General features: G+C 45.0%; 2 protein-coding genes and 1 long non-coding RNA gene across 3 annotated transcripts; 2 read left to right on the top strand and 1 right to left on the bottom strand.

Annotated features, from left to right (window-relative positions):
* Positions 1 to 26,496: 26,496 nt before the first annotated feature.
* Positions 26,497 to 28,611, top strand: LOC116982241. Its single transcript, XR_004414413.1, has 3 exons — positions 26,497 to 26,599; positions 26,990 to 26,991; positions 28,545 to 28,611. It is a non-coding gene; the product is annotated as an uncharacterized LOC116982241 (long non-coding RNA).
* An 8,687-nt stretch (positions 28,612 to 37,298) lies between these two features.
* On the top strand, positions 37,299 to 57,353 carry LOC116982314 (speckle targeted PIP5K1A-regulated poly(A) polymerase-like). The gene is given in 12 exon segments (XM_033035579.1): positions 37,299 to 37,499; positions 38,854 to 39,063; positions 41,818 to 41,932; positions 43,632 to 43,653; positions 43,655 to 43,756; positions 46,123 to 46,341; positions 47,268 to 47,377; positions 50,909 to 51,031; positions 54,391 to 54,483; positions 56,197 to 56,315; positions 56,317 to 56,996; positions 56,998 to 57,353. Coding segments are annotated over 12 exon segments (2,292 nt in total). The 3' UTR covers positions 57,296 to 57,353.
* A 3,972-nt stretch (positions 57,354 to 61,325) lies between these two features.
* LOC116982313 (beta-1,4 N-acetylgalactosaminyltransferase 2-like) lies at positions 61,326 to 96,870 on the bottom strand. The gene is made up of 11 exons (XM_033035578.1): positions 96,806 to 96,870; positions 89,155 to 89,355; positions 83,707 to 83,841; positions 76,964 to 77,070; positions 76,826 to 76,863; positions 76,517 to 76,778; positions 70,291 to 70,377; positions 69,859 to 70,046; positions 64,957 to 65,097; positions 62,994 to 63,216; positions 61,326 to 61,692 (listed from the first exon to the last, which is right to left on the bottom strand). Exons 2-11 carry the CDS (start codon positions 89,352 to 89,354, stop codon positions 61,478 to 61,480), a joined length of 1,596 nt encoding a protein of 531 aa, XP_032891469.1. The 5' UTR covers position 89,355; positions 96,806 to 96,870; the 3' UTR covers positions 61,326 to 61,477.
* Positions 96,871 to 144,179: the final 47,309 nt, after the last annotated feature.

Below are 144,179 nucleotides of genomic sequence, written 5' to 3'. Positions count from 1 at the left end.
CAGCCCACTCTTCCAACTGCATAAATCTCTCTGTAAACTTTGAAACTCTACTTCATTACCCGCAACCCCACCTATCTTAGTATCATCTGCATACTTACTAATCCAATTTACCACACCATCGTCCAGATCATTGATGTACATGACAAACAACAGTGGACCCAACACAGATCCCTGTGGCACCCCACTTGTCACTGGCCTCCAACCTGACAAACAAACCATCCACCATTACTCTCTGGCATCTCCCATTCAGCCAGACTTAATGTCCTCAAGACAAGACAGAAGTGATTTTAGAGAATAGTCGTCTTCTTTCCTGAGTGGCATATATAACTGGCTATTATCTGTGTAAAGTGAAAGGAGATGCCATGCCTTCTTAAAATTGAGCCCAGAGGAAGTAGGTATAGAGAGAAGAGCAGGGGCCCTAAAATAAAGCACAGCATTACTTTTGCTACATGCCAATTTTAACTCCTGATTCAACTTGCGCCCTATGTTCAGGCTACTGTATGGGGGCCTGTAGATTCATCCATTAGGGTCTTTTTTAGGGTCTTTTTACCATCACATTCCTTAGTTCTATCCATACTGACTCCACATCTCCCGTTTCAATGTCACCCCTTGCAAAGGACTGAATTTCATTCCTCATCAATAGGGCAACCCCACCCCTCTGCCCACCTGTCTGTCTTTTCGATAGGAGATATACCCTTGATGTTCAGTTCCCAGCCCTGGCCCTCTTGCAGCCATGTCTCAGTAATCCCACAACATCATACTTGCCAGTTTCTAACTGAGTTTCAAGCTGGTCCACTTTATTCCTTATATTCGTGCATTCATATACTTTACTTATATGATTTCATCCTGGTGAGGTTCCTCACCATAATCAAAAATTCCCATCAGTGATCTCAATTGGACTAACTTTACAATCAATACCAAAGCTTGATGTATTCAGACGATGGTGACCATCAGACACAAACCCATAGACATTGGAGCCCAGTTATGCTTTTAATGCTAGTCACAGTCCTGAATCAGAGATTGGACAAAGGTCAATGTTCCCATTGATGAAGAGGTGGATTGTCCTGGTTGTTCATTATTCAATCCATTTACCCAACATGGCACAAAGGTCACTGTCAGTACAGGCAGCAAGAATGAGCCATTACTTTAAACCTGGAGAAATAGAAGAAGGATTCTGATCTATTTCACTTCCCACACAGATGTGGAAACTGAAAGATTGGTCATTATGATTTCTGACCTGGAAATAGACACATACTCATCCATCATATTCTTCATGCTGGTTGATTATTCTTTAACTCTGAAAAATAATTTTAAGGTTGTTGCTGTCTTCGTCAACTAGACATGATCAATTGAATAAGCATGAATACTCTGGTGGAAATAGTAATAACTATAACATTACAAAGTGATGTTTCCACAGATATTTTGCACTGGTAACTCAATGAAGATAAATACCTGAAGCTGTGGCCATAACAGATGATGACATATTTATTTTTCACAGGATTAGACGTACCAAAGCCAGAATTCATGGCAAATTGGAGCAGAAGGCGTCAAGCCCAAGTTTATGAATCTAGCGAGTCAGATGACGATTGGACACCTCTGACAAGAAATCCACAACGTAATTTAAATCTGTTTGAAATATTATACAGTTTTCAAATAAAATTGATTCTCATCAATTTGGCCGTTAGCCTATGAAATCTGTTGCAAGGGCCATTGTATGGGCCATTGTATTCTTATCTTGGAGTGGTGGAATACTTGTGTATTCATTAAGGCAAATTTACTTTTCCTATTTTTTACTTTTATGAGATGTTGCTTATTTTAAACTCAATTACATTAGGTATATCCAAACTATTGAGATTCAGTCTGTGCTTCTCCAATGTGTCACTTTTTTCCCCAAGGATTCAGAATCTTTAGGCCTCCTTTTAAGGTTTCTCTGAAATTTTAAAAATATGTGCAGGTTTTGTTCTTGACTAGTTGCAGGAATGATTTATATAATTTTTTTTACAGAATATGTAACAATACAGGTAGATACGTAATTTGGGTCACAAAATGTACTGGAGGACAGAGGATCTAAGGGGGTAGAGGAACTGGAAGAAATTTCATTAGGCGAGAAATAGTATTGGGTCAGCTAATGGACTGAAGGATGATAAATCCCCTGGACTGATGGTCAGCATCCCAGGGTCCTCAGGGAGGTGGCTCTAGAATAGTGGACGCATTGGTGATTATTTTCCAATGTTCAATAGATTCAGGATCAGTCCCTGTGGTTGGAGGATAGCTAATGTTATCCCACTTTTTAAGAAAGGAGCGAGAGAGAAAACAGGGAATTACAGGCCAGTTAGCCTGGCTTTGGTGGTGGAAAGATGCTGGAGTCAATTATTAAAGAGGTAATAATGGGGCATTTGGATAGCAGTAAAAGGGTTAGTCCAAGTCAAATGGATTATGAAAGGGAAATGATGCACGACTAATCTTCTGGAATTTTTTGAGGATGTGACAAGTAAAATGGATGAAGGGGTGCCAGTGGATGTAGTGTATCTAAACTTTCAGAAAGCCTTTGATAGGTCCCACACGGGAGACTGGTGACTAAAATTAGAGCACATGATATTGGGGGTAGGGTCGAAAATTGGGTGGCAGACCGGAAACAAAGAGTAGGAGTAAACGGGTCTTTTCAGAATGGCAGGCAGTGACCAGTGGGGTATCGCAAGGCTCAGTGCTGGGAACCAGCTAATTACAATAATATATTAATGATTTGGACGAGGGAATTGAATACAATATCTCGAAGTTTGCGGATGACATGAACCTGGGGCAGTGTTAGCTGTGAGGAGGATGCTAGGAGGCTGCAAGGTGACTTGGATAGGTTGGGTGAGAGGGCAAATGCATGGCAGATGCAGATAATGTGGAAAATGTGAGGTTATCCACTTTGTGGCAAAAACAGGAAAGTAGACGATTATCGAATGGTGGCCGATTAGGAAAAGATGGGAATACAACGAGTCCTGGGTGTCATGGTCATTGAAAGTGAGGCTGGTTCAACAGGATTGAAGAAAGCATGGGATTAAAAGGAGTGCTGTTGTGATAAGGTTGGCAGGTGCTGTGAAGCATTGAAGAAGTGCTGGATAGGGATGCATTGCAAATAACTAGCATCAAAGAGATTAGAAGGAGAAAGAGGTTGTGGTGGTGTGACGACTCAGATCTGGATGGCAGTGAGGAGGCGAGGGAACACGGTGGACTGGACCCGAATCAAAAGTGGCTGAAAAGTTCAGAACAAGATTTAGGATCCAGACAGAAACGGAAGATATCGAGCTGCCGTTGTGAGAAACGGAGTATGGCGCCTGCCTGCGGCGACTGCGGAGCTCCGGAAATAAAAGGCCTTCCAACAACTACCTGGATCAGAAAACGGCAGATATCGGTGCCGTTCGGAAAACTCCAGCACCTCAAGGCTCTCGCAATCGCGACTCCCGCAGCTGCGGGAACTGGACTTTAAACTTTCCCACACTGGCTGTGGAACTCCCGACCGACTGAGGATCCAGGTACTGTACCTGAAACCCGGGATGACCCCCAGAGCCGACGGGCTGGAATCCCCGAGGAACAATGAAGCTGGAGCTGCAGTTGCCGACTTTGAGGGAACCCCTGTTCGTTACGGAGCTGGAGCTGCAGTCTGTGAGGGAATCCCCGTTCCAGCGCAGGTCCGCAGAAACAGCAGGTACAGCAGTACAGTACTGGAAACAAAGGGGAAGCCTCCATTGTGTCCGGAAACGTGGCCGTCGGCAGGACTCCAGGTCAGAATGAAGCGCAGGGGACTTCGGCCCCCTCTCCCCTACTATCCTACTGGCTAATGTACAGTCCCTTGAAAACAAAGTGGAGGACTTAAGGGCAAGACTGCTTTATCAAAGGGAGCTGAGGGAATGCTCTGTGTTCTGTTTCACAAGAGACATGGCTCACCCCCTAGCTCCCAGACTCAGCGGTCCAGCCGGAAGGGTTCTCCATCCACCGCATGGACCGTACCCTGGCATCTGGGAAAGGGAGAGGAGGGGGGCGTCTGCCTCATGGTCAACTCCTGCGTGGTGTTCCGATGTGGCAGTCCTGTCCAACTCCTGCTCTCCACACCTCGAACATCTGGCGGTGAAGTGCCGTCCCTTCTACCTTCCCGAGGAGAATTCCACCTCCGTTATCCTGACCGCGGTCTACATCCCACCCCAGGCAGACGTCCGTCTGGCACTGGAGGAGCTGCAGGCCGTGGTCAACAAACAACCAGACGTCTTACCCCAGGCATTTACCACCATTGCTGGGGACTTCAATAGGCGAACCTCAAGAATCACTCCCCCAACTTCCACCACATGTCTCCTGCTGCACCCAGAGGACCTAAACACCCCTCGACCACTGACACACCACCATCAAGAATGCCTATCGTTCTATCCCTCGCCCTCACTTCGGTAAGTCCGACCATACCGCGGTGCTGCTTCTTCCTGCCTACAGGCATCAATTAAAGAGCGCACCCCCAGAAGTGAGGACAGCACAGAGCTGGTCGGGGGGGGCAGAAGAACAACTCCAGGACTGTTTGGAGTCTGTAGACTGGGCAATGTTCAAGGACTCGGCAACGGACTTGAACGAATACGCCACAGTCGTTACAGACTTCATAAAGAAATGTGTGGAGGACTGCATCCCTACAAAAACCTTCCGATGTTTCCCAATCAGAAACCTTGGATGAACTTTGAGATCCGCACTCTCCTGAAGTCCAGACACAGGGCATTCACTTCCAACGATACAGTGGCCTACATGAAGACCAGATACGACCTTGGTAAGGCCATCAAAAAGGCCAAAAGGGACTTCTGCTCCAAACTGGAGGACGAGACAGATGTTCGGCAGCTGTGGCAGGGTCTGAATGCAATCACCTCCTACAAGGCAAAACCAGGAGGCAGCTCGAATGCCGGTGTAACATCACTCCCTGACGAGCTCAATGCGTTTTACGCACGCTTTGACAGGGAGAATACTGATGGCCTTCCCGATCCCCCATTCGCTGTGATGGCATTTCAGTCTCAGTCACAGAGGCCGATGTCAGGAAATCCTTCAGAGGGGTGAACCCCCGAAAAGCACCTGGACCTGATGGTATACCCGGCCGTGTTCTAAAAACCTGTGCGGACCAACTGGCGGGAGTTTTTACGGACATTTTCAACCTCTCACTTCTGAGGTCTGAGGTCCCCACCTGCTTAAAAAGGGCATCAATTATACCGGTGCCCAAGAAGAGTAAGGTGACGTGCCTCAATGACTATCGACCAGTAGCACTAACGCCGGTGGTGATGAAGTGCTTTGAGAGGTTGATCATGGAGCAAATCAACTCCTACATCGACAAAAACCTGGACCCACTGCAGTTCGCATACCGCCACAACAGATCAACGGTGGATGCGATCTCGCTGGCCCTCCACTCCGCACTGGACCACTTGGACAACAAAAACTCATATGTCAGGCTGTTATTCATTGATTACAGCTCGGCATTTAACACAATCATCCCCTCCAAACTGGTTACCAAACTCGCAGACTGGGTCTCTGCGCATCCCTCTGCAACTGGATCCTCGACTTCCTCGTCCACAGACCACAGTCTGTTCGTATTGGTGGAAATGTGTCAGCCTCAATAACAATCAGCACGGGAGCACCTCAAGGCTGCGTGCTCAGCCCCCTGCTGTACTCACTCTATACCCATGACTGCGTAGCGAACCACAGTGCGAACTCCATCATCAAGTTCGCTGACGACACCACTATTGTGGGGCGTATCACTGATGGGGATGAGTCAGAGTACAGAAGAGAGATCGAGCAACTGTCCATATGGTGCCAGCGCAATAACCTGGCCCTCAACACCAGCAAAACCAAGGAACTGATTGTGGACTTTGGAAGGAGTAGGAGGGGGACCCACAGCCCCATTTATATCAACGGGTCGATGGTTGAAAGGGTCAAGAACTTCAAATTCCTGGGGGTGCACATCTCTGAAGATCTTTCCTGGTCCGAGAACACTAACGCAATTATCAAAAAAGCTCATCAGCGCCTCTACTTCCTGAGAAGATTACGGAGAGTCGGATTGTCCAGGAAGACTCTCTCTAACTTCTACAGGTGCACAGTCGAGAGCATGCTGACCGGTTGCATCGTGGCTTGGTTCGGAAATTTGAGCGCCCTGGAGAGGAAAAGACTACAAAAAGTCGTAAACACTGCCCAGTCCATCATCGGCTCTGACCTTCCTTCCATCGAGGGGATTTATCGCAGTCGCTGCCTCAAAAAGGCTGGCAGTATCATCAAAGACCCTCACCATCCTGGCCACACACTCATCTCCCTGCTACCTTCAGGTAGAAGGTACAGGAGCCTGAAGACTGCAACAACCAGGTTCAGGAATAGCTACTTCCCCTCAGCCGTCAGGCTATTAAACCTGGCTCGGACAAAACTCTGATTATTAGCAACCACTTTCTGTTATTTGCACTACCAGTTTATTTATTCATGTGTGTATATATTTATAACATGGTATATGGACACATTTATCTGTTTTGTAGTAAATGCCTACTATTTTCTGTGTGCTTAAGCAAAGCAAGAATTTCATTGTCCTATACAGGGACACATGACAATAAACTCACTTGAACTTGAACTTGAGTATTGCGTACAGTTTGGTCTCCTAATCTGAGGAAAGGCATTCTTGCCATAGAGGGAGTACAGAGTAGGTTCACCAGACTGCTTTCTGAGATGGCAGAACTTTCATATGAAGAAAGACTGGATAGACTCGGCTTGTACTCGCTAGAATTTAGAAGATTGAGGGGGATTTATAGAAACTTACAAAATTCTTAAGGGGTTGGACAGGCTAGATGCAGGAAGATTGTTCCCGATGTTGGGGAAGTGCAGAACAAGGGGTCACAGTTAAGGATAGGGGGAAGTCTTTTAGGACTGCGATGAGAAAAAAAAAATTCACACAGACTGGTGAATCTGTGGAATTCCCTACCACAGAAAGTAGTTGAGGCCAGTTCATTGGCTATATTTAAGAGGGAGTTAGATGTGGCCCTTGTGGCTAAAGTTATCAGGGGGTATGCAGAAGGCAGGTACAGGATACTGAGTTGCCATGATCATATTGAATCGGTGCAGGCTCGAAGGGCCGAATGGCCTACTCCTGCACCTATGTTCTATGTTTCTATAGATAAATGTGAGGTTATCCACTTTGGCGGCAAAAACAAGGGGGCAGATTTTTATCTCAATGGGGTTAGGTTAGGTAACGGGGAGGTGCAGCAAGACCTGGGCGTCCTTGTACACCGGTTACTGAAAGTTGGCGTGCAGGTACAGCAGGCAGTGAAGAAAGCTAATGGAATGTTGGCCTTCATAACAAGAGGATTTCAGTATAGGAGTAAAGAGGTTCTTCTGCAGTTGTATAGGGCTCTGGTGAGACCAAACCTGGAGTATTATGTACAGTTTGTCTCCTAATTTGAGGAAGGACATCCTTGTGATTGAGGCAGTGTAGCATAGGTTCACGGGATTGATCCCTGGGATGGCGGGACTGTCATACGAGGAAAGATTGAAAAGACTTGGCTTGTATTCACTGAAGTTTATAAGGATGAGGGGTGATCTTATAGAAACATATAAAATTATAAAATGACTGGACAAACTTGATGCAGGAAGAATGTTCCCAATGTTGGGCGAGTCTAGAACCAGGGGCCACAGTCTTAGAATAAAGGGGAGGTCATTTAAGGTGAGAAAAAACCTTTTCACCCAGAGAGTTGTGAATTTGTGGAATTCCCCGCCACAGAGGGCAGTGGAGGCCAAATCACTGATGGATTTAAGTTAGAGTTAGATAGAGCTCTAGGGGCTAGTGGAGTCAAGGGATATGGGGAGAAGGCAGGCACGGGTTATTGATAGGGGATGATCAGCCATGATCACAATGAATAGCGGTACTGGCTCGAAGGGCCGAATGGCCTCCTCCTGCACCCATTTTCTATGTAAAATTAAACTAAAAAGCACCTCGGCCCACGGTCTACTTGGTTTCAGTGTAAATTATCCCTAGTGTGTGTGGGATAGTGCTAGTGTGCGGGGATCGCTGGTCGGCTGAAGGGCCTGTTTCCGTGCTGTATCTCTAAACTAAACTAAAATGGAGTCCCATCCCGAGTAGGCAGAACCTTCCCATTGAAACACTTACTAGTTACTTGAATCCCAGTAGATTACGACACCACGTATCTGATCTCCTTTGATTCGTTGTTGGCCGGTCACAACATCAAAATCAACGTGTAAAGCAAAGAACCGCAGATGCTGAAAATCTGAAATTAAAATGGAAGAAAATTCAAAAACATTCAGCAGGTTCAACAGCATTTGTGGAGAAAGAAACCGTTCAGTTTCAGATCAGAGACCCTTCACCAGAGTAGGAAACAGCAACAAAAACAAGTTGTTTTTCACTTGTAGAGAGGGGTTGTGGTGGATTGGTGGAACAAAGATGAGAATATCTCTGATGGAGCAAAAACTGATGAGGAAATGTAGTATTTGGAGTCAGCAATTAGAATAAGATGATGGAACAAGGAACTGCAGACCAGACTATACTAACAGAACAATAAAACGGACGTGGATGAGATTAAACTCACCCAGAGGGTGGTTGCAATCTGGGACACGCTGCCTGAGGAGATGGTGGAGGCTTGAACTTTCCCTGCAGCTTCAGGAGATGCTCCACTGCAGGAGATGCTCCACTGCAGCAGGGGCTTCAATGCAGGAGATGCTCCACTGCAGAAGTTGCTGCACTGCAGGAGATGCTTCACTGCAGGAGATGCTTCACTGCAGCAGCTGATCCACTGCAGAAGTTGCATCACTGCAGCAGCTGCTGCATTGCAAGGTACAACTGCATTGCAGGAGATGCATCTTTGCAGGAGATGCTCCACTGCAGATGCTCCATTGCATGAGATGCATCACTGCAGCAGCTGCTCCCCTGCAAGGTACAACTGCATTGCATGAGATGCATCACTGCAGCAGCTGCTCCACTGCAAGGTACAACTGCATTGCATGAGATGCATCACTGCAGCAGCTGCTCCACTGCAAGGTACAACTGCTTTGCAGGAGATGCATCACTGCAGCAGCTGCCTCACAAGTCCCTGGTTATTAATTATTACATGATTGAGAATTAAGGGACAGAAGTTTAGGGGTAACATGAGGGGGAACTTCTTTACTCAGAGAGTGGTGGCTGTGTGGAATGAGCTTCCAGGGAAGGTGGTGGAGGCAGGTTCGTTTTTATCATTTAAAAATAAATTGGATAGTTATATGGACGGGAAAGGAATGGAGGGTTATGGTCTGAGCGCAGGTATATGGGACTAGGTGGAGAATACGTGTTCGGCATGGACTAGAAGGGTCAAGATGGCCTGTTTCCGTGCTGTAATTGTTATATGGTTATATGATTCCCATGGACAGCTCGAGCCCTCGGCGGGAAAAGGCGGCAAAAGCCGCCGAGGGCTCGAGCTGTTCTCGCTGTCCCACCGCCGGGGGGAGGGGCCGAGCGCGGAGAGCGGCGCATGCGCACTGTCCGAGACAGCGCAGGGGAGGGGAGACGCGCACGCGCACTGACGTTGACGTCTCCCCAGGCCCCTCCCCCTCAACGGCGCGGCGGCGGGAAAGCGAGGATGGGGGGAGACGGGAAACTCGCGACGGCTTTTGGCGCCTTTTCCATCCGCGGGCTCGAGCTGTTGACATCACCTGCGCTCTGGTTGGAGCCGCCTATCACGTGAGGGGGGAGGGAGGGAGGGGCTACTATAAATAGCGGCAGCGGCAGCGAGGCGGCGAGTAGTTGAGGTGGAGACTAGCGGCGACTAGTGGAGTTTAGTCGACGTGAGGTGGAGTTTAGTCGACGTGAGGTGGAGTTTAGTCGATGTGAGGTTTAGTTGAAGCGAGGGGTTTAATCGAAGCAAGGTTTAGGTGTGAAATTGATCTGAGGTGAGGTTGAGCTGAGGTGAAGTCTGGTCGAGGTGATTGAGGGTTTAGTTGAGGTAAAGTTTAGTCGTGGTGAGGATTTAGTCGAGATGCGAGGTTTAGTTGAGGACGTTTAGTCGAGGTGCAGTTTAGTGAGTTGAGGTTTAGGTGTGAGGTGAAGTTTAGTGAGGTGTGAGGTTTAGTTGAGGTGAAGCTTAGTTGAGGCGAGGTTTTGTTGTGAGGTGTGAGGTATCGTGGAGGCGAGGGGTTTAGTCCAGGTGTAGGTGTGTAGGTGAGGAGAAGTGAGCGTAGGTGAGGTGAGGAGAAGTGGGTGTCTGAGCTCAGGAAGGGAGAGCGAGGAGCTGCTGAAGGAGACGAGACCATGTCTGGGACGCAGGGCTCAAAGGTCAGACTCCAGGGAGCTTTGACATGGAGAGCGAGCGGGCAGAAGATGCCGGATAAATGTCCTCTCGGGGGCCTGGGAATGGGGAAGATGCTGCTGCTCCTTCTCAGACCATCACAACCCCAGGGATTGGTGTCAGTGAGAAGTCGATGAGTTCCCTGGGCTCTGGAGTGGATCACTGACATTAATATTGATTGAATTTGAATTGATTTTTATTAGGGACAGTGCATATTAATAAACATTTGCATGTAATATGCAAGATTGTAGCCAGTAGCTAATTTCCATCTTTTGTCCCAACACAAGGTAAACACATTCCAAACAAGGTAAAAACAAAAGACAAAAATAAAAACAAAACAAGCAATAAAGTAAAAAAATAGCAATTAAAGAGTACCATAGGTTATTTTTAATGTAGATTATGATTGCAATTTTGATTTTGCAGTAACCATATTTTTAGATGTTTGGTAAATGAGGTAAGGGTTGTCAGATCCCGTATGACGCATGGTATCGCGTTCCAGGTCTGCGACGCTCGATATGAAAATACTGACTGCCCAAAGACACTTTTCCTGGGACTGAGGCCATTCAGACCATCTCCCTCATCCTTCTAGTTGTCTGTCTCCATCTGGCAACTTTCCCCAGCTGTGAGGAAAGAATATTAACCAGAAACATTCACTCCGTTTCTCCCTCCACAGATGCTGCCTGGTTTGCTGAATATCTCTGACAATTTATTCTTGTTTACAACCGTGGTTTTGCAGCAGCCACTGGGTGCTGCTCCTGACTTCAGTGTGGGGGAAGCCCATGATAGTCACTATCTTCATTGCCACAAATGTAGACACTGATGTCTGTTGGCTGGAAGCTGCAATATTGAATCTTGATGGGCAACATGTTGGGTCTGGACCTTTCAGGCAGATCACGCCCACCCTGCACTTTAAATGCAGTTTCCTCTCTTACTGTGATATGGTTTATGACTTATTGGAATCAATAATGTTTTGATCTTGCTGGAATGCAATTATCAGCTGATTTATTTCAACCCGAGAAAAAAAACTCACTATATGCTAAGTGAAGGAATATTTCATTTATTTCCAGAAGAACCGTTGGAGCGAGTGGAGGAGGGTCAGGGCTGTGAGTACCTAAATCGGGCGTGGGGCTTTCTTTCACAGAGGCCCGGGAACCGTTGGAGCGAGTGGAGGAGGGTCAGGGCTGTGAGTACTTAAATCGGGCGCGGGGCTTTCTTTCACAGAGGCCCGGGAACTGTTGGAGCGAGTGGAGGTCAGGGCTGTGAGTACTTAAATCGGGCGCGGGGCTTTCTTTCACAGAGGCCCGGGAACCGTTGGAGCGAGTGGAGGAGGGTCAGGGCTGTGAGTACTTAAATCGGGCGCGGGGCTTTCTTTCACAGAGGCCCGGGGAACCGTTGGAGCGAGTGGAGGAGGGTCAGGGCTTTTACCAAAATCCGTAACGTTCCACACTTCATAGGGAGGGTTCTGGTGGAAGCCGCTGATTGGTGGAAGCAGACTAGAGGAAGCAGCTGATTGGGTGCAACCTCAGGTTAGCATTTCTGCTTTCTGGTTAAAGGTACAGTGCTTTAGTAAAGGTACAGTGAGCCAAGGGTACAGTGGGCTAAAGGTACAGTGCTTTAGTAAAGGTACAGTGCTTTTTGTTTATATAATAAAGGTGCAGTTTAAAGGTCAAGAGGGAGCAGCTGTTGTGAGTCAGATACCTGCTGATTTCTCCCAGCAGTTTCTATTGTATTATACTTGTATCGGATCCAGGGTAAGGTGTGAGAATGACAGCCAGAGCAGTGTACTGTTCTGGATGTCAGATGTGGGAGGTCATGGTGTCGGATGGCCCTCCAGACGTCCACATCTGCACCAGGTGCAGCGAGATGGGGCTCCTAAGGGACTGTATTAGGATCCTGGAGCAGCAGCTCGATGACCTCTGTCTGGTCAGGGAGAGTGAGGAGGTCATAGAGGGGAGTTATAGGGAGGTGGTCTCTCCAAAACCACGGGAGAGAGACATGTGGGTCACGCTAAGGAAGGGCAAGGGGCAGAGGCAGGGACGAGTGAGTACTCCAATGTCGGTACACCTTGCAAATAAGTACTCCTGTTTTAGTACGGATGGGGGTGACAACCTACCCGGGGGTAGCGGCAGCGGACGGGCCTCCAGCACAGAGACCGGCCCTGTTGCTCCGAAAGGTACGGACAAAAAGAAGAGGGCAATAGTAATTGGGGACTCTATTGTTAGGGGGTCGGATAGGCGATCCTGTGGACGCAGTCGGGAGACCAGGATGGTGGTCTGCCTCCCTGGTGCCAAGGTCTCGGACGTGTCTCAACGCATCCAAGATATCCTGAAATCAGAGGGAGAGGAGCCTGAGGTCATGGTACATATAGGTACCAATGTCATAGGTAAAAAAAGGGAAGAGGTCCTGAAGGGAGGATTTAGGGAGTTGGGAGGAGAGTTAAGGAAAAGGACCAAAAAGGTAACAATCTCAGGATTACTGCCTGTGCCACGCGACAGTGAGAGTAGGAATGGAGCGAGGTGGAGGATAAATGCATGGCTGAAAGACTGGTGCAGAGGGCAGGGATTCAAGTTTCTGGATCATTGGGACTTCTTTTGGGGAAGGTGGGACCTGTACAGAAAGGATGGGTTGCACTTGAACCGGAGGGGGACCAATATCCTGGCGGGGAAATTTGCAAAGGCTACTGGGGAGACTTTAAACTAGAATGGTTGGGGCGAGGGACTCAAATAGAGAAAGCTAGTAGACAGAATGGGAGGCAGGAAGCAGAAAAGGGAAGCACTCGGACACAAGAGGAGAAAGAAAAAAAAGGAAATAAACAGAGAATAAGAGGCGGGGGGTTTCTTAAATGTGCATATTTTAATGCTAGGAGCATTGTAAGAAAGGTGGATGAGCTTAGAGTCTGGATAAACACCTGGAAGTATGATGTTGTGGCGATCAGTGAAACATGGTTGCAGGAGGGCTGTGATTGGAAACTAAATATTCCAGGATTTCGTTGCTTCAGGTGTGATAGAATTGGAGGGGCAAGAGGTGGAGGTGTTGCATTGCTAGTCAGGGAAGATATTACAGCAGTGCTTTGGCAGGATAGATTGGAGGGCTCATCTAGGGAGGCTATTTGGGTGGAACTGAGAAGTGGGAAAGGTGTAGCAACACTTATAGGGGTGTATTATAGACTGCCAAATGGGGAACGAGAATTGGAAGAGCAAATATGTAAGGAGATAGCAGATATTAGTAGTAAGCACAAGGTAGTGATTGTGGGAGATTTCAACTTTCCACACATTGACTGGGAAACACATTCTGTAAATGGGCTGGATGGTTTGGAGTTTGTAAAATGTGTGCAGGATAGTTTTTTGCAGCAATACATAGAGGTACCTACTAGAGGAGGGGCAGTGCTGGACCTCCTGTTAGGAAATGAGACTGGACAGGTGGCGGAGGTATATGTTGGGGAACACTTTGGGTCCAGTGATCACAATACCATTAGTTTCAATATAATTATGGAGAGGGTCAGAGCTGGACATAGGGTTGAGATTTTTGATTGGAGAAAGGCTAACTTTGATGAGGTGCGAGATGATTTAAAAGGAGTGAACTGGGACATTTTGTTTTATGGGAAAGATGTAGAAGAGAAATGGAGGACATTTAAAGGGGAAATTTTAAGAGTACAGAATCTTTATGTTCCTTTTCGGTTGAAAGGAAACAGTAAAAATTAGAAAGAGCCATGGTTTTAAGGGAAATTGGACATCTTGTTCGGAAAAAGAGGGAGACCTACAATAATTATAGGCAGCATGAAGTAAATGAGGTGCTTGAGGAGCATAAGGAATGTAAAAAGAATCTTAAGAAAGAAATTAGAAAAGCTAAAAGAAGATATGAGGTTGCTTTGGCAAGTAAGGTGAAAGTAAATCCAAAGGGTTTCTACAGCTATATTAATAGCAAAAGGATAACGAGGGATAAAATTGGTCCATTGGAGAGACAGAGTGGACAACTATCTGCAGAGCCAAAAGAGATGGGGGAGATATTGAACAATTTATTTTCTTCGGTATTCACCAAGGAGAAGGATATTGAATTATGTGAGGTAAGGGAAACTAGTAGAGTAGATATGGATACTATGAGTTTCAAAGTAAAAGAAGTACTGACACTTTTGAAAAATATAAAAGTGGATAAGTCTCCAGGTCCTGACAGGATATTCCCTAGGACATTGAGGGAAGCTAGTGTAGAAATAGCCGGGGCTATGACAGAAATATTTCAAATGTCATTAGAAACAGGAACAGTCCCCGAGGATTGGCGTACTGCGCATGTTGTTCCATTGTTTAAAAACGGTTCTAAGAGTAAACCTAGCAATTATAGACCTGTTAGTTTGACTTCAGTGGTGGGCAAATTAATGGAAAATATACTTAGAGATAATATATATAAGCATCTGGATAAACAGGGTCTGATTAGGAACAGTCAACATGGATTTGTGCCTGGAAGGTCATGTTTGACTAATCTTCTTGAATTTTTTGAAGAGGTTACTCGGGAAATTGATGAGGGTAAAGCAGTGGATGTTGTCTATATGGACTTTAGTAAGGCCTTTGACAAGGTTCCACATGGAAGTTTGGTTAAGAAGGTTCAACTGTTGGGTATAAATGCAGGAATAGCAAGATGGATTCAACAGTGGCTGAATGGGAGAAGTCAGAGGGTAATGGTGGATGGCTGTTTGTCGGGTTGGAGGCAGGTGACTAGTGCCTCAGGGATCTGTGTTGGGTCCTTTGTTGTTTGGCATGTACATCAATGATCTGGATGATGGTGTGGTAAATTGGATTAGTAAGTATGCAGAAGATAGGGGGTGTTGTGGATAATGAAGAGGATTTCCAAAGTCTACAGAGTGATTTAGGCCATTTGGAATAATGGGCTGAAAGATGGCAGATGGAGTTTAATGCTGATAAATGTGAGGTGCTACACCTTGGCAGGACAAATCAAAATAGGACGTACATGGTAAATGGTAGGGAATTGAAGAATACAGTTGAACAGAGGGATCTGGGAATAACCGTGCATAGTTCCTTGAAGGTGGAATCTCATATAGATAGGGTGGTAAAGAAAGCTGTTGGTATGCTAGCCTTTATAAATCAGAGCATTGAGTATTGAAGCTGGGATGTAATGTTAAAATTGTACAAGGCATTGGTGAGACCAAATCTGGAGTATGGTGTACAATTTTGGTCGCCCAATATAGGAAGGATGTCAACAAAATAGAGAGAGTACAGAGGAGATTTACTAGAATGTTGCCTGGGTTTCAACAACTAAGTTACAGAGAAAGGTTGAATAAGTTAGGTCTTTATTCTCTGGAGCGCAGAAGGTTAAGGGGGAACTTGATAGAGGTCTTTAAAATGATGAGAGGGATAGACAGAGTTGATGTGGACAAGCTTTTCCCTTTGAGAATAGGGAAGATTCAAACAAGAGGACATGACTTCAGAATTAAGGGACAGAAGTTTAGGGGTAACATGCGGGGGAACTTCTTTACTCAGAGAGTGGTAGCGGTGTGGAATGAGCTTCCAGTGGAAGTGGTGGAGGCAGGTTCGTTGGTATCATTTAAAAATAAATTGGATAGGCATATGGATGAGAAGGGAATAGAGGGTTATGGTATGAGTGCAGGCAGGTGGGACTGAGGGAAAATAATTGTTCGGCACGGTCTTGTAGGGCCGAGATGGCCTGTTTCCGTGCTGTAATTGTTATATGGTTATATGGAGGTAGAGAGGGTCAGGGGGGAGAGAGAGAGGGCAGAGAGACAGAGGGAGAGAGGATGAGAGAGAGAGAGAGAGAGAGAATGGGGGAGAGAGGGAGGGGGGAGAGAGAGGGGGAGAGAGGGCGAGAGAGGGGGTAGAGGGGGGGCGGGGAGATGGAGGAGAGAGAGATGAGAGAAATAGAGAGAGAGAGTGCGAAAGAGAGGATGAAGAAAGAAAGAGAGACGGGGAGAGAGAGGGGGAGAGAGAGAGTGGGGGAGAGAGGAAGGAGAGAGAGAGAGAGAGAGAGAGAGAGAGAGAGAGAGAGAGAAGGGAAGAGAGAGACAGAGGGAGAGAGAGAGAGGGGGAGGGAGAGGGAGAGGCAGAGGGTGAGGGAGAGAATGGGGAGAGAGGGAGAGGGTGAGAGATGGGGAGGGTGAGAGAGAAAGGGGAACGGAGGGAAAGAGAGAGAAAAAAATGGAGAGAGAGAGAACGGAGAGAGAGGGAGGGAGAGAGGAGAGGGTGAAGAAAGAGAGAGAGTGAGAAAGAGAGGGTGAAGAAAGAAATAGAGACAGGGAGAGAGAGAGGGAGAGGCATTTCTGTAGTACTGCTTACAGCTACAAGAACATGTAGCAATCAATAAAGGGCTATCGTCCTATTGTGAGTTTATGTACAGGGACATATCTATCCATGCACTGTATACTTGTATTTATATTTATGCATTTGAAATATGTATGTCATGTTTTATACTTTGGCAATATAACAATGTTTTTTTATCATGCCAATAAAGTTTTTAAATTGAAATTTAAAATTGAGTGGGGGAGAGAGAGAAGGGAAGAGAGAGAGAGAGCGAGAGCGAGTGCGAGAGCGAGTGCGAGAGCGAGAGCGAGAGAGGGAAAGAGAGGGAAAGAGAGGGAAAGAGAGGGAAAGAGAGAGGGAGGATGAGAGAAAGAAAGAGAGAGAGAGGGGAGAGGGTGAGGGGGAGAGAGGGAGGGGGAGGGTGAGGGGGAGAGAGGGAGAGAGAGAATGGGGAGAGAGGGAGGGGGAGAGAGAGAGGTGTAGGGAGGGAGACAGGGAGAGACAGAGGGTAGAGAGGTAAGAGAAATAGAGAGTGAGAGTGAGGGAGAGGGTGGAGAAAGAAAGAGATTGGGAGAGAGACAGAGGGAGAGAGATAGAGAGAGAGGGAGGGGGAGAGAGGAAGGGGAGAGAGAGGCAGGAGAGAGAGGCAGGAGAGAGGGAGGCGGAAAGAGAGAGAGCAGGGAGAGTGAGGGGAATAGAGGAGAGAGGTGGAGGGAGTGAGAGAGGGTGTGGGAGAGAGAGTGAGAGAGAGAGGTTGAGAGAGAGGGGGAAGAGAGAGAGATAGAGGGAGAGTAGATGAGAGAAAGAGAGAGAGGGGGAGACGGGGAGAAAGGAGGAGAGATGGGGAGAGAGAGAGAGGGAGAGAGATAGAGCGGGAGAGAGAGAGAGAGAGAGAGAGAGAGAGAGAGAGAGGATCTCGAGAAGAGAGGCGGAAGATCGAGAGGAGTGAGGAGAGGGCTAGAAGAGAGACGAGAGAGAGGAGAGGAGGGAGGCGGAGAAATGGGGAGAGAGGCGAGGGGGATAGTGAAGAGAGAGGGACGAGAGCGAGATAGGGGCCCCGAGGGATCGAGAGAGAGCGATGACGAGAGATCCCAAGAGAGAGAGGGGAGAGAGGGGGGGGACGTTGTTAGGAGGAGAGGAGGGGGGGTAGTGGAGAATGGGGGTGAGAGCGGGGAAAGAGAGAGGGGGAGAGCGGGGAAAGAGAGAGGGGGAGAGGGTGAAGGAGAGAGGGGGAGAGGGTGAAGGAGAGAGGGGGAGAGGGTGAAGGAGAGAGGGGAGAGGGGAGAGGGAGAGGGAGAGGGAGAGGGGAGAGGGGGAGGGACGAGGGAGAGGGAGAGGGAGAGGGAGAGGGAGAGGGAGAGGGAGAGGGGAGGGGGAGAGGGGAGGGGGAGAGGGAGAGGGAGAGGGAGAGGGGGAGGGGGAGGGGGAGAGAGAGAGTGAAAGAAGGGCAGGGGAGGGAGGGAGGATTCCCCTGGCCACTCCAGCACGTGTGGGTGGAGAACCGGTCAAAGGGTCCAGTTCAGTTTGTCTCCCCGGAGCGGGAGCTGTTCATGGGTCACCCTCACGGGGGGAGTCCGCTACACACCGACCCTCCCGCCAACTAGCTCCCCCCCTTCACCCCCTCCCCCTCGCTCCATTCCCCACCCTACAAAAGCCCCCCCCCTTCACCCCCTCCCCCCCACCCCAAACAACTTGCCCCCCCTTCACCCCCTCGCTCCACTCACCACCACACACAACTTGCCCCCCATTCACCCCCTCCCACTCGCTCCACTCCCCACCCCACACAACTTGCCCCCCCTTCACCCCCTACCCCCACTCCCCACCCCACAACTTGCCCCCCCTTCACCCCCTCCCCCTCGCTCCACTCCCCACCCCACACCACCACCCCACACAACTTGCCCCCCCTTCACCCCCTCCCCCTCGCTCCACTCCCCACCCCACGCTACCACCCGCGCAACTTGCCCCCGCAACACAGGAGCAGCTGGAGAGTCGCTGCGTCACAGCGCCAGAGACCCGGGTTCCATCCTGACTACGAGTGCTGTCTGTACACAGTTTGTACCTGCGTGGGTTTTCTCCGGGTGCTCTGGTTTCCTCCCACACTCCACGTTTACAGGTTCATTGAATTTGTCCCCAGTATGTGTAGTATAGTGCTAGTGCATACGGGCATCGCTTCGATGGGCCGAAGTGCCTGTTTCCGTGCTGTATCTCTAAAGCTGCGCTACCACAGAACCCGCTAAATAGCCGCCGTACAGAATGTGTTCAGAGCTTGCTGCGGGCCGGATAAAATTTTGTGGCAGGCCGGATGTGGCCCGCGGGCCATAGTTTGGAGAGCCCTGCTTTAGAGAATGAGGGTTCCCCTCTCCCATCATAGATGCCCTCACTCGTGTTTCCTCGGTACCCCACAGCTCTGCCCTTCCTCCCCCTCTCCCTATTCGCAACAGAGACAGAGTCCCGCTAGTCCTTACCTTTCACCCCATCAGCCCTCACATACAACACATAATCCTGCGATATTTACGCCAGCTCCAACAGTATCCCACCACTAGTCACGTCTTCCCATCTCCACCCCTTTCCACCTTCCGCAGAAACCGTTCCCGCCGCAACTCCCTGGTTAACTGGTCCCTTCCCACCCAAACCACCCGCTCCCCAGGTACCTTCCCCTGCAGGAGATGCAACATTTGCCCTATACCTCCTCCCTTGAATCTGTCCAGGCACCCCAGTCCTTTCAGATTAGGCAAAGGTTCACTTGCACCTCCTCCAACCTCATCTACTGTCTCCATTGTTCAAGATGTGGACTTTTTTACATCGGCAAGGCCAAACATACACGGGGCGATCGTTTAGCTGAACACCTTCACTCAGTCCGCCTGAATCTAACTGATCTCCTGGTTGCTAAACACTTTAATTCTCCTTCCCATCCCCACACTGACCTTTCTGTCCTAGGTCTCCTCCATTGTCAGAGTGAGGTTAAACACAAATTGGAGGAACAGCAACTCATATTTCTCTTGGGCAACTTATAGCCCAGTGGTATGAATATTGATTTCTCTAACTTCAAGTAACCCCGGCATTCCCTCTCCCTCTATCCCTCCCCCACCCAAGTCGCACCAGCTTCTCGTTTTCACCCAACAAACAGCAAACAATGGCCTGTTTCCTTACTTTTTTGCACATCTTTCATTCATTGTTCTTTATCTCTCTACATCATCGTCTATATCTCTCGTTTCCCTTTTCCCTAACTAATCTGAAGAAGGGTCTAGACCCAAAACGTCACCCATTCCTTCTCTCCAGAGATACTGCCTGTCCCGCTGAGTTACTCCAGCATTTTGTGTCTATCTTCGGTTTAAACCGGCATCTGCAGTTCCTTCCCACACAATTAAAGTTTGGCTGCAGTTCCCCGATTTGAGCAGAATCCTCACTCACATTTTGCGTCTTGGTTTGACATCCACATTGTGGTCCATGTGATTCCCAGCTCCTTGGCATATTCATGACCGTACCAGACCAGCAACTCGCAGTGAGGAGGAACCGGCTTGCAGGTCCTGTAGTAAATGTTGCCCCGGTGCTGGAAGGCAACAAGGTTCTGTTCCTCCTCATTTCTGGCACAGTTGACAAATCTGGAACACAACAAGCAGAGATAGAGGGGACAACAGTCGCTTACAATTATAAGTGAACACAGAATGTAAAGTATATTAATAAAGTCTGTAGAATGACAGATGTCCCCAACCATGGCTCAAATTCAACCTTACACGTCAGTCCATTGGATTTCGGAGGAGTGATCTATCTTGCTCCTCTATGATCTTTGGTCGCCAGTTTCCCGTCTCCCCCCATCCTCGGTTTCCCGCTGCCGCGCCGCTGAGGGGGAGGTGCTGCGGCCGCCGCGGGCGGGGGGGGGCGGGGCTTGGGGAGACGTCAACGTCAACGTCAGCGCGCGTGCGCGTCTGCCCCCCCCGCGCGCTGTCTCGGACAGTGCGCATGCGCCGCTCTCAGCGCTCGGCCCCTCCCCCCGGCGGTGGGACAGCGAGAACATTATTGAGCCCTCAGTGGGGAAAGGCGCCAAAAGCAGCCGAGGGCTCGAGTTGTCCACGGGACTAATACAATCATTAATAACCAGGGACGTGTAGCAGCTGCTGCAATGATGCATCTCCTACAATGCAATTGTGCCTTGCAGTGGAGCAGCTGCTGCAGTGATGCGTCTCCTGCAGTGAAGCGTCTCCTGCAGTGAAGCAACTCCTGCAGTGAAGCATCTCCTGCAGCTGCAGGGAAAGTTCAAGCCTCCACCATCACCTCAGGCAGCGTGTCCCAGATTGCAACCACCCTCTGGTGAGTTTAATCTCATCCACGTCCGTTTTATTGTTCTTTGCTTTACACGTTGATTTTGATGTTGTGACCGGCCAACAACGAATCAAAGGAGATCAGATACGTGGTGTCGTAATCTACTGGGATTCAGGTAACTAGTAAGTGTTTCAATGGGAAGGTTCTGCCTCCTCGGGATGGGACTCCATTTTAGTTTAGTTTAGAGATGCAGCACGGAAACAGGCCCTTCAGCCCACCGAGTCCACGTCGACCAGCGATCCCCACACACTAACACTATCGTACACACACTAGGGACAATTTACACTGAAACCAAGTAGACTGTGGGCCGAGGTGCTTTTTAGTTTCATTTTACATAGAAAATAGGTGCAGGAGTGGGCCATTCGGCCCTTCGAGCCAGTACCGCCATTCATTGTGATCATGGCTGATCGTCCCCTATCAATAACCCGAGCCTGCTTTCTCCCCATATCCCTTGACTCCACTAGCCCCTAGAGCTCTATCTAACTAACTTAAATCCATCCAGTGATTTGGCCTCCACTGCCCTCTGTGGCGGGGAATTCCACAAATTCACAACTCTCTGGGTGAAAAGGTTTTTTCTCACCTCAGTCTTAAATGACCTCCCCTTTATTCTAAGACTGTGGCCCCTGGTTCTAGACTCGCCCAACATTGGGAACATTCTTCCTGCATCAAGTTTGTCCAGTCATTTTATAATTTTACATGTTTCTATAAGATCACCCCTCATCCTTATAAACTTCAGTGAATACAAGCTTAGTCTTTTCAATCTTTCCTCGTATGACAGTCCCGTCATCCAAGGGATCAATCAAGTGAACCTACGCTGCACTGCCTCAATCACAAGGATATCCTTCCTATAATTAAGAGACCAAAACTGTACATAATACTCCAGGTGTGGTCTCACCAGAGCCCTATACAACTGCAGAAGAACCTCTTTACTCCTGTACTGAAATCCTCTTGTTATGAAGGCCAACATTCCATTAGCTTTCTTCACTGCCTGCTGTACCTGCACGCCAACTTTCAGTAACCGGTGTACAAGGACGCCCAGGTCTTGCTGCACCTCCCCCTTACCTAACCTAACCCCATTGAGATAAAAATCTGCCCCCTTGTTTTTGCCGCCAAAGTGGATAACCTCACATTTATCTATAGAAACATAGAAAATAGGTGCAGGAGTAGGCCATTTGGCCCTTCGAGCCTGCACCGCCATTCAATATGATCATGGAAACTCAGTATCCTGTACCTGCCTTCTCCATACCCCCTGATAACTTTAGCCACAAGGGCCACATCTAACTCCCTCTTAAATATAGCCAATGAACTGGCCTCAACTACTTTCTGTGGTAGGGAATTCCACAGATTCACCAGTCTGTGTGAATTTTTTTTTTCTCATCGCAGTCCTAAAAGACTTCCCCTATCCTTAACTGTGACCCCTTGATCTGCACTTCCCCAACATCGGGAACAATCTTCCTGCATCTAGCCTGTCCAACCCCTTAAGAATTTTCTATAAAATCCCCCCTCAATCTTCTAAATTACAAGCCGAGTCTATCCAGTCTTTCATCATATGAAAGTCCTGCCATCTCAGGAAGCAGTCTGGTGAACCTACTCTGTACTCCCTCTATGGCAAGAATGTCTTTCCTCAGATTAGGAGACCAAAACTGTACACAATGCTCCAGATGTGGTCTCACCAAGGCCCTGTACAACTGCAGTAGAACCTCCCTGCTCCTATACTCAAATCCTTTTGCTATGAATGCTAACACACCATTCGCTTTCTTCAATGCCTGTTGAACCTGCACTCCTACTTTCGAAGGGTTTCAGCCCGAAACGTCGCCTATTTCCTTCGCTCCATAGATGCTGCTGCACCCGCTGAGTTTCCCCAGCAATTTTGTGTACCTCCTACTTTCAATGACTGGTGTACCATGACACCCAGGACTCGTTGCAACTCCCCTTTTCCTAATCGGCCACCATTCAGATAATAGTCTACTTTCCTGTTTTTGCCACCAATGTGGATAACCTCACATTTATCCACATTATACTGCATCTGCCATGCATTTGCCCTCTCACCCAACCTATCCAAGTCACTTTGCAGCCTCCTAGCATCCTCCTCACAGCTAACACTGCCCCCCAGGTTCATGTCATCCGCAAACTTGGAGATATTGCATTCAATTCCTTCGTCCAAATCATTAATATATTATTGTAAATAGCTGGGGTCCCAGCACTGAGCCTTGCGATACCCCACTAGTCACTGCCTGCCATTCTGAAAAGGACCCGTTTACTCCTACTCTTTGCTTCCGGTCTGCCAACCAATTTTCGACCCTACCCCCAATATCATGTGCTCTAATTTTAGTCACCAGTCTCCCGTGTGGGACCTTATCAAAGGCTTTCTGAAAGTTTAGATACACTACATCCACTGGCACCCCTTCATCCATTTTACTTGTCACATCCTCAAAAAATTCCAGAAGATTAGTCGAGCATCATTTCCCTTTCATAAATCCATATTGACTTGGACTAACCCTTTTACTGCTATCCAAATGCCCCATTATTACCTCTTTAATAATTGACTCCAGCATCTTTCCCACCACCAAAGTCAGGCTAACATGGCCTGTAATTCCCCGTTTTCTCTCTCGCTCCTTTCTTGAAAAGTGGGATAACATTAGCTATCCTCCAATCCACAGGGACTGATCCTGAATCTATTGATCATTGGAAATTAATCACCAATGCGTCCACTATTTCTAGAGCCACCTCCCTGAGGACCATGGGATGCAGACCATCAGGTCCAGGGGATTTATCATCCTTCAGTCCCATTAGTCGACCCAATACTATTTCTCGCCTAATGAAAATTTCTTTCAGTTCCTCTACCCCCTTAGATCCTCTGTCCACCAGTACATTTTGTGACCCAAATTACGTATCTACCTGTGTTTATTACATATTCTGTAAAAAAATTATATAAATCATTCCTGCAACTCGTCAAGAACAAAACCTGCACATATTTTTAAAATACCAGAGAAACCTTAAAAGGAGGCCTAAAGATTCTGAATCCTTGGGAAAAAAAGTGACACATCAGCTCTGCTTTGGAGAAGCACAGACTGAATCTCAATAGTTTGGATATATCTAATGTAATTGAGTTTAAAATAAGCAACATATCATAAAAGTAAAAAATAGGAAAATAAATTTGCACTTAATAAATAACACAAGTATTCCACCACTTCAAAGTTAAGAATACAATGGCCCTTGCAACAGATTTCATAGGCTAATGGCCAAATTTACACTATATAATATTTCAAACAGATTTAAATTACGTTGTGGATTTCTTGTCAGAGGTGTCCAATCCTCATCTGACTCGCTAGATTCATAAACTTGGGCTTGACGCCTTCTGCTCCAATTTGCCATGAATTCTGGCTTTGGTACGTCTAATCCTGTGAAAAATAAAACATCCTCATCATCTGTTATGGCCACAACTTCAGGTATTTTTCTGCATTGAGTTACCAGTGCAAAATATCTGTGTATCTTTGTAATGTTATAGTTATTACTATTTCCACCAGAGTATTCGTGCTTATTCAACTGCAGAGCCAAAAGAGATGGGGGAGATATTGAACAATTTCTTTTCTTCGGTATTCACCAAGGAGAAGGATATTGAATTATGTGAGGTAAGGGAAACGAGTAGACAACTATGGATACTATGAGTTTCAAAGTAAAAGAAGTACTGACACTTTTGAAAAATATAAAAGTGGATAAGTCTCCAGGTCCTGACAGGATATTCCCTAGGACATTGAGGGAAGTTACTGTAGAAATAGCCGGGGCTATGACAGAAATATTTCAAATGTCATTAGAAACGGGAATAGTCCCCGAGGATTGGCGTACTGCGCATGTTGTTCCATTGTTTAAAAAGGGTTCTAAGAGTAAACCTAGCAATTATAGACCTGTTAGTTTGACTTCAGTGGTGGGCAAATTAATGGAAAAGATACTTAGAGATAATGTATATAAGCATCTGGATAAACAGGGTCTGATTAGGAACAGTCAACATGGATTTGTGCCTGGAAGGTCATGTTTGACTAATCTTCTTGAATTTTTTAAAGAGGTTACTAGGGAAATTGACGAGGGTAAAGCAGTGGATGTTGTCTATATGGACTTTAGTAAGGCCTTTGACAAGGTTCCTCATGGAAGGTTGGTTAAGAAGGTTAAACTGTTGGGTATAAATGCAGGAATAGCAAGATGGATTCAGCAGTGGCTGAATGGGAGAAGCCAGAGGGTAATGGTGGATGGCTGTTTGTCGGGTTGGAGGCAGGTGACTAGTGGGGTGCCTCAGGGATCTGTGTTGGGTCCTTTGTTGTTTGTCATGTACATCAATGATCTGGATGAAGGGGTAGTAAATTGGATTAGTAAGTATGCAGATGATACCAAGATAGGGGGTGTTGTGGATAATGAAGAGGATTTCCAAAGTCTACAGAGTGATTTTGGCCATTTGGAAAAATGGGCTGAAAGATGGCAGATGGAGTTTAATGCTGATAAATGTGAGGTGTTACACATTGGCAGGACAAATCAAAATAGGACGTACATGATAAATGGTAGGGAATTGAAGAATACAGTTGAACAGAGGGATCTGGGAATAACCGTGCATAGTTCCTTGAAGGTGGAATCTCATATAGATAGAGTTGTAAAGAAAGCTTTTGGTATGCTAGCCTTTATAAATCAGAGCATTGAGTATAGAAGCTGGGATGTAATGTTAAAATTGTACAAGGCATTGGTGAGACCAAATCTGGAGTATGGTGTACAATTTTGGTCGCCCAATTATAGGAAGGATGTCAACAAAATAGAGAGAGTACAGAGGAGATTTACTAGAATGTTGCCTGGGTTTCAACAACTAAGTTACAGAGATAGGTTGAATAAGTTAGGTCTTTATTCTCTGGAGCGCAGAAGGTTAAGGGGGGACTTGATAGAGGTCTTTAAAATGATGAGAGGGATAGACAGAGTTGATGTGATCAAGCTTTTCCCTTTGAGAATAGGGAAGATTCAAACAAGAGGACATGACTTCAGAATTAAGGGACAGAAGTTTAGGGGTAACATGAGGGGGAACTTCTTTACTCAGAGAGTGGTAGCAGTGTGGAATGAGCTTCCAGTGGAAGTGGTGGCGGCAGGTTCGTTGGTATCATTTAAGAATAAATTGGATAGGCATATGGATGAGAAGGGAATGGAGGGTTATGGTATGAGTGCAGGCAGGTGGGACTAAGGGAAAACAATTGTTCGGCGCGGACTTGTAGGGCCGAGATGGCCTGTTTCCGTGCTGTAATTGTTATATGGTTAATTGATCATGTCTACTTGAAGAAGACAGCAAACAACCTTAAAATTATTTTTCAGAGTTAAAGAATAATCAACCAGCATGAAGAATATGATGCATGAGTATGTGTCTATTTCCAGGTCAGAAATCATAATGACCAATCTTTCAGTTTCACACATCTGTGAGGGAAGTGAAATAGATCAGAATCCTTCTTTCTATTCCTCCAGGTTTAAAGTAATAGCTCATTCTTGCTGCCTGTACTGACAGTGACACTTTGTGCCATGGTTGGGTAAATGGATTGAATAATGAACAACCTGGACAATCCACCTCTTCATCAATGGGAACCTTTGTCCAATCTCTGATTACAGGACTGTGACTAGTTGCAACATTAAAAAGCATAACTGGGCCCCAATGTCTATGGGGTTGTGTTATCCATGGTCACCATCGTCTGAACAGGGCTCTCGCTTAACTTTTTTTCCCTGTTGCCAGCTGCGCAACCTTGGCCACTTTTTTGGTTGCCAAATGACAGCTTAGGTGGTCATTTAAGATGGCTTGCATGACGCGTGCGATAATGTGCTCGGACGAAGTGCGTAGTTACCAGTCGGAATTATACTCAATGAAGGATTCACATATTATTTCTGATTCAAATAAAGTCACAAACTAAACATTCACCACTCAAGACATGATATATACCACAATGACATGCAGCAAAATTATAAGACAGTATCTCAACTCTTGTTACACGTTGCAATGAATGCAATTTCTATTAGTTCTTTCCACTTCCAAACAAAAATGTGGTTGGATTATTCAGCGTATAATCAACCTGTGTCATATAGTTGTGAATGTTGCTCATTAAATATTAAGAGCATTGATTTGCTGTTAAAATGAATTATGTAATAACGTGTCAACGGTAGCAGTGACAATCGAACACTGCGGTTTTAATGTTTCACGTGTTCACAATATAATGAATCCATCTTTATGGATTAAAACAAATAATAACATTGGGAAAACACATTTGATTGCATTCCGTTATCAAACATAATCAATGTTCGCTCAGAAGAGATTTCCAGGACAATAGGGTCAGGGAGGGGGGTGTGTGTGAATCAGTGCGGGGTGGATAGATGGCGGGGTGGGGGGGGGATTAGAAGGCAGTCGGTGCAGAATGGATGGATTGAGGAAGGTGAATTAGTACGTGTTGGTTGGAGTAGGTAAAATTGTGAGGGGAGAGCATGGGGGATGTCAGTGGTGTTGAACCGGGGGGTTCAGTACGGGATGGATGGGGGGTAGACAAAAGTGCTGGAGAAACTCAGCGGGGGAGGTAGCATCTATGGAGTGAAGGAAATAGGCAACGTTTCGGGTCGAGACCCTTCTTCAGACTGTTCTCCCCCATTCTTCTTGAATGGAAGAATCAGCACAGGATGGATGGGGGGGGGGGGGGAGGGGAGAGATCAGCGCAGGATGAATGGGGGAGGGGGGGTCAGTACAGTGTGAGGGTCTGTGCAGGATGAATGAGGGATCACTACAGGATGAATGAGGGGAAGGTGCCGGGTCAATGGAGGGTGGGTCAGTACGGGACGAATGCATGGATTAGTACAGGATGGATGGGGGATCAGTACAGGATGGATGGAGGAGAAGTGCAGGTTGGATGGGAAAGGGGTAAGTACAGGGTGAATTGGGGAACCAGTGTAGGATGGATGGGGGGGGGGGGGGGTGTAGCAGGAGAATTAATGCGAGGTGGATAGGGTGATAGCGCAGGATGAATAGATTGGATGGGGGGGAGATGGGGAGGGGAGCACAGGGGATGTCAGTGAGGATTGAATAGAGGCGGGAATGGGGATCAGTGCGGGATGGAGAGGAGGGCTCCCAGGATAAGGGGCGGGGGGGCGTACAAGAGAGAGAGAGAGAGAGAGAGAGAAGGAGGGCGAGGTGGGGAGGAAGGAAGGCCAGCGCTCCTCAGACAACATCGCCCCGCTGCCTTGGCCGTTGAGATTTCCTCGCCACCACCTCCCTCCTCCCGGCCTCGGCGTGCGGGGGGGGGGTTAAAGCGCGTTAGCAGGTTTGCAAGCAGCGGCCCTTATCAGGGCACGTGGGGTGCGGGAGGAGGAGGAGATGAGCCGCTGTCGCTTGCAGTTCAGCGCCCGTCATTCGCTGCGACCCTTCCTCACCTCGCACCTAGTATCTTTCCCACGCAATACAGCCGTCTCCGCCGACACAAAACGTTGCGTTCCTTTTCTCCAGAGATGCTGCCTAACAGAGATGAGTTTTTTTGTCTATCTTCGGTTCGGTACAAACCAGTATCTAGTTGCCAAGCCGGGCAAAATGGCTCAGTGTTTAGGTTGCCCGGCTGTGCTTTGAGTGGTCTGGGGCACCCGGGCAACCGTGAATTTCGAGCTGAATGACATCAAGCTTTGGTATTGATTGTAAATTTAGTCCAATTTGAGATCACTGATGGGAATTTTTGAGTATTGGTGAGGAACCTCACCAGGAGGAAATCATATAAGTACTGTATATGAATGCACGAAGTATAAGGAATAAAGTTCACGAGCTTGAAGCTCAGTTAGAAACTGGCAAGTATGATGTTGTGGGAATTACTGAGACATGGCTGCAAGAGGGCCAGGGCTGGGAACTGAATATTCAATGGTATATGTCCTATTGAAAAGGCAGACAGGTGGGCAGAGGGGGTGGGGTTGCCCTATTGATGAGGAATGAAATTCAGTCCTTTGCAAGGGGTGACATTGAAACAGGAGATGTGGAGTCATTATGGATAGAACTAAGGAATTGTGAGGGTAAAAAGACCCTAATGGGATGAATCTACAGGCCCCCAAACAGTAGCCTGGACATAGGACGCAAGATGAATCAGGAGTTAAAATTGGCATGTAGCAAAAGTAATGCTGTGGTTGTTATGGGCGATTTCAACATGCAGGTAGACTGGGAAAATCAGGTTGGTACTGGACCCCAAGAAAGGGACTTTGTAGAGTGCCTTTGTGATGGATTCTTTGAACAGCTTGTATTGGAGCCTAACAGGGAGAAGGCAATTCTGGATTTAGTGTTATGTAATGAACTGGATTTGATAAAGGACCTCGAGGTTAATGAGCCATTAGGAGGCAGTGACCATAACATGGTCAGGTTTAATCTATAATTGGAGAGGGAGAAGAGTAGATTGGAGGTGTCAGTGTTGCAGTTGAATCAAGGGACCATGAGGGAGGAGCTGGCCAAAGTTGACTGGAAAGATACACTAGCAGGGATGACAGGGGAAAACAAAAATGGCAGGTGTTTCTAGGAATAATACAGAAGGTGCAGGATCAGTTCATTCCTCGGAGGAAGAAAGATTCCAAGGGGAGAAAGGGATAACCATGGCTGACAAGGAACGTCAGGGGCAGTATAAAAATTAAAGCGAAGAAGTACAACGTAGTAAAGATGAACGGGAAGCAAGAGGTGTGGGTAATGTTTAAAGAACAACAGAAGATAACCAAAAAGACAATACGGAGAGAAAAGATGAGGTACGAAGGTAAGCTAGCCAAGAATATAAAGCAGGATAGTAAAAGCTTCGTTAGGTATGTGAAGAGGAAAAAATTAGGTAAGACCAAAGTTGGACCCTTGAAGACCGAAAAAGGTGAATTTATTATGGGGAACAAGAAAATGGCAGATGAGTTGAACAGCTTCTTTGGATCTGTCTTCACTAAGAAGACACAAACAATCTTCCTGATATAGTAGTGGCCAGAGGATCGGGGGTGATGGAGGAACTGAAGGAAATCCACATTAGGCAGAAAATGGTGTTGGATAGACTGATGGGACTGAAGGCTGATAAATCCCCAGGGCCTGATGGTTTTAAGAAAAGGCGGCAGAGAGAAAACGGGGAATTATAGACCAGTCAGCCTGACATCGGTGGTGGGGAAGATGCTGGAGTCAATTATAAAAGATGAGGTAGCCGCACATTTGGATAGCAGTAACAGGATCGGTCCGAGTCAGCATGGATTTACGAAGGGGAAATCATGCTTGACTAATCTTCTGGAATATTTTGAAGATGTAACTAGGAAAATGGACAAGGGAGAGCCAGTGGACGTAGTGTACCTGGACTTTCAGAAAGCATTTGATAAGGAGATTAGTGGGCAAAATTAGGGTACATGGTATTGGGGGTAGAGTGCTGACATGGATAGAGAAGTGGTTGGCAGACAGGAAACAAAGGGTAGGGATTAACAGTTCCCTTTCAGAAAGGCAGGCAGTGACAAGTGGGGTACCGCAAGGCTCGGTGCTGGGACCACAGCTATTTACAATATACATCAATGATTTGGATGAAGGGATTCAAAGTAACATGAGCAAATTTGCAGATGACACAAAGCTGGGTGGCAGTGTGAACTGTGAGGAGGATGCTATGAGAATGCAGGGTGACTTGGACAGGTTGGGGGAGTGGGCAGATGCACGGCAGAAGTTGTCCGAGGAGCGCTGGCCTTCCTTCCTCCCCACCTCGCCCTCCTTCTCTCTCTCTCTCTCTTGTACGCCCCCCCCCCCCCCTTATCCTGGGACCCCTCCTCTCCATCCCGCACTGATCCCCATTCCCGCCTCTATTCAATCCTCACTGACATCCCCTGTGCTCCCCTCCACATCTCCCCCCCCCCCCAATCTATTCATCCTGCGCTATCACCCTATCCACCTCGCATTAATTCTTCTGCTACCCCCCCCCCCATCCATCCTACACTGGTTCCCCAATATTCACCCTGTACTTACCCCTTTCCCATCCATCCTGCACTGATCCCCCAGCCATCCTGTACTGATCCCCCAGCCATCCTGTACTAATCCACGCATTCATCCCGTACTGATCCACCCTCCATTGACCCTGCACCTTCCCCTCATTCATCCTGTAGTGATCTCTCATTCATCCTCCACAGACCCTCCGATCCACACTGTATTGACCCCCCCCCATTCATCCTGCGCTGATCTCCCCCCTGCCCCCCGCCCCCCCCCCCCCCCCCCCCCCCCCCCCATCCATCCTGTACTGATCCTCCCATTCAAGAAGAATGGGGGGAACAGTCTGAAAAAGGGTCTCGACCCGAAACGTTGCCTATTTCCTTCACTCCATAGCCTCACCCGCTGAGTTTCTCCAGCACTTTTGTCTACCCCCATCCATCCCGTACTGAACCCACCGGTTCAACACCACTGACATCCCCCATGCTCTCCCCTCACAATTTTACCTACTCCAACCAACACGTACTAATTCACCTTCCTCAATCCATCCATTTTGCACCGACTGCCTTCTAATCCCCCCTCTGCCATCTACCCACCCCGCACTAATTCACACACACCCCCCTCCCTGACCCTATTGTCCTGGAAATCTCTTCTGACCGAACATTGACTATGTTTGATAACGGAATGCAATCAAATGTGTTTTCCCAATGTTATTATTTGTTTTAATCCATAAAGATGGATTCATTATATTGTGAACACGTGAAACATTAAAACCGCAGTGTTCGATTGTCACTGCTACCGTTGACACGTTATTACAGAATTCATTTTGACAGCAAATCAATGCTCTTAATATGGAGTATCAGTACTGTTATTTAATGAGCAACATTCACAACTATATGACACAGGTTGATCATACGCTGAATAATCCAACCACATTTTTGTTTGGAAGTGGAAAGAACTAATAGAAATTGCATTCATTGCAACGTGTAAAAAGAGTTGAGATACTGCCTTATAATTTTGCTGCATGTCATTGTGGTATATATCATGTCTTGATTGGTGAATGTTTAGTTTGTGACTTTATTTGAAGCAGAAATAATATGTGAATGCTTCATTGAGTATAATTCCGACTGGTAACTACGCACTTCGTCCGAGCACATTATCGCACGCGTCATGCAAGCCATCTTAAATGACCACCTAAACTTTTATTTGGCAACCAAAAAAGCGGCCAAGTTTGCCCAGCTGGCAACAGGGAAAAAAAGTTAAGCGAGAGCCCTGGGAGTTCAGAACCAGGGGCCACAGTTTAAGAATAAGGAGAAAGCCATTTAGAACGGAGATGAGGAAACACTTTTTTCTCACAGAGAGTTGTGAGTCTGTGGATTGATCTGCCTCAGAGGCAGGTTCTCTGGATGCTTTCAAGAGAGAGCCAGATAGGGCTTTTAAAAATAGCCAGGGGATATGGGGAGAAGGCAGGAATGGGGTACTGATTGGGGATGATCAACCATGATCACATTGAATGGCGGTGCAGGTTCGAAGGGCCAAATCGACCTCCATCCTTTCCTCTTCCCCCTCTCTGATCATAAGATTATACGGTTCACCATCCCTTCTCCGACACCTCGCCCCCGCTTCCTCCGAGAAATCACCTTCCGTAATCTAAAATCCATTGTTCCCCACCATCTCTCTGACCTGCTCTCCACCACACTCCCCCTGGACTCAACCCATATCTCACCTGATGATCTCACAAACCATCTCAACTCCACCTTGTCTACCTCCCTCAACACTCTGGCCCCCCTCAAAACAAGAACCATAACTTTCAACACATCTTCACCCTGGTACACACCTGCACTTCGTAAACTGAAACAGACTGGTCGCCGATTTGAACGACTCACAAAGAAATAATCTCTCACAGTCCACCTTGAAGCTTACAAACTCCACCTCACTGACTACAAAGATGCCCTCATTGCTGCAAAATCTGCCTACCTCTCCTCCATATTCACCGATCCCTGCCTAAACCACAGAACCCTCTTCTCCACAGTGGGCAACCTCCTCAAGCCTCGAGCCAACACTCTCCCTACCTCTACTCTGGATCTCTGCAACTCATTCCTCCACTTCAGAGCCTTCAGAGACCCTTCTTCAGAGTCAGGGGAGGGAATTGAGAGATATGAAAAGGTACATAGAAAAAAATGAATAAACGCTATGCAAAAAGACAAATCAAAGCCAGCAATGATGATCAAGGATAGTTGGAGCCCACAATGGTCCATTGTTGGCTGTGGTGAAGATGATAACGAGTGATAGAAACAGTAAAACTCAGCAGGGCGACAATGAAACTAGTATGACAAGTAGGGTGGGGGAAGGATGAAGACGGGATGCAAGGGTTATTTGAGAAATCAATATTTATACCGCTGGGTTGTAAGCTGCCCAAGCGAAATATGAGATGCTTTTCTTCCAATTAGCGTTTCGCCTCACTCTGACAGTGGAAGACGCCCAGGACAGGACAGAAAGATCAGTAAGGGAAAGGGATGGGGAGTTAAAAGTATTTAGCAACCAAGAGATCGCATAGGGCAAGACAGACTGAGAGAAGATATTCAGCGAAACGATCGCCGATATGTAGGAGTCCACACCTAGAACAGTGGATACAGTAGATGAGGCTGGTGGAGGTGGAAGTAAATCCCTGCCTCATTTGAAAGGACTGAGGTTTCATCTCCAGTGGTTATAGGGGAATGTACCTGGGAAGGGGGTGGTGTGGGTGGGAATGAATGAGTTAAGGGCCTGTCCCACGAGCATGCGACCTGCATGCGGTAAACGCGACCAAACCGGAAGCGGGGACCGCGCGGAGGTCGAGTGATCCCCGTACAGGGCCGGTCCCACCAGCATGCGGCGAGCGCGACCAAACTAGAAGCAGGGGCCGCGTGGAGGACGAGTGAGTGACGTGAAGTTCAAGCGAAGTCCACGCGTGACGTACGGCGTCAAGATGCTGCGTACGGCGTCGAGACGCTGTGCACGCCCGACAGGCCGTTGCAGCGCGGAATTTTTGAACACGGCCGGTTTTTCAGAGCCCCGCGTGATGTCGGGACCAGCTCCGCACAACTCCATACGGCTCCGGCGATCGAAGTGGGACCGGCCCCGCGAGGCCGTACGGCTCGAGCGACCACGTTAGGTCGCGCTTGCCGCATGGAATCGCATGCTCGTGGGACAGGCCCTTTAGACCTTGTCCTGCTCCTCCTCTCTTCTAGCTTTCTCTCCTGCCCCACCACAATCTGTCTAAAGAATGGTCCCGGCACGAAACGGGACAATTCTATCCATGTTCTGCAGAGATGCTGCCTGACCCGCTAAGTTACTCTGTCGTGTCGGTGGGGGCGCTGCAAGCCGGCGCCCTGTCAGCAGCGTGTCCGTTTTTTCCCAACATTTTTTGTTTTTTTTAGTATGTTTTAAAGTATGTTTTTTATGTTTCTTTGTGTGTTTTGTGTGGGGGGGGCAAGGGGGAAACCGTTTTGGTCGCCTCCTCCATGGAGAGGCGACTTTCCAGGTCGCCTCCCCCGTGGCCTAACAACGAGGATCGGGCGGCCTTTCCCGGAGACGCGCCTGGGGCTCCAGCGGTGGGCACGGCGTGGAGCAAGCGAGCGCTCCGTTTCGCTGGCCCGCGGCAGCCGGCAGCCCTGAAGCCGCGGTCTGCAGAGTTTCAGCTGGTGCGGTGTCCGCAGCCCTGGATCCCTCGTGGGGGACCCGGGAGAAGAAGGAGCTTCCACCGCCGGCCCGCAGCCAATTTCTACCGCGGACCCGGCGTGGGCTTACCATCACCCCTAGAGGGGAGCTTCGACCGCCGGCCCTGCGGTCTGTGGTGCTTCTGGCTGTGGCGGAGACTTTAAATCTTCGACCGCCGGCCTGCGGCCTACATCAACCTAAAGCCGCGGTCTCCGGTGGGGAAGAGCCGATCCTGGACTGACTCTGGACTCTGGTCCCGACCACGGGGGGAAATGGAGGAGGACTGGCCAAATTTTGCACCTTCCACCACAGTGATGAATGCTGTGGTGGATGTTTGTGTTACATTTTTATTGTGTATTGTGTGTTCTTTCTCATTGTACCGCTGCTGACAAATTCATTTCACTTGCACTTTATGTGCAATGTGACGAATAAAACCGTATTGTATTGTATTGTAATACTTTGTTGCTCTCCAATTTTGTCTTAACCTGCTGAATATTTCCAGCATTTTCTGATTTACTTTATCTTGCCTTCTTTTCTGCAAATAACTCCCTTAGTCATTTAGTACTTTAACCTTGCCAGGAAATTGTAAAAGGAGAATATTTTGATCATTCATCTGCCTTCTCTTTAATTATAATTTATTTTGCTATATACTGTGCCCTCAATAATGTTTGGGACAAAGACCCATCATTTATTTATTTGTCTTTGTACACCACAATTTGAGATTTGTAATAGAAAAAAAATTACATGTGGTTAAAGTGCACGTCAGATTTTATTAAAGACCATTTTTAAACATTTTGGTTTCACCATGTAGAAATTACGGCTGTGTTTATACATAGTCCCCCCCCCATTTCAGGGCACCATAATGTATGGGGCACATGGCTTCACAGGCATTTGTAATTGCTCAGGTGTGTTTAATTGCCTCCTCAATGCAGGTACAAGAGTGCTCTCAGCGCCTAGTCTTTCCTCCAGTCTTTCCATCACCTTTGGAAACTCTTATTGCTGTTTATCAACATGAGGACCAGTGTTGTATCAATGAAAGTCAAATAAGCCGTTACGAGACTGAGAAACAAGAATAAAAGTGTTAGAGATATCAGCCAAACCTTATGCTTACCAAAATCAACTGTTTGGAACATCATTAAGAAGAGAGCACTGGTGAGCTTACTAATCGCAAAGGGACTGGCAGGCCAAGGAAGACCTCCAAAGCCGATGACAGAAAAATTCTCTCTAATAAAGAAAAATCCCCAAACACCTGTCCAACAGATCAGAAACATTCTTCAGGAGTCAGGCAAGAATTTGTCAAAGACCACTGTCCGCAGAAGACTTCATGAACAGAAATACAGAGGCTACACTGCAAGATGCAAACCACTGGTTAGATGCAAAAATAGGATGGCCAGATTACAGTTTGCCAAGACGTACTTAAAAGAGTAACCACAGTTCTGGAAAAAGGTCTCCTGGACAGATGAGACGAAGATTAACTTATATCAGAGTGATGGCAAGAGCAAGGTATAGAGGAGAGAATGAACTGCCCAAGATCCAAAGCATACCACTTCATCTGTGAAACACGGTGGTGGGGGTGTTATGGCCTGGGCATATATGGCTGCTGTGAAGGTACTGGCTCACTTATCTTTGATGATACAACTGCTGATGGTAGTAGCATAATGAATTCTGAAGTGTATAGACACATCCTATCTGCTCAAGTTCAAACAAATGCCTCAAAACGCATTGGCTGGCATCCTACAGCAAGACAATGATCTCAAAACTACTGCTAAAGCAACAACGGAGTTTTTCAAAGCTAATAAATGGTCAATTCTTGAGTGGCCTAGTCAATCACCCCATCTGAACCCAATTAAGAATGCCTTTTATATGCTGAAGAGAAAACTGAAGGGTACTAGCCGCCAAAACAAGCATAAGCAAAAGATGGTTGTAATACAAGCCTGGCAGAGCATCACCAGAGAGGACACCTCGCAAATGGTGATGTCCATGAATTGCAGATGTCAAGCAGTCATTGCATGCAAAGGATATGCAACAAAATACTAAACATGCCTACTTTCATTTTCATGACACTGCTGTGTCCCAAACATTATGGTGCCCTGAAATGGGGGGGACTATGTGTAAACACTGCTGTAATTTCTACATGGTGAAACCAAAATGTCCTTTATTAAAATCTGACAATGTGTACTTTAACCACATGTGATTGTTTCTATTACAAATCTCAAATTGTGGAGTACAGATGCAAATAAATAAATGATGGGTCTTTGTCCCAAACATTAGGGAGGGCACTGTATGTGCACACAAAATATCTTGTGTTTCATTTTTTGGGGCATATTTTCTATTAATGATCTTTCTCAATTTTCTGAACTTTACCAATTCTGTGTGAATACTAATTCTCGGTGACTGGTATGAATCTGAAATTTACCATAATTTTCTGTTTCATTGGAGTTGTGACCTTTTATCAATTAGTGAGCCGTGGCCTTCTGTGGACAAGGTATATGATGCAAAGTTTTAAGATAATTCATCTCTGAAGCAAGCTCGTCACTCAGTTACAGTTCTTCCAAAAGATTTCCATAACTAGCCACTTGGGTTTGGATCAGATTTCATTGTGCTGGAATGACAGGTGCTGACTGAAATACTGGATACCTGATGCAAGTGTTTATTTCAAAAGAAAAGGCACAAGATAAATTTATTCCATATTTATTTAAAAATAACCTGGTAAAGCAGAAGAGATGTGATGGTTACCTTTTGTTCTATAGTTTATGAACTCTTATGTTTTCAGGCCCCACATTAAATGAACATGTTAAAGGAAAGAAACATCAAAAACTTCTGAGTGTGAGGAATACGAGGAAATCGCAGCAAGCGAAGAGCGTGTTTGTGAGTGGTTTCCAAAAAGGCACGTCCAATTTGGAGATCACAGATTACTTTCAGAACTTTGGCCCAGTTGCAAGTGTGATAATGGACAAAGACAAAGTAAGTCAAAAATTGAGATAATTTCAGTATGATCTAAATTATTCTAACAATTGGTGGTATATGGAAAGAGCTGCCAGGTGAGGTAGCTGAGGCAGGGACTATCCCAATGTTTAAGAAACAGTTAGACAAGTACTTGGATAGGACATGTTTGGAGGGATATGGGTCAAACACAGGCAGGTGGGACTCGTATAGCTGGGACATGTTGGCTGGTGTGGGCAAGTTGGGCTGAAGGACCTGTTTCCACACTAATGGAGCAGATTCCACATTTGGAGGGGAAATAAGTGCTATATAAAATGAAAAAAATCTCATGCGTTTTTGCTACCAAAGAAAACTTAATTGTTCAGAGTGTCAGTTGTGGAAATGTGAATTAGAATAAAACTATAATACTGCAGGTATTGAAAAGATTTGGATATTTTGACTATTATTTTCGCCCGTAATCATCATAAATTTAAAGAGTGAAAAAACACCAAAGGGTTTTGAAATATCTGCCATGGACAGGAAAGGTGATGTCCATGAATTGCAGATTTCAAGCAGTCATTACAAAGGATATGCTACAAAATACTAAACATGACTACTTTCATTTACGTGACATTGCTGTGTCCCAAACATTATGGTGCCCTGAAATGGGAGGACTATGTATAAACACTGCTGTAATTTCTACACGGTGAAACCAAAATGTATAAAAATGGCCTTTATTAAAATCTGACAATGTGCACTTTAACCACATGTGATTTTTTTTCTATTACAAATCTCAAATTGTGGGGTACAGAGGCAAATAAATAAATGATGGGTCTATGTCCCAAACATTATGGAGGGCACTGCATAAGTGTGGCAAATATAGGTGGGATATTGGGAGAGGAAAAAAAAGAAGAATCTTAAGAGATATAAATGGTCTGATAAAGCAATCTTCCTTATGTGTAGGAAGGAATTAGATTCTGGTTTAAACTGAAGATAGACACAAGCTGGACAAAATCAGTGGGTTAGGCAGCATCTCTGGAGAAAACGAGCAGGTGACGTTTCAGGTCTAGATGTTGCCTAACCCGCTGAGTTACTCCAGATTTTTGTGTCTATCTTCCTTACCACTGCTACAGATACAACTCCATGCTGTAGTTGAACCCATTTCTTTGACAGCTGCTCTCACCTTGAAAATTTCCTTTCTGAACCACAAGAGGGATTCTTCTTGGCTTCAGCTGTGACCCAACAACCCTTTCCCTATTTTGTTCTGCTAGATGACGGTCTTTTATTTAAGAATTTTGTAATTGAAGTTACACAAAACCACTGATTTGAATGTCATTTATTAACCTATTGGAAAAGTTTGTGATTTATCAACAGTGCAATGTGTTTTCTTAGGCAGGGATTATATGCAATTGTTGAGATGGAAAGTGATAAAGAAGTGGAAAAAGTGTTGTCTATCCCACGGCACTCCATGAACGGTCAGAAACTACGAGTGAAGCGCAGAGAGTATAAGGAATTCAAATATATTCCGAACAAAAAGCAGGATCCTGGGGAAAAGCAGTTCATCGATTTTGAAGAATTGTCTCAGGCTCTCTGCCAAGCAATTGATGTAAGTATTGTTCTGAGTAGATGTGTAAATCTTTGGAATATAATATTTTTGGATTATAATGCATGAATTGGAATGCATGACCCTACCCCCCCCCCCCCCCCCCAATTTTCCCCATTGTTCTTTACCTGGCCAGATTGACGAAGGAAAGGAAATTTGAAAGGCACGATTTGAAATTTATTTCATCTGATTAAGAAAAAGGTGGTTTGAATAGTTTCCTGGTTGGAAAGAAGAAAATGCATTTAAAAGGGTTTTTCAAATTGTCGTTTTTAATATGGTAAAAGAGTAGCAACTACTCTGGGCACACTCCTCATCTGCTGCATAACAGTGCTGTTGGGTTGCTGTGTGGAACATAGCCATATTCCAAATGAAACCAGGCATTTAATCATTTTGTGAAATATGTAGTCGAAAATTTAGATGCTAGATGGGGTCGCGTCTGTCAATATATTCAATTCTTTGCTGTATTCCCCATGCATGGTGGAACTCAAATTTACTGAGATTTATGGTAGAAAAATCTCAATATTTGCCAGTGAAATTTGGTCAGTTCATTATTTCCAATTTGATTTTGTGCTCAATATTGTTCTGTCCACCAATATTACCAGGTATTAAAGAGTTATCTTCTTTGCAAAACAAGTAACAAGCAAAATTAAACAGATATAGGTAATCCGTTCATCTGAGCTTAATCTCACTTTTTATCTTTTGTGTCGACTTCTCAATCCCATTGTTTAAAAGGGGATTTAGGGCTGCAGGAAAGAAAGGTAAATTCATTTTATTTGTATATCTGTTTTATGTTTTTAATGAATACTGTGATTTCACATTTTTAAAAGCTGAAGCAGCTATCATTTTAATTTTTTTCAATTACATTTTAACGGTTAGACCTTTCATCAACCTATATCCAAATTTGTTAGCAGATAATCTTGTATATAGAACATGGAACAGGCCCTTCAGCATACTATGCCTGTGCTGAACATGATGTCAAGCTAAACTAATCTCACCTGCCTGCACATTATCCATATCCCTCCTTTCACTGCATATCCATATGCCTATCTAAATGCCTCTTAAATGACATTATAACTGGCACGTTATGAAGTGAAGTTAAAAGCACAGCTTACCCCTCTGCAGTCTAGACACATCTGCACTGCAGTGGTGAATTTCTCATGAAAAAAGTTAGAGAAGATTCATGAAGATGTTGCTTGGACCCAAGGGTATAGGGAGAGATTGGGCAGGTTAGGACTTTATTCCTAGCATAGAGGTTGAGGGGGTCATCATATATTGATGTATAAAATCTTAATAAGTAGAATGTACAGTGTCTTCTTCACAGGGTAGAGGAATTATGAACGAGAGGGCATAGAGGGGAAGATTTAATAGAAACCTGTGGAGCAACCTTTTAACACAAAGGTTGGTGGGTATATGGAACAAGCTGTCAGAGGAAATAGTTTGTTCAGGTGGAGTAATAACATTTAGAGGACATTTTTACAGGTGCATGTATAGGGAAGATTTAGAGGGCTTTGAGCCAAATGCGGGCAAATGGGACTAGCTTAGAAACATGCCCTTCGACCCACCAGGCCGTGCCGACCAGCGATCTCTGCACATTAACACTATCCCACACACACTAGGAATAATTTACCAAGTTACCTACATACCTGTATGTCTTTGGAGTGTGGGAGGAAACCGAAGATCTCGGAGGAAACCCACGGGGAGATCGTACAAATTCCGTACAGACAGACCCGTAATCGGGATCGATCCCAGGTCTCCGGCACTGCAAGTGCTGTAAGGCAGCAGCTCTTAACGCTGCACCACCGTGCCTGCGGCATCTTTATGGGCATGGACGATTTGGACCGAAGAATCTGTTTCTATGCTGTACATTTGGATAAAACGGAACAATTCTTTTTTTTTTTGATTTCTTTCAAATCTAATAAATAAAATGTTGCTCTTTGCATGGCATTTGGTCAGTTAGTGACGAGCCAGGAACAAAGTTGGTTTTACAAATTTTCAAATCAGGAAATACACTACAAAATATAACAAAAAAACAGTAATCAATAGGGTTTAAATAGCAAAATATGAAAATAAATGAAAGGTAATAATAATAATAATGGATGGGATTTATATAGCGCCTTTCTAATACTCAAGGCGCTTTACATCGCATTATTCATTCACTCCTCAGTCACACTCGGTGGTGGTAAGCTACTTCTGTAGCCACAGCTGCCCTGGGGCAGTCTGACGGAAGCGTGGCTGCCAATCTGCGCCTACGGCCCCTCCGACCACCACCAATCACTCACACACATTCACACACATTCAAAAATAACATTCTTGTTTTCACTTAATTTCCAATGAAGATTCTTTTGCAGAACATCTCAATCTGCTTTGCATGAATTAACAAATCTTCCCATGACTCCGGTAATCAAAGTGGACAGGGATTTTTGTTTTAAATCCACTGACTAAAGAGAAACCTATTCAGCCATCACATTGAGATAAATTATTTACTCATAGTCATATAGCACGGAAACAGGCCCTTTGACCCAACTTGTCTGTGCCGGCCAATATGCCGCATCTAACCTAGTCCTCGCCCATATCCCTCTAAACCTTTCCTATCCATGTACCTGTCCAAATGTCTTTCAGATGCTTTAATACTACCTACCTCAACTATTTCAGGGAGCTTGTTCCATATACCCACACCTACTTTATTTTCTATATAAAATTGAAGTTATTGATTTATATTCTTGTTCAGAATAAAAACAACAATACATTGTGTAACAGGTTGATGAACAATTGAAGAAGTTGTTGGAGATTTTTGAGTTTACAGACAATGAAAGAATGCTTAGGAAACTGATTGTGTCGTTATTACAGGAGGTCTTTTCAGAATTCTTTCCAGGTAAGTGCTCTATTTATCTTTATTTTTGCCTGATCTGTAATAATTATTTTGTACTATGGATGTGGATCAAAGTGGCGAACATTAATGCTCCTTGTTCAATTTGTATGTTAAGAACAACGAGTTAAGACCAACATAAATAATTCCCCAAATGGGGAAAGGAAAGTGGAAAAAGCACGGGAAAGAACGGGGGGGGGGGAGGAAGAGAAAGGATGTGGAGGGAGTCCTGAAAGAAAGGGAAATAAAATGTAAGGGAGAAGGGACTGAGAGGAGAAGTGTGGGTAGAGTAAAATTCATCTGATATTATATCCATTTTCCGATATAATTTTTCTTATCTGATATTTAACCTACAAAAATGGAGACCAGGGTTGGTTCCAAGTTGATTAATTCCTGGATGCAGAGGACTTGACGCACGGAGCCACTCAATCCATCTGGAAGACATCCGTTATTAATGCTAGAAACGCGTACTTTCCTACTTGTTAAAAACCGCCAAAATGTTGAATTTTTGTACTGAAAAAATTTGTGGGAGTCGGGGTAAGTGTGAGAGACATGTACCCAACTTTAGAATTCCAAAAGTGAAGCGAAATGAAGGTATAGAGAAGCGAGAGCTGAAGGGACTACAGCAGCTAAAGTGCTTGGCTGTGCAGATATCGGAATTGAAAATATTGGGAATTATCGCGTTGCTCACTGCATTTCATCAAGTAAGGCATTATTTGTGTTTTTTCTTGATTCCTTTGGTATCTAAAAATTCTCAGAAGTGATAAATCTGGCTGTAATTTTTTCTTCAGATGTGTTTTCATTTTGTATGTAAAAACCCACTTGGGAACCATGGGCGATTTAAAAAAATTACAGCCAGATTTATCATTTCTGAAACTTTTTAGATGCCAAAGGAATCAAGAAAAAACATAAATAATGCCTTAGTTGATGAAATGCAGTGAGCAAACGGCCAATGTTCGCTAAGCACTCTGTCTGTTGTCCCTTCAGCTCTCGCTTCTATCTACCGTCATTTCTCCTCACTTTTGGAATTCTGAAGTAGGCTAAATGTCTCACACGCTTATCCCGATTTCCATAATTATTTACAGCGGGTTTTAACGGGCCCGCTACGCTGGAAACAATGGTAAATGCCTACCTGCAGTTCATCGCGTGTAATCCATTTGGAGTAGCATAGCAACAGTACGGGTCATGGGTCGTGACCCGACTGCCGTGAAACCTCCCTATACTTGATTTGGCTCTTAGATTTGAATATAGCTTGGGTGACTACCTGGTATCAACACCAAGTGTTCAGTGCACTGAGCCCCAATGTGCAAAGTTGTTCTTTGTCTGCCAACAATGCGAATTGGCATTAATCTTAGATGAACATTTGATGCATGTGATTTTCATACACTGCATGCTCAATGTTATACCTGATTAAGGTTGTTTTTTACTACGGCAGCTCATAGACATGCTCATTTTTCAATGAACACTTAAAGTGAGGAGATTCTTATACCAGCAGGGATAAATTGAAAGTTTTCTGGATTGAAAAGATGATTTAACCATTCACACGGTACAATTTATTTGCCAAGGATTACTTCAGTTGGTAGAGTTTATTTCATTCACACGGTGCTTTATTTTTAGTTTTTTCTGAAGGATTTTCTTTCTATAAAATGTATAGCTAGAACATGAGAACCTAACAGCAAGTGACCTATTGCGTTTTTATACTTAGGTTGTAAAATCTTGCCCTTGGGTGAATGCGTTCGATATCCATGGCTGTGACATGGATCTCTTCCTGGATCTTGAAAATACAAAGACTTACCAGGTGAATGCTAATGCCGCAGTTGAAACTGAGGTATATTTTACCTTTCTTCTTTGAGGAATCTGGTAGTATTTGACCAGTTCAAAAACACAGGATTAGAATTTATTGTGTACATTCCATTCCAGTTATTGTGTACATTCCATATTTAATCCTTTTAAACGTGGTTACCCAAAAGAGTATTGCCCCAAAAGCACACCATCGCCTCTACTAAGCACACCATCGCCTCTACTAAGCACACCATCGCCTCTACTAAGCACACCATCGCCTCTACTAAGCACATCAACGCCTCTACTTCCTTAGAAGGCTTAGGAAGTTCGACATGTCCCCTACTAGTTTTTCCTCCTAAGGGTGGCGCCGTTGAGTATGGCTGCCCCGACTGCAGCTGTTCGTCCTTTCATGCTTTCTTTTATTTTTAGTTCGTCAAAAAGTTTTGTTTTGGAGGTCTTATAGTCTTTTTTATGTGGGGGAAACTGTTTTTCTCAGTCACTACCTGGTCGAAGATGCCTGTCCTCCGAGCCGCATCTTTGCCCCCTCCTCGCGGCCTACCATCTGGATTGGCACGGCCTTTCCTGCCGGAGACCGACCAGAGCTTCAGCTTCAGCAGCGGCGCAGCACTGAAGTACCACCACGGAGCGGGACAATGCCATACTTGGGCCGCCGAGTTGGAGCTCCGGAGTGCTGGGACTGCCGACTTAAACACCGTGGAGCTGTGGTCTGCAGAGCTTCCTGCCGCGGGCGGCGCTGACTTTAATATCGCGAAGTCCTGGGATCTTTCGCCGACGATTGCCGTGTTGGAGCTCCGCCCAGCTCGGCCTGTGGACTTTGGAAGCCGCGGTCTCCAGTAGGAAGTGCCCGATCGGAACTCCAACCTGCTGAGAGTGATCTTCCATCATCCGGCGAGAGGGCCTGAGCATCAGGGCGCCTTTGCGGCGACTGTGGAGGCCTCAATAGGCCGTGACCACGGGTGAACATAGAGGAGGATAACTGATCTTTTGTTGCCTTCGCTCACAGTGGGAAACGTTGATTCCGCTGTGTGGGAATGTTCGTGTTAAATTGTATTGTGTATTGTGTTCTTTTTATTTGTATGGCTGTATGGCAACCCAAATCTCGCCGTACCAATTGGTACAGTGACAATAAATGTAAACTTAAACTTGAACTTGAACAACTCTCACCAACTTCCACGGATGCACCACAGAAAACATTTTATCAGGATGCATTACAGCCTGGTTTGGGAACAGCTCCATCCAAGACCGCAAGCGAATTGTGGCCACAGCCCAGACCATCACACAAACCAACCTCCCTTCTATTCACTCCATTTATAACTCGCGCTGCCTCGACAAGGCCAGCAGAATAATCACGGACGAGTCGCAGCCTGGCCACTCCCTCTTTCCCTCTCCCATCAGGCAAAATATATAGAAGTGAGAAAACGCACACCTCCAGATTCAGGGACAGTTTCTACCCAGCTGTTATCAGGCAACTGAATCATCCTACCACAACCAGAGAGCAGTGCTGAACTACTGTATACTTACAGTGTTGAATCAACTTACTTCAATCAACTGGTGACCCTCCGACTATCCTTAATCAGACTTTACTTTGCACTAAACGTTATTTCCTTATCATGCATCTCTACACTGTTAATGGCTCGATTGTAATCATGTATTGTTTTTCTGCTGACTGGATCGCACGCAACAAAAGCATTTCACTACCTGTGACAATAAACTAAACTAAACTAAAGAGTCTTAATGTTTTCAATTTGAACTGACAATAAAGAAACATTGCAGAAATTAGTGATTCTAAGAAAAAGATATGTTTGAATATTTTACATAAATGTAATTCAGATGAAGTATGGCTAGTTGTTCCACTGAGGAAAAGAAATCGAATTTTAATAGTAAGCCCTGCTGTTCCAAATATGAGTCCAATAAAATAAATCGCAATATCAATGTTGCAGAAAAGATACTGTTGCAATACCTTCCTTTTTGTAAAAAATTTCTGAATTATAATATCCTGAGTAAAGCTAGAAATTAAACTGATTTTCACTTGTAGAAAGTGTCACTTAATCGAGAGACAAATGTTACTAGATTTTTTAATGTGGTTACTTCATCATAATTCTGCTGTAACCCTTTGATTCAATTATTCAGAACAGGAGTAACCATAATAAATTTATATGCTGAAGCAATAGATTCTAGACGCATTTGCTCTGGAGTCAAAACTTGGGATTTCTCCAATGCTTTTAACTGTTTCATCGCTTGCTAAATATTAATATATTTCAGCCACAAAAGTTCTAAAACATTGAGAAACCCTGGTAGAAGGCCAAAGAGTATGATTTGAGAATTAATAAGACTTACAGAATCAATCCAAATAACGTGTTTTATCTTGTTGCAGGGGGATACAGATATTAAACGGAAACTCAGTCTGAGAGCGAATCTGAAGAGTCGATCTTGTCTGACATTGACCTGAAAACCTCAACAACGCCTGAAATACTTGAACTTGTAGCTACTGTTTTGCAGAAGTGTGTTCCAGGTGTTCACAAAGTTCAAGCTGTCACCACTGCCAGGCTTCCTGTGGTGAAATGTATTCATAAGGAATCAGGCTTGCAAGGAGACATCTCTATTAATAATAGGTATTCTACATAATAAGCTCCTTATTTATGTTTATAAATTCTGGACAGCATGTTTTTTTCTACCGTAAAGAGTTTATATTCCTCCACTTTAATCTTTAAGTGTGGGGAATAGGTATACGATTCTTATATCTTTTCTGCAGCCAGTTTGGCCTACATTTTAATTTCTTCCCACTTTCCCTTTTTGAGAGCTTGTTCTTGAGCACCACCTTCTGTTCCTAAGAGCGTGTTGCCAATGGCCAATTCACAACCACTGCATTTCTCATCTTCATTCTAATTAATATTCCAAATTCTCAAAATCCACCTTGATTTCCATGCTACCATTCTATCTCGAATCTCTTGAGTCATGCTATGAACTTCTATTATGTCTAACTGATTAAGACGAGTAAAGGAGTTAGGATGTCATTTAACACCTGTACAATCAGCTGGTAAGGCCACATTTGGAGTTTTCTGTACAATTCTGGTTGCCCTGATATTGGGAGGATGTCATTAAGCTAGAAAGGGTGTAAAGAATATTGATGACAATATTACTGGGTCTGGAAGGTTCGCTTTAAAAGAGGAGACTGGACAGGCTGGGTGTTTTTTCCCTGCAGTATAGGAGGCTCAGGTTTATAAACGAATGAAGAACATAGGTAAGCAAATAGCCATAGTCCTTTAGCCATAAATAAAATAAAGCTAAAAAAGACACAATAGTGCTGGAGTAACTCAGTGGGGCAGGCAGCATCTCTGGAAAATGTATCCATTCTTCACACATCCATGTTCTCCAGAGATGCTGCTTGACATGCTGAGTTACATTAGCACTTTGTGTCTTTTTTTTGTAAATTGTCATCTGCAGATTCTTGTGTTTCCAAAATAAAGCGAAAGCGTTACAAAACCAAATGTTTTAATGGCTTGAAACTAAGAATGATTGATAATGTTGTATTTTCTAGGTTGGCTGTACGTAACACAATGTTTCTTCAGTTATGTGCCTCATTTGATCCAAGAGTGAGACCTCTGGTTTATGCGATTCGCCACTGGGCAAAACTGAAGCATTTGGCTGGTAAGATGGTTTCATTTGGCTGCAATTCTGGTGCACGTAGCTTTGAGACCATGGAGCATTCATTTACGCAGGGTTAATAACTGGAGGATGATGATGAATGCATATTTATACCAATTGAAAGAACCTCCAAAGTTATCATGTAACTGCTTGTTTACCTATCCAACAATATTGAAATGTTATTGGGTGATCTATTTTCATCTCCATGTAGAGTAAAAAAGGCCTATTGATATTTAGCAAAATACTAAGTGCTGGAAGAACTCAGCAGATCAGGCACAAAATGGAATTCCGTCCATTTCTCTCCACTGACCCACTGAATTCCTCCGTTAGTTTGTGTTTTGCTCAAGATTTCAGCATCTGCAGCTCCTTTTAGCTCTGTATAATATTTAGTTAGAAACTTGTTTTTTCAAATTGTTTTTACCTTTTAAATCTTATTCAATTTCTCTGAGAGAGAGAGAGAGATGCTAACATTATTTTACATTGGCTCTGAAATTTACCATGTGAAGATTAGTTAAGCAATGTAATTTCAACGGAGAGGAATAATTGCATGACAAATAAATAAATTACATGCAATTTTAAAACTTAATTTAAATGTAATTAATTGATTTTGATAACCACTCAGTGTTCTAATGACGACAGATGGCACAATGGGCTAAGTGTTCGGCTGGCAACCGGAAGGTAGCCGGTTCGAATCCCGCTTGGAGTGCATACTGTCGTTGTGTCCTTGGGCAAGACACTTCACCCACCTTTGCCTGTGTGTGAATGTGTGTGTGATTGGTGGTGGTCGGAGGGGCCGTAGGCGCAGATTGGCAGCCACGCTTCCGTCAGTCTGCCCCAGGGCAGCTGTGGCTACAGAAGTAGCTTACCACCACCGTGTGCGACTGAGGAGTGAATGAATAATGCGATGTAAAGCGCCTTGAGTATTAGAAAGGCGCTATATAAATCCCATCCATTATTATTATTATTATTAATTTGTTTTAAATTGTGCAATTTTTTAATAAATACTTAAAATATTTGTTTGCATCAGAGGTTTAACAGCCAGTAAGCCTGAAGAACTGAATTAGCTGTCTGTCAAAGCAATTCTGTGGACATAGTTTTCCCTATACCTGCAGAGATGTTACCTGACCCTATAAGTTATTCCAGCACTTTGATTTTTTGAGACGGCACAATGGCGCAGCGGGAGAGTTTCTGCCTTAAAGTGCCAGAGACCCGGGCTTGATCATGACTAGGGGCGCTGTCTGTACAGAATTTTCACATTCTCCCTGTGACTGCATGCAAACTGTTTGGGTAATAATTAGTTCTCAGGAATGGAACCCTGTTGTAACCTGGGAGGCCCTTAATCAATCTTAATTCTTGAAGCATGCCGGTAAACAGCAGGATGTCAAAAGTGACCTTGTTTAATACTGGGTCAGGGCAGGATCAAGTTTGTTTTAAAGAAAGAACTGCAGATGCTGGTTAAAATCGAAGGTAGACACAAAGTGCTGGAGTAACTCAGCAGGTAAGGCAGCATCTTTACTGCCTTATGGGTGACGTTTCGGGTCGAGACCCTTCTTCGGACTGATATCAGGGGAGAGGGTGGGACAAAGATAGAATGTAGGCAGAGACAGTAGGAATGGTGGGAGAACTGGGAAGGGGGAGAGGTGGAGGGAGAAAGCAAGGGCTATCGGAGGAGGAGCCATCTTGGTGAACGGCTGCTAGCCAGCAGCCGTCTGTTTTAAATTAGTTTTTTTTATAGTTTTTAGTGAGTCCTGTTTTTTTTGTTTGTAGGGGATATGGTCTTTTTAATGTGGGGGGTAGGTGTAACTATATTTTTCGGTCCCTACCTGGTCGGTGGCAGCCTTTCTCCGGGCTGCCCGTCGACCCGTCCTCGTGGCCTACCAGCGGGCTTGGAGCGCCGTTTCCTGGCGGAGACCGCCCAGCACCTTGGCCTCGGCGGCAGCACAGTGTTGGAGTGCTGGAGCGGAGCGGAGTGGAGCGGGCGATGCCTTGCCTGGGTCGCCGCGCTGGAGCTCTGGCGAGCTGGACCGCCGAGAGCAACATCTCCGGGCTGCGGAGAGGCGGCGTGCGGAGAGGCGGCGAGGCGGCAGTGCGGAGAGGCGGCAGTGCGGAGAGGCGGCGCCGACTTTTTCATCGGGAGCCTGGGAGCTCCAAACCGGCGCAGCCTTGTCGGCTTCGGCAGCCGCGGGCTCCAACCAGGAAGCGGCCGTTCCAGGTGGCCCAGCCGCCAAAAGGACTCTCCCGACGCCGGGGCAAGACCACCCGGTGAGAACGGCCAGGGACATCGGGCCTCCGTAGAGTCAATTGCGGTGGCCTCAATAGGCCTGACTTTGGGGTGAACATGGGGTGGGGACTGGACATTGTGTCTTCCTCCACTGTGGGGGGATGATTTTTTTGCCTAATTGTAGTCCTATAGGTCTGTGTCCAAGATGGCTGCCGTGAAGAGAGAGTGGACGCTGGCGCGCTTTGGCTGCCGCTGCTCTCTCTTCACACTGTGTTTTTGATTTTCAGTTTTTGGATTGAATTCTGTTTTTAATTTGTGTCTCTGTGATGTCTTTATTACTTGTTAAATTCCGATTATATGTTATTCCGATTACTATGTAAGGTGTCCTTGAGATGGCTGAAAGGCGCCCATTAAATAAAATTTATTATTATTATTATTATCTGAAGTTAGAAGTCAATGTTCATACCGTGTAAACTACCTAAGTGAAATATGAGGTGCTGTTCCTCCAATTTGTCCTCCCATTCCCAATCTGACCTTTCTGTCTGGGGGCCTCCTCCATTGTCAGAGTGAGGTCCCCAGACAGCACCTCATATTTTGTTTGGGTAATTTACACCCCAGCGGTATGAACGTTGACTTCTAACTTCAGATAGCCCTTGCTTTCTCCCTCCATCCCCTCCCCCTTCCTAGTTCTCCCACCAGTCGCCCATTCCTTCTCTCCAGGGATGAGTTACTTCAGCATTTTGTGTCTACCTCAGGTGTGGTCTATATGACTTTAGTGAATTAGTTCATCACTGTGTACCTCTTACAGACGATTATAGGTAATGTAACATGGCTGAAATTACCATTTAGTCATTTGTTGCCCTTTTCTTCAAATAAGAATGACTATCCTCCTGAATTCTTGAAACATTTTCCATTCGCTTTTCAATACATTTTTTTAAATGTTAAATTTCTAAATAGTACAAATGTCTTGTCAGGTTTCGCTGACTTAACTCCCGTTAAGGGGATTGAAATCGGACACATCGTTGCAGGGAAGAACTACTTAAAAACCTGAAAGTTAGCTTGGGTCAGTCGAGGACTGACATATTAATGTAAAATTAGAAATGTGTAATAACTATAATTGCTGCATTAATGGTATGATGACATTTTCAGCAAAAATGACTCCAAATGACTAGTGACAAATTTTAGATTCAATTTGTATTCTTAAGTTAGATTTGTTTTAAATATTAACATTCTGGCTGCTTTTACCTGTTTCACTTGTGCTTGGACAAAAATGTTTGTGCTTATCTGACCACCTGATTTATGTTTTGCTTCAGGAAATCCTTTTGGAGGGGGATCATTGATGAATAATTATGCAGTTACTCTCTTAGTGGTGTTCTTCCTTCAGAATAGAACACCTCCAATTCTTCCCACTGTGAACCATTTAAAAGAGCATGCAGGTTTGATATACAAAGACACGGGATCAAAACTACTATACTAAAGGAAGATATGAACAGAATTTGACTGGTAGTGTGATATTTACAGTAACTGATGGGGTTGACAGAACCTTTTTCCCAGGGTGGAAATATCAAATACCAGTGGGCATAGCTTTAATAGAAATACTAGGGGACCGAGGAACTGAAGGGAATCCACATTAGTCAGGAAATGGTATTGGGTAAACTGCTGGGACTGAAGAAAGATAAATCCCCAGGGCCTGGTGGTCTGCATCCCAGAGTACTCAAGGAGGTGGCCCTGGAAATTGTGGATGGATTGGTGATAATTTTCCAATGTTCTATTGACTGGATCAGTTTCTGTGGACTGGACGGTAGCTAATGTAACCCCATATTTTAAGAAAGGAGGGAGAGTGAAAATGGGGAATTATAGACCAGTTAGCCTTACACCAGTAGTGGGGAAGATGCTTGAATCGATTATTAAAGATTTAATAACAGCAAATTTGGACGGCAGTGACAAAGTCAGCATGGATTTATGAAGGGGAATTCATGCTGAACTAATCTTCTGGACTTTTTTGAGGATGTCACAAGTACAGTGGATAAGAGAGAGCCAGTGGATGTGATGTAATTGGACTTTCAAAAAGCCTTTGACATGGTCCCACATAAGCGGTTAGTGTGCAACATTAGAGCACATGGGGATGCTTTTAAGAGAGAGCTAGATAGGGCTCTTAAAAATAGCGGAGTCGGGATATGGGGAGAAGGCAGGAACGGGGTACTGATTGGGGATGATCAGCCATGATCACATTGAATGGCGGTGCTGGCTCGAAGGGCCGAATGGCCTACTCCTGCACCTATTGTCATGGCATTGGGGTAAGTATTGACATGGATAGATAAATGGTTGGCAGACAGGAAGCAAAGAGTAGGAATTAACTGGTACTTTTCAGAATGGCAGGTAGTGACTAGTGGGGTGCCGCAAGGCTCAGTGCTGCAACCCTAGTTATTTACAATATATATTAACGATTTAGACAAGGGAATTAAATGTAACATCTCCAAGTTTGAGGATGACTCAAAGCTGGGTGGCAGTGTGAGCTGCGAGGTGGATGCTGGGAGGCTGCAGGGTGACTATTATGGGTTGTGTGAGTGAGCAGATGCAGTATAATGTGGATAAATGTGAGGTTATACACTTTGGTGGCAAGAATAAGAAGGCAGATAATTATCTGGATGGTGTCGGATTAGGAAAAGGGGAGGTGCAACGAGACCTAGGTGTCCATCAGTCACTGAAATTAAGCATGCAGGTACAGCAGGCAGTGAAGAAAGCAAATGGTATGGTGGTCCTCATAGCGAAAGGATTTGAGTATAGAAACATAGAAAATAGGTGCAGGAGTAGGCCATTCGGCCCTTCGAGCCTGCACCGCCATTCAATATGATCATGGCTGATCATCCAACTCAGTATCCTGTACCTGCCTTCTCTCCATACCCCCTGATCCCTTTAGCCACAAGGGCCACATCTAACTCCCTCTTAAATATAGCCAATGAACTGGCCTCAACTACCTTCTGCGGGAGAGAATTCCAGAGATTCACCACTCTCTGTGTGAAAAAAGTTTTCCTCATCTCGGTCCTAAAAGATTTCCCCTTATCCTTAAACTGTGACCCCTTGTTCTGGACTTCCCCAACATCGGGAACAATCTTCCTGCATCTAGCCTGTCCAACCTCTTAAGAATTTTGTAAGTTTCTATAAGATCCCCCCTCAATCTTCTAAATTCTAGCGAGTACAAACCGAGTCTATCCAGTCTTTCTTCATATGAAAGTCCTGACATCCCAGGAATCAGTCTGGTGAACCTTCTCTGTACTCCCTCTATGGCAAGAATGTATTTCCTCAGATTAGGAGACCAAAACTGTACGCAATACTCCAGGTGTGGTCTCACCAAGACCCTGTACAACCGCAGTAGAACCTCCCTGCTCCTATACTCAAATCCTTTTGCTATGAATGCTAACATACCATTCGCCTTCTTCACTGCCTGCTGCACCTGCATGCCTACTTTTAATGACTGGTGTACCATGACACCCAGGTCTCGTTGCATCTCCCCCTTTCCTAATCGGCCACCATTCAGATAATAATCTACTTTCCTGTTTTTGCCACCAAAGTGGATAACCTCACATTTATCCACCATATACTGCATCTGCCATGCATTTGCCCACTCACCCAGCCTATCAAAGTCACCTTGCAGCCTCCTAGCATCCTCCTCACAGCTAACACTGCCCCCCAGCTTCGTGTCATCCGCAAACTTGGAGATGTTGCATTCAATTCCCTCGTCCAAATCATTAGGAGCAAGGAGGTCCTGCTGCAGTTGTACGGGGCCCTGGTGAGGCGACACCTGGAGTATTGTGTGCAGTTTTGGTCACCTAATTTGAGGAAGGACATTCTTGCTATTAAGGGAGTGCAGAGTAGGTTAACTCAGTTAATTCCCGGCTGGCGGGATTGATATATGCCGAAAGAATGGGTCGACTGGGCTTGTATTCGCTGGATGAGAGGGGATCTTATAGAAACATATACAATTCTTAAGGGATTGGACAGGCCAGATGCAGGATAAATGTTCCCGATGTTGGGGGAGTCCAGAATCAGCGGTCATAGTTTAAGAGTAAGGGGTAGGCCATTTAGGACTGAGATGAGGAAATACTTTTTCACCCAGAAAGTCGTGAATCTGTGGAATTCTCTGCCACAGAAGGCAGTGGAGGCCAATTCATCTTGAATGGCAGTGCTGGCTCGAAGGGCCAAATGGCCTATTCCTGCACCTACTAGTGGAGACATATGCAAAAGTGGTGTTTAAGAAGCTTTTAGATAGGCACATGGATATGCAGGGAATGGTGGGGTGTTGATCATGTATGTCAACGAGATTAGTTTATCTTTGCATTATGACGGCACAGACATTGTGAGTTGAAGGGTTTGTCCTATAACTGCACCTTTCTATAAATCCACAATAGCAGACTACCTTTCGTAGATTGTCCTGGCTTTACGAACAGCTTCACCTTTACATTGTTGGAAAGAATGTTCTTGGATGGATTAAATGTGATAATTGCAGAGGACACGTTTACAAAAATAGTTGAGTTTTATTGTGTTGAATAAAGGAGTGCTGTTTAAATGGCAGTGATTGAAGTAAAGAAAACTGGAACATTTATTATTGGAGCAAGCATTGTGATAGTTAACTCATTGTTCTCTGAAAGGATTTGTAGACTGAGTAGATAAATGATTATGAGGTAGGTTGAATCTTGCAAATTGCCATATGTGGTCGATAATTTTTAATTGTAATTAGTTATGTTATGTACAACCTTTTAGTGAAATGGATCTTAACAGAAAACCTCTTATTAAGGTGAGGAAGACCAATGTATAATTGATGGCTGGGACTGCTCTTTTCCAAGCAATCGCTCTAAAATTGAAGTCAATACAAATACTGAAACTTTATGTAAGTATATTATCTGGCTAAATTTTAGTTTTAAAATTAATGTTTCTATTTAGTTTAGGGCATTCATTATTAAATCTTTTGTATGTACAACAGAAAAAGTTGTAAAGGAGGAAACATTTCACATTTCAGGCTTAAAACACAAACTTTTTGTTTCCACTGATATTATCTGTCCCTAAGTATTCCAACATTTATATTTTGTATTTAAATTAAGGGAGCAGCTAGTGTAATAACCTCGCACTTTAATTTAGTCAGAATTAAATTAAATTCTGACTACTGGGAATGCACAGGGTGACACTGCGGCACAGAGGTAGAGTTGCTTCCTTACAGCGGCAGAAACCCGGTTCGATGCTGACCACGGGTACTGTCTGTATGAAATATGTACGCTTTTTCCTGTGACCTTGTGGGTTTTCTCTGGGTGCACCAGTTTCCTCACACACTCCAAACACCTACGGGTTTGTTGGATAGTCGACTGGGCTTGTCCCGAGTGTTTAGGATAATGTTAGTGTACGGGATGATTGCCGGTCAGCATGGACTCGGTGGGCTGAAGGGCCAGTTTCTGCGATCTGTCTGTCTGTCTATCCATCCTTCCTTAAGTAATTGTCTTGCAATTCTTGAAATAATCTTCATCCAGCTCCAATATAATTTTGAACCAATTTCCAATTGTCAGGCAGACGCTGTCAAGAAAGCAATAGAGTTATCGTTTCGTGTTGACGGCCTATCATCGGTCATTTCCAGCATCCTTTCTCTTTACCTTCAATTTCCATTGTCTGTACTATTCTGTTCAATGATGATATGAAAGGTACAGCAGGCAGTAGAAAAAAGCTAAAGGCATGTTGGCCTTCATAGCAGGAGTATAGGACCAAGGAGGTCCTACTGTATTTGTACAGGGCCCTGGTGAGACCACACCTGGGGTATTGTGTGCAGTTTTGGTCTCTAAATTTGAGGAAGGACATTCTTGCTATTGAGGGAGTGCAGCGTAAGTTCACCAGGTTAATTCCCGGGATGGCGGGACTGTCATATGATGAAAGAATGGCGTGGCTGGGCTTGTATTTACTGGAATTTAGAAGGATGAGAGATGATCTTATAGAAACATATAAAATTATTAAGGGATTGGGCAGGCTAGATGCAGGAAACATGATCCCGATGTTGGGGGAGTCCAGAACCAGGGGTCACAGTTTAAGAATAAGGGGTAGGCCATTTAGAACTGAGATGAGGAAAAATGTTTTCACCCAGAAGGTTGTGAATTTGTGGAATTCTATGCCTCAGAAGGCAGTGGAGGCCAATTCACTGGATGCATTCAATATTGTTAGATAGAGCTCTTAGGGCTAGCGGAATCAAGGGATATGGGGCGAAGGCAGGAACAGGGTACTAATTGTGGATGATCACCCATGATCATATTGAATATTGTTGCTGGCTCAAAGGGCCGAGCGGCCTACTTCTGCACCTATTGTCCATGTGTCTATGAATTTGAATCAAATTCATGGCAGTTTCAATCCGTACCTGATTACTGCTACTTCACATACCTTTAATGTTTGTTGCTGATTGTGTGTGATTGAAGTCAAAACGTTTCATTCCTTCTCCACTCACCAAACTCTGTCACTTCTGTCCCAGCACTTAGAACCTTTTGGAGAATCTTAAAAATGTAGTGAATTTAAATCTTGCACATCATTAATAATTATCCCTGGAAATCTGAAATATTATTTTTCTTAACAGGTGTACTTCTTGCAGAGTTTTATAAGTTTTATGCAGAGTTTGACTATGCTGGGACTGTCATTTCACTGAAGGATGGTAAAGTTCATGTTGTAACTGACTTCATTGGACCTGATTCAGATAAAAAAAATTAGACTTGGTCCAATTAATATTCAGGATCCATTTGAACTGAGTCACAATGTCTCTGGAAACATCAATGAAAGGACAGCACAAAGGTTTAAGCGACAATTGGATGAAGCCTGCAAGTACTGTCGCAGCCTGCAGTACCAGCGAAAATCTAACAAAGGGAAGGTCTGGGGTATAGTCAGATTGTTTCAACCTTTAAGTAGCACTGACTGTTCCCCTGCACCTTCCCCAGGTGCAGATCATAGCGCAGGCAAAGAAATGAGCCAAGGTGAGAATTTGATAAATATCCCCTTCAAGCTGTCGTGTCTTTCTGAACAAACGAGGAAAAGTCTGCACGGATCTCCAGATTTTAGGGAAATTTGGTTTGATAAAGTATGCCATGCTGTTCACTACGTAATGGAGTCCATCCTTAAATGTAGCTGTGCAAATACTGAGTAAAATAACATACAGATCAATGATGCAAAAATCACCAGCTCAAATGGAGCTAAGAATATAGAAGAAGAGATTAACTTTGGAGTAAAGAGACCCTCTCTTGCGGAAGAGAAAGCAGAAGCATCAAGTGCCAAAAGAGCAAAGACTGATACAATTGAGGCTCCATTGTACCAGGGAGAAGTGACTTGGCATTGTGCTGTGTGGAACAGAGTATGGATTGGACGGAGAAAGGTGAGGCGTCAGCTCCTACAGAACAAATGAATCTGATTCAGGTGATTGCACAGTTATCAGTTCCTTAGAAACAGAAGGTAAAGTTACTGAAGCTATATTGCAGCAGCAGGAGGAGAATGGGGTTAAATCCTCACCATTAATAACCTTTAAATTCAATGCCTTTTTGGTTGGAGGTAATGAAGACACGAGGACTTTGATCAGAGTTACACCAATTCAAGAATGCACGTTATTTATCGAATTCTTTCATTTTCTGGAATCATTTGTTCCCAAGATGGTTGAAAAGTGTATTGAGAAATCTGACGAGATGATATGATGTGGCATTTGATGTATTTTCATAACTTTTTTTACAAATAAATGCCTATTGAACAGTTTATAAGTTTCTCAGAAAAACTATGCTAATCTAAACAGAAGATTGTGTTATTAGTTGTTTAGTTAGGGAGTAATCATCTGTGTTGGAAAGGTAAAATTGGGGTGAGCAAAATTAGGGTGACCCTAACATAGAGGTTCTTTACATTAAAGTTCTGTAATGAGTATGTTGTGCACAATGCAACATACAAGTTCTGTCAACGTATGTTGACAAGTGGCTGGTTTGAGTTGGGGTTTTCTGGAGAGAAATTTGGTTAGGTGTGTTCTAAATGAGCGTAACATCAGATAATATAACATATTTGTATTAACTTTGCTGGCAGCAAATGTGAGTTTAATTGGGTTCCCAAATTTGTCAAATTAAACTTATGTATAGGATTAGAATATCTGTTCTCTTTAGTTCTACAATCTGAGGTACTATTTTCTATTCGTTGAGCAGCCTTGCTATGCAATGTATTTAAATGTAATGGCCCTGTCCCACGGTACGAGTTCGTTCCAAGAGCTCTCCCGAGTTTAAAAAAAATCTAACTCATGGTAAGCACGGAGAATGAACGTAGCGGGTACGTCGGAGCTCGGGGACGTCTCTTAGCGCTCGTAACGCTAACGGCAGGTACTTGGGAAGACTCGCTAACGACAGGTAAGCTCGGGAAGACTCGTGAAGATTAGTCAACATGTTGAAAAATGTCCACGAGAGCCCCAAGTACCGACGAGCGACCACTATCATAAATCTCCGAGTTCGAATCAGGGCAAACTCGGGAGAGCTCTTGGAATGAACTCGCACAGTGGGACAGGGCCATTTCTCAACAACAATTTTTATTTATACCTTTAACATTGTAAATTTCCTGCAGTGCTTCACAGCAATGTTATCAAACAAAAATGTTACTGAAGGACCGATGACCAAATGCTGAAAGCAATTGGTTTTATAGAGTGCCTTAAAAGAATGAAAAGTTAATGTTGGAAAGGATCGTGGAGGAAATTCTAAAATATTTTAACAACTAAAAGCATTGCCGTTAATTATAGAACAATGACATTTGGGAAGGAGTAAGGGCCAGAATTAAAGGATCATGTATATGCTAGGATATTATTAGAACTCGTGGAGATCAGCAAAATAGTTCAAGGAGGGACAGTGGATGGATTTTCTTTTACTTTCTAGCGTTTATCAAAATTGCAACTGCAAACATTTACATCAACAGTGATTTTTTTTGTGTAATGTTCTTTAATCTGCTTTCTCCCTGACTAGCAGTCCTGTTCTGTACATCATATTCTGATTTGTATTATCTTGATCCGATCTAACCAAAGAGTTTTGATTTCTAATTGTTAAACTTGGCAACAATAAAGATATACAGAATGTTATGTTTCAAATATCTGGGAAAATTGTTTGGTTTTTTTTTACGTATAGGCAGATATTTGAGTAATTTTCTTGATTTAAACATTTTATATCGCTACATCAGTACAACAATGCCAAAGAGAGATAATACAGGCCAAACTTGGATCAATTGTAACACTTTTATTAATTGTTCAATGTGAACATCCAACAACAAAACTGCAAACTAGGGAAACATCACCTCATGTTCTGCCTGGGTGCTCTGCAACCCAATAACATGAATGTTGAATTCTCAATTTTCAATTAACCCGCACCACATTTGTCCCTTTCTCTCATCTCCTATCTACCCTAGAACTCTCACACACTCCATTCTTTCCACAATATCCCTTCTTTCCACAATATCTCCCGGCCCTATTTTTTGTAAAACATAATTCACATCCCTATCCCAGTGTCTTTTAGGGAAAGCTAACTTTAAATAACGGTTTAAGCAGATATTGTAAGGCACCTTGATTAATTCTGTGCCATGGCTTGCATTTACAAAGTTTTTATAGGATGCAAAAATTACATTTTAGCATTCTTATTCAATGATTGAATATGATCAAATTATGCAACCATACAATTGAACAGATTATAAAGATAATTACATGCATAAAATAACAATGCAGCTCAAAATGTTTGGAGTAATATCCAAAACCCCCCAAAAAAGACTGGTTATTCCATCATTGATTATCAACATAGAACATTGGTGCAGGAGTAGGCCATTTGGCCCTTTGAGCCAGGCCTCCATTCATAGAAACATAGAAAATAGGTGGAGGAGGAGACTATTTGGCCCTTCGAGCCAGCACCGCCATTCATTGTGATCATGGCTGATCATCCAAAATCAGTAACCCGTGCCTGCCTTCTCCCCATATCCCTTGATTCTGCCAGTCCTAGAGATCTCTCTCTTTTAAGTTTGTCAAGTGAATTGGCCTCCACTGCCTTCTGTGACCGAGAATTCCACAAATTCATAACTCTCTGGGTGAAAACGTTTTTCCTCATCTCAAACCTAAATGGCCAATCGCTTGTTCTTAAACTTTGACCCCTGGTTCTGGACATGTTTCGTCCATAAAGAATGAAAGATGTGGTCAGGTCATTGTGTGAAGATTCTTCACATTTGTGAGTGTATATTGGATGCAGGTGTGTAAACTTGTTATGGCCCTGTCCCACGGTGCGAGTTCATTCCAAGAGCTCTCCCAAGTTTAAAAAAAATCAAACTCGTGGTAAACACGGAGAATGAACGTAGCGGGTACGTCGGAGCTCGGGACATCTCTTAGCGCTAACGGCAGGTACTCGGGAAGAATCGCTAACGGCAGGTAAGCACGGGAAGACTCGTGAAGATTTTTCAACATGATGAAAAATGTCCACGAGAGCCCCGTGTACCGACGAGTGGCCATTACGGTAAATCTCCAAGTTCGAACCAGGGCAAACTCGGGAGAACTCTTGGAATGAACTCGTACCGTGGGACAGGGGTTTTACTTTTCAGAATCACTGCAAGATTATTGCACAGGAGAAGACCATTTGGCCCTTTAAATCTTTGATGTCTCTGCGCATTCTCTTATATCTTCCCCAAGGCAGGTAATTTTCTTTTGTACTGATCCAATTTCCATTTGATTCACAATCAGATTTACCAGGACCATGTACAGCTCCCAAACCCTGCAGTCTGTTCCAGGTCCTAACTACTCATAGTATCATAAAGCTTTTTCTTGGATCGCTAGTTTCAGAATTTGGATCAGTGAATGGGTTGCAAATTGGAATTGCTGATCTCCCATTAGATTTCCTGTAAGTTAGCCCTTGCGTTGGCATCAAATTCTCTGAGGGTTTATCTTGGTTGACATTTACGTAATTCATGTTAATAGTTGTGAGAGCAGGCTGTGCTCAGTAAAGTCGCCATACAAGAAAACATTCACGAGTTACATTCATCTTCAGCCATCTTTGGAATAACTGGCAAATAGAAGCAGATTTGGGATTGATTAGGTAAGGAACTTGGAATCAGCTGTGTTGCTCTTTGCTGGATCCTAACTTAAAAATGGACAACCTATGACAGAAAGATTCAAAGCTTAGCTGATTTTGTCGTGTTAAAGTTTGTGAAACTCAAAAAATATTATTTAAATGATGTACAGTACTTATACAGAATATATTATCGAGTATGCATTGACAACCAACTGGTGAAGTATATACAAAAGACTTGGAGAGAGAGGGCGGCCAAAAATCATGTGTATTTAAATTGCAATTGCTTGCAATGTAGGAAGAATTTGGAAAACAGTAGGTCAATATAAACTACTTTCCTTTGGTCAATGAATCAGAGTGAGATTGCCTGATGAAATTCCAAAGATTCATCTTTCTGACATTCATGTGGGGTAAGCTACCTTCACTTTTGGAGTGAACCATGGGTTTCACTTTCTGATTAATACTCCACAAGCTTAAATAAAAACTCCTTGCAATGGTAACATGCTTGTTGTGTAATGGCATATGTGATGGTGAGGGAAGACCTCAGCAGGCCACGTATGCAACTAGTGAACAGAACTAATAAAAGTTTGATGGTACTTAAATTCTAACCTTAAAATGAAATCTAATCTGTAGCTGGAGAAAAAATATATTCAGCTATAAGAATCACAACCAATTTTAAAACATTTATTTTGAGACATATAAACTAATTGTAATTGTGTCCATTATTTTATCAAGAGTTCATTCTTATTTAGAAATAAATTTCATTAGTTCAAGCAACATTAACAGGTGCAGCACTTTACATGTCAAATACAATTGAGTCCCTCAGACTCTGTTCCGGGTGTAACATTTAAGGCGATTTTTGAAATAGGTCATATCCAAACGGGATCGGAATTCGTTTCTGTCTAAACGCCTAAAAGCAGCATATTTATTTTCAACTTCATTCAGCGCTTTATCTCCTGCTCCTTTCTTCTGATGGCCAACTTTGACATTTGTGCAATATCCTACAAGCAAACTTCCAATGCCATCAATGAAAAATTCTAGGAATGACATGAAAAATATTTTTGTTGATCAATATTGCAATAGAAAAAACTGACTTTGAAGACAATTCCTTTTCATATTCTACTTTATTCCAAACTATAATCCTAGAATATCTAATATGCTTAATATGGTTGTTGATCTTACACAAGGATGTACAGTAATACAGAATGCCACAATGTCCTATGGCATTTCTTTTCATTTCATCTACATGAACAACCTCCATTTTGGAGAGACTAATCAGTATTTGTGTTTGCCATGTTTTGGTGTGCGTGCTTTCTCCCGATTGATTCAAATAGTATTTACAATCCGATTCTGCATAAAAGCTATGTGTGATTCTTACTGTACTCTTAATGATAGCAAATAAATGTGATGTGTTCATTCAAATTAGACCATATAACCAACACTAAATATTTCTGACTGCTGGATGCAACGTCACCGATTAAAACCAAGACTTTAACATTGTGGAGGTCTGTGCCAATACTGTGTCATGGCACTTCTAAAAGTTAGAATGTCATTATCTTGCTTTCTGATCGTGAGACCCGTGTGTCTATTACAGGTGCATACCGCCACTTTGTATCCCAAAAAAGGCGCTGCATAAAACTCATGAGTTACTCAAGCATTTTCTGTCTATCCAATGATTATAGCAGTTGATTTCTAAGGTGGAGGCGGTTGCCAATGACAAGAGCTTAAGCACATCAGAGTAACTCTTTAGGATTTATAAAAATAAGACAGTTCCCTTTTAAACACCTGGTAGCTCTCATAATAACCATATAACAATTACAGCAACTCTCAATAACTATTGCGCTGTAACATATTACTAACTAGATGTTTTTTTAACCTGTGTAGTACACTGAGTAAGATAAGTGAGTACCATCAACTGCCCAATGGAAGGCCTTGTCAGAAATCAGTAAAAAAATAATGGTTAGAAGTTAGAAACAAAGAAGTTGTCTTCTTTTGTTAATTTGTAAAATATATTAATTAATTATTTTTAGCAAAAAACTACTGAAAACAAAATTAATAATTAAAATCCCAAATTATTGTTTTTAAAGGTCAGGATTGACCCCGGGGCTCTGGCAGTGTGAGGCAGCAGCTCTACCAGCTGTAACCACTGCTGTCCTTGTCTGGTGTAAAGTCAATAGTTCTGTGGGGATCGGGTAATATTAAATGAAACATGTCTTCTACTTCATTCACCATTCTTCTTGAAAATTTGAATAATTTTCAATAACTATCCATGTAGATAATTAAAACATGGCTAGTCCTGTCAGAATTACAAGTGTGAACATCCAGAGATAGAAATTACCTGTATGAGCTACTCTTGCAAATCGAGGATCAAACCCAACACGCTGTACTTTTTCTGTCTTGGCCAGGAAAAAGTTCACCACAATGCTGGTAACCACACAGCCTGGAAATCCATCCAGGGGGTGAAAAGAACCGTACTGGGAAAACACACAGTCCCCTTCATCATCTCCTTCTTCGTACCAAAGCTTGAACGTGAACACCTGCTGATTCACAGGGGCACCAACCTGTGGGAAATAAGATTTATTTTGGCTGATATGTTGGATTTAAATGTATTAAAAAATATATCTTGGATATAACACTGTGTAATTTGATAATTAGTGAAGTTGCTTATCCATTTTAAATAAATCAACATTTCCCTTAAAATATCACATATAATAGTTTACCATAAATTATTTTAGCAAAACACATTGAAATAGTAAAATAAAATATTGCACTAATATAGTTATGTATGGGGTTGTGATGAGACAGAACCTGAAATGTTGCCAACAGGTCTGTTCTTTATATGTAAAGGCATGTGTACAATACAAGCAGTTCAAAAGTGGTTCATCCTCTTGAATTCTGGGGTGGAGCAGTTGCCATTGAGAGATTAGGCACATTAGAGCCAAATTCTTTATGATTTATGAGAATAAGGCAATTCCCAGTAAACAGCAGTCTTGACCTACTAGCTCCCCCATTGGAGATGCTCAGACTATCTTCAATCACTAAACTGGATCTTGCATTAAATGTTATCCCTTTATCCTGTACCTGTGCACTGTGGATGGCTTGATTGTAATCACGTATAGACTTTCCACTGACCTGATAGCACGCAACAAAAAAGCTTTTCACTATCTCAGTACACGTGAAGATAAACTAAACTTATCTAACTAAATAACTAGTGGTACACAGTCACCATTGCACTGAAGCATTAGACTAGAGGTTTTTGAACCAATGATATAATGAGTCTGAGCAGAGATTACCATTGAATGAGTGATGGTCTTGCCACAGATCAGCAATAATAATGGTCATAAATTAGAAATAAATCAAATTGATTTATTTTGTTCATTTTGAAAAATCATCAATTAATCAACATCAATTATTGCTTGTGTATTATGACAAGATAGTAATTTATTATTAGGAATTCCTTATAACAATGTCATAATTTAAATGAGCAATCACAAGTACAGACGATATTGCCAAAAATCGTTTTAATTGTCCCTCTGCAAAGACCAACCCATCCTCTACAACTTGTATGATTTCTTTTTGTGTGTGTTGAAATAAAGCAATAGCAGATTTTGGCAAACATTGCAGAGTTCAATAGAATGCATTATTCTATTAGTGACTTAATGTCACAACTTATTAAGGTATGCTGTACACACTCGTTGTTAATTTTTATTTGGTCTTCACAGCGGCAACACACTGATTTAAGTGGTTTCTGACATGCTGGCATTGCTCCTCAATGTAGAAAGTTTAGAGATACAGCACGGAAACAGGCCCTCCAGCCCACCGAGTCAACGCTGACCAGCGATCCCCAATACGCTTGCACTATCCTACCCACTCGGGATCATTTACAAATTTTACCGAAGTAAATTAACCGGTACATCTTTGGAGTGTGGGAGGAAACCCACAAGCGGATTTGGGTCAGGTGGTGAATGTACAAACTCCGTACAGACAGAAACCGTAGTCAGGATCGAACCCAGGTCTCTGGCACCATGCCACCCTGAGGTAGTTTAGAGAACTAGAGAGGGAAGAGGTTCGTTGGTATCATTTAAAAATAAATTGGATAGGCATATGGATGAGAAGGGAATGGAGGGTTATGGTATGAGTGCAGGCAGGTGGGACTAAGGGGAAAAAGTTGTTCGGCACGGACTTGTAGGGCCGAGATGGCCTGTTTCCGTGCTGTAATTGTTATATGGTTAACATGGTAACAAAAAATAGTTTCTCACTTCTTCCCCTTTCCCACACTGTTGGAAAAAGTGGGCCCTTACCAAATCCAAGTTTGTCTTCTCCAATACTTCTACCAGTTTTTCCAGTTTTGTTTCTTGTGTAAATTCAAAGTCCTCATCCACCCAAAGAAGGTATTTAGTTGTAACCTGAGATACTGCTAAATTTCTTCCAGCAAACCATCCCTGTGTATGGGAATGGAGGAAAAAACAGATACCGGTAACTAAACGTTCATAATTATATTTCTCTGACCAAAGTTATTATTAAGCAAATGGGAGTATTCTATTTGAAATCATATTAATGATTTTATTGAACAGTAATTATAGTGTTTAATTGTTTTTTTTATTATCTTTGAGTGTTTTCTGCTAATTGATTTATCCTCTGTTTTTGTTAAAATTAGCAAAGGATGTTTTGATATTTCTGAAAGACTTATCCCTCAATTGTTCTTATACAGTATGTAACAAAAATGGAAACTGTAATCTGAAAAGGACAATTTTAATGGTGATTGGGAAGGGAAGTCATTTTATTATCACCAATCATATTATAACCAAGAATATGTTAAAAAAAAACAACCATCCCTCGATTAGAATGTGAATACTATTGTTGGCCAATGTAAACTAGAAATAATTATATGGGTCAGAATATAGAAACATAGAAACATAGAAATTAGGTGCAGGAGTAGGACATTCGGCCCTTCGAGCCTGCACCGCCATTCAATATGATCATGGCTGATCATCCAACTCAGTATCCCGTACCTGCCTTCTCTCCATACCCTCTGATCCCCTTAGCCACAAGGGCCACATCTAACTCCCTCTTAAATATAGCCAATGAACTGGCCTTGACTACCCTCTGTGGCAGAGAGTTCCAGAGGTTCACCACTCTGTGTGAAAAAAAGTTATTCTCATCTCGGTTTTAAAGGATTTCCCCCTTATCCTTAAGCTGTGACCCCTTGTCCTGGACTTCCCCAACATCGGGAGCAATCTTCCTGCATCTAGCCTGTCCAACCCCTTAAGAATTTTGTACGTTTCTATAAGATCCCCTCTCAATCTCCTAAATTCTAGAGAGTATAAACCAAGTCTATCCAGTCTTTCTTCATAAGACAGTCCTGACATCCCAGAAATCAGTCTGGTGAACCTTCTCTGCACTCCCTCTATGGCAATAATGTCCTTCCTCAGATTTGGAGACCAAAACTGTACGCAATACTCCAGGTGTGGTCTCACCAAGACCCTGTACAACTGCAGTAGAACCTCCCTGCTCCTATACTCAAATCCTTTTGCTATGAAAGCTAACATACCGTTCGCTTTCTTCACTGCCTGCTGCACCTGCATGCCCACGTCTGAAGAAGGGTTTCGGCCCGAAACGTCGCCTATTTCCTTCGCTCCATAGATGCTGCTGCACCCGCTGAGTTTCCCCAGCAATTTTGTGTACCTGCCCACTTTCAATGACTGGTGTACCATGACACCCAGGTCTCGCTGCATCTCCCCTTTTCCTAGTCGGCCACCATTTAGATAATAGTCTGCTTTCCTGTTTTTGCCACCAAAATGGATAACCTCACATTTATCCACATTATACTGCATCTGCCAAACATTTGCCCACTTACCCAGCCTATCCAAGTCACCTTGCAGTCTCCTAGCATCCTCCTCACAGCTAACACTGCCCCCCAGCTTAGTGTCATCCGCAAACTTGGAGATATTGCCTTCAATTCCCTCATCCAGATCATTAATATATATTGTAAATAGCTGGGGTTTCAGCACTGAGCCTTGCGGTACCCCACTAGTCACTGCCCGCCATTGTGAAAAGGACCCGTTTACTCCTACTCTTTGCTTCCTGTTTGCCAGCCAATTCTCTATCCACATCAATACTGAACCCCCAATGCCATGTGCTTTAAGTTTGTAATATGTAGAAAAATAGGTGCAGGAGGCGGCCATTGGGCCATTCGTACCATCACCTCCCCATTTCCTAATCTGACACCATTCTGATAATAATCTGCCTTCCTGTTATTGCCATCAAAATGGATAACCTCACATTTATCCACATTATACTGCATCTGCCATGCATTGGCTCACTAACCCAACCTTTCCAAGTCACCCTGCAGCCTCATAGCATAGCACCCTGCATCCTCATCACAGCTCACACTGCCACTCAGTTTTGTTTCATCTGCAGACTTGGAGACGTCATAATTAATTCCCTCATCTAAACCGTTAATATATATTGTAAATGACTGGGGTCCCACCGCTGAGCCATGCGGCACCTCACTAGTCACTGCCAGCCATTCTGAAAAGAACCTGTTAGCTCCTACTCTTTGCTTCCTGTCTGCCACCCTGTTCTCTATCCATGTCAATACCCTACCACCAATGCCATATGCTCTAATGTTGCACACTAATCTCTTGTGTGGGGCCTTGTCTTAGGCTTTTTGAAAGTCCCATTACACCATATCCACTGGCACTCTCTTATCCATTCTTATTACATCCACAAAAAATTCCAGAAGATTAGTCAAGCATGATTTCCCCTTCATAAATCCGCTGACTTTGACTGATCCTGTCACTGCTTTCCAAATGCGCTGCTATAACATCTTTAACAATCAACTCAAGCAACTTCCCCACTACCGATGTAACAGGGCTGCCAACTCTCGCGCTTTGAACGTGAGAATCACGCCCTCAAGCAAACTCTCACGCCCTCACGCTGATCAGAAATTTCTCATGCTCTGTGGTGAGAAATTCTGTGATCAACGAAAATTTAAAAACTCGGATAAACTGCATGGGCCGCGGGTGTTGGAGAGCCGGGGCTGAGGGAGGGATGGGAGCAGAACCAGCGACGGGAACAGATGCGGGGAGCCGGGACTGGAGAGTGTTTGCTGGGGCTGACGAGTCGCTCGCTGCAGCTCTGGCCACGGAGCACTCCGGACAGTGCAAGTCCCGGGCCGTCGAAGGCGGCGGAAGCATTGTGCCGCTGCCGCGAGAGTCTCTGTGCCGAAGGGACAGATTCTCAAAGGGAGGTGGAGATAGAGAGAGAGAGGGGAAGGAGACGGGGAGAGAGAGAGGGGGTGAGAGGAGAGAGAGGGGAGACAGAGGGGGCGTGAATGGAGAGAGAGAGGGGGGAGAGTGAGGGGGGGAAGAGAGAGAGGGGTGAGGGAAGAAAGGGAAGAGAGAGGGGGTGGAGAGGGTAGGAGAGAGGGGTGGTAAAAGAGAGGAAGAGGGAGAGGGGGAAAGAGAGATGGGGGGGGCAAAGAGAAAGAGGAGATAAAGACAGAGGAGAGAGAGAGAGAGGGGGAAGAGAGAGAGGTGAGAGTGCGTGGAGATGGAGAGGGAGATAGAGAAGGAGAGAGAGGGGGGAGAGGGGAGAGAGAGAAGGGGGGAGAGGGAGAAGAAAGAGGGGGAGAGAGAGTTAGAGGGGAGAGAGAGGGGAAAGAGAGGAGAGGGGACGAGAGAGGGGGAGAGAGGTGGGAGGGAGAGGAGAGGGGGGAGAGAGAGGAACAGAGGGAAGGGGAGAGATTGGGAGGGGGAGAGGGAAGGGGAGAGAGAGAGGGGGAGAGGAGAGAGAGAGGGGAAAGAGAGGGGGAGGGGAGAGATAGAGGGGGAAAGAGAGGGGGTTGAGAGGAGAGAGAGCGGAAGAGAGGGGGGAGAGAGAGAGAGTTTCTGCCGAATTCGCCCAGGTGACCGGCATGGATCAGGCTGCGGCTCGGTGCATCCTGGAGGACAACCAGTGGCTGCTGGAAGTAAGTACCAAGCACTGGGTAGAAACGGTGGAAGATAGTGGACTTCAAATGGGGATGGTTGGAGAAAGCATCCTGCTTGCCTGCTAGATTTTCACTTAATGTAACTGCAGGAAAAATGTTCCCGATGTTGGGGGCGTTCAGAACCATGGGTCACAGTTTAAGAATAAAGATTGAGATGAGAACAAACTTTCTTCACGCAGAGAGTTGTGAATCTGTGGAATTCTCTGCCACAGAATGCAGTGCAGGCCAATTCACTGGATGTTTTCAAGAGAGTTTTCATTTAGTTCTTGGGGCTAACGGCATCAATGGATATGGGGGAAAAAACAGGAAAGAGGTACTGATTTTAGATGAATAGCCATGATCATATTGAATGGCAGTGCTGGCTCGAAGGGCCGATGGCCTATTCCTGCACCTAATTTCTATGCTTGAGTATATGGCAATAAAACTCAATCACTTGATTTTGAAGCATTCATGCATGGTGGAGGTATAATGTAGTCATAGAGTGATACAGTGTGAAAACAGGCCCTTCGGCGCAACTTGCCCACACCCGCCAACATGTCCCAGCTACGCTACCTGCTTTTGGTCCATACCTCCAAACCTGACCTATCCATGTATCAGTCTAACTTTTTCTAAAATGTTTGGATGGTCCCTGCCTCAACAACTTCCTCTGGCAGCTTGTTCCATACACCCATCACCCTTTGTGTGGATAATGTTACCCCTTAAAAAGTTACCTCTTAAAAATACTTCATACAAAAAACATTGAATTCATACTTCTACAGTGCACTAAAACATGATTTAAATACATCAAATTTCAAAAAGTTCCTACCCTGGGAGGGGGGACACCCTTCTTCCACACCCTCTCTCCACTCAGTTGTTCCACTCCCTCACCGGGTACCCCCAAGGCCAGTGATCAGTGCTCGCATAGCTCCCCCCTTTCAAAAACGTTCCAATCCAATTTAAAGCATATATATTGCATTCAAGTATAAGTTAAAAGACTCGCTACAGTATGTACCATATTGCACAATTTCAAGCTGAAAAATGCAAACGTTCCATACCAATGGGAGGGGGACAATACTTGGTACACTAGTATTTCTGGTACATTATTCGTGTCTTAGCGAAGGCAGAACCAAAGTACTTGTTTAACTGTTCTCCCATTTCCTTGGGACCTACATTCGCCTTTTAAGTTAAATTTTCAGTATTTTAAATAGAAAAGAAAAAATTGTTACTATACTTTTGCAAATGGCATTATGTATTGCTGGATGTATGGTCCTTCAATTTTTTCCGTAACTTTACTATCATCTGCAATGATTATCATAATTTTTGGGTAAAATTTTCGAATACTGCTTATTAAAATCCGAAGCTTATGATATCTGAAGAATGTCTTTGTCACTATTGTCACCAAGGAGTCGATGCTATTATCTGGAATAAGGATTAAAAAATGAAATTAATTGCAGCAATAAATTCCATTCTATAAATTGATTAATTTCTGCCTCAAAAATAAATTGAATTTAGAAATTCAACCATATAATTACAATTATTCAAATTTATTGCATCTGTTTTATCTACTGTTAACACAAATTATGGATTGCCTTAACAATAAGATATTCTCTACTGATTAATGTAATCTAAATTCTACATTAAAAAAATCTTCATAAAATGGTACCTGGTCCAGGGTCAAATAATCGAATCATTGGGGGCACTCTGATGAGGATTGTAAATTCAGCAGTATATTCTTCAAACTGAAAAGAAACTTTTACAAAACGATAATGTTTAGTAATTATAGGCAGTGAGTTAAATGTACTTGCACAACAAATTTACTAAAGATAAAAATTGTTGATTGCTTAAAAAAAACAAAGCAAAGAGCATTAATTTAATGGGATAATGACAGTAATGAAAAAACATTTATTTTAAATAAATATTTAAATAAACCTTAATGAATCAGAGTAAATTTATTTAAAAATGATTCACCTAAGATTCAAAGAAGTAGTTACAAAAGAATACATTTTTCTGCACCCTGTTGAAATTATTTTTTTTTTTTAATGGATAAGGTTATTGAAGAGTAGTGCTTTTTTTGCTATGGTATGTCCAATGTAGTGTGGTGGCATCTCTGGAAAGTTAAAAACTAGATTTTTTTTAAAGTGATGTATAATTGTTAACGTGTTGATTTTACAGTCTTTAGTTATTACTTTATTAAATTAGAAGTTGATTGGTCACAAAATCAAAACAGAAGCGGGAGCACTATTGATTGAAAGGATTGTTGTCAGTCTGAAGAAGGGTCTCGACCCAAAATGTCAGCCATTCCTTCACTCCAGAGATGCTGCCTGTCTTGCTGAGTTACTCCACCATTTTGTGTCTACCTTCATTGATAAATGTTGCTTAGTTTTTCAGAATCAGAATCACTTATTGTAATTTGAAAAAAAAAACAAAACACACAATTACACACAAACATCCATCACAGTGAATCCCCAAACACCTCCTCACTGTGATGGAAGTCAAAGTCTTATCTCTTCCCCGTTCTCTGTGCCCATTCCTCTCCCGCAGACAAGCAACCAAACTGCTGCATCGAGCCGATAAGCCGCGCCGAGCGATGTAAGGCCCTGCTCCGGGTCGATTTAACCCCCTCGAATCGGGCGGGCAAAGTTTTTTAGAGCCCCCTCGGCGGGTGATGGTAAGTTCCGCCGCCGTTCCGTTGCGGGAGCTCCGAAAAGTGGTCTCCCAGCAGGGACCCGCGAGCTCCCGATGTTACCATCCACAGGGCCTGCAGCCGAAGCCTCCAAGCTCCGAAGTCGGGTCGCAGCCGCCTGCCTCCACAGCGCTCCGCACTCCGAAGTCGGCCAACTCCGCGAAGGTGAGTCCGCAGGCTCCGCGACTGGAGCCTCAGGTCTGGTTGGAGGCCGCCGGCTCCACGAAGTTAGGCCCAACGACAACGGAGACTTGACAAGGAAAAAGTCGGGGCCCCATGCAGGGAAGAGATTAAAAAGTTCCCCGCCCCCCACATATACACAGCTAAAAATAATATAAAAACTAAAACCAAGACATCCACTTAACAGGACAAAAGGAAAAAAAACAGACGGACTGCAGAGGCCGCTGCCGACAGGCGCCGCCATCTTGCCTGATTAATTTATTCTGTATAGAGGCATCTTTTTGTCAACAAGAAAAAAATAATGTTGTAGAGGAATATGATATCACTCTAAAAAGAGAAATTGGGCATCTCAATGCCCATTCTTTAATCTTAGTGATTATAGAACAACGTGTGATTATCCAATTTACTGCAAAATCAGGTACAGAAAGGAAGGAAATATAAGATTTAGGAATAAAACAGAAGGCTTGATACATACATTCTACATTAATGTTAGAGATGCAAATGCTGCAATCTCTAGCAAAGTGCGGGGGAGCAACTCAGCAGATCAGGCAGCATCTATGGAGGGAATGAACAGACAACGTTTCAGGTTGGGGCCCTACTTCAGATTGATGACAAGCAACATTTAGGCGTGTGTCCCTTCTTCTGTCTGAAGAAGGGTCCAGACTCGAAGTATCTCCTCTCCATTCCCTTCCCAGATGCTGCCTTCCCCGCTGAGTTCCTCCAGCACTTTGTGTTTTACTGTATGTTTACCTCACCATCTGTCTTTGCAATAGCAGAAAGATACAGTAAAATACTAGACTAAGTGGGACCCGTTGGGTCCCATGTTCACACCATGGTCCACCAACGCAATATTCCAATATTGGTGGCCAGTAGGGGGGGGGGGGGGTTTCTGGAGCGCTAGTATGGGTGTTGTGGGATGAAGATCCTAGTTTCCAGAGGGCTAGTATGGACATTGTGGGCCAAATAGATTCTTGGGGTGGCAGCTCAGTCACTCAAGCCTGATACGCTGGCAGATCACTCGCGGATGGTGGGCTGGCAGTTGACTCATGGCAATTCCTTGAGAATCCATTTCAAGCAGGGTGCAAGGCCATCAAATTCAAATGCAGTTTCCTACCATTTCAAGCAGGGTGCAAGGCCACTGAATTCAAGTGCAGTTACCTACCACTTCAAGCAGGGTGCAAGGCCACCAAATTCAGGTGCAGTTTCATACCACTTCAAGCAGGGTGCAAGGCCACCGAATTCAAGTGCAGTTACCTACCACTTCAAGCAGGGTGCAAGGCCACCAAATTCAAGTGCAGTTTCTTACCACTTCAAGCAGGGTGCAAGGCCACTGAATTCAAGTGCAGTTTCCTACCACTTCAAGCAGGGTGCAAGGTCACCAAATTCAAGTGCAGTTTTAAACCACTTCAAGCAGGGTACAAGGCCACCAAATTCAAGTGCAGTTTCATACCATTTCAAGCAGGGTGCAAGGCCACGAAATTCAGTTTCATACCATTTCAAGCAGGGTGCAAGGCCAGCAAATTCAAGAGCAGTTTCATGCCATTTCATGCAGGGTGCAAGGTCACCACATTCAAATGCAGTTTCCTACCATTTCAAGCAGGGTGAAACCACCATAAAACCACACAAAACACCACACTCACAATTCAGTAGACATTCAGTGTGTTCAGTTGATTCACAGCTCTGTCTGAGTCGTGATCTCTCCCTCCCCCATCTTTCAGAGACTGAGCCACACCCACACTTCTGGGTTGTATAATACCTCCTACCAAAAGGGGCATGGCCTTCATGGTGCGATTGACAGGAGAGAGATTCTCAACATTTTTTAAACACTAATAACACTTTTAATTTTCATTGATGGGAAGAATCCTCTGCATCTGATGGGTGGAGGGGGACTGAATGAGATGGCCAAAAATCACAGCCGTAAGTGGTAGCGTTTTATCTAAAATCAATATACAGTGCAAACAGGAAGTTGTCAAGTTACCACCACGAACAACAGCCATTTGCAGTGCTTCACTTCAAACCAACCACCACCAACAACAGCCATTTGCAGTGCTTCACTTCAAACACATTAAGGGCATTCAATGTCAGTAAAACCACACTTGTTTAGTAGACATGTGTTCAGTGTTATCCACAGCTCAGACTGAGAGACATGACCCTCTCGCTTTCCCCATCTTGCAGTGACAGACTGAGGCACTCAACGCTTCTGGGTTTTATAGTACCTCCGGAAGGGGCGTGACCTTCAGGAGAGAGAATTTTTCTCTCCATTTTTTAAACACTAATAACTCTTTTATTTTTCATCGATGGGAGAAATCCTCTTGTCCTGCACAGTGGAGGGAGACTCTGAGTAAGATGGCAGCGTTTTTCTTAAATGAATATACAGAACAACAGGAAGTGGCCAAGATCAGAATTTTAGTAATATAGATGACGTTGAGATGATACAATAAACTCTCTCCAAACATCTTAGTTAGAATGGCATAGTGAACCTAAGTTAATCTTCCATTACGTTTTCAGTAGTCTTTTGCTATAGAAAGCACAGTGGTGTCGCTGGAAGAGCCAGAGCCCGGGTTCGAGTATGGACGCTGTCAGTGTGGAGTTTGCACTTTCTCTTTGTGTCTGCTTGTATTTCCTCCAGGTGCTCTTTTTCCCTTCCACACCCCAAAGATGTGCGGATTTGTAGTTTGATTGACTGCTGTAAATTGTGTAGGGAGTGGATGCAAAAGTGGGACAACATAAATGTAATATGAACGGATGATCGATGGTTGATGTGGGTTCAGTGGACCGAAGGGCCTGCTTCCATGCTGTCCCCAAAATCAATCGATCAATGGTGCTATCATTGTAAATGGGGGGTTGTGACCTCGTGTGAAGAGCCTAATATCAATATTTAGTTTAAATTATGTAACATTTTAAATAAGCACGTGTTGCTGACATTCTAGACAGGCATAATGGAGCTGATTGTGTTGGTTTTAACTCAATCAATCCTTTTACAAAGAGGTTTCTCTTCATTTTTTCTGAGGAAATTACCCAGGTTTTATTAGAAGTTTGAAGAAGAAAGAGATTAGTTAAAACAAATGTAGGTCCCTTGCAGTCAGAAACAAGTGAGTTGATCATGGGGAACAAGGATATGGCGGACCAATTGAATAACTACTTTGGTTCCGTCTTCACTAAGGAAGACATAAATAATCTGCCGGAAATAGCAGGGGACCGCGGGTCAAAGGAGTTGGAGGAATTGAGTGAAATCCAGGTTAGCCGGAAAGTGGTGTTGGGTAAATTGAATGGATTAAAGGCCGATAAATCCCCAGGGCCAGATAGGCTGCATCCCAGAGTACTTAAGGAAGTAGCTCCAGAAATAGTGGATGCATTAGTAATAATCTTTCAAAACTCTTTAGATTCTGGAGTAGTTCCTGAGGATTGGCGGGTAGCAAACGTAACCCCACTTTTTAAGAAGGGAGGGAGAGAGAAAACGGGGAATTACAGACCCGTTAGTCTAACATCGGTAGTGGGGAAACTGCTAGAGTCAGTTATTAAAGATGTGATAGCAGCACATTTGGAAAGTGGTGAAATCATTGGGCAAAGTCAGCATGGATTTACAAAAGATAAATCATGTCTGACGAATCTTATAGAATTTTTCGAGGATGTAACTAGTAGCGTGGATATGGGAGAACCAGTGGATGTGGTGTATCTGGACTTCCAGAAGGCTTTCGACAAGGTCCCACATAAGAGATTAGTATACAAACTTAAAGCACCCGGTATTGGGGGTTCAGTATTGATGTGGATAGAGAACTGGCTGGCAAACAGGAAGCAAAGAGTAGGAGTAAACGGGTCCTTTTCACAATGGCAGGCAGTGACTAGTGGGGTACCGCAAGGCTCAGTGCTGGGACCCCAGCTATTTACAATATATATTAATGATCTGGATGAGGGAATTGAAGGCAATATCTCCAAGTTTGCGGATGAAACTAAGCTGGGGGGCAGTGTTAGCTGTGAGGAGGATGCTAGGAGACTGCAAGGTGACTTGGATAGGCTGGGTGAGTGGGCAAATGTTTGGCAGATGCAGTATAATGTGGATAAATGTGAGGTTATCCATTTTGGTGGCAAAAACAGGAAAGCAGACTATTATCTAAATGGTGGCCGACAAGGAAAAGGGGAGATGCAGCGAGACCTGGGTGTCATGGTACACCTGTCATTGAAAGTAGGCATGCAGGTGCAGCAGGCAGTGAAGAAAGCGAATGGTATGTTAGCTTTCATAGCAAAAGGATTTGAGTATAGGAGCAGGGAGGTTCTACTGCAGTTGTACAGGGTCTTGGTGAGACCACACCTGGAGTATTGCGTACAGTTTTGGTCTCCAAATCTGAGGAAGGACATTATTGCCATAGAGGGAGTGCAGAGAAGGTTCACCAGACTGTTTCCTGGGATGTCAGGACTGTCTTATCAAGAAAGACTGGATAGACTTGGTTTATACTCTCTAGAATTTAGGAGATTGAGAGGGGATCTTATAGAAACTTATAAAATTCTTAAGGGGTTGGACAGGCTAGATGCAGGAAGATTGCTCCCGATGTTGGGGAAGTCCAGGACAAGGGGGTCACAGCTTAAGGATAAGGGGGAAATCCTTTAAAACCGAAATGAGAAGAACTTTTTTCACACAGAGAGTGGTGAATCTCTGGAACTCTCTGCCACAGAGGGTAGTCGAGGCCAGTTAATTGGCTATATTTAAGAGGGAGTTAGATGTGGCCCTTGTGGCTAAGGGGATGAGAGGGTATGGAGAGAAGGCAGGTACGGGATACTGAGTTGGATGATCAGCCATGATCATATTGAATGGCGGTGCAGGCTCGAAGGGCCGAATAGCCTACTCCTGCACCTAATTTCTATGTTTCTATGTTTCTAAGTTGCTGTGATTTCTTCATTCATTTATGAAATCGGTTATTTTTTTAACTGAGCAAATTATTTGTTTTTTTGTAATCGGTCTTGCATCCTACTCCATCTCACCTCAACCCTGACCTGGAATGGAATTGTCAATGTTAAGTATTGTGCTTACCTAAATCAGTAGAGGCAATTTGGTACTTTTTGCTTGTATAAGTTACATGTTTGAGGATATTATTGATGATTGCCAAACTTGGACTTCTTATTGTCAATTCTTTTTCACCCGATCCATGTACGACACCATCAGGAGTTTCAACAATTGTATTGAATACCCCTTGAGTCGCTGTCAGTTTGACCTTGGTACAAAAAGCAAATAATTCATTACCATTCAAATGTCGTCCATTATACAAAGTCTTTTGGACAATTTCCCATAAACAAATAATGATTTATTTGTATCGGTAATTGGACGCATTGTTATACGTACTGTATTGCTTTCTCCATCCATGCCATGCACAGCTAGGCCTAAGTGTTAAAAATGTAAAAGATTTAAGTTTTCATGTCAAGTGGAAAAATTAACGTAATAATTAATCTGTTTATTGAAAAACAAAACCAATGTACAAACCTGGGATGAGAATAGAGTAGAGTGGCTTTACTTCAACTCCATGGGTAGGGTAGCTCAGAGGAGAATGGGGTTGTGCAATAATAACCTTCTTTGCAGGCAATTCATTTCTGTATAGAAATCGGCATTATACTAAGAACAATGCAACTTTGAAAATACTCCTTTGTTTTTGTCAAAATCATTGGCATGGATCAAAAGTCAGCTGCAAATATAGATGCAGTCACATTGAGATTATAAATAAGTTCATAGGTGACCGGGTCAAAATTAGGCCATCAAGTCTTCTCCACCATTCAATCATGCCTGAAATATCTTTCCCTCTTAGCCCCATTCTCTGGCCTCCCCATAACCCCAGACACCCAAACTAATCAAGAATCTATTAATCTCTGCCTTAAAAATATCCGTTGACCTGACTTCCACAGACTTCTGTGGCAAAGTATATTCCTTGTATGTGTACATACTTGGCCAATAAACTTATTCATTCATTCATAAATTCCAAAGATTCACCACCCTCTGACTAAAGAAATTCCCCCTCATCTTCTTCCTGTAAAGGCTGAAATGGTACAAAAAAAAGTGGTGTGGAATAAATATTTCATCCTAATCTCACAAAAATAAATGTTCTAACCATCAACCTCTTAATTTAAAGATACAGCGTGGAAACAGGCCCTTCAGCCCACCGAGTCCACGCCGACCACCGATCACCCGAACACTAGTTCTTTCCCACACATTAGCGGAGTAAATCATGAGTCAAGAGTGTTTTATTCTCTCAAGTCCCAGTTAGAACAATGAAATCCTTACTTGCAGCAGCACAACAGAATATGTAAACATAGTACTCTGTAAACAATGTTATAAACGAGAAAACAAAACAGTGTATATTTATATATGAATATATAACTATATAAATATATATGTGTGTGTGTGTTTGTGTGTAATATATATACCCACACACACACATAATTTCCCTCCTGGGATTAATAAAGTTCTATCGTATAGTATTTTGTGAGTAGGAAGGAAATGCAGATGCTGGTTTAAACTGAAGATAGACACAGAAAGCTGGAGTAACTCAACAGGTCAGACAGAATCTCTGGACAAAAGGAAAATATTACGTTTTGGGTTGGGTCTGAAATAGGTTCCTGCACACCTTTGGAATGTGGAAGGAAACAAGAGCACACGGAGAAAACTCATGTGATCAAAGGGAAAAGGAGCAAACTCCATACAGACAGCACCCATATGTAGGATCAATTCCGGGTCTCTGACACTTTTAGGCAGCAACTTTATGGCCAATGTACAGCCCCATAGTCTTGAACTTAATTAAAACGACAAGTGTGGCAAGGGGGGTGACATGAAAAAGAAAGGAAGAGGCGGAGACAGTTGGCTGTGGGAGAGCTGGGAATGGGAGGGGAAGGAGGGAGAAAACAAGGGCTACCTGAAATTAGAGAAGCCAATGTGCATACCGCTGGGGTGTAAACTACCCAAGCAAATATGAGGTGCAGAGAATTGAGGACACAGCCCAGACAGAACGTCACACAAACCGACCTCCCTTCCATTGACTCCATTTACACTTCTCGCTGCCTCAGTTCTCCATGGACACTGCCTGACCCGCTGAGTTACACCGGTACTTCACCTCTTTCTTTTGCAAAGCAGCATCTGTAGTTTCTTGTTTGTACAGATTCCAGCAGAGTCCTTTATTTCCTTTTATGATGTGTCTTGACAAATCCCTGAAATATTAGATGCTATGTCACGCATGATTCATGTGTTCATCGCATTACGTAAACTTGGGTGGTGCCCAATTAATCTTGGAACCAGGCCCAGATTTTCTCCGATCGTTGCAAATACAAAGTAGTCATGAAGCGCATAACTCCAGACAAAGGGTGGCTCAAACAAAATTTTGGACGTAGCCCAGAACATCACGCAAACCAACCTCCCTTCCTTTCACTCCATTTACACTTCAAGCTGCCTCGGCAAGGTCACCAGCAATATTAAGGATGAGTCACACTCCATTCACTCCCTCTTCCTCCATCTCCGATAAGGAAAGATGTACAGAAGTGTGAAAACACTCACCTCCAGATTCAGGGACAGTTTCATTCCAGCTGTCATCAGGCAACTGAACCATCCTATCAACGGTTCTGAGCTACTATGTCCCTCATTGGAGATCTTCAGACTATCTTGCACTAAACATTATTCCCTTTATCATGTATCTGTACACTGTGGATGGCGTGATTGTAATCATGTATAGTCTTTCTGCTGACTGGTTAGCATGCCACAAAAGCTTTTCACTGAACCTTGGTACATGTGACAATAAGCTAAACTAACTAACTAAATTTAGACACAAGGAACTTGAACAAAACATAAAGTATTGAAGGTACTCCAACACCTTCGGGACAGGCAGCATTTGTTTAGGGAATGTAGTGATGACGTTTCAGGTGGGATGAAAGACGTCGACCCAAAATATCATCTGTCCATTCCCTCCACAGATGCAGCCTGGCTTGCCAAGTTCCTCCAGCATTTTGCTATAGTTTAATTGATGTAGTTTCCACCCCCCCCCACCACGTCCTCCCCCCCCCCCCTCTCCCCCCCCCCCCCCCCCCCCCCCCCCCCGCCACATCTCCTAACACTCTGCGGAAATTTTTATCTGAGCATGGTGAATTCATCAACTTGTATTTCTGCTTCTTTTCTTAATATTTTCTTTCTTTCTATTCTGCTCACATTTTATTTTTTATACTCTTCTTCCTTAACAACAAAATCTCTTATGCATCCTTTATCATTAAGACATGTGCAAATTGTTTCTTGAGAACCGTGTCTATGTTAAATACTGGCTGACACAAGTTACCTTTCTGGTCTTCAAGGGATTTAATATTTATCATATGTGTATAATAAATTATATGCACATATGATAAATATTATATGTGTATTCCACCAGTCAGCTTAGAATAGACAGAGAGTGGTGAATCTCTGGAACTCTCTGCCACAGAAGGTAGTTGAGGCCAGAGGCTATATTTAAGAGGGAGTTAGATGTGGCCCTTGTGGCTAAAGGCAGGTACGGGATACTGAGTTGGATGATCAGCCATGATCATATTGAATGGCGGTGCAGGCTCGAAGGGCCGAATGGCCTACTCCTGCACCTATTTTCTATGTTTCTATGTCTATGTTATGAATCACTCAAGGACTCAGCAATGAGTTTAGGGAACGAGCGGGAGGTCAGATGTGTGAGCATCCGGACTACAATGCATGTTTCTGTGCCTGAGTATGTGGGTATGGTTAGAACACGGCTTTCTCTACAGAATCTCTGCTGACCAACTGTGCAATTCAGCCTATTGCTTTTATACCTCTGAAATCTGCCTACATATGTGATCTTCAGTTTCCGGTTGATTGTTCCGGGCTGATGGATATCTAAGAACACAACGGATGGCAATTCTAGTAAATTCTGCATCCCTAATAAATCACAATTATTGGGCAATTAAAAACAAAAATTAGATTTAAAGAATTGTTAATGATTACAATGGTAGAAGTAAGCTCTCGTTCAGCAACTTACTTTCCAAATGGTTAAAAGAATAAGAACGATACCAAAACACTTCACAGTCAATGATCTACTGATGAAGTATAGTTAATACTGACTCAGGCTGACTTAGCAGCTAATGTATACAGAGAAAGATGCTGGTAGCAACACGGAGATAAATGATTGAATAAGTTGTTCGGGTGATGGCTGAGGATTCACAAGCATGAAACAGGCCCTATGGCTCACTGAGATCACACTGAGGTTTAAACACCCATTCATCCTCATCACATTTATTTTCCCTACATTCTCATTGCTTCCCACAAATGCGACCCCACTTGCACACCAGGGGCAACTTATAGTGGCCATTTAAGCAACCAAGATGCATACCTTTGGGACGCGAGAGAAAAGAGGAAAGTCACGTGATCATAGTGAAAATGAGCAAACTCAACACACAATCACTAGGTTACCATCCCTTCAGCCCCTAACACCAAAGGCCAGTTTGTTTATCCACTTCTCCACTCACCACAATGCCAACACATCTGCTCTCTGTTCCACTGATAAGAGACTGAACAGCTAGGCAAAGTATCATGTATCTTGCACTTTTACGGATGTGGCTTTGGAGAGAAAATAAGCCAACATCGGGTGTCTCAGATTAGTTTGTCAGAGTTTAGAGATATAGCATGGAACAGGCTCTTTGGTACACCGAGTGCACGCCGACCAGCATTCTAACGTTATTCAACTTTCTCATCCACTCCCTACATTCTAGGGGCACTCTTTGTTTTATAGAGGCCAATTAACTCACAAATCCACGTCTTTGGGATGTGGGAGGAGACCAGAGCATGCAGGGGAAACCGATGTGGTAACAGGGAGAACGTCCAAACTCCACATAGACCACACAGCACTCAAAGATAGGAGCAAACCCGGGTTTCTGACAGGTTTGCGGAATTGGTTCTACCCGTTGTGCCACTGTGACTCCCATTTGTTCTTCCACAAGAAAGTATCCTTGGCAATATTTATCCCCCATGCAACAGTTCCTAAAAAAAGATGAGCTGATCATTATTTCATTGCTGTTATTGGGATCTTGCTGCGTCCAGATTGATTCCTACATTATAGCTCACAGTAGACCAATGATTCTACTGGAGGTAATTATCTATATTACTAAAACTCTTTGTTTGTGCTGACAATGTGCCTCTCTGCTCTGCTTTTTCCTATCTTCTTTCAAACGCTAGGGCACAGCTTTCCCATTTTCACATATTCTGTATTGTAGTAAATGCCTACTATTTTCTGTGTGCTTAAGCAAAGCAAGAATTTCATTGTCCTATACAGGGACACATGACAATAAACTCACTTGAACTTGAACTTGACCTTCTACTCACATTTTTCCAGTCGAAACAATAAATATCTTCCCGTCGCATTCCGACCTATATTTCCAATGTTATTCATGACTTAAAATTTCAAAAAAAGCCAAAACCACTTTCTCAGGGAGCATCCAATGATGATGTCACAATGCCTCTCACAGTGCACTAATCACAATGGGCTCTCAAGCTGCCCAGGCCCTGGCGCTGCTCTACGACCTGGGGCAGGGAATAGGAGTGAGGGGAGGAGGAGGAGGAATATGGGGTAGGGTATCTACCCCTTCCCTCTCTGCCCCTCCCTCTCTCTACCCCCCTCTCCCTCCCTCTACCCTCCCCCCTCTCCCTCTCTAACCCCCTCTCCATCTCTACCCCCTCCCCCTACCTCTCTACCACCTCTCTCTCGCCCGCCCTGCCCTCCCTCTCTATCCCCCTCCCTCGCTACCCCCTCCCTCTCTACCCCCTCCCTCTCTACCCCCCTCCCTCTCTACCCCCCTCCCTCTCTACCCCCTCCCTCTCTACCCCCTCCCTCTCTATCCCCTCCCTCTCTACCCCCCTCCCTCTCTACCCCCCTCTCTACCCCCCTCCCCCTCCCTCTCTACCCCCTCCCTCTCTACCCCCCTCCCTCTCTACCCCCCTCCCTCTCTACCCCCTCCCTCTCTACCCCCTCCCTCTCTATCCCCTCCCTCTCTACCCCCCTCCCTCTCTACCCCCTCCCTCTCTGCCCCCTCTCTACCCCCCTCCCCTCCCTCTACCCCCTCCCTCTCTACCCCCTCCCTCTCTACCCCCTCCCTCTCTACCCCCTCCCTCTCTACCCCCTCCCTCTCTACCCCCCTCCCTCTCTACCCCCCTCCCTCTCTACCCCCTCCCTCTCTACCCCCTCCCTCTCGCCCACCCCGCCCTCCCTCTCTACCCCCTCCCTCTCTACCCCCCTACCTCTCTATCCCCCTCCCTCTCTACCCCCTCCCTCTCTACCCCCTCCCTCTCTCCCCTCTCTACCCCCCTCCCTCTCTACCCCCTCCCTCTCTACCCCCTCCTCTCTACCCCCCTCTCTACCCCCCCCCCCTCCCTCTCTCTACCCCCTCCCTCTCTACCCCCTCCTCTCCCCCCCCCCCTCCCTCTCTACCCCCCCTCCCTCTCTACCCCCTCCTCTCTACCCCCTCCCTCTCTACCCCCTCCCTCTCCTCCCCCCCCTCCTCTCTAACCCCCTCCCTCTCTACCCCCCTCCCTCTCTACCCCCTCCCTCTCTACCCCCTCCTCTGCCCCCTCCCTCTCTACCCCCCCTCCCTCTCTCTACCCCCCCTCCCTCGCTAACCCCCTACCCTCGCTACCCCCTCCCTCTCTACCCCCTCCCTCTCCACCCCCTTACCTCGACTACCCCCTCCCTATCTACCCCCTCCCTCTCTACCCCCTCCCTCTACCCCCTCCCTCTCTACCACCTCCTTCTCTACCCCTTACCTCTCTACCCCCCTCCCTCTCTACCCCCCTCCCTCGCTACCCCCTACCTCTCTACCCCCCTCCCTCTCTACCCCCTCCCTCTCTACCCCCTCCCTCTCTACCCCCCTCCCTCTCTACCCTCTCCCTCTCTACCCCCTCCCTCTCTACCCCCTCCCTCTCTACCCCCTCCCTCTCTAGGGAGTGGTGAGTATTGGGACCTATGGGTGAGTGGTGGCCTATTGCATTGTCCCCTGTGACGTTGCGCCCCCCCCCCCCCCACGCCCAACCCGCGTTGGGGGACAGGACACAATGGGTCCTACTTGTTTGTCTATAAATGTGCTTTGGAAAATCCTGAGACCAAAAAATTATCTGATATAAATTCATGACATTTTTTAAAAGTATGTAAAACCCTTCAATGCAAAGATAATCCACACTGTTTAAAGTGCCACCTACCATTTACTTACCTTTTTTTATATTGTTCATATTGTAATCCTCTTCGTTTTTTGATTGCCAAATTATCGTTCCCAGCGTTAAATTTATCATATGTAAACATGTCTGAATTCAAACTTCTACAGCTGCAGGCATTTCTGCCAAATGTCCTACAGAAACAAAAAAAGTTGAAAATTGATCTACAAGTTGATTGTACAAACACTGAAAGTGAAAGAAAGTAATGACAATATAGCCACAACCTGAATACAGATCCTGAAATGGAATTGTGTGAGAAATCCAATCATTGCTACACATTTATAGACACAAAATGCTGGAGTAACTCAGCGGTTCAGGCAGCATCTCTGACGAGAAGGAATGGGAAACTTCACCCATTCCTTCCCTTCAGAGATGCTGTCTGCCCCGCTGAGTTACCCCAGCATTTTGTGTCTATCCTAGATTTAAACCAGCATCTGCAGTTCCTTCCTACACACTCTTCACATACATGGCAGACCAAAAGCCAACAAGCATTTTACTTCTAAGTTTACTAAAGGAAATAAGCCATAGGTAAAATGTTCCTATACCAGAATTCATGGTATGTAGACTGAAAACTCTTTTTATGTGCTTGGAAAAATATCCAAGCACAAAGGGGAGAAAAGGAGATTGAATGTGGAATAGTACCACAGTACAACACAAGCCTTTTGCAATACAAAGCCTGACCTAGGTACCAACCTTGATACCAATTTAATCCCATCAACCTGCACATGGTCTATATCCCTCCATCCTATGCCTGAATAAATGGTTCTTAAATGCTCCAAAGACAAGTCAAATTGCACGTTAAAGTCGCAAAGTGCTGGAATGACTCAACGAGTCAGGCAGCATCTCTGAAGAATATGGATAGGTGACTTTTCAGGTCAGGACACTCTGACCCGTGTTCTGAACTGCTGCTGACCTGCTGAGTTACTCTTGCACTTTATGTCAATCAGCACCTGCAGTTCCTAGTTTCAACATTGCATCTCGTCTCCTCTCCTCTCCTCCAGCCCTGCCTAGGGATTTCCTGGGATTCATTATGGGGGGAGGCAAACATGGGAATCTATTCAGGGAACGTAATGGAGGTTTGTAGACTCTTGCCAACAACCAAGAGAGTTAAATTCAGTGCTGCCGGAAGATATTTTCCCTTCCTGAACTGCAACCTCAGAGGTGAGCATATAGCAACGTGAAGTATGGCTACAAAACTAACCTTTCTCTGAAACTGCAATGGATGCACATGGTCTTCCAGCCTTCCAACAGTGGGAACTGTGATGAAGGCTGATTCCTTCCACTGAATTGTTCTCACCGGCTAGGTTTTTCAATGGTTGAAAGATACAGCATGGAAACAAGCCCTTTGGCCCACTGAGTCCATGCTGACCATCCATCATGCCTTTGCACTACTTCTAGGTTATTCCGCATTTTCAACCCCACTACCAACGATTTACAGAGGCCAATTAACCTATAAACCTGTACGCTTGGGATGTAGGAGAAACCAGAGCACCCAGACAAAACCCACGCGGTTATAGGGAGAACATGCAAACTCCACACAGACAGCACCAGATGTCAGGATCGAACCCGAGTCTCCAGCATCTGTGCGGCTGTGCCACCCCATGGTTGCTCCTACCAATTTCTTGGTGCCACTGATCTACACAAAGCAGGCAGGGAGAAGGAACTCAAGCGCATTATTATAGAGGAGACTAAAGTCAGTCTGTCAGTCAGTCAGTCTGTCTGTCTGCCTGTCTGTCTGTCTGTCTGTCTGTCTGTCTGTCTGTCTGTCTGTCTGTCTGTCTGTCTGTCTGTCTGTCTGTCTGTCTTCTTGTTTATGTGTGTGTGTGTGTGAGAGAGTGTCTGTTATTGTCTTCTCTCAACTTCTCCCCGTCGTCGATCTAATAAGTTTCCTTCATATTTTATGTTTTATATGTTTTATATTTTATTAGGCCAGTTCATTGGCTATATTTAAGAGGGAGTTAGATGTGGCCCTTGTGGCTAAAGGGATCAGGGGGTAAGGAGAGAAGGCAGGTACAGGATACTGAGTTGGATGATCAGCCATGATCATATTGAATGGTGTGCAGGCTCGAAGGGCCGAATGGCCTACTCCTGCACCTATTTTCTATGTTTCTATGTTTCTATGTTATATTTCAAAAGTTATTGGTATTTTAAGGTTTAAAAAAGCCAACGTTGACAAGATTTTTACTGTTAAAATACTCCCTGCCAGCTTCCATTAAACTTCGATACAAAGTTGCAATACACGAACACTTTGTGCTTCGACCAACTTTTCACCTGAATGGGTATCACAGCCGGTCATCCAACATTTGCAACAATGTTGCCATCACAGCTCCTGGCAGGACAGGAGGGGGAGGGTCAATTGGTATTGCAATTGGGGAAGTGCAATTGGAATTTTATTTTTAAAGTCTAGTGCTGGGGAGGTAGGGGAATGCTGGAATCTTACATTCGGCATTGGGTTGAGTTGGGCGACCATGCCTCCCGTGGGGGCTACAGATTAGTGGTGCAATATTGCGTTGGGGAATGGGTTGCATTGGGGGACCAGGCCTCCCATGTGACACGGACCCAACGGGTCCCAGTTGGTCTAGTATACTATTAAAAGTCTCATCTTGTTTGTCTGCCTGTCTGTCTGTCTGTCTGTCTGTCTGTCTGTCTGTCTGTCTGTCTGTCTGTCTGTCTGTCTGTCTGTCTGTCTGTCTGTCTGTCTGTCTGTCTGTCTGTCTGTTCAAGGAACTATGCCAAAACGGTACACAATAGTGCGAATGTTTTTGCTGAATCTTACACAGCTTTTTCCCTTGGTCGTTAGTATCAAGTTTCTTCACATTTGATGTTATATTTCACAAGTTATTGATATTTAAAGTTAAAAAAAAAGCCAACTTTGCAAATAATAACTGCCTGTGAGTGGGAGACTTTTCTTGTAGCTTCCGGTGATGATGCCACAATGGCATCTCACAGTCGTCCAATCACAATCGGATCTGATTTACACAAGCTGCTGTGAAGTTCCCGAAAACCGAAAAAGACACCACGATGGGATCTTTAAGAAAGAACTGCAGATGCTGGAAAAATTGAAGGTAGACAAAAATGCTGGGGAAACTCAGCGGGTGAGGCAGCATCTATGGAGCGAAGAAATAGGTGACGTTTCGGGTCGAGATCCTTCTTCAGACTGATGTGGGGGGAAAAAGAAAGGAAGAGGTGGAGACATTAAGCTGCGGGAGAACTGGGAAGGGAGGGGAAGGAGGGTGAACGCAAGAACTACCTGAAATTGGAGAAGTCAATGTTCATTCCGCTGGGGTGTAAACTACCCAGGCGGTAAACTACCCAGGTGCTGCTCCTCCGATTTAGAAACATAGAAAATAGGTGCAGGAGTAGGCCATTCGGCCCTTCGAGCCTGCACCGCCATTCAATATGCTCATGGCTGATCATCCAACTCAGTATCCTGTACCTGCCTTCTCTCCATACCCCCTGATACCTTTAGCCACAAGGGCCACATCTAACTCCCTCTTAAATATAGCCAATGAACTGGCCTCAACTACCTTCTGTGGCAGAGAATTCCACAGATTCACCACCTGTGAAAAATGTTTTTCTCATCTCGGTCCTAAAAGATTTCCCCCTTATCCTTAAACTGTGACCCCTTGTTCTGGACTTCCCCAACATCGGGAACAATCTTCCTGCATCTAGCCTGTCCAACCCCTTAAGAATTTTGTAAGTTTCTATAAGATCCCCTCTCAATCTTCTAAATTCGAGCAAGTACAAGCCGAGTCTATCCAGTCTTTCTTCATATGAAAGTCCTGCCATCCCAGGAATCAGTCTGGTGAACCTTCTCTGTACTCTCTCTATGGCAAGAATGTCTTTCCTCAGATTAGGAGACCAAAACTGTACGCAATACTCCAGGTGTGGTCTCACCAAGACCCTGTACAACTGCAGTAGAACCTCCCTGCTCCTATACTCAAATCCTTTTGCTATGAATACTAACATACCATTGGCTTTCTTCACTGCCTGCTGCACCTGCATGCCTACTTTCAATGACTGATGTGCCATGACACCCAGGTCTCATTGCATCTCCCCTTTTCCTAATCGGCCACCATTCAGATAATAGTCTACTTTCCTGTTTTTGTCACCAAAGTGGATAACCTCACATTTATCCACATTATACTGCATCTGCCATGCTTTTCCCCACTCACCCAGCCTATCCAAGTCACCTTGCAGCCTCCTAGCATCCTCCTCACAGTTAACACTGCCCCCCAGCTTCGTGTCATCCGCAAACTTGGAGAAGTTGCATTCAATTCCCTCGTCCAAATCATTAATATATATTGTAAATAGCTGGGGTCCCAGCACTGAGCCTTGCGGTACCCCACTATTCACTGCCTGCCATTGTGAAAAGGACCCGTGACTCTGCGCTTGGTCTCACCGATGTAGAGCAGTTGACACCTGGAACAGCAGATGCAATTGATGAGGTTGGAGGAGGTGCAGGTGAACCCCTGCCTCACCTGGAAAGACTGCTTGGGTCCTTGGATGGAGTCGAGGGGGGAGGTAAAGCGACAAGTGTAGCATTTCTTGCAGTTGCAAGGGATATTACCAGGGGAGGAGGTGGTTTGGGTGGGAAGGGACAAATTGACCAGGGAGTTACAGAGGGAGCCGAAAGGGGAGGAGATGGGAAGATGTTGCCAGTGGTGGTATCCCGTTGAAGGTGGTGAAAATGTAGGAGGATATAGTCTCCGACTATAGATGATGCTCTCACCAGGGTCTCCTCTTATATCCCGTAGCTCCGCACTTACTCCCCACACGGAACGAGGACAGTCACCCTTGTCCTCACCTTCCACCCTACCAGCCATCATATAATCCTCCCGTCCCCCCCACATCAGTCTGAAGAAGGGTCTCGCCCCGAAAGATCACCTATTCCTTCGCTCCATAGATGCTGCCCCCCCCCCAACCCAAGTGGGAAAGATTAATTGCGTTGGGGAAATGGGTGAGTGGTGGAATATTGCGTTGGGGAAATGGGACCCAACGGGTCAGGAGGTAGGGAGGGGAGAAGGATTATGGAGGGTGGGAGGGGGTGACTGAGGGTAGGGAGTGACTGAGGGTAGGGGAAAGGAGAGGGAGGGAGAGGTGAAGGAGGGAGTGGAGGAGGAGAGGAGGTGTGGGGAGAGAAGTGGGAGGGTGAAGAGGTGTGAGAGGGATGAGGGGAAATGGGGGATGAAGGGAAATGAGCCGTGCCTGCGCAGTTGGCGACTATGGGTGAGTGGTAGAACATTGCGTTGGGCGAATGGGTTACGTTGGGGGAACGTGCGATGGGGTGATTGGCTCCGGGTTGCGCCTGTCTCCGGGGTGAGCGCTGACGCCGCGTTCGGGGATCAGCCCTCCCATGTGACGCCGCACCCCCCTCCCCTCCCCCGCATTGGGGGATGGGGCCCAACGGGTCCCACTTGGTCTAGTTATATGTTAAAAGGACTTACCAGTCACTTCCATATGGAGAGAGAAATTTTAATTTATTCAATGGTTTCAGTTTTAAGTGCAAATCAACAGGGGTAGTGGGTTTTTTTTCATCCGTAAACAAAATCCTTGACTCGATAATGCCAGGTCTCAAGATCAAACTTATGAAAAATGCTTCCAACGCAATTATCATGAAAACCAGGCAATAGGTCTTGAACTGCATGCTGAAAAAGGAACGTGATATAAAATTAAAACATGTTGAGAATCAAATTCAAATAAACATATTTGCAAAAACAAATAAAACAATATTTAAACTCATCCATAAAACTGCAGTAGTGATTGATCAGAATTTGAATTTGATGGCAGCTGAGGAAGTTAAATTAAAATAATTTGGTGGTATGGGTATCAGGGGTTATGGGGAGAAGGCAGGAGAATGGGGTTAGAAGGGAGAGATAGATTAGCCATAATTGAATGGCGCAGTAGACTTGATGGGCCGAATGGCCTAATTCTGTTGCTATCACTAATGAACTTATGGTACAGTGCCAAAGCTGGCAGATCTGTTGCCTCATAGCACTAGAGACGAGGGTTCAATCCTCACATCAGGTTACTGTCTCTGCAGAGTTTGTATGTTCTCCCTGTAACCATGCAGGTTCCGTCAAGGTGCTCCAGTTTCCTCCCACAAGAAATGCGTGTTTGTAGGTTAATTGGTCTTTTGAATGCCACTAACGTATCTGGATTCAATCACTGTCCACAGCAGCGCATTTCAGGCATTTCAGGCATTCATCACCCTCCATGTAATAAACACCCCACATATCTCTTTTAAACGTTGCCCCACTCACTTTAAAGCTATGCTCTCTAGTATTCGATATTTTGATCCTGGGCAAAAGGTTCGACAGTTAAATAACTTGCACCACAGACTGGCTTGGCAACTCAAACACCCAGGAACGAAGGGGTTTACGAAAAGTGGTGAATACTGCCTGGTCCATCACATGTACTGACCTCCCCACTATTGAAGGGATCTATAGGAATTAGTGTCTCCAAGTGACAGGGAGCATCATCACCCTGGCCACGCTCTCATTTCACTCCTACCTTCGGAAAGAAGGTATAGGAGTCTGAAAACTGCAATGTCCAGGTTTAGGAGCAGTTCTTTTCCCCCAAACAAAATCAGGCGATTGAACACTACAAACTCCAAGTAAACTATGATCTGCCTTAATTGCAGTTGGAACTTCGGGCTTTGTTTTGTTTTGAACGGTATTGAGTTTTTAAAATGTATTGATCTTTGGGCAGGGGAGGGTTGGCAGCAGGGTTGGTGGGGAGGTTGTGTGGGCAGAGGGGGTTGTGGGGAGGATGGGTGTGTGGGGGAAAGGGTGTGTGTGTAGGCGGGGGAGTTGTGGAGGAAATGGGTAGGTTTGGAGGCTCGATGGGAGGGACCTTACCAGGTTCTCCTGATGAGCCCAACTGCTGTTAAGGTAGAAGGAAGGAATGCATGGGTCCATCTTCACCAATGCAAGAGTATTAGTGGAAGAGTTTGAGCTGCTAACTTGTTTTCGTCAAGGAATTTCTTCGGTATGGGAACATCATACCCATCGAACGTCAAGAATACATTAAGCTGACGTGATGGACGAAGATGATTCGTGCCCATGCAAACTTGGGAGATGGAGACACGTCTGTCAGAAATCGTGAAACTATGCCCATGAAAACTTGGAAAGTTACTTAGAGTTCTGATAGATTACATGGCCATCATTGTTAAATTGTATTACAGGAACTGTTGTCATCTTACTTGTTTGTTATCATATATGATAAAAGAGGGGATTGATAATGTCAGGCACATTGGGTGCTTAACAAAATGGAGGATTTCTGTTTCTGAAAAACCTACTTGGCATCTTTTGCTAAAGCTGTGGATCATGACTCCAGAGAGTCTTTGGCCTGGGAAGAGGTTGAATAGAAGTTGATGTCCAGATGGCCTTTAATTGTTAATATATATGAGATTTTGCAGAAGGAGCTAGGTCTTGTTGCAAATGCATGCTTGGGATTGGTTGGTGAAATGATGGGTAACAATAATGTTGCAGACTATGTTGCATGGTCTTCCCGCCACGAATTATGATTGGCCCAGGAAAGGGGCCTTACCCAAGATATTTACTTTACCTGGGAGAATGCTTCTTTACCTAACATAAGTGTTTCCCCTAAGTCCTTTGTGTTGAAACTATGTTCTGTGATATTTTATGATTGGGTTAGGGAAATGTCAATGTATTTTGTAACCCTTATCGATAATTGGCTTGTAGGGGTTGCCCCCCCCCCCATCATGTATTTTTGCGCCAAGCTTCTGCAAAGGTATAAAAGAGGGGAGAGCACATTGGGGTGTGCTGATCTTCAGGGGGAGCACATTGAGGGGTGCTGATCTTCTGGGGTTTGTTCTATTTGCGTGAGGCTGTTGGGCTCGAACAAGTAGGGACAAGGATCGGACCCGCAGTATTGGATTAGGTAATGGATTTCCAGTGCTCGTATTTGGTGTTTGACTGAACCAATCTAAGGGGGGTAAGTTTAGGACTGGAATTACATTGGGGGCTTGCCCAGGATCTCAATGGATTGCCAAACATAAATTTTCGGTCAGGTAATTGAGTCGTGTCGGAATGCGGGAGGATAAATCGGCGCCATGGTGCGGCTTTCACCTAGTTTTCCCCGCTCCACTGATCTGATGACAAATCGGTCATTTGTGTGCTTGTGTTTGGATTCCCAACAAGATCGATAGAGATTAGTAGTCTGGCCAGCACTGAGGGGGAGGGTTTGATGCCATAGAGGGTTTGGGTCCCCGCCTAGGGGGTTTGAGGGCCACGGAAGGTGGAAGTTGGGCTCACAAGGCTCTTCTCTAGCTGGTTGAAGGCCCCACACCATTGGCAGTTAACAGCTGTTGCAATCGGGATCCCACTGAAACTAGCCCGAGGTTTGAGTGTTGATAGAACCTGGGGTTTGAAGCCCCACTCATCGTGGGATATAGATTTTGAGATATCTTCAAAGACAGGATTGAGAAGGGCAGTGCAAAGAGGGAAAGTACTGCATCAGTGCTGAGAGTGTGATTGGAAAGACGCCACTTTAAAGATCAGCATTGATTACCAGCATGAAACAGGTGTGTGCTGAAGACCAGTATTCAGCGGATTGACGGGTTTGAGGCCTACGGGGTTTGGGGCCACGCCTGTTTGTGGTTTAAGTCCCAAACAGTACTGGGAACTCAGTGTTGGAGTAAAATTAGCCGAGAATACTTTAAAATCAACCCTGATAGGGGGGAGACGCATCTAGTATCTGGACAGTGATCTAAATTTTTCGATTTAAATTTTACTAAATTCAAGGCATTCATATTGAAGGCTACTGGTTATTGTATAGAGATCCGTTTTGATCTTGTAAAATTGTTTTAAAAAAGGGCAGTAATTGTATATAACTCTGTATAACTCTGTAATTGTAATATAGCGATTGTGTGATTAATGCTGCTGTTGTAATCGTGGTTTGAATTGTGACTGTATATTAATATAACGTGATCTAGTGTAATTTAAAATAGTGTGATTTACTTTAGTTGTACTGTAGTCGAATGCTTATATTTTATTGCAGTGTGTTTATGCAAAACTCCAATTCAGACACTGTACAACTATTAATCCGGCATCTTTCCTCATTTCACCTCCAGAAGAACTGTCAGAATCAGGACATGACTGTTTGTTCGTAATACAAGGAGAATCATCTGTAAGGGAAGATCTAAAGGACGCTCCTATAGTAGACCCTGTTATGACACTATACGTAGACGGAAGTGCATCCATTGGGCCCCAGGGAAAGAGACTTTCTGGGTACATAGATACATAGATACATAGAAAATAGGTGCAGGAGTAGGCCATTCGGCCCTTCGAGCCTGCACCGCCATTCAATATGATCATGGCTGATCATCCAACTCAGTATCCCGTACCTGCCTTCTCTCCATACCCCCTGATCCCTTTAGCCACAAGGGCCACATCTAACTCCCTCTTAAATATAGCCAATGAACTGGCCTCAACTACCCTCTGTGGCAGAGAGTTCCAGAGATTCACCACTCTCTGTGTGAAAAAGTTTCTTCTCATCTCGGTCCTAAAGGATTTCCCCCTTATCCTTAAGCTGTGACCCCTTGTCCTGGACTTCCCCAACATCGGGAACAATCTTCCTGCATCTAGCCTGTCCAACCCCATAATAATTTTGTACGTTTCTATAAGATCCCCTCTCAATCTCCTAAATTCTAGCGAGTATAAGCCAAGTCTATCCAGTCTTTCTTCATATGAATGTCCTGACATCCCAGGAATCAGTCTGGTGAACCTTCTCTGCACTCCCTCTATGGCTATAATGTCCTTCCTCAGATTTGGAGACCAAAACTGTACGCAATACTCCAGGTGTGGTCTCACCAAGACCCTGTACAACTGCAGTAGAACCTCCCTGCTCCTATACTCAAATCCTTTTGCTATGAAAGATAACATACCATTCGCTTTCTTCACTGCCTGCTGCACCTGCATGCCTACTTTCAATGACTGGTGCACCATGACACCCAGGTCTCGCTGCATCTCCCCTTTTCCTAATCGGCCACCATTTAGATAATAGTCTGCTTTCCTGTTTTTGCCACCAAAGTGGATAACCTCACATTTATCCACATTATACTGCATCTGCCAAACATTTGCCCACTCACCCAGCCTATCCAAGTCACCTTGCAGTCTCCTAATATCCTCCTCACAGCTAACACTGCCCCCCAGCTTAGTGTCATCCGCAAACTTGGAGATGTTGCCTTCAATTCCCTCATCCAGATCATTAATATAAATTGTAATTAGCTGGGGTCCCAGCACTGAGCCTTGCGGTACCCCACTAGTCACTGCCTGCCATTGTGAAAAGGACCCGTTTACTCCTACTCTTTGCTTCCTGTTTGCCAGTCAGTTCTCTATCCACATCAATACTGAACCCCCAATATCGTGTGCTTTAAGTTTGTATACTAATCTCTTATGTGGGACCTTGTCGAAAGCCTTCCGAAAGTCTATTTTGGATCAGGATGGGAACAATGTAGAGGCAGCTGCTTTTGAGTCACCCTTTTCAGCTGTTTGATTTAATCAGAGCATGTAATGCAATGTTAAAATTATACAAGGCATTGGTGAGACCAAATCTGGAGTATGGTGTACAATTTTGGTCGCCCAATTATAGGAAGGATGTCAACAAAATAGAGAGAGTACAGAGGAGATTTACTAGAATGTTGCCTGGGTTTCAACAACTAAGTTACAGAGATAGGTTGAATAAGTTAGGTCTTTATTCTCTGGAGCGCAGAACGTTAAGGGGGGACTTGATAGAGGTCTTTAAAATGATGAGAGGGATAGACAGAGTTGATGTGATCAAGCTTTTCCCTTTGAGAATAGGGAAGATTCAAACAAGAGGACATGACTTCAGAATTAAGGGACAGAAGTTTAGGGGTAACATGAGGGGGAACTTCTTTACTCAGAGAGTGGTAGCGGTGTGGAATGAGCTTCCAGTGGAAGTGGTGGCGGCAGGTTCGTTGGTATCATTTAAAAATAAATTGGATAGGCATATGGATGAGAAGGGAATGGAGGGTTATGGTATGAGTGTAGGCAGGTGGGACTAAGGGAAAAAAGTTGTTCGGCACGGACTTGTAGGGCCGAGATGGCCTGTTTCCGTGCTGTAATTGTTATATGGTTATATGGTTATATGTATTCTTGGAAGAGACCTGAAAGTAAACATATATACAGATTCTAGATATGCATTCGGAGTAGTACATGGCTTTGGACAGCTGTAGAGGAATAGAGGATTCCTAACCTCGGCAGGAACTCAAATATCTCATAAGCAATTGGTGACTGATTTATTACATGCTCAGTTGCTACCTAGGCAAATTTCCGTAATGGAGTGTACCGCTCACACAAAGGGCCAGACCCCGATAGACATTGTGCTGACCAAGCAGCAAAGGAGGTATCCCGGGAAGGCAAGGTGGTGGTGCAAAAATGATGAGGCAGATAAAAAGTTAATGTAACAAGTCTCCCCCGGAAAAGCCAATGCAACCATCCAGGAAATAATTCAGTTGCAGGTAGAATGCTCCTGAAGAGGACATATCATGATTATGGGTCACTCCGGCAGGGCAGACTTGTATGCCAGATCCTCTTGCAGTTTGGGTTGTGGAGTGTATGCATTTTGCGACTCACTATGGTGCGAGAGCAATTATTCAGTGTTTGACTGAACCAAACTAAAGGGGGGGGGGGGTGGGGGGAGTTTAGGACCGGAATTACAGTAGGAATAAAGGCCGAGACTATTTTCTAAATAGGCAGAGAATCCAGAAATAGGTGCAAAGGGACTTGGAAGTGCTGGTGCACGATTCCCAAAAAGTTAATCTGCAAGTCAAATCGGTAGTAAGGAGGGCAAATGCAATGCTAGCATTTATTTCAAGAGGGCTAAAATACAAAAACAGGGATGTGATACTGAGGCTCTATAGGGCACTGATCAGTCCACACTTGGAATATTGTGAGCAATTTTGGGCACCATATCTGAGGAAGGGTTTGCTGGCTCTGGAGAGGGTCCAGAGGAGGTTTACAAAGGAAAGACCGGAAGTACTAGTGTAACTCAGTGGGTCAGTCAGAATCAGTGGAGAACTGGATAGCTAATGTTACAACACTGCTATTTTTCATGTTACAATGATGTACTTGTGTATCATTGTTGTATACCTGTTGTACTTGTGTATGCCTTGATTGTACTTGTGGTAGAGTGGTTTACTTTAGTTTAGCTTAGTTTATGAGTGTCACGTGTACCGAGGTGTAGCAAAAAGCTTTTATGTTGCGTGCTGTCCAGTCAGCAAAAATATCATACATGACTATGATCAAGCCGTTCAACGTGTACAGATACAAGATAAAGGGAATAACATTTGGTGCAAGATAAAGTCCAGTAAAGTCTCATGAAAGATAGTCTGAAGGTCTTCAATGAGGTAGATGGTAGGTCATGATTGCTCTCTGGTTGATGATAGGATGGTTCAGTTACCTGATAACAGCTGGGACGAATCTGATGCTGAATCTGGAGTTATGTGTTTTCACAATTGTGTACCCCTTGCTTGATGAGAGAGGGGAGAAGAGGGAGTGACCGGGTTAAGACTGGTCCTTCATTATGTTAGTGGCCTTGCTGAGGCAACGTGCAGTGTAGATGGAATCAATGAAAGGGAGGCTGTTTTGCGTGATGGTCTGAGCTACATCCACAACTTTGTTTGAGCCTGCCTTTATCTTGGAGTGCGCTTCATGACTAATTTGTTTTGCAAATGTTTGCAAAACTAAACATTTGCCTATTAGTTAGCCAAGATAAACTAATTTCACCTGCCTGCATGTGATGCATGTTTCTCCATTCCCTGCATATTCATGTACCTATATCAAAACGTTTCAAACACCACTATTGTATCTGCCTCCACCACTAGCATGTTTCAGGAACACACCACTTCTCTGTTGTAGAGAAAAACGCAACTTTATTTCCACATTTCTTCAAAACTTTATCTAGTCCATTGAAAATGTAAATATTTCTAGCAGGTTTGCTGCTTTAATTTGGGCTTTCATTAGATCAAAATATTTTATAAGGCAGTCTATATATTTTTTAAATTCCCCATTACATTCAATTTTATGGCGATAAAAAAATAAGCAATCCTACCTTGAGTTTCCCTTGAATACGATACTGTAGCTGCAGAAAATATACCTTTTAAGCAGAACAATTCAAGCAAAACGGACTGCAGAAAATAAGAACTTAAAGTTATTATAATTCGTTCTTGGTCAAAAAAGAACATAATAGAAGTGTCATTAACGTGTAGATTGTTTTAGTTGCTGTACTACCTGGAGTTCCGCACCACTTGACTGCAGTGTTACCAATTTTGCATGATTTCACAACCAGTGAGCACCACCCAGATTTACATCATGCTGACAACATAGCAATCGTGGCTGTCATACAATCTGATATTTAACCAATTATCGAGACATCTAAGTATAAAGATCAAATTACTCTGCTGGAATCCGCACAAACAAGTCAAGTCAAGTCAAGTTTATTTGTCACATACACATACGAGATGTGCAGTGAAATGAAAGTGGCAATGCTCGCGGACTTTTGTGCAAAAGACAAACAACCAAACAACCAAACAAACTATAAACACAATCATAACCCACATATTCTTTTACATAATAAATAATGGAAGGAAAAACGTTCAGCAGAGTTAGTGAGATAGGCGTTTACAGTCCGAATGGCCTCTGGGAAGAAACTCCTTCTCAACCTCTCCGTTCTCACTGCATGGCAACGGAGGCGTTTGCCTGATCGTAGCAGTAGTAGACCGTAGCAAGGAACTACAGAAGTCTGAAGAAGGGTTTCGGCCCGAAACGTCGCCTATTTCCTTCGCTCCACAGATGCTGCTGCACCCGCTGAGTTTCTCCAGCATTTTTGTGTACCTTCAATCTTCCAGCATCTGCAGTTCCTTCTTGAACACAAGTAAAGGTACAGTGAGCTAAGGGTACGGTGGGCTAAAGGTACAGTGCTTTAGTAAAGGTACAGTGCTTTTTGTTTATATAATAAAGGTGCAGTTTAAAGGGCAAGAGGGAGCAGCTGTTTGTGAGTCAGATACCTGCTGATTTCTCCCAGCAGTTTCTATTGTATTATACTGGTATCGGATCCAGGGTAAGGCGAGAGAATGACAGTCAGAGCAGTGTACTGTTCTGGATGTCAGATGTGGGAGGTCATGGTGTCGGATGGCCCTCCAGACGTCCACATCTGCACCAGGTGCAGAGAGATGGGGCTCCTAAGGGACCGTATTAGGTTCCTGGAGCAGCAGCTCGATGACCTCTGTCTGGTCAGGGAGAGTGACGAGGTCATAGAGGGGAGTTATAGGGAGGTGGTCACTCCAAAACCACGGGAGAGAGACATGTGGGTCATGCTAAGGAAGGGCAAGGGGCAGAGGCAGGAACGAGGGAGTACTCCAATGTCGGTACACCTTGCAAATAAATACTCCTGTTTGAGTATGGATGGGGGTGACAGCCTACCCGGGAGTAGCAACAGCGGACGGGCCTCCAGCACAGAGACCGGCCCTGTTGCTCCGAAAGGTAGGGAAAAAAAGAAGAGGGCAATTGTAATTGGGGACTCTATTGTTAGAGGGTCGGATAGGCGTTTCTGTGGACGCAGTCGGGAGACCAGGATGGTGGTCTGCCTCCCTGGTGCCAAGGTCTCGGACGTGTCTCAACGCATCCAAGATATCCTGAAATCAGAGGGAGAGGAGCCTGAGGTCGTGGTACATATTGGTACAAATGACATAGGTAAAAAAAGTGAAGAGGTCTTGAAGGGAGGATTTAGGGTGTTGGGAGGAGAGTTAAGGAAAAGGACCAAAAAGGTAACAATCTCAGGATTACTGCCTGTGCCACGCGACAGTGAGAGTAGGAATGGAGCGAGGTGGAGGATAAATGCGTGGCTGAAAGACTGGTGCAGAGGGCAGGGATTCAAGTTTCTGGATCATTGGGACTTCTTTTGGGGAAGGTGGGACCTGTACAGAAAGGATGGTTTGCACTTGAACCCGAGGGGGACCAATATCCTGGCGGGGAAATTTGCAAAGGTCACTGGGGAGACTTTAAACTAGAATGGTTGGGGCGAGGGACTCAAATAGAGAAAGCTAGTAGACAGAATGGGAGGCAGGAAGCAGAAAAGGGAAGCACTCGGACACAAGAGGAGAAAGAAAAAAAAGGAAATAAACAGAGAAGAAGAGGGGGGGTTTCTTAAATGTGCATATTTTAATGCTAGGAGCATTGTAAGAAAGGTGGATGAGCTTAGAGTCTGGATAGACACCTGGAAGTATGATGTTGTGGCGATCAGTGAAACATGGTTGCAGGAGGGCTGTGATTGGAAACTAAATATTCCAGGATTTCGTTGCTTCAGGTGTGATAGAATTGGAGGGGCAAGAGGTGCAGGTGTTGCATTGCTAGTCAGGGAAGATATTACAGCAGTGCTTTGGCAGGATAGATTGGAGGGCTCATCTAGGGAGGCTATTTGGGTGGAACTGAGAAGTGGGAAAGGTGTAGCAACACTTATAGGGGTGTATTATAGACCGCCAAATGGGGAACGAGAATTGGAAGAGCAAATATGTAAGGAGATAGCAGATATTAGTAGTAAGCACAAGGTAGTGATTGTGGGAGATTTCAACTTTCCACACATAGACTGGGAAACACATTCTGTAAATGGGCTGGATGGTTTGGAGTTTGTAAAATGTGTGCAAGATAGTTTTTTGCAGCAATACATAGAGGTACCTACTAGAGGAGGGGCAGTGCTGGACCTCCTGTTAGGAAATGAGACGGGACAGGTGGCGGAGGTATGCGTTGGGGAGCACTTCGGGTCCAGTGATCACAATACCATTAGTTTCAATATAATTATGGAGAAGGTCAGAACTGGACCTAGGGTTGAGATTTTTGATTGGAGAAAGGCTAACTTTGATGAGATGCGAGATGATTTAAAAGGAGTGGACTGGGACATTTTGTTTTATGGGAAAGATGTAGAAGAGAAATGGTGGACATTTAAAGGGGAAATTTTAAGAGTACAGAATCTTTATGTTCCTGTTCGGTTGAAAGGAAACAGTAAAAATTGGAAAGAGCCCTGGTTTTCAAGGGAAATTGGACATCTTGTTCGGAAAAAGAGGGAGACCTACAATATTTATAGGCAGCATGAAGTAAATGAGGTGCTTGTGGAGTATAAGGAATGTAAAAAGAATCTTAAGAAAGAAATTAGAAAAGCTAAAAGAAGATATGCGGTTGCTTTGGCAAGTAAGGTGAAAGTAAATCCAAAGGGTTTCTACAGCTATATTAATAGCAAAAGGATAACGAGGGATAAAATTGGTCCATTGGAGAAACAGAGTGGGCAGCTATCTGCAGAGCCAAAAGAGATGGGGGAGATATTGGGCAATTTCTTTTCTTCGGTATTCACCAAGGAGAAGGATATTGAATTATGTGAGGCAAGGGAAACGAGTAGAGTAGTTATGGATACTATGAGTTTCAAAGTAAAAGAAGTACTGACACTTTTGAAAAATATAAAAGTGGATAAGTCTCCAGGTCCTGACAGGATATTCCCTAGGACATTGAGGGAAGTTAGTGTAGAAATAGCCGGGGCTATGACAGAAATATTTCAAATGTCATTAGAAACGGGAATAGTCCCCGAGGATTGGCGTACTGCGCATGTTGTTCCAAAGTTTAAAAAGGGTTCTAAGAGTAAACCTAGCAATTATAGACCTGTTAGTTTGACTTCAGTGGTGGGCAAATTAATGGAAAATATACTTAGAGATAATATATATAAGCATCTGGATAAACAGGGTCTGATTAGGAACAGTCAACAAGGATTTGTGCCTGGAAGGTCATGTTTGACTAATCTTCTTGAATTTTTTGAAGAGGTTACTAGGGAAATTGACGAGGGTAAAGCAGTGGATGTTGTCTATATGGACTTTAGTAAGGCCTTTGACAAGGTTCCTCATGGAAGGTTGGTTAAGAAGGTTAAACTGTTGGGTATAAATGCAGGAATAGCAAGATGGATTCAGCAGTGGCTGAATGGGAGAAGCCAGAGGGTAATGGTGGATGGCTGTTTGTCGGGTTGGAGGCAGGTGACTAGTGGGGTGCCTCAGGGATCTATGTTGGGTCCTTTGTTGTTTGTCATGTACTTCAATGATCTGGATGAAGGGGTGGTAAATTGGATTAGTAAGTATGCAGATGATACCAAGATAGGGGGTGTTGTGGACAATGAAGAGGATTTCCAAAGTCTACAGAGTGATTTAGGCCATTTGGAAAAATGGGCTGAAAGATGGCAGATGGAGTTTAATGCTGATAAATGTGAGGTGTTACACCTTGGCAGGACAAATCAAAACCCTACCATATTTAGGACGTACATGATAAATGGTAGGGAATTGAAGAATACAGTTGAACAGAGGGATCTGGGAATAACCGTGCATAGTTCCTTGAAGGTGGAATCTCATATAGATAGGGTGGTAAAGAAAGCTTTTGGTATGCTAGCCTTTATAAATCAGAGCATTGAGTATAGAAGCTGGGATGTAATGTTAAAATTGTACAAGGCATTGGTGAGACCAAATCTGGAGTATGGTGTACAATTTTGGTCGCCCAATTATAGGAAGGATGTTAACAAAATAGAGAGAGTACAGAGGAGATTTACTAGAATGTTGCCTGGGTTTCAACAACTAAGTTACAGAGATAGGTTGAATAAGTTAGGTCTTTATTCTCTGGAGCGCAGAAGGTTAAGGGGGGACTTGATAGAGGTCTTTAAAATGATGAGAGGGATAGACAGAGTTGATGTGGTCAAGCTTTTTCCTTTGAGAATAGGGAAGATTCAAACAAGAGGACATGACTTCAGAATTAAGGGACAGAAGTTTAGGGGTAACATGAGGGGGAACTTCTTTACTCAGAGAGTGGTAGTGGTGTGGAATGAGCTTCCAGTGGAAGTGGTGGCGGCAGGTTCGTTGGTATCATTTAAAAATAAATTGGATAGGCATATGGATGAGAAGGGAATGGAGGGTTATGGTATGAGTGCAGGCAGGTGGGACTAAGGGAAAAAAGTTGTTCGGCACGGACTTGTAGGGCCGAGATGGCCTGTTTCTGTGCTGTAATTGTTATATAGTTATATGGTTATATGGTTAACTACAGATGCTGCTTTACATATGAAAGACAGAAAGTGGAGGTGTAACTCAGCAGATCAGGCAGACCACCTGGAGAACATGACTGAGTGACGTTTCGGGTTGAGTCTGAAGAAGGGTTCTGATCCTTTGTATATTATGTTATCGATTAAGTGCAGTGTTTATAAAACTGTTGTGCTCGACCCGAAACGTCACCCAGAGATGCTGCCTGTCTCGCTGAGTTACTCCAGTTTTTTGTGTCTGCCTTCGGTTTAAACCAGCATCTGCGGTTCCTTCTTATACAGTAAGAATTTCCTTGTTCCATTTCGGTGCATATGAGAATTAAACACCCTTGCCTCTCGATCTTGATTAGCCCGTTAGTACCCAACAGCAATAAAGAGTTGCCCCCCTCACCTTAAAAGTAAGCTCTGTAATTTTTGATGTTTCGATCGTCTGAAAAAGATTCAACTGTTAAATAACTTGCACCACGAGCTGGTCCTGCAACTCCTACCATCGGAAAGAAGGTAAAGGAGTCTGAAAACTGTAACGTCCAGATTCGGGAGCAGTTTTCTCCCAACAACCATCAGGCTATTGAACACTACAAACTCCAACTAAACTATGATCTGCCTTGGTTACAGAAATAACTTTTTTTTGCACTGTGGGAAGCTTTTTAATAAGTTTAACTTTGAGATAGAGCAGGTAAAAAGGCCCTTTGGCCCACAGAGTCTGCGGCAGTTATAGTAACCAATAATAGAACAGATTATTTTAAGAAACGGGGTCATGGAAAGAGCGTTCCTGTCGCGGCCCTGTTTCCACCAACCTTTCCACCACCATGCACAAGAAGCACAAGAAGCGCAAGATTCAATTGTATGCAGATGACGACAAGTGTGTGCAGCTCTGGCTGAACAATTTCTAATGTGATGTGGACTCAATAAGAAGATTTAAAAAAGAAATGGTGTCAGGTTCTGGTAAGGGGGGATGAAAAATATGAAGTTGGTATATCCCTTTTTGCGCAGTATTTATAATAGAGCTTGTGTTTCTTTTTATTTTTTTATTTTCTATGGCCTATTTCTTTCTTCTCTAATTCTTTGTTTAATGGGTTTTTTTTGTGATCACTTTCACACTAACACGACTATATCTCTCTTTCTTTACTTTCTTTATTTCTATCTTTCCTTAAAGCTTAAAAAATGAAGGGGTACAATAAATGTAATAAGATATATGTGGCTTGTACTACTGTAACTTACTGTACTTCTAATAAAGAAAAAAAAAAGAAAAAAAAAAAAAGATTTGAATAAACAAATATAATTTAGTATGTCGGAAATCTCCCATGTTTGTAACCCGCATTGCAGTTGCCTGAAGATAGACACAACATTCTGGAGTAACTGAGAAGGTCAGGATGCTCCTCTGTTTCGGGTCGAGACCCTTCTTCACAGTCAGAGTCAGGGGAGAGGGAAACTAAAGGTATGAAAAGGTAGACAACAAATCGGAACTGGCACCAATGACCAAGGAAAAGTGGTTCCTACAATGGTCCATTGTTAGCTGTGAATGAGGTAATAACAAAGGGATTCGAACAGTGAAACTAACGGGAGAACAAGGGTGGGGGAGGGATGGAGAGAGAGGGAATGCAATTTAGAGATGCAGCGCAGAAACAGGCCCTTCGGCCCACAGAATCTGCATCAACCAGTGATCCCCGCACACTAACGCTATCCTACATACACTAGGGATACTTTACAATGATATCAAGCCAATTAACTTACCAACATGTACATCTTTGGAGTGAGGGAGGAGACTGGATATCCTGGAGATATTCACGCAGGTCAGGGGGAGAATGTACAAACTCTGTAACAGGCAAGCACCCATGGTCAGAATTGAAACCGGAGCTTGGGCGCTGCATGGCAGCAACTCAACCGTTGCGTCACCATGCTGCCCATTGAACTTTTTTTTAACAGATTTTTTTAATGTCTTTTAAATTTGGCTATGTATTGAGTACTGTATGTACAAACCTATTGTGTTGCTGCAAGTAAGAATTTAATTGTTCCATTTTGGCACACAATTTGTTTTGGATTCAATCAAGCATCCGTTCTAGTTTGCCATAATAAACTAACTTCATCTGCTTGCATGTGAGGCATATCTGTCTCCAGCATGTTCCAGGAACCCACGTTTTGCAATTGAAAATAAGCAAACCCACCTTGAATTTCCATTGAGTATGAAACTTTAGTTGCAGGAAAGATGTATTTTAGGCATAGCAATTCAAGAAAAACAGACATAGGAGAAAATAATATCTTTAAAATGTTATAGTCTCTACTCAGTCTTGGTCCTTGGACGAAGCAAACATAATTTAAGTGCCATTTGGGTGTAGATTGTTGGAGCCGCCTTCATCCTGAAGCATCGCACAACTGCATGTTTAGCAGCAATCAACTAAAAACTGCACATGAGCACGACGTAGGTTTATACCAACACGATGAACACATTGATCATGCCTGACATATCATCTAACATTTAAAACAATTATTCAGCTGCTTCATAACTGAAAACAAAAGACTCTGCTGGAAGCTGTGGAAACAAGGAACTGCAGAAGCTGGGTGATATTTTGTGTTGACATTGAAGGGTCCTGACCTGAAACGTCTGCTGTCCATGTTCTCCAGGGATGCTGCCTGAACCACTGAGTTACTTCAGCACTCTGTGTCTTTTTTCTGCTGGAATCTGTATTGTCTTTCTGCAGGTGCATTATTTCAGTTTGCTGGATCAATACGTCACCCATTGGCAAGGTTAAGATTGATATTTGGATGGATGTTTTGGTTGCATTTTGGGCTTTTGTTTTGTTTTGCTCTATGATGAGATGTTTTAATTAAATGAACTTATTTTTGTCTTTGTTTATTATGTTATTTATTGAGTACTGTGTTTACAAACTTGTTGCGCATCTGCAAGTGAGAGTTTCATTGTTCTGTTTCAGTGCATATGACAATAAACACTTTTGACTTGACCGCCCGTGCCTGCTATTCGAGCAGGCATTCCTCGAACAAATGCCGGACAATGTCCGCCTCATGCTCGCGGGTGCAGATTTTGCCGATTCCCTACAACTCGACGAACGGGCCAACGAACTCTGGCTGACGAAACATCAGGATGGCGACGCCATTAACCGTGTGTCTGCACCAGCGTGCCCTTCGCCTCAACAGTACCACACCTAGGCCCCGCCCACGAATGCCAGCGCGGAGACACAGCAGCGATTCGGGACTCGCGGTATGCACCATTGGTGCTGCCATCACCTCTGCTACGGCGCGGAGGCTCGAAGCTGCCGCCCATCCTGTACGTTTCAAGGAAATGCCTCGGCCGATCGTCTGTAGAGGCGATCACGATTGGCCCAAACAACCGCCCCAACGTCCGCGACCACCACTCCAGCCGCCGCTTCCTAGTGGACTCCTGTGCGATCGTCAGCATCTTCCCTCCGACTGGGCGCGACACTCGTGCTGGTAAGAGGGGCCCCGTGCTCACTGCCAATAACGAGAGCACCAACTGAACTTACAGTATGCGGACCCGTGCACATATCTTCAACTCCCGCCGGTACGAGTGAACGTTTATTGTGGCGGACGTCGCTCAACCGCTTTTGGGAGACGACTTTCTCCACGCTTTCTCCCTCGTGGTGGATTTACGGGGCGGTTGCATGACTCTGCGGTCGGACATCGGTTCATCCGCGCCGTGGACCCCGCCCCCACCCGACCAGCAGCTCAACGCTGTCGCCGAAGTCAAGGGTCCTTACGCCATTCTGCTCGCGGATTTCCCTGAACACCTTACACCCCGTTTCGGCAGGGTCGTGCATCACATCCCCACCGAGGGCCCTCTGGTGCATGCCGAGCGCGCCGCCTCCCGCCGGACAAACTGCGCATCGCCTGGGATGAATTTCGACTGATGGAGGACATGGGGATCGTCCGGCGGTCCGACAGCCCGTGGGCCCCAAAGCACATGGTCCCCAAAGCATCTGGGGGGGTGGAGACCATGTGGGGATTACCGGTGCCTGAACGCAATGACCACAGTGGACTGCTATCCTGTGCCTCATATTCAGGACTTCTCCGCGCACCTAGAGGGCGCCGCTTTCTTTTCCAAGGTTGACCTCGTCCGGGGTTACAACCAAATCCCCGTACTCCCCGACAATGTCCCAAAAACTGCCACAATCACTCCGTTCGACCTGTTCGAATGACTTTCGGATTACAGAACGCCGCGCAAGCATCCCAGCGGCTGATGGACCAGGTCGGACGGGGTCTGCCTTTCATCTTCATTTATTTGGACGACATTCTGGTCGCCAGCGCCTTGCAAGCGGAGCACGTCACCCATCTCCGGTCTTTGTTTCAGCGCCTCCGCGAACACGGCCTGGTTATTAACCCCGCGGAATGCCAGTTTGGCCTCCACACCATTTCCTTCCTAGGACACAGTGTGACCCTGCATGGCGCTACCCCGCTCTCCGCGAAGGTCGAGGCCATCCGGCAGTTCCCCAGGCCGCTCACCGTGAAGGGACTACAGGAATTTGTCAGCATGGTGAATTTTTATCACCGTTTCGTGCCGGCAGCTGTTGCCATCATGCGTCCCCTGTTCCAGTGCCTGGCGGGTAAGCCGCAGGACCTCATGTGGTCCGAGGAGGCAGACGCCGATTTTGAGGGTGCCAAGGCAGCCTTGGACAACGCCACCATGTTAATGCACCCGCTCACTTCCGCCCCCTCCGCGCTCACCGTAGATGCCTTGGATGCTGCTGCAGGTGGTGTTCTGAAGCAGCTCGTTGAGTCGTCAGCTGCGGCCTTAAGAATGTAACTACAGCGCTTTCAACCGCGGGCTTCTGGCGCTGTACCTGGCTGTCAGGCATTTCAGGTATCACCTCGATGGCCGGGCGTTCACTGCGTTCATGGACCACAAGCCCCTTACTTTCGCCCTGGGTAAGGTCGACGACCTGTGGTCCGCCCTCCAGCAGCGGCACCTGGCCTATATTTCGGAATTTACGACCGATGTTCGCCACAAAGCAAAACGTCGTTGCCGATGCCTTGTCCTGCCCCGCGATCCCATCCGTTTCGGCCCTCGACCATGGTGTTGACCAAAGATTATAGAGGAACAAGATAGACCACTCCTCGAAAAACACGTAGTATGACGTGTGTGATTGTCGACGCCATTTTATTGGGCATTTTATTGGGCTGTCATGGCGTCCTCATCTAAATCTTCATCTCACTGCTCTGCTATCAATTGTTCTAATCGTAAATCTAAACGACCCGACCTGTCATTCTTTAGGTTCCCCAATAAAAAAGAAAGGTGAGAAAATATTATTATTATTTTCAGTCGATATTCTGTCGTGGAAATGTTATTTTCTGTTCTCCCATCAACGGCCATTGGGAAACTAGGTTTGTCGGTACATTAGAAAGTTATTAGACTTACTTTTAATAGATCTTTACTTACCATAATAATAAAGACAATTTTAACACTTCTGTACGTTTTTGGTTTTGTTCTTGTAGGGGATTGGTCTCCAAAATATGGCCCGCGGGACACATTAGGCCCAGTGACCACGGGATTTTTTTAGCTCAGATTCAAGTCCGAGAACTCGGCGGCTGTTTATTCCAGTTATATCCCCTAGTATATTTGTCGAGACATCACAAGCTAAAGATCACAAGCCCACCGTGAAGCAAGGGTTGCACTCATAATATTATACAACTCTGCTTCTATTCATCTTTCGGGTTGCAATGATGGGCCGGGGGGTCGTGCGGCCGCCGCAATCAAAGAATACGGAGGAGCTTGCTCTATGATCCTTGGTCGGAATGGACGCTGCGCGTAAATTGATAGAGTCAAACGCTAGCCCTGCCGGGACAAAACCACCCAATTCCGTAAAGGAAGTCTCCCCCTATCACCCTCATCCCCCCATTCCCTCTCCCCCCTCGTCTCTTCTCTCGATCTCTCTCTCCCCTCTCTTTCGATCTCTCTCTCCCCTCTCGATCTCTCGCTCCCCTCTCTTCTCTCGATCTCTCTCTCCCCTCTCTTCTCGATCTCTCTCTTCTCTCGATCTCTCTCTCTCTCCCTCTCTTCTCTCGATCTCCCTCCCTTCCCTCTCTCCCTCCCTTCCCTCTCTCCCTCCCTTACCTCTTCGTGAGAGTTGGCAGCTCTGCTATGCCTTGGGTCCAAAAGAGGATAGAAAGAAAATACTTAATGGTCTTTGTAAGAAGATTTTAATAAGCTCTTCTACATTTAAGGTAAATTGACTTATTAGAGGCAAAAAGCATCTTCAACATACAGGCCTCTCCACACAACTGAAAACAATTGAATTTAAGTGATATATCATCCATTGTTCAGGCATGTAGTTATGATCATCTTTTTTCTTATTAGTTAATCCTAAATGATCTCTCCTGTAATTTCAGATGTCAACAGTGGGTCCAGAATACTCGTCGACAAGATCTCCTGCACCAAACTGCAGAGTATTTGTCAAATAACTGCCGTCTTATGTACATTGTGTGAAATTGTGATTTGTTAACTGCACAAAACTAATGCAAATGGCGATATATTTATTATTGTATCTACGTTGGACATTTTGCTCTTTGGTGTCAGAACGCGTTCTGACACCAAAGAGCAAAATGTCCAACGTAGATACAGGGTGGGAGATTGCAACCTTCACGTGGTCCGCCCTGTTTCGACAAATGCAATCAACCCGGTGTGCACAGTCAAATAAGATCAAATAGAACAAGTTGTCCTACAACTTTAGGCTGTGCACGCCATACGCAAGAAGAAGAAGAAGTAGTGTCAGAACGCAGTCTGAAGAAGGCTTCCGACCTGCAACGTCACCTATTCCTTTTCTCCAGAGATGCTGCCTGACTCACTGAGTTACTCCAGCATTTTGTGTCTATCTCTGTTTAGATTGGACTCGTGGGTGGAAATTGCGGCTGGTCTGGTGATCTAGAACGAGGGCCAAAGTCTCAGAATATGAGTCATAATATTTAGTAATGAGACAAGGAGCAGTTTTTTCACTCAAGGGCTGGGAATCTTGGAATTATTTATCGCGTGAGATGGTGGAAGTCGAGTCCTTGAAAGGAGAGATATTTTTTTTCAAATACGAAAAGGATGAAGGATAATGGAGAGAATGTGGGAATAAGGTGTTGAGTTGCAGGATCAACAATAATCTTACTGATGGTGGTGTGAACTTAGATGGCTTATCCTTGCTTCTATTTCTTACAGAGATACAGCGCGGAAACAGGCCCTTTGGCCCACCGCGTCCGCATTGACCAGCGATCCCCGCACACTAACACCATCCTACACACACTAGGGACAATTTACACTTATACCAAGCCTACAAACCTGTATGTCTTTGGAGTGTGGGAGGAAACCGAACATCTCGGAGAACACCCATTCAGTCACGGGGAGAATGTACGAACTCTGTACAGACAGCACCCACTGTAAGGCAGCAACTTTACCGCTGCACCACCATGCCGCCCTTAATCCACTAGGGCACTAGGTTACAATAAACTTCCTACATATTCCAGGAATGCATCTCATAAAAATGGGAGAGGTTTAAATGCATTGTAAAATCTGCTCTCAGTTTCCTAGATCGGTATTGCTGCTCTAATGGCCTCTTTGTATCATTTTCTTTGATTTAAACCATCCATTGTTCTGCATTTAGATTTTATTTTTTCCCCTGTGCATCACAAGGCACTGTTTATTTCAGGGGTGACTCTAATCTCCAGCATAATTTGACAAGACAGCCAAGAGGGCAAACACAGGCAGTTCAGAGCTGCTGCCTGTATCGCATGAAAGAACAAGAATGAGACCAACTTGTTTTTTGCAGATCATCAACCCTTGACTGATGTTATCAATGCCGATGGTGACTCAAGGAGACTCAACCAGGTGGTGGTTTACAAAGGTCCATGCCCATTGTTCCTCATGGCATACCACCAGCCTCAACAGATCACCTAGTCATAGAGTCTCACAGCGTAGAAGCAGGCCCTTCAGCTCAAATTGCCCACGCTGGCCAACATGTCCCATCTAAACTAGTCCCACATGCCTGCATTTGGCCCATACCCCTCTAAACCTGTCCTAACCATCAAATAACCTAACAGAACTGTCATATGAGGAAAGATTGAAAAGACTAGGCTTGTATTCACTGGAGTTTAGAAGGATGAGGGGGTATCTTATCATATTGTTTACAGTGTACTATGTTTACAGATTCTGTTGTGCTGCTGAAAGTAAGAATTTAATTGTTCTATCTGGGACAAGCTAGATGTAGGAAATTGTTCTACATGACAATAAAACACTCTTGTTAGATGCAAGGGGATCTTATAGAAACATATAAATGAATAAAAGGACTGAACAAGCTAGGTACAGGAAAATGTTCCCAATGTTGGGCGAGTCCAGAAACAGGGGCCACTGTCTTAGAACAGAGGTGAGGCCATTTAAGACTGAGGTGAGAAAAAACTTTTTCACCCAGAGAGTTGTGAATTTGTGGAATTCCCTGCCACAGAGGCCAGTGGAGGCCAAATCACTGGGTGGATTTAAGAGAGAGTTAGATAGATCTCTAGGGGCTAGTGGAATCAAGGGATATGGGGAGAAGGCAGGCACGGGTTATCGATTGGGGCTGATCAGCCATGATCACAATGAATGGCGGTGCTGGCTCGAAGGGCCAAATGGCCTCCTCCTGCACCTATTTTCTATGTTTCTGGAACACTCATCCAGCAATCCTCGAGCCCACCAGCTCATCCCGTAGTCAATTCATCAGCTTTTCCATAAGAACTTCCATCAGTTCTTCCAAAAGAACGACAATCAGCCAATCTCGATTACCCTCAGCCCATCAAGCAGCCCATTCACCCAGAAGTCAAGTCAAGTCAAGTTTATTTGTCACATACACATACGAGATGTGCAATGAAATGAAAGTGGCAATGCTCGCGGACTTTTGTGCAAAAGACAAACAACCAAACAACTATAAACACAATCATAACACACATATTCTTTTACATAATAAATAATGGAAGGAAAAACGTTCAGTAGAGTTAGTCCCTGGTGAGATAGGCGTTTACAGTCCGAATGGCCTCTGGGAAGAAACTCCTTCTCAACCTCTCCGTTCTCACCGTATGGCAACGGAGGCGTTTGCCTTACCATAGCAGCTGGAACAGTCCGTTGCAGGGGTGGAAGGGGTCTCTCATGATATTGTTGGCTCTGGAGTTACACCTCCTGATGTATAGTTCCTGCAGGGGGGCAAGTGAAGTTCCCATAGTGCGTTCGGCCGAACGCACTACTCTCTAACTACTCTCTAACACAAGTCTGAACTATTGAATGCTCACTGCATCTCTTTCCATGTCGGCAAGTTAATATCCAGCTGCATGAACCATGTGAAAAGGGAATAAATAGATGCATGTGGTGCAGTGATTTGTGCAGCACTATAGGCCTGGAGACCAAGAGGAGTTCACCATCTAACAGAGTTTGAACGGGGGGCTTGAGGCCCCCGACCGAGGAAGAACAAAAGGAAGGGACTTGAACTTTATTTCGCCTTCCATCACAGTGAGGAATGTGTAGGAGTCACTGTGGTGAATGTCCGTATTAAAATGTGTTTTTGAGTGCTGTTGCTTTTAATTGTATGACTGACCTGGCCAATGAAATTCCTCGTATGTTGCAAAACATACTTGGCAAATAAAATCTGATTATGATTCTGAAAAGCCTTTCCCATACTCTTTCCTCTCTTTGATCTTTTTGCAGTTGACTGCCTTTCTGTACTTGTAGCAAGAGATTGTCGCGGCATCCTGCATCCTCGGAGAATGTAGAATTAAAGGCAGAGGCAATGCCAGTTTTAAAGATGGTTATTTGCCTCAAGATTGGATTATTGTATCTCCAGAACCTCCCCAGAGGCTCTGGGAGACACAAGGTTCAAGAGGGAACACAAAAAGCCTAATTAGGAAGAATATTAAGAGTAAGATTTTCAATTAAAATACTGTAATTGATGGAACCTTGCCTTTAAATTGGTTCTTGGATGAAACCCTGATGGTTCTCACATTGTCTCTTTAAATTTACTCTCCTTTTCACACTTGCATTAAAACACACAGCCACTGCCATTCACAGTGATACTGCCCGGCAGTCTCATAATTACAGTCAACACAGCCACCTTGACAGCCACACAAAATGATGTAAATAAAAATTATTTTACTTGTTTAAGAAGTTCAATTTAGAATTATTTGAAATTGTGGGGGTTGGTACAAAATACTGCTGACCCACAAATGTGTTGCTATGAGACATTCACATTTAAAAAATCCATGTCTCAAAAAAAGCAAGAAGGTGCCCATGTTATTTGACCAACTTATCAGATGAATTTAAATATGTAGGTATGTATGCATTAGTTTTGCTCCTAATTCCCTTTTTCAAATCATTAATATATATGGTAAACAGTTGCGGCCCCAACACCAAGCTTTGCGACAAAAAAATCCAGAAGATTAGTCAAACATGATTTCCCTTTCATAAATCCATGTTGACTTGGACTAATCATTTTACTGCTATCCAAATGTCCCATTATTACATATTTAATAATTGACTCCAGCATCTTTCACACCACCAAAGTCGGGCTAACTGGTCTGTAATTCCCCGTTTTCTCTCACGCTCCTTTCTTGAAAAGTGGGATAGCATTAACTATCCTCCAATCCACAGGAACTGATCGTAAATCTATTGATCGTTGGAAAATGATCATATGTATAAATATATATGTATGTGTATATATGCATGTATGTGTATGCATGTATATGTATATGTGTGTATATATGTATGTATATATATGTTTATATATGTGTGTATGTATGCATATAAATGTATCCATATGTATGTGTGCATTTGTATGTGTGCATATGTATGTGTATACGTGTATATGTATGTATGTGTATATATGTATGTGTGTATATATGTATGTGTATATATATGTATGTGTATAAATATATATATATGCATATATTTATTATTACTATATAATTATATATATAATTGCCTTTATGGTTTATGTATATCATCTTACAAGACAAATTAATTAATAGTGATTATTTAAATCAAAGTTGCTTCTGATCCATGAGAATAAACTTTATTATCTCTAACTTGCCTCTCACACACAGACACACATTCATATAAATATATAAAATATAGATACGTTAAATTTAATTTTGTGCAGTGTGTGTTAAAGCAATACAAGGGAAACTGCACAATACAATGCAAGGGAAACTACGCAAAGGAGGGGGCTGTTCCCGCTACAAGATACTCGAGGATCTTTGCTTTGGATCAAAGATTATAACCATATAATAACCATATAACCATATAACAATTACAGCACAGAAACAGGCCATCTCGACCCTTCTAGTCCGTGCCGAACACATAATCTCCCCTAGTCCCATATACCTGCGCTCAGACCATAACCCTCCATTCCTTTCCCATCCATATAACTATCCAATTTATTTTTAAATGATAAAAACGAACCTGCCTCCACCACCTTCACTGGAAGCTCATTCCACACAGCTACCACTCTCTGAGTAAAGAAGTTCCCCCTCATGTTACCCCTAAACTTCAGTCCCTTAATTCTCAAGTCATGTCCCCTTGTTTGAATCTTCCCTGCTCTCAGTGGGAAAAGCTTTTCCACGTCAACTCTGTCTATCCCTCTCATCATTTTAAAAACCTCTATCATGTCCCCCCTTAACCTTCTGCGCTCCAAAGAATAAAGCCCTAACTTGTTCAACCTTTCTTTGTAACTTAGTTGCTGAAACCCAGGCAACATTCTAGTAAATCTCCTCTGTACTCTCTCTATTTTGTTGACATCCTTCCTATAATTAGGCGACTAAAATTGGCGACCAAAGAGGAGCTCTATAATCTTTGCTTTGGATCACAGCGGGTGGCATACCGGAAGTCGCGTGTCGCATAAAGAAATGGCGGCCGTGACGTTCCGTCACGTACTACACGTCAGTCCATTGAATTTCGGAGGAGTGGTCTATCTTGCTCTGCTATAGGATCTTTGGTGTTGACTACAGTGAGCTGGCAGCAGCGCAGCGGGCCGACGCAGGTATGGAAGCCTACCGCTGGCCGAATTGCCTTGCGCGGCGGCAGGCACCATCGTCCTGTGTGACGTCTCCACCGGTCGCGCCCGCCCTATCGCCCCCATCAGTTGGAGATGGCGGGTTTTCAATGCCGTTCATGGCCTGGCTCACCCGTCCATTCGGGCGACGTCTGCTCTGGTGGCGGCCAAGTTCGCCTGGCATGGGCCACGTAAGCAGGTGGCTGCCTTGGCTCGCGCCTGTGTCCCTTGTCAGACCTCCAAGGTCCAGCGACACGTGCGGCCCCCTGTGCAGGAGTCCGCGCTCCCCGAGGGTAGGTTCCTGCACGTGCATGTCGAACTTGTAGGTCCTTTGCCACAATCCTGCGGTGACACGTGGACCGTTCCACGTGGTGGCCAGAGGGGATCCCGCTTTCTGATACCTCTGCCGCGACTTGCGCTCGGGCTATGGCGATGCACTGGATAGCCAGGTTTGGCGTGCCCTCCGACATTTCCACCGACCGGGGGGCCCAGTTCAGCTCTTCCTTGTGGTCTGCCCTGGCCCAGCTCTACGGTGCCCGGTTGCACCATACGACCGCCTACCATCCGCAGGCCAATGAGCTGGTGGAAAGGTTCCATCGGCACCTTAAGTCGGCGCGGAAAGCTCGGCTTATGGGCCCGGACTGGGCGGACTGGCTGCCCTGGGTCCTCCTTGGGATTTGCACTGCACCTAAGGAGGATTTGGCTGCTTAGTGTATGGCTCGGCCCTGCGGGTGCCCGGGGATTTTCTGCCCGCCGCCCGCGGTCAGGTCGCATCAGCTCCGGCGCTGCTGGCAGGCCTTCGAGAGCGGGTGTGCACGTTGGCCCCTGTTCCCACGTCCAGGCACGTTTCGTTCACGGTGTATGTGCCCGTGGTGTTACAACAGTGTGCCTATGTTTTTATCCGCAGGGACGCTCACCACTCGCCCTTACAGTGGGTCTATGAAGGGCTATTCCGGGTGCTGCGCGCCGGAGTCGCCACTTTTACGGTGGACGTGGGAGGCCGGGAAGAGGTCGTCTCCGTCGACCGTCTCAAACCCACCCACGTGGATGTGGACAGCCCGGTGGTCGTTGCTGCTCCGCGACGTAGAGGTCGTCAACCGGCCGTCCCGCCCGTACTGTGTACGCCTGTTTCCTCCAATCCCGTTCTTTCTGCTCTTTCGCCTGCCTCCGGTTTTGTTTTGCCAGCCCCCAATGTTATACCCACCCCGTCTTTGCGGTCCTCGCGTCCTCCCGGCCCTGGTTTGCCGGCCCCTTATGTTACGCCCGCCCCGCCTTCACGGACCAAGTCTCGACTTGCTAAAATGGTCTGGTATGGTTTGTGCTGAGCTGCTCTCAGCCTCATGCTTTCATTCATGTTTAAAGTAACGATGTTACAAAACTTACCTTCAGCGACGCTCCAGATATGCCACTGGCAGTGCATGCAACTCCGGAGCCTTTGAGGGGGTGATGGAAAAATTTATGTAACTATTTCCTTATGTAGTCTATCTGTGTCTGCACAAGATTGTTTACCGAAACTGCCTAGGGCACAAGTAATTGACAGGTCTCGGTCACGAGATTAAGAGTCTATCACAGAACTTGCAGAACGGCTAATCTTGTTCCGGTGTAACTTCCCACAGCTAAATGTTATTTCCTTTGAATTCTGAGTGCCCTTGTTCATTACCATTTGTCTGGATGCTTTTTGTCTAAATCAATGTATAAAAGAGATGGTTTTCAGCATTAGCTCAGAGAGGACTCCCACAGACACTTGGGCTCTGTGTGAATCTCTCTCTCTCACAATAAAGTTCGTTCAGTTTCTACCTCCGTTTTTGTAATAGTCTTTGTTGGAAAATTTCTAACATAATTGCCGCCCAACGTGGGGCCCCAATACCTCTGTTGCCGGTTTTCAGGGGAACCAAGAGCGCTCATTTTAAGGTTCCTTACGGACACCGGGGCAGAGTGACGGGGCTCAACCGACACGCCGGAGGTAGGACTGAACGTTCCGTAGATAGTGGGGCCCCAGCTAAGTAATTTTGACTTTGCCGAGTTGTATTTTGTTACCTTCCTCAGAGACCCGGGACGGCATACAGAATTGTCGGGGACAATTGAAGAGAGTAGTTCGACCACTCCGGCGACTGGGTCGCCAAAGAAGTCTGGGACTTCAGAAGTCAAGTTGGACTTGACAGGAGAAGAGTAGTTGGACTACTCGGGTGACGGGGTTACCTAAGAATTGTCGGGGACAATTGAGAAGAGTGGTTGGACTACTCGGGTGACGGGGTTACCTAAGAATTGTTGGGGACAATTGAGAAGAATGGTTGGACTACTCGTGTGACAAACGGGGTCGTCCAAGGTAAGAAGTTTGGGACTTCAGTCAAGTTGGACTTGACAGGGAAAAAGTATAGTCGTAATTCTCGAGGAGGGAATCAGAATGGGCTCGACAAACTCAAAAGGTTATGAAGGTGATGAGAAATGTATGTTTATACCAAGTAAGCGTAATTGTAAGTACTTAAACAAGTGGAAAGAAAGGTATGATTTTAGTGGTAAGTTACTTGTTGATGATTGTTGTAAATTAATGTCTGCTATTGCCAAAGATGCAACAAAAAGAAGGAAGGATAAAGACAAGTTGGGCTACCATGAAGCACGTCTGTGGCTTCAGGAAGCCAGATCGCGCAGAGACGGAAAGGAAAAAGAGAAGGAACAACTTACCAAAAGCGAACCATCGACAAACGCTTTCCTCCAGAAGGGGGACAACGAAGTCTCCCACCGATCACCGGGTATGGCGAGTGCCCCCCCCCCCCCCCCTCCATACACACCAGAGAAAAAGGGGGTGGCCTTGCCACCGGTGGAAGAAACCATCGGATCGGACTCAACAAAGGGCTCCAACCCCCGTACTGGAACAAAAACCAACCATTAAGGAAAGCGGCCAGCTGCACCCAGGTTTGCAAAGTCCAAAACACACTCGCTCAGGTACCGTTTATAATCTTCATGCAGGTCCTATATTTGAGCCTAAATCTCCACGGTCAATAAGACCAAGCAGGGCTGAAATGTATCCTATGATTGCAATGCCTAATCCAGATGCCGGCGCGGTGGGGGCAATGTACGTGTACAGGCCATGGAATATGGAGGATATTAAAAAGGCACTGGAGGGCATTCCACATTCTAGAGATAATTTCGCAAAGTGGCAGAGGGACTTTGGAAACCTGATTATATGTTATCGTTTAAATATGGTAGAATATGAACAAGCGTTGCAAAGTCTTATCGGGTGTGATTGGTGTTTAATTGAAGGAGACTGGAATGTTATTGTAAATGGGGCACCCCTTCAGTGGGCACCAGGTCAGAATGATTATCATAACAGACGAATAGCTATTGAAAATCGAATAAGAGCACACTTCCAGAGAGGAGTCGATTACAATAAAATTAGGGAATGTACACAAAATAAAGACGAGCCTGTGCTACACTATTTCTCCAGACTTAGGGGGCAAATAGTGGACAAGAAGTACCGATCCCGTGGGTGGATGATGGACCGTTTGCCCAACAGTTTAAAATCGAACTGTTAAACGGATTAAAACCCGAGATTAGTTTATATATATAAAAAAAAGCACGGTGGGATGGAAAACAAAGGCACTCAATGATGTAAAAGATTGGGCAGTACATGCGGAGGAAAACACCAAACAGAAACAGATCGTAAAGAACGCTTATCTGGCCGATGTTGAGGAAATAAGCAAAAATACCGTCCCTGTATTCTACCGGGTAAAACAAGGAGATCAGGGGCGGGGATGCCAGAGAGGCAGAGGAAGAGGTAGAGGCAGAGGTAGAAGGAGTAGGTCCCCAAGGGGGTAGGGATGTTTTGTCTGCGGAAAACTCGACCATTGGGTTCGAGATTGTCCCCAGGCTAAGCATATTACACTAAATGAAGGCGAGGAGGGTTCAAGGTCCCGAAGCGATCCTGACTGACCGAGGCTGAAGGGAGGGACAAATCAACCAGAGATACTCCCACTCCCCCAGCCGACAAAGAGCCTCTGCAAATATTGGATCTAGAAGAAATCTTCTACGCCTTACCTAAAGCCTACGATAAGTTTAATAGTGAATGGGGAAAGGATGACATTCTTATGCGATAGCGCAACATGTAAAACTGTCATAATAAAAGACGAAGAGCCCCCGGGAACACTATACTCCAAAAATTCAATAACTGTAAAGTGCCACCGGGCATACTAACGTGGAGTTCTTGACTAAACCACTTAAGTTCAAAGACAAATATCTAATGTGTGTTGCGAGGAACAGGTACTGGTCTCAGCGACTTGTCCAGTAAATTTGCTAGGACGAGGTATTATGATGGGATTGTGGATTGGTATAATACCCACCACACATAGATGACCCAGATGTCAAAGCACAAGTGGATATTTTAACTGCTGCACTGCAAGCTTTGGATCTTGACTTTGAGGAAGAAAAAATCTGTAGAGTCACTGTTTAATCAAACACAGTTGCAAACGGAATCTGCTGCAGTTGATCCAAGAAGGGTTGAGCAAGGCAATGTGTCTTTAACTGCTGACATTTCAGCCATCGTTGAGGAAGACTGTGTTAGTGATACAATGCATATCGACCAATCACACATTGCACCACCCTTTTCTACTATGGTAACAGATAACAGCAGGAATTGGGGCTTCAGAGCTGATCTTTCTGAACAACTTATTTTGCTGCTGGAACTGTACAACCCCAAAGATGTGTATAACTATCTGCGCCCCTTATCTCTCAGCCTCTGTGCGGATAAGGCATCTTCAGTCTGATGGATTGCCTACAGACTGGTGAGTGAGATGATCAGAAAATGTTATGCAGCTTCAACTCCTGCTTTAGCGGTGGACTTGATCAGTGAACTTGTTGATAAGTTTTTCCACAGTGTGAAGTGGTCAGGTCGTCAAGCCTTTGTCTTTGTCTTTGTCTGCCAGGCAGTGATAGAAGATGATTATATCCCAATAGAACAATTTGCTGAGCATTTGATGCCACATTTGCTACAGCTAGCATCTGATCCTGTGCCAAACGTCAGAGTACTGTTAGCAAGAACTTTGAGGCAAACCCTAATGGAAAATGGATGAAGTGGAGAAACAGGAGGATGGACTGTGGAGAATTGCCTGTGTTATGAGCCATGGGGTAACCCATGTCTCAACAGGAGGAATGGTGCAACTAGTCGAGAAGGTGTTCAAAACCTATGGGTTCACGAGTTATGCAAAGAAGTACTGCGAAACGTGCGAGATATGTGCCAGGTACAATCCACAAGGAAACATGAAGAAACAACAAGGGAAGTACCCACAACCAAGGTACCCATTTCAAAATTTAAATATGGACTTTATTGAATTAACCCCCTCGCAAGGGAAGAAATATTGTTTAGTGATTATTGATGTATTTTCCCGATGGGTTGAAGTTTTCCCCTCTGCCAATGCGGATGCATTGACAGTGGCAAAAGCTCTCCTCAGGGACATCATACCAAGGTTCGGGATACCAGAGAAAATATTTAGTGACAATGGGAGCCATTTTGTCAATGAGGTAATAGAGAAGCTCACGGTGACCCTAAATATACAATTAAAACATCACTGCTCTTACCACCCACAGTCTGCAGGGTTAGTAGAAAGGACTAATGGAACTATTAAAAGCAAATTAAGGAAGGCAATGGCGGAATCGGGATTTTCCTGGATAGATTGTCTCCGATTAGTCTTATTAAATATGAGAATGCTGCCAAGTACGAGGGGAATGTCCCCGTACAAAATATTGTATGGGAAACCATTCCAATACCCTGTTCTACAAAGGTTTTCTGAAACAGTAAGTGAAGATAGTACCCTAGCACAGTACATGAAGAAAATGTTAATGAACAAATCTCGTGTGTTGAAAGGTTTAACAGGTCTTGACCAAGCGGAAGGGGATCTCGTGGAGGAATTAAAGCCAGGAGACTGGGTGTTTGTAAAAATTATCAAAAGGAAAAGGTGGTCAAGCCCTCGGTGGGAAGGTCCGTATCAAGTACTACTTACTACTCCAACTGCAGTAAGAATTGCCGAAAGGCCAACGTGGGTACATATCACACACTGCAAAAGAGTAAAAATCCCAACTTCAGAGTAGAAGAAAGGGGGACCGACGACGGCTGACGGCCTGTATAGGTCCAGTAACGATCGGAAACCTACACCTCCAAAACCATGAAGTGGGGGCAGATTATTCTGAGTGGAATTGCATTAATCACCACAGCATATGCGAAGTATACAATATACGTGACCCGAGGAAGTACTAGAACTTTTGAAATCGACCCATGTCAGTATAAAACTGACAGTTGCGAGTACAAAGCATACGGAACAGATGGGGTGTATGTCTGTCTAGCACCCGGTTCGAATTGGCATTATGTTTTCCAACACTATGAGGCCTCAGGCTAGAAAGAGCAATACCAGCGATGGTCGTTAAAAAGAAAGTCCTACACCCATACGAACCCTGGCTGGAGTAACCGGGGAAGATGGGGAAATACACAGCCTACTTGGAAAACGTATAAAACCGTGAGAAACATCCAGAAGAAAGATGAAGGGTGGTATTATGTGTGTGTCGAAGTTAGTTGGAAGGATCCCTGTAGCCAGTTGGAAGTGAGAGTAGTCGAACCAGCAGACACTGAAGTTACAGTAAGGCCCCAGGTAGATAAGGAAACTCGGCCACCACCAAAGACAGGAGAACAAGCAATTAAGGGCATCCCAGTAGCAGACCTCCGGAAGAGTCTGGAAATTGAGACTGGATATACAGATGATAATGCATGGCCGGAATGGATGCGTTACACAGCTAAGTCCTTAGACAGGACGGATTGTTATGCTTGTGCATCCGCAAAACCACAACTTATTCCAACACCCTTCCCGTTAAATTTTACCAACACACCAGGCGGAGTCAAGTGCATGTTATCATTGTACCTTAGTAAACGCAAGCCACAGAATAAGAATTGTACAGATTTGCATTTTCTATTCCCCCCCATAGTTAAGGACATGATCCCACCTCCATTCACTGTACCAACCGGCGGAAAATTTAATTGTTTCACTAGATGGGATCTTGGAGGTAAGGAGCTGGGAACACTGGAGTTATGCGAGATTATAGTAAACGTCTCCGTTCCTGCCCCTGTACTATCATCTGGTCCCTTGCCAGGGTTGGACACAACTGCTCTGGTTGAACATGAGGTCGGGAGGGCAGATGTTTGGTGGTACTGTGGAGGGAGAATATTGAGGGCAAAGCTACCTAAGAACTGGAAAGGTGCCTGTGCATTGATACACCTGATGATGCCGTTTACTCTCGTAACACTGAAAGATGTGAAGGAAAAATCCGAGACAGGGAATAGTGAAAAGGGAACTTGCTAAAGGTTCACACATAGATGAAATTGGAGTGCCCAGAGGGGTTCCAGATGAATTTATGGCACGCAATCAGATAGCTGCAGGATTTGAGTCTGTCATCTTCTGGTGGTCAACCATTAATAAAAATGTAGATTGGATAAATTACTTGTATTATAATCAGCAGCAATTTATCAATTACACAAGAGATGCTGTGAAAGGGTTAGCCGAACAACTAGATCGGACCAGTCTAATGGCCTGGCAGAATAGAATGGCCTTGGACATGCTACTAGCAGACAAGGGAGGAGTATGTGTAATGTTCAGATCATCTTGTTGTACCTTTATTCCCAATAATACCGCACCTGATGGGTCGGTCTCCAGGGCCCTGGCAGAGGAATTGGCTGAGAATTCAGGAGTCGTCACCTCCTGGACAGGGTTTCTGGACTCATAGTTCGGGAAATGGAAAAATGTTGTTATTTCTGCACTAACCGCTTTCATAGTCATTGCAGGGGCACTGGTCTGCCTGGGCTGCTGCATCATCCCCTGTGTGGGAGGACTCGCCCAGCGACTGATTGAAACGGCCCTCACTAAGAAAATGACTATGTAATATGAACTAATACCAACCAAAGCAGAAGAGAGACAATGCTATGAAATTGACTTGAGAGAAACATTCCTGACTGATTGAACCCTCACGAATGATCGAACTACAGAAAGTCGAGAGAACATGTGGTTCTGTGAAGAAACTTGGGGACTTCAACTCGAAGGACATAAATTTGTTTTAGATTATAATTCAGTAAATTTGTATAAAGAGGAGGAAAATGATGGAAACATTTGTGTAACTATTTCCTTGTGTATTCTATCTGTGTCTGCACAAGATTGTTTACCGAAACTGCCTAGGGCACAAGTAATTGACAGGTCTTGGTCACGAGATTAAGAGTCTATCACAGAACTTGCAGAACGGTCAATCTTGCTCCAGTGTAACTTTCCACAGCTAAATGTTAATTCCTTTGAATTCTGGGTGTCCTTGTTCATTACCGTTTGTCTGGATGCTTTTTGTCTAAATCAATGTATAAAAGAGATGATTTTCAGCATTAGCTCAGAGAGGACTCCCACAGACACTTGGGCTCTGTGTGACTCTCTCTCTCACAATAAAGTTCGTTCAGTTTCTACCTCCGTTTTTGTAATAGTCTTTGTTGGAAAATTTCTAACAATATACTTTTCCATATTAGTGGCAAGCTCATAGAACATTATGATGACTTTGTTGTCCTGCTGAATAGCGGAACATCCTGTGGGGGGTTGAGAAGCGCCATCCTCCATGACTTCACCCAGGCTGAAGCAAAAGTAGAACTTCAGATATTAGGCTTACTTGGCAAATATCCGACTGGGCCTTGGATGAAGCGCTTCTGCACTTCAAGCCAGAATCAGATCAACCATGGTGATGGCATTAAAGTGGTTAAAGGGGTGATTGCTGCTCTAAAGGAAGCCACAGAAAATCCAGAAAACTTGATATCAGCAAGAGAAGATTTCTTCGGTGGGGAGGTGCATCTTGATGCCACGTTGACAAAACTTCGGGAGTTACCAGTACATCCACAGTTCAGTTCAAAGATGAGGAGCCGTCTTCAAGCTGTCATCACTGTGTTGGAGAGGCAGTATAGTAAATACTTTGAACTTGATGTAACTGAGAAACTGAAGGAGGAGACTGCATCAGCAAGTTCACACATCATTGATGCGGAGGAGATAATGGGGATGTTTAACTAATCGAAACAGAAATCTCCTAACGCCATTTTGGTCATTGTTGATATGTTCTCTAGATGGGTGAAAGCACACGCCACAAGGAGGGATGATGCAAGGACGGTTGTCAATATTTGAATGAAATAAATAATACCTAGATTCGGGATACCCATGGGAATAAACAGTGACAGAGGAACTCATTTCACCAGTAAATCCATTCAGAACTTGTCAAAGGCACTTGGGTTTCAGAGGAAATTACACATACACATTACACAGTTCCATTGTTTAAAAAGGGTTCTAAGAGTAAACCTAGCAATTATAGACCTGTTAGTTTGTCTTCAGTGGTGGGCAAATTAATGGAAAAGATACTTGGAGATAATATATATAAGCATCTGGCTAAACAGTGTCTGATTAGGAACAGTCAACATGGATTTGTGCCTGGAAGGTCATGTTTGACTAATCTTCTTGAATTTTTTGAAGAGGTTACTAGGGAAATTGACGAGGGTAAAGCAGTGGATGTTGTCTATATGGACTTTAGTAAGTCCTTTGACAAGGTTCCTCATGGAAGGTTGGTTAAGAAGGTTCAACTGTTGGGTATAAATGCAGAAGTAGCAAGATGGATTCAACAGTGGCTGAATGGGAGGCCAGAGGGTAATGGTGGATGGCTGTTTGTTGGGTTGGAGGCAGGTGACTAGTGGGGTGCCTCAGGGATCTGTGTTGGGTCCTTTGTTGTTTGTCATGTACATCAATGATCTGGATGAAGGTGTGGTAAATTGGATTAGTAAGTATGCAGATTATACCAAGATAGGGGGTGTTGTGGATAATGAAGAGGATTTCCAAAGTCTACAGAGTGATTTAGGTCATTTGGAAGAATGGGCTGAAAGATGGCAGATGGAGTTTAATGCTGATAAATGTGAGGTGCTACACCTTGGCAGGCCAAATCAAAATAGGACGTACATGGTAAATGGTAGGGAATTGAAGAATACAGTTGAACAGAGGGATCTGGGAATAACCGTGCATAGTTCCTTGAAGGTGGAATCTCATATAGATAGGGTGGTAAAGAAAGCTTTTGGTATGCTAGCCTTTATAAATCAGAGCATTGAGTATAGAAGCTGGGATGTAATGTTAAAATTGTACAAGACATTGGTGAGACCAAATCTGGAGTATGGTGTACAATTTCGGTCGCCCAGAAGGATGTCAACAAAATAGAGAGAGTACAGAGGAGATTTACTAGAATGTTGCCTGGGTTTCAACAACTAAGTTACAGAGAAAGGTTGAATACGTTAGGTTTTTATTCTCTGGAGTGCAGAAGGTTAAGGGGGGACTTGATAGAGGTCTTTAAAATGATGAGAGGGATAGACAGAGTTGGTGTGGACAAGCTTTTCCCTTTGTGAATAGGGAAGATTCAAACAAGAGGACATGACTTCAGAATTAAGGGACAGAAGTTTAGTGGTAACATGAGGGGGAACTTCTTTACTCAGAGAGTCGTAGCAGTGTGGAATGAGCTTCCAGTGGAAGTGGTGGAGGCAGGTTCGTTGGTATCATTTAAAAATAAATTGGATAGGCATATGGATGAGAAGGGAATGGAGGGTTATGGTATGAGTGCAGGCAGGTGGAACTAAGGGAAAAAAGTTGTTCGGCACGGACTTGTAGGGCCGAGATGGCCTGTTTACGTGCTGTAATTGTTATATGGTTATATGGTTATATCATATCAACCACAGTCCTCAGGGATGATAGAGAGAGTAAATGGAGAGATAAATGCGACTTTGGGCAAAGTATGGCAGCAGAATAGGTTTTTATGGCCAGACACGTGCCCATTGTGATGCATGCCCTGAGAAATCAGAAAAATAGAAACACAGGCCTTACACCTCACAAGATGTTGATGGGGCGACCTATGACAACAGGAACCCGACCCCCGATGACTCCTGAGAAGGTAGCCCTAATTTGAAATGATGAAAAATCCCTAAGATATGCTCAAGCCAGGTGTGAAACAGTTGGTAAAGCAGTAAAGTAAATTTATTTATATAGCACGTTTAAATCAACTCGCGTTGAGACCAAAGTGCTTTACATAGAAAAAAATAATTAAGCTTCCGTACATCCATAGAAAAATTAAAATTAAGAAAAATGACACAACATATTGTATAATTCAACACAAAGGTCCCCCCACAACAGAATAAAAAATTTCCACTGTGGGGAAAGGCATCAGAAAGTTCAGTCCTCTCCCTCTGTGATCACCCGAGGTCGGGGCTTATTTGTGGCCTCCGCAGCCAGTCCGATGTTTTCAGGTCCTCTTGCCAGAAAGCTGGAATGCCGGCATCGGGTGAACACTCCTCGGCGGCCTGGAAATGTCTGGAGCGGCCGCTTCCTCCCCGGAGACCGCGGAACCCGAAGTCTTCAGACCGCGCTGGTTGGAGCTCCGACTCCGGTGATCTCGAATCCCAGGCTCAGCGCCGCCTGCGACTGGACGTTCCACAGCCACAGCTCCTCGGATGTTGGTCAGCGGTCACAGTACTCCGGAGCTTACCGCGCGTTGACCCGGTAAGGCATCACCCACTCCGTGTTGGTGTCCCAGCGCTGCACCGCCGCCGAAGCTGTAGTCCCGGCCGATCCCGACAGGAAACGCTGCAACAGTCTGATGGTAGGCGAAGAAGCAGCTCGGAGGGAAACCGCCTCTCCGACCAGGTAGGGACTAGGAAAAGTTCCCCCCTTCCCCTCCCCCCACCCACCACATAAAAGAAGACCTCCAACAAACATTTTGTAGTAACAGGACTAAAAATAAAAATAAAAAAGGGTGAAAGGACGGACTGCAGGCTGAGCAGCCATATACAACAGCGCCCCACTCCTGCAGCAGGTAAAATGAATTAGAAAGTTAAGCAGGCACAGGTCCCTCCGACAGAAGGAAATATGCACCCATTTATGTACGAGCAATGATAAAGGTTATTTCTCTCCTTGATGGAAAGGACCATATTTGGTGTCACTAACATCACGAACAACAGTAAAAGTTAAAGAAAAACCCGATTGGGTACATGCTACCAGGTGTAAAATGCATTACTTGGACGGAACCTTCGAAGAGAAGGAAACACAAGAGCCCAATATTTTGTAATGATAAATAAAAGAGTAATAACATTTTGTCATTTTCCTCGTTAACAATTTTTGTAGTATTAAAAACTTACGAATATACAAACATTGTGTGGGATCAGAGAGGATGAGGATGAAGTTGTATGAAATTAACGAACATCTTTCACACAGAATAGAGTGAATTTGCTGCTGTAAGTTAAACAAGCTTCCTTATCTGATGAGAATGTTGGGTTTGTGCCCATAATCCTCTGCATACACAAGGAGAAATTGCTTTGCCTGCTCAAGGACGGATTACAACCAAAATTCTAATTGGATATATATGGCTCTATTTTTGCAACTGATTAATGAGAGAAAATATTATTATCCTTTCTGACTATGTGTTGATCATAAAGATCAACAGGAGGGAACTGTGGAAGAAAAAATAATATCCTTCTTTATTTAATTTTGATTGGAATTGAACAAGGTAACGAAAGCGTGTATTGGAGGTGACAATCGGAAATCTTTGTCCTGACCTGGTGTAGAAGAGAATTGGTGGAAACGGCCAAGGACATTAGATGTTATTACCTCCTGTCTGGGAAATATGTTGGAAGGGTGGATGATAATGTAAACATGAAATAGCTTAGCTGATAACAAAGTTTGTTTAACTTCCTCTGAGAAGTTACAGTAGATCACCCACAGCCCCGACCGTTGGTAGCGTAGATACGTTGCATTAAATGGGAAGCTTATGATTGGCTTGGAATAATGTCAAGATGCCTTTGTATTGTGTTGGAATTGTATTAATCATTTGTTGTTGAATAAGATTAACATAAGTGAACAATATGTTATGACATGAAATAATTGGTACCCATGTAGTTGAAGGAATATTTTTGTAGAATAGTAACTAACATACACAATCTGCCTACCTCGCCTTTTTACTGGACAACTTCTCTATCTCTCAGCACGTCACCTTTCCCACCCATGACAAAGGTCACATCCTTGATCTGGTCTGCTCCATAAATCAACCGGTACTCGACCTCCATCCTTGCCTCTTCCCCCTCTCTGATCATAAGCTTATACGGTTCACCATCCCTTCTCCGACACCTCGCCCCCGCTTCCTCCGAGAAATCACCTTCCGGAATCTAAAATCCATTGATCCCCTCCATCTCTCTGACCTGCTCTCCACCACTCTCCCACTGGACTCAACCCCCATCTCACCTGATGATCTCACAAACATCTCAACTCCACCTTGTCTACCTCCCTCAACACTCTGGCCCCCCTCAAAACAAGAACCGTAACTTTCAACACATCCTCACCCTGGTACACACCTGCACTTCGTAAACTGAAACAGACTGGTCGCCAACTCGAACGACTAATAAAAAAATCATCTCTCACAGTCCACCTTGAAGCTTACAAACTCCACCTCACTGACTACAAAGATGCCCTCATTGCTGCAAAATCTGCCTACCTCTCCTCCATATTCACCGATCCCTGCCTAAACCACAGAACCCTCTTCTCCACAGTGGGCAACCTCCTCAAGCCTCGAGCCAACACTCTCCCTACCTCTACTCTGGATCTCTGCAACTCATTCCTCCACTTTTTCGCTGATAAAATCAGCACCATCTATCAATCTTTATCCCCTGTACCCGACTCCTCAGCATCTACTCCACCACCTACCACGGCCCCTCCTTTCAACATCTCCACTGACCTCCTTACCCCTCCTCCACACTGCTTCCTCTCCCAGTTTGACCTGGTCACCCCTATTGAAATCTCCAAACTCATCAGCTCTTCCAAACCCACCACCTGCTCCCTCGACCCTCTCCCCACTCCCCTGTTGAAGTCCTGCCTCCCCGTACTCTGCCCCTACCTCACTAATCTCTTCAACTCCTCATTGTCCCAAGGAATTGTCCCCTCCGCTTTCAAAACTGCTGCCGTTACACCAATCTTAAAGAAACCTGGTCTTGATCCCTCCTCTCTCATTAACTACCGCCCAATCTCAAACCTCCCCTTCCTTTCAAAAACCCTGGAGCGTATCGTTGCGTCACAACTTCATTCCCACCTCCTTGCGTATAACCTACTTGAACCCCTCCAATCTGGCTTTCGCCCCCTCCATAGCACAGAAACTGCTCTCCTCAAAGTCCTCAACGACCTCCTCACCTCTGCTGACACTGGTTCCCTCAACATCCTCATCCTCCTCGACCTGAGCGCAGCCTTCGATACAGTGAACCATAACATCCTGCTCACCAGACTCAAGGACCTCGGCATTGAAGGCTCTGCACTCAGCTGGCTCCGGTCCTACCTTTCCAACAGATCCCACTTCATCTCTCTCCACAACCACACCTCTGCTACAGCCGCAGTCACTCAAGGCGTTCCCCAAGGCTCCGTACTCGGCCCCCTCCTCTTCATCATCTACATCCTCCCCCTTGGTCAGATACTCCGCCACTTCAATCTGGACTTCCACTGTTACGCTGATGACACCCAGATTTACCTTGGCACCAAATCCCCCCACAACCCCCCCCCTCTCCCATATCAACTCCTGTTTGTCAGCAATAAAAACCTGGATGCAACATAATTTCCTCAAACTCAACAGCGATAAGACAGAATTTCTCCTCATAGGCTCCAAAGCCACACTTAGCAAAATCAATAACCCCACTCTCACCATCGACGGCACCACTGTCTCCCCATCTCCCCAGGCCCGCAACCTTGGCGTGATCTTTGATTCCACCCTCTCCCTTGAGCCTCACATCCGCCATGTCATTAAAACCTCCTTCTTTCATCTCCGCAACATCGCCAAACTCAGACCCTCTCTCACACCGCCTGCTGCTGAAGACTCATCCATGCCTTCATCTCCTCCCGACTGGACTATTGCAACTCACTTCTCCTTGGCATCAGCTCCACCTACATCAACCGACTCCAACTGGTCCAGAACGCAGCCGCCCGACTCATCACCCACACCAAATCCTGGCATCACATCACTCCAGTCCTCAAAAAACTTCACTGGCTTCCCGTCTCCCACCGGATCACCTACAAAATCCTGGTCCTCACCTACAAAGCCCTCCACCATCTGGCCCCCACATATCTCATTGACCTCCTCTCCCCCTACCAACCCTCACGGTCCCTCAGATCCACATCAGCCGGTCTCCTCTCCATCCACAAGTCCAACCTCCGCAGTTTTGGGGACAGAGCCTTCTCCAGGGCAGCCCCCAGGCTCTGGAACTCCCTCCCCCAACTGATCCGCAATTCCGTGTCCCTCCCCATCTTCCAGTCCCGCCTCAAGACCCATCTCTTCACCTCTGCCTATCCTTAGCCCCACGTCCCCGTCCCTTTTCATCTGTGCATTAATTGCCTCATGCTGTGTTTTGTATTGAATTCTGTCTTTACTTTGTGTACTAGTCATGTCTCTACTATTTATTTAATTCCCCTTACATGTTTTTCCTATACATGCTCAATTTTTGTAAGGTGTCCTTGAGACTCTTGAAAGGCGCCCATAAATAAAATGTATTATTATTATTATAACAAAAGTATGCTACAGATTTCTATACAATTATCCTAGATCCTGACAAGGAACCTACTAGAATACTAAGACTAACTCCCCCTTTTTCCGGGATCTTGACTAGTCCTTTTTCCTTGTATACCGGTTAGTTATGTCAATAGAACTAAGACCGTATTCATTATAGAAAACGCAAAAGATAAACTAATACCTTATTTCCGGTCTGGGTCGTCGGTCGTTCGCCGTTGATACGTGTCGACGTCTCGGGAATTTAAAAGCTATTAAGTGTTAAATGTTGCTCCTCGCATTTACTTATATCCTATATATTATTGCTACACTATAAGTAGTAAGATGACGATAGGGCGTTGACTGAATTTAATCAAACAATGGTTTTTATTCAATTTGTCAAAGGTATAATAAATCAAGCAGTTGGTACAATTCATACGCACATCCTTACTCTACATACAGTACGTGTATATATCAAAAATCTTACCGTTCAGATGTCCGTATGAAGCCTAACAAACAGTGTTTAAAAGCACTGTGAATTTAACACACTTTTTTAGTTAAAAAGATCCCCGACTTTTACCGAGCCTCAGCCCCTCTAGGAGACTATATCAGAGAGCAGGGTAGCCGTACGGGGTAAATACAAATATAACACTAGGTTGCCTGTATCAGGACTTGCCTTCACTACCTCTCTAGGAGTGTAGCATGGAAGAACTACTCTAGGCAGTTATGTTCCTTAAGACCCCTGTCGAAAGCTGCTGCCGCCGTCCTGAAGGCTTGAAAAGCACTAGTATTTATACTGCTCAATTAGGATGGCTCCTCGTGACTAGTCCTTTGTTTCATTAACGTAGCTCAAAATAGCTTCAAAGGTCATGTTTACTTTGTAAAGCAGCTGACTTATTTTCACTAATTAACTGCACGTCTGCTTTGTCAGCTAAATACGTTTTTCTGCGGTTTGCGAGAGGCAATCTGTCAGGATGTCTAACTTTGAGAGAATGAATCACCTCCAAAGCTACAATTCCTTGATTTCCGTCACAAGTAAACAAAAGTTGTTTACTACACAGTTTAACTGTCAGCTAATTTTGGTGTGAAGTCAGAGAACTGGTGGGAAGTTTACTACCACCATCTCTCCATGATATCATGTAATAAGTGTCTTAAAAGCAAACCTGTGAAGTCTGTTACTTAGAGTTTGTGTTTAATTTCCCTCTAAATTGATTTCTTCCACATTACCAGAATGTAGAATCAGACGGATGAACTCTTGCACAACCGGCAAGACACGGTGGGCCGAATAACTAGCTTCCTCTGTCCTCAACTAATTGAAACCGCAAATGACCAATGGTCCCTGGGGGTTGGGGCTACTACTGGTATACAGTGATGAAGCTCGTTTAAAATGGCGGCGGCTCAGGCACATTGCGACGCCCCGTGTCTCCCGAGAATTTGCGAACTAGCGACAATTTACTTACTTGTTTCAAGTCTGTTCACACGGAGCAGTCTTGCTTTTTTACCGTACAGCCGACAGGAACTTCTGAACCTCGGTTCCTGCAACTACAACAACTTTTGGGGCGAACTCCGTCTCGCTCGTGAACTAGCCAGAACAGCGGAGCAGCGGAACATCAGAGCGCACCAAGTCAGCTCGGCCGACCGGTAGCACCCATAGACAGCGACGCGAACGCAAGCACTGCCGTGGATGCCCAGGTGGGTTAAAGGCTAGGTTAGAGTTAGCCCCACACAGGCTAGCGATTCCTAGCCTTTTCCTCGCCAACGTACACTCACTGCAAACAAAATGGACAAACTCTGGCTACAGATTACCTCCCACAATTGGATTAAGGATTGCAGCATCCTGATCTTCACAGAAACATCGCTTAACATCGACGTTCCTGACAGCGCCATCAAGCTAACGGGGCGTCATGTACTCCGAGCGAACAGGACAACAGACCAGAGGTGGGGGTGTGTGCATTTATGTAATTAAAGCATGGTGCACGGACACTACCATCATCGAGAATCACTGCTCAGCTAACCTAGCGTTTCTCATGGTTAAATGCAGACCGTTCTATCTGCGTAGAGAGTTTACTTCCACTGCTGTGACTGCAGCCTATATTCCTCTTGATGCTAATGCCAAGCTTGCAATGAAAGAGCTGCATACTGCCATTAGCAAACAACAGACTCACAACCCCGAGGCAACCTTCATTGTTGCGGGTGACTTCAATCACTCCAACCTGAAGACTGTACTCCCCAAATTCCACCAACATGTCTCCTTCGCCACTAGAGTAGACAAGACACTGGACAAAGTCTACACTAACATGGCTGAAGCCTACAAAGCAGTCCCCCTCCCCCACCTTGGCCAGTCTGATCACCTCTCATTGTTCCTGCTCCCTAAGTACTCCCCACTCATCAGACGTGTTAAACCCACTGTGAGGATAGTTATAGTTTGGTCAGAGGAAGCGGACTTCACACTTCAGCAGTGTTTTGGAAACACTGACAGGAAGGCGTTTGCAGCCCAGGCCACCCTTGACTCCCACACGGACATTGATTCCTACACATCCTCTGTTCTGGACTTTATAAACTCAACCATCAATAGTGTCACCTCCCTCAAACGGGTGACCATATTCCTGAATCAGAAGCCATGAATGAACAGTGAGGTCAGGCTACTGCTGAAAGCACGGGACACCGCTTTCAGGTCAGGCGATGCTCGAGCCTACAGTTCATCCAGGGCTAACCTGAAGAGGGGCATCAAGAAGGCCAAGCACTGCCATAAGCTCAGGATTGAGGAGCACTTCAACAATAACTCCGACCCCCGACGCATGTGGCAAGGCATCCAGGCGATCACGGACTATAGACCCACCAACACCACCCCCACATCCAGCGACGCCTCCTTCCTTGAGGAGCTTAACCACTTCTATGGCCGCTTCGACAGGGACAATCTAGAGACAGCCATCAAGGCTGTGCTCCCTGCTGATCACCAACCCCTCACACTCTCCCTATGACGTGTACGTAGCACTGAGTAGGACTAATGCACGTAAGACTGCTGGCCCTGACGGCATCCCCGGGCGCGTCCTCAGGGCCTGTGCTGCACAGCTGACAGACGTCTGGACTGACATCTTCAACCTGTCACTTGCCCAAGCAGTTGTGCCCACATGCCTTAAAACCACCTCCATCGTGCCGGTGCCAAAACACTCCACTGCGGCAAGCCTCAACGTCTTCCGCCTAGTTGCACTTACTCCCATCATCACCAAGTGCTTCGAGAGGCTGGTCCTGGCACATCTCAAAGGCTGCCTACCCCCCACACTGGATCCCTATCAGTTTACCTACCACAAGAATAGGAGTACGGAGGATGTCATCTCAACGGCACTTCACTCCGCCCTCTCCCACCTCGACAACAGAGACACTTACGTAAGAATGCTGTTCATCGATTACAGCTCAGCATTCAACACCATCATACCCTCTGGACTGTTCACCAAACTCGGTGACCTGGGCATCGACCCCTCCCTCTGCAACTGCATACTGGACTTTCTAACTAGCCTGTTAGGTTAGACAAGCACACCTCTTCAACCCTCACCCTCAACACCGGCGTTCCACAGGGCTGCGTGCTGAGCCCCCTCCTCTACTCCATCTTCACGTACGACTGCACACCTGTACATGGCACTAACACCATCATCAAGTATGCAGATGATACAACAGTGATTGGCCTAATCAGCAACGACGATGAGTCAGCCAACAGGAAGGAGGTCCAGCTCCTAGCAGCATGGTGCGCTGACAACAACCTGGCCCTTAACTCCAAGAAGACCAAGGAGCTCATTGTAGACTTCAGAAGGTCTCGGGGCGGCACGCACACCCCCATCCATATTAACGGGACGGAGGTGGAACGTCAGGTTCCTGGGGGTCAACATCTCTGATGACCTCTCTTGGACCCACAATACCTCAACACTGGTCAAGAAGGCTCACCAGCGTCTCTTCTTCCTGAGGAGACTAAAGAAGGTCCATCTGTCTCCTCAGATTCTGGTGAACTTCTACCGCTGCACCATCGAGAGCATCCTTACCAACTGTATCACAGTATGGTATGGCAACTGCTCTGTCTCCGACCGGAAAGCACTGCAGAGGGCGGTGAAAACTGCCCAACGCATCACCGGTTCCTCACTCCCCTCCATTGAGTCTGTCCAAAGCAAGCGATGTCTGCGGAGGGCGCGCAGCATCATCAAGGACTGTTCTCACCCCAACCACAGACTGTTTACCCTCATCCCATCCGGGAGGCGCTACAGGTCTCTCCATTGCCGGACCAGCAGGTCCAGGAACAGCTTCTTCCCTGCGGCTGTTACATTACTTAATTCTGCACCTCGATGATTGCCAGTCACCCCCTCCCCCGGACACTCCTTCCCCCAGAAAAATTGCACTACTATGACTGTATGTACGTATATATATTTATTGCTCATTATTCTATGTTCGCTCTTCTGGGGAGATGCTAACTGCATTTCGTTGTCTCTGTACTGTACACTGCACAATGACAATAACGTTTGAATCTGAATCTGAAGGCAGGAACACCAGGCACATTTACACTGGGTAGAGCTGGACAGTCATTGTTCCACCGTTCCTCAGAGTCAGAACCAAGCCTCCTCATAAACACACCGACCACCACCCCAGTCACAGATTCTGGCCCCTGGATCTGGATTCTTCACTCAGGGGAAAAAACAGTAGACACGAGTGATAAATTCTCACGTACTGACAATGGAACAAGTAAATATTTACCAGCAGCATAAAGTAACATAACATGCAGCAATTATCCAATCTGTGGACATTTCATTCAGCTCACCCCTCATTCCACAAACGCACGAAAGACCAGTCACTACACACGACAAACCTGCAACCAGTCTAATGAAATGTTATGTTATGTTAATTCCTCATTTAGGTCAGGAGACCAAATGTTACCTTTACTCCAGGTGTGTCTGTACCAAGGTACCATGATAATTGTATAAAAACATTCACACAATACAGCATTGCTGCTGAATTGTCAGCTGGAGAGGATGGCCTCAAATATCACCACATCTGCCACCATGTTGTCACCCACCCACACTGTCCCCACCTTCCTGCACACTCTCCGCAACCTCTCCTGTGCCCTCTCTACACCCTCCACGTCCCAGCCCTGCACACCTGAACCCTCTAAGCCCCAGCCTTGCCCACGGGCACCCTCTCTGCACTCTCTCCACTCTCCTGTGCCCTCTCTGCACCCTCCACGCCCCAGCCCTGCCCACGTGCATCCTCTCTGCACTCTCTCCACTCTCCTGTGCCCTCTCTGCACCCTCCACGCCCCAGCCCTGCCCACATAAACCCTCTCTGCACTCTCTCCACTCTCCTGAACCCTCTCTGCACCCCCCACATCCCAACCCTGCACACCTGCACCCTCCACGCCACAGCCCTGCCCACATAAACCCTCTCTGCACTCTCTCCACTCTCCTGAACCCTCTCTACATCCCCTCCACTCTCCTGAACCCTCTATACATCCCCTCCATTCTCACGAACCCTCCCTGCACCCTCCACACCCCGTCAAATAGTGAAAGGCCTAGATAGAGTGGATGTGGAGAGGATGTTTCCACCAGTGGGAGAGTCTAGGACCAGAGGTCACAGTTTCAGAATAAGATGTACCTTTAGAATGGGATGATGAGCAATTTCTTGAGCCACAGGGCGGTGAATCTGTGGGATTCATTGCCACAGACGGCTGTGAAGCCCAAGTCAGTGGATATTTTTAAGACGGAGCTTGCCAGATTCTTGATTTGTGTGCGTGTCTAGGTTGTGGAGAGAAGGTAGGAGAATGGGGTTGAGAGAACGGCAGAACTAGAGGGCTCTGTTCCAAAATAAGGTCACCAAACAAGTGTAGCTCACTCCTGTTTATTTATCTTCAATTGTGTTTCAGGCAGAGGTTCATGTTTTTTTTTGTTTCACTTACTAATTGTGTGTTTTTACCAACTCTATTCTTCAAAGGCTGATGGTGAATTTGAGTATGCTGAAGGCACAATTGCATATAATGTTTATAAGAAATGAGGCAAAGAGCCATGTGAGCCGTTAGGAGAGAGGTTCAAATCAGATCAGCCATGTTGTTATTTAATGGTGGGATATTCTTGTTAGGCTGAGGTGCAACTTCTCTGCTGATTAATATGGTTGAATAAAAGCCTTAGACGAGTAAATTAAATTAATAGAGTAACCCGGCAAAGCAGACTAGAAATCTGAAGAAGGGTCTCAAACCGAAACGTCACCCATTCCTGCTCTCCAGAATTGTTGCCTGAGTTACTGATCTTTCTGTCCTTGGCCTCCTTCACTGTTAGAGTGAGGCATAAAGCAAATTGGAGGAACAGCACCTCATATTTGGCTTGGGCAGCTTACACTCCAGCGGTATGAATATTGCCTTCTCTAACTTTAAGTAACCTATGCTTTCTCTCTATCTCCACCCACCCCCCTTTCTATTTCACCGACCAGTCTGACTGTCCCCGTGATTAAATTATATCACTGAAAGTTTCTTTGTCACCTTTTCCCAATTAACACTGATCTTTTCTACATTTTCCTTGATCCCTACCCCCTTTGATGTCTCGTTTAAACACCTTACACTTCCTTATCTCTGTGTCTCCCTCCCCCCTGACTCTGAAGAAGGGTCTCAATCAGGAAGGTCACCCATTCCTTCTCTCCAGAGATGCTGCCTGTCCTGCTGAGTTACTCCAGCACTTTACATTACAAATTACATTAATATTTGCTTCCATCTGAGCTTTTATTGCCACCTTCCAAGGTCGAGCAGGTGATGAATGTCAGTTTCCATTAATTAAATATTAACCATGTATGGGATGCATTGGATGTGATGTGTTGCTGTGGTCGGGGCTGGGGATTGAACCTGCCGCACTGGGTGGTGATGCGCTGATTGGCCCCGCCCCCATGCGCTGTCAATCACCGGGCAGGTTCGTCATCGCTCTCCTGAGGCGCGCCCTTTGCGCGTGCGCGTCACGCTGGCGCTGAGACGGTTGGACGGTCGCCCCTCTGTTCCCCTCCCCCCCTCCTCCTTTTTCTCTCCATCCCATCCTCAATGCACCAAACAACAACAAAAAACCACCCGGAACCAACATGCGACGTTTCGCCCTCCAGCCGGAAGCATGAGACCCGCCGTCCCGCTGTGCCAGCGCCGGTGCGCCGCCCTAAAGCGTCCCCTCTCCCTCCGGAAGCGCCCTTGTGGACAAGCGGTTCGCCAGCCAACCGGAAGTGGTGCGGGAATGCTGTGAAGAGCAGGTAAGGGCAAAGTATATAGAGGAGCTTCTCTAGTATCTTTGGGTAAGGGTGACAGCGCTGCCATGCAGCGGGGGAGGCAGCAATGCAGCCAGTGATGCATGCATTCCCTTGAATGCAGCAGGGGGAGCATGCACAGGCGCTGGCAGGCGGTTCCCCACACTTTATAACTAACCATGAATTCACACTTAATGTGGCCCTGCAGGCCGGTTTCTGTCTCATTTCCAAACCATTTGCCCCAATAACTCCCCCAAAGTCACCAAGCCGACCTTGCGGGGCAACGGCGTGGATGTGGGGAGCCCAGAGCGTCCGGAAAACGCCCTTCGGCCCATTTCACTCCTGCTAGCCCACACTTGGCATTGACTGAATTGGACCTTTCTGAATTTGTAGTCAGCAGGGCAGTACTCTGCATATCGCCAACTTACTGAGTCCACTCCGCCTTGCAACCATGGCTGACCTATTTCCCCCCTCTCTCTCCCCCTCTCTCTGTGCCTCTCTCTCCCCCTCTCTCTCCCCCTCTCTCTCCCCTTCTCTCGTCCCCTGCCCCCCTCACCCCCTCTCTCTCTCCCCCACTTCTCTCCCTCCCTCTCTCTCCCTCCCTCTGCCTCTCTCTCTCCCTTTCTCTCTCCCTTTCTCTCCCTCTCTCTCCCCCTCTCTGCCACTCTCTTTCTCCCTCTCTCTGCCTCTCTCTCTCCCTGCCTTTCGCTGCTTCTCCATCTCCTCCTCTCTGCCTCTCTCTCCCTCCCTCTTTGCCTCTCTCTCCCTCTCCCCTCCTCCCCCCCCTCTCTCTCCCCCTCTCTCTCTCCCCCTCTCTCTCCCCCTCTCTCTCCCTCTCTTTCTCCCTCTCTGCCTCTCTCTCTCGCTCTCTCCCTCCATCCCTAGTGAGATCACACTTGGAATATTGTGTGCAGTTTTGTCTGTTGGCCTTCATAACAAGAGGAGTTGAGGAGTAAAGAGGTCCTTCTGCAGTTGTACAGGGCCCTGGTGAGACCACACCTGGAGTATTGTGTGCAGTTTTGGTCTCCTAATTTGAGGAAGGACATTCTTGCTATTGAGGGAGCCCAGCGTAGGTTCACCAGGTTAATTCCCGGGATGGCGGGACTGTTATATGCTGAAAGAATGGAGCAGCTGGGCTTGTGCACTCTGGAATTTAGAAGGATGAGAGGGTATCTTATTGAAACATATAAGATTATTAAGGGTTTGGACATGCTAGAGGCAGGAATCATGTTCCCGATGTTGGGTGGAATCCAGAACCAGGGGCCACAGTTTAAGAATAAGTGGTTGGCCATTTAGGACTGATATGAGGAGAACCTTTTCCACCCAGAGAGTTATGAATTTGTGGCCATTTGGGACTGAGATGAGGAGAAACTTTTCCACCCAGAGAGTTGTGAATCTGTGGGATGTGGAGGCCGGTTCTCTGGATGCTTTCAAGAGATCCGGTTCTCTGGATGCTTTCAAGAGGACTCTTAAAGATAGCGGTCAGGGGATATGGGGAGAAGGCAGGAACGGGGTACTGATTGGGGAAGATCAGCCATGATCACATTGAATGACGGTGCTGACTCGAAGGGCTGAATGGCCTACTCCTGCACCTGTTGTCATCTGTGGGCGAGGATGGGATGAAGGCCAGCTGTTCCGCAGGGAGCGACAAAACACATTAAATGCATGTTGTTTCATACAACACTCGCGGTTTGCGAGTAGGACATTCTGCTACTGATAGATCAAGACGTTTGGTGGTGGACACACTGCTGGACCAATGTGACATTCTGTGCCTGCAAGAAACCTGGATGGCGAAACAAGATCTGGAAAAGTTGAACACTCTACACATGAACTTCCATGGGGCTGGAGAGTCCACTATCGACCTCAGTACGAGGCTGGTTCGGGGTAGGATAGCTGGTGGTGTAGCTATACTGTGGAACATCAAATATGACTCACTGGTGAAGGTGGTGCGTCTAAATGTTGACTGGGCCATAGGGCTGGAGTGTAATTATAATGAAAAGAAATTTACTGTCTTAAATGTTTATACACCGTATGAATCATATGAGCATGAGGACGAATTTCTGAACAGGTTAGCTTTTATTCAGTCCTTCATAGAGGACAACAGCTCATCTTGTGTCTACGTCATGGGTGATTTTAATGCTGACATGTCAGATGGCAAATCTTTATTTGCAGCACACCTGCAGCAGTTTTGTAATGAGTCTAAATTAATTCTATCGAGTAAAGCTCTGTTGCCTGACACAAGTTTTACCTATGTTAGTGAAGCGTGGCACACAACATCTTGGTTAGACCATATTGTGACCACAGCTGATGCTCATGCCTCACTGGAAAATGTGGAGATTTGTTATGAACTTGCCACCTCTGATCACATACGTATTGCTGCACGGTTAAATGTTGAGAATGTCCCCCTGCTGTCCAGTAATAATAATGCTGCTTCCTCAAGTAAACTGGACTGGTCAAAACTGAGCAGAGAGGTTATGGCTGGATACTCACTGCGAACGGACAGTTTTTAAAATAATATTGCATTGCCTCAAGAGGCCCTAATGTGCTCAGATATGAATTGTAAGGACGTGCAACATGCTGAAAAACTGTGCCATGTATGATGTTATTGTGAAATGTCTCAATGCTTCCAGTGATCCTGGGACTAGGGGAGATTATGTGTTCGGCACGGACTAGAGGGGTCGAGATGGCCTGTTTCCGTGCTGTAATTGTTATATGGTTATTATATGATCCCTTTTGTAAAAGTAAATGTAAGGTACCCAACATCAGACCTGGGTGGAATGAGTTTGTGGCTGAGCAGTACGCTGAGGCAAGAGAGGCCTTTAGACTCTGGTCAGAGGCAGGTAGGCCTAGACATGGAATTGCTAGATATGCAGGTATTGCTAGATATGGAAAAAAACGCACACATGCTAGAGTTAAGTATGCACTTCGTTTTATTAAGAAAAATGAAAACACAATGAGAGCAGACTCGCTTGCCAGAAAGCTACAGAACAACAACCTTACAAACTTCTGGAAAGAGGTCAAAGTAATGAATAACAGTAAAACACCCCTACCGTCTGACATTGAAGGTGTTAGTAGCCCAGAAAAAATAGCTGAGAGTTGGCGTGAGCACTACCGTAACCTTTTTAATTGTGTTAAAAGTAACCCAGTTAGAATCAATCATGAACATATTGATCTCTCTGCAGATATGGTAGTCAGGGCAGCAGATGTCCATGATGCCATTAACATGTTGGATAACAACAAAGCCTGTGGTATGGACTGCATTACTGCAGAACATCTAAAATATGCCAGCTATAAGCTCTGCCCTTTGCTTTCCATGTGCTTTAATGGTTGTCTGGTTCATGGTGTCCTGCCAAATGCTATTATGTCTGTAATGTTAGTGCCTGTGCTTAAAGATAAAGCTGGTAAGCTCAACAGTATTGACAATTATCGACCTATTGCATTAGCCAGTATCTTATCTAAAGTACTGGAGAGAATACTGTCGACAAAGCTAGAAATGTATGTCCTTACTACTGACAATCAGTTTGGGTTCAAAAGAAAACATGGAACTGACCTGTGTATCTATGCTCTTAAAGAGATTGTGTTCAGGTACACAAGCCTGAATTCATCTGTATTCCTATGTTTTATTGATGCGTCCAAGGCATTTGATAGAATTAATCATGAACAATTGTTTGTAAAATTGCTAGATAGAGGTGCCCCTAAATTTTTAGTGAGAATTTTAGTGTTTTGGTATGCCCATCAAACGTTTCAGGTTAAATGGGACAATGTTGTATCTGCTCCATTCTGTGTTAGTAACGGAGTGCGGCAAGGAGGAATTTTGTCTCCTATTTTATTTAATGTTTATATGGATGAATTATCAAATCAGTTAAATAGGTTAAAAACTGGCTGTCTTGTGGGCAACACTATTGTTAATCATCTTATGTATGCAGACGACCTGGTCCTGCTCTGTCCATACAGTGCTGGGCTGCAGCAGATGTTGAAGGTGTGCTCTCAGTATGGCCTTGATTATGACATAAAGTATAACGCTAAGAAAAGCCGCATAATGATAGTTAGAAGCGCTGAGGACAGGAAATCAACTTTTCCGACCTTTTATTTGTCAGACAGTCCTCTTGCTGTGTGTGAGGAAATTAAATACCTAGGTCATGTCATATCCGATGACTGGACGGATGACAAAGACCTCTACCGACAGCGCTGTAAAATTTATCTTCAGGCTAACATGCTAACATGCTCTATGTGCTCTGACTCTGTGAGGTGTTCCCTGTTCAGAACCTACATCACACCATTATATACTGCTCAATTGTGGTCTAACTATAAGAAAAAGAGTATGCAGAGGCTCAAGGTAGCATACAATGATGCAATGAGGTTGCTGCTTCGTGTCCCTAGGTTGCATAGTGCCAGTCAATTGTTTGTGTCCACTAGAGTGCCAACCTGTGAGGCACTCTTAAGACAGCTGATGTTTAGTTTTATGTGTCGCCTGGACAAGTCAGAGAACCACATAATTGAAGCCCTAGTCAGCCCTCTGAAAAGCTGCTATTAGCTAAGACGGCATTGGTGCAATAGCTTGTATATCTTATAGGCTAATATGCAATTTTTAATGTATTTTTGTATCTCCTTATATTGTATGATGTGTTATATGGACCTGTGTCTGAAATAAAGCTTTATTATTATTATCCAGTGAAGGTGATTTCACTTGTTGTTAGACAAAAATGCTGGAGAAACTCAGCGTGTGAGGCAGCATCTATGGAACGAAGGAAATGGTTCTTGAGTCTGAAGAAGGGTCTCGACCCGAATCGTCACCTATTCCTTTGCTCCGTAGATACTGCCTCACCTGCTGAGTTACTCCAGCATTTTGTGTCTACCTTCGATTTTCGAGAGAGAGGAGAGGGAGAGAGAAAGATAGAGGAGAGGGGAGGGGAGAGAGAGGGATGAATTTTAAAGGATTGCAGTTTTCACTTTCGAAGCAGATTTGCAAGTTTGACCCCAGCATCTGAAGATGGGGCTCGACCCGAAATGTTGCCTATTTCCTTCGCTCCATAGATGCTGCCTCACCCGCTGAGTTTCTCCAGCATTTGTGTCTACCACCTATTAAATTCAATCGTTAGTTAACTTCAGAGTGGTGGCATTCTTGCGTGCGCGCGTGAAGGGCGTGCGTATGTATGGGCACACAATACTCCAGGTGTGGTCTCACCAGGGCCCTGTACAACTGCAGAAGGACCTGTCTGCTCCTAGACTCAACTCCTCTTGTTATGAAGGCCAACATGCCCAAACTGCACACAATACTCCAGGTGTGGTCTCACCAGGGCCCTGTACAACTGCAGAAGGACCTCTTTGCTCCTATACTCAACTCGTTCTCTGTTTTCTTTAGTGTCCTTTCCAAATAAAATGAAAACATCTTTTACACTTTGTGGACAACTTGATGTTTGAATTATGTTCTTCAATCAGTTTAGTCCAGTTAGTCTAGAGATACAGCGCAGAAACAGGCCCTTCGGCCCACTGAGTCCGTGCCGGCCAGCAATCGCCCGTTCACACACTAGTTTAGTTTGGAGATACAGCGCAGAAACAGGCCCTTCGGCCCAACGTGTCCTTGCCGACCAGCGATCCACGGACACTAACACTCACACTAACACTAACACACGTCAATAAACCTACAAACCCGCACGTCTTTGAATTGTGGGAGGAAAACGGAGTGCCCGGAGAAAACCTACGCAGGTGACGGGGAGAGAACGTGCAAACTCCGCACAGACAGCGCCCGTGGTCAGGATCGAACCGGGGTCTCTTGTGCCGTGAGGCGGCAACTCTACCGCTGGGCCACCGTGACGACCAGAGAGGGAGGGAGCAGTGAATACAGTCTGAAGAAGGGTTTCGGCCCGAAACGTCGCCTATTTCCTTCGCTCCATAGATGCTGCTGCACCCGCTGAGTTTCCCCAGCAATTTTGTGTACCAGTGAATACTTCTCTCTCCCTCGTCCCTCATCCCTCTCTCCCTCACCCCTCTCTCCCTCACTCGCTCTCTCCCTCTCTCTCTATCTCTCCCTCTATCTCTCCCTCTATCTCTCCCTCTATCTCTCCAAAACTTCCTCAAAACGTTCTCAAAAGTTTCTCAAAATGTTTTCCCTGTTGTCGGGGTCTGAAAACGTCCGCTGTAGACGGCACTATGTACAGCCTCCCCCCTGTTTGTTATTGCACAGAACAACAAATCGGAATCTCCAGTAAAACAGCATCTGTGAAGCCCCCTTAGCCATGTTGTGTGCTAGCCTGAAACAAAGCGCGTGATTGGCCAACTGGCAGACAACTCAATGTTAAACGTGCTTTGATTGGACTAAAAATTACCCGAAAATTTTCCGTTTTTTCTCTAATTTAATAAAAAAAATGTGCAAGTCTTCTTCATATCGAGTTTGAGGGGTGATTTATATAATTTTTTTTACACAATATGTGAAAATTTCATGTAGTTTGGTGACTTGGGTCACGGAACTGCAGAATAAAGCTCCTCGGCCCACAGTCGACCCTGACTGATTCTGTGTCTCGACCAGGAAGGTCACCCATTCCTTCTCTCCAGAGATGCTTCCTGTCCCACTTTACATGACAAATTACATTAATATTTGCTCCCATCTGAGCTTTTATTGCCACCTTCCAAGGTCGAGCAGGAGATGAATGTCAGTTTCCATTAATTAAATATTATCCATGTATAGGATGCATTGGATGTGATGTGTTGCTGTGGTCGGGGGTGGGGATTGAACCTGCCGCACTGGGCGGTGATGCGCTGATTGGCCCCGCCCCCATGCGCTGTCAATCACCGGGCAGTTTCGTCATCGCTCTCCTGAGGCGCGCCCTTTGCGCGTGCGCGTCACGCAGGCGCGGAGACGGTTTGACGGCCGCGCGCGCCGCCACCGGTCACCTGACCCTCCAACCGTCAGCGCTCGCTGCGCCCGCCCCTCTGTTCCCATTGGCTACCGGCGGTGTCCGTCACTGGTCTCAGCCAATAGTGGAGGCGGAGACACAGAGGGGGCGGGAACAATCCGGCGCATGCGTGTTGATGACAGATCTATAGAACAAAAGCATTTCTTTCTCCCTCTGTTATTTAATGCAGAATATCAACATATTGACTCTTTGTGCTGAGAATTGTATTAAAGTCTGCCCGAACTTTCACTATAGTTCAGATCTTAGAGCTGGGGCTCCCCTTTGTCTCAGGCACAGTCGACGCCTCAATAGACAATAGGTGCAGGAGTTGGCCATTCGGCCCTTCGATACAGCACCGTGGTCATGGCTGATCATCCACAATCAGTTCCCCGTTCCTGCCTTCTCACAATATCCCCTCACTACGCTATTTATAAGAGCCTCATCTAGCTCTCTCTTGAAAGCATCCAGAGGACCTGCCTCCACCGCCCTCTGAGGCAGAGAATTAAACTGTGGCCCCTGGTTCTGGACTCCCCCAACATCGGGAACATGTTTCCTGCCTCTAGCGTGTCCAAACCCTTCACAATCTTATATGTTTCAATGAGAAACCCTCTCATCCTTCTAAAC

This window comes from Amblyraja radiata, chromosome 16, assembly GCF_010909765.2.
Source record: "Amblyraja radiata isolate CabotCenter1 chromosome 16, sAmbRad1.1.pri, whole genome shotgun sequence".
Classification (NCBI taxonomy): Eukaryota; Metazoa; Chordata; class Chondrichthyes; order Rajiformes; family Rajidae; genus Amblyraja; species Amblyraja radiata.
This window is presented reverse-complemented; position numbering and strand designations above follow the sequence as displayed.

What these genes read in the sequence shown, in the direction of transcription:
- LOC116982313 (XM_033035578.1), bottom strand. Translation starts at nt 89,354, where the DNA reads ATGCAGTTCAAGACCTATTGCCTGGTTTTCATGATAATTGCGTTGGAA. An exon ending in TCTCCATATGGAAGTGACTG is followed by an intron (nt 83,842 to 89,154) that starts GTAAGTCCTTTT and finishes TTGTTTCTGTAG; the next exon opens with GACATTTGGCAGAAATGCCT. An exon ending in ACATAATGCCATTTGCAAAA is followed by an intron (nt 65,098 to 69,858) that starts GTATAGTAACAA and finishes TCCCATACACAG; the next exon opens with GGATGGTTTGCTGGAAGAAA.